Consider the following 140254-nt stretch of genomic DNA (forward strand, 5'->3'; position numbering starts at 1 on the left):
GTAGCAGGAATGTCCTTTTCAGTCTCTCCTCCACTGGCCTCTTCTTTGTGCCATGTCAGGAGATGAACAGATCAAAATGTCCAAGGTAAGGCAGCCCACGCTGATGCAGTGCAACTTGCAAACCTGAGATGGTTTTGCATTTTAAAACATGCTATGTGATAAACTGTAGCTATTGGCCACAGTTCTTAGGAGTTTGGTTCTCCCATTCTATGGGCACAGAATTACCTGTACGTGCTGCATCATGTCACGCTGTGGGACTAGAAACCCCCATTGTGAATTACCTTCTCTTTTCTCTTGCAGAAGTTCCATGGAGTTGGACTAAAATAAAGTTTTGGGATGTCTCTATTTGGATTAAAATTTGGAAAGAAGAAACTGAAAGGTGAGTGCGATCTGGTAATGCCATTGTCATGGGTGACAACCTAAGGAATGTAAATACAGCACATGTGTGAGCACGCTTGGGAGCAGAGCAGGTGGAGGAAGGCACACTTTCATTACTTTTCCTCCATTTTGTACTACCTTGGAGAGTGCTGCGGACTGAGTGCCAGTGATGGGGGGGACCCTAAAAGAGAACAGCCTGCAAAGTTTGTGCTCTGTCATGGCACATGACTGGTTTGGGGAAGTTGGGTTTTGGTGTCTTTTCTACAAGAATCTTTTGGGGGAGTGGGTGGATGAGCAACGCACAGTGCCCTCGCTCAAGCAGTTTCTAAAATATGCTAGAAGCAAGTTAGTGTGAAGGTCTGTTGAAGTCTTTTGATGATGAAATGTGTTAATAGCAATGGCCAAGATATTCCCTTCAATTAGAGGCGGGTGCATCCTGAGAGCACCTCAAAAGCTGCTGAGGGGAACAGTAACTCTGGAGGAGAAACCAGAGCCTACATAATTCCTTCCCTGTGAGTTCCACATGGCAACCAAATAAATGTGTGTGGAGATAGGGAGCAGCCATCCTCTGCAGCACAATCTTCACTGGACTTGGCAGCAGAAATCCCTGCAGAGAAGAATGCTTGGAAGAAGTCCCGCAGGAGGGCCCCTAGCATATCTTTAGAGCATACCAGCTTCCTACAGCCTCTTCGGGTGCATCTTCATCAGGCTTTGCAGCAGGAGCCGCTGAATTGAACTTTGTGTTTTATCACTTCACCTTCAGGCCCAGTGTGCAATCTCTGGTCAGGGATCCGGGTCCGTAGATGCTGTGAAGAGGGAAAGTCTCTAGCCTTTCCTTTCCAGGGTGTTCCTCCCTGGTTTTGATGAACGCAGAGATTAATGCCCTACTCATACTTTGACATGAAATTATTTTTTTTCCCAACCTCTCTGAGCTCAGAATACTGAACAGCTTTTTCCCAGGGGTTTATTTTTGCAATTGTGCCGCTGTTTCCCCTTCCTGATGCAGGGCAGGCCATGGGTCCTGGTGTTAAGACAGGGGCATCCGTTTGCTGCTCTGATAGTCCAGGGAGAGGAGGTTATGATTGCTCCCAGGAAAGGATCTCTGCCAGCCCGAGGTCTCTTTCTCCATCTTGGCTTTGGAGATGAGGGAGCACAGGCTTGTCTGTGAGCTGCCTTCCACCCAGAGCACCCCTGTTTGTACAGCAGTAGACGTTCTGATTATCAGAAAGATTATGTTGCTATATTAGGAAAATTTTGTGGTTTGCATGGCCCTGTATCTGGGTTTTAGCAGAGTAGTGTTCAGCCTCCCCTTCAACCAGGTGTCTAAGAAACTCAGATCTTTCTAGATAGAAAGGAACATACTTTATAGGGAAAACTAATTTCCTTTCACATTTTATGTGCTTTTGATCACCAGTTCAAAACTAATGAATTCAAACTGGAGGAAGTTCAGAGAAGGATAAGGGAAGCTGGTGTGATAAGGGAATGAGGAGCTTCCATAACAGGAAGCTAGAAGAGCTTTTCCTCCCCTTTTAATTCTTTTGCCTTACAGCCCAAAAGCTGAAAGGGCTATGATTGCTCATTGCCAACATTTCACTGGAGTAAATGCCAGGGTTGAAGTGCTATTTTAATCCAACAGTTTATAAGCCTTTGTATTTGGAGAAGTCCATAGGACTGTGCTGCCTGAGAGCAGATGAGGCTCTTCAGGGAACATCCCATGCACTCATCTTGGAGGGGCAGTACGGCTCATGGAAAGACCAGATTTCCTTGCCAGAAACAAAGCTGGATGACAGTTAACCTTACTGAAGAGCCGTGCTCATGGTATGACTTTCATGGGAGGGAATGGATTACCTCAGGCATCAGCTGCTGAAACTGGGATCAAGATTGGTCCCATGAGAACCAGAAATATTTTGCTGTTTCTCCCCAGCAAGATATGGCTGTTTCCACATGAGCTGAGATGCAGGCAAAATTAGGAGAGTTTTTTCAGGATAGGTATAGTATAGCAAGACAGGTTACATGGTCTAAATTTCTTGGAGATAAGAGTCAGGTTTTTATGGTTTTATGTTCTTTATACAAGGAATCAGGGTTGTAACTAACATCTTCACAGAGCAGTAATGTGTAGTGTCATGCCAGACACACAAAGACGGTTGGAGAAAACCAGTTCCTAGATGACCAAACCTTAGTGAAGCTCTTCAAGCCGAAGCGGGGAAGTACATCTCTTAGGTAAGTGGCCGTAGTGTTTTGTGGAAAAGATGCCTCAGATCTTTTACACTGAGGTTTAACCTACAATGAACTTTGACGAAACAGAGAGGAATGGGGACAATTTTGGTTCATGTAGCGTGTTGGAAGAAATAAGCATCATGCCTTGGTGGTGGCTGATAAATGTGGAATATCTCTGCTCACTGGCTTGATCCCATGGCAGCTTAACTCAGCACTGGAGCTTTGTACCTCGACACCAAGCTGAGTGGTGCGGTTGACACGCCAGGAGGATGAGATGTCATCCAAAGGGACCTGGACAAGCTGGAGAGGTGGGCCTGTGTGAACCTCATGAGGTTCAACAAGGCCAAGTGCAAGGTCCTGCACCTGGGACAGGGCAACCCCCGATATCAGTACAGGCTGGGGGATGAAGGGGTTGAGAGCAGCCATGTGGAGAAGGACTTGGGGGTACTGGTGGGTGAAAAGCTGGACATGAGCCAACAACGTGCGCTTGTAGCCCAGAAAGCCAACCCCATCCTGGGCTGCATCAACAGCAGCGTGGCCAGCAGGTCGAGGGGGGGGATCCTGCCCCTCTGCTCTGCTCTGGTGAGACCCCACCTGGAGCCCTGCGTCCAGCTCTGGGGCCCTCAGCACAAGGACATGGACCTGCTGGAGCGGGTCCAGAGGAGGGCCACCAAAATGATCCGAGGGCTGGAGCCCCTCTCCTACGAGGCCAGGCTGAGGGAGTTGGGGTTGTTCAGCCTGGAGAAGAGAAGGCTGCGAGGAGACCTTATTGCGGCCTTCCAGTGCTTAAAGGGGGCCTACAGGAAGGATGGGGACAATCTTTTTAGCAAAGTTGTTGTGACAGGACAAGGAATAATGGTTTTAAACTGAAGGAGGATAGATTTAGACTAGACATAAGGAAGAAATTTTTTACCATGAGGGTGGTGAGGCACTGGCACAGGTTGCCCAGAGAGGCGGTGGAGGCCCCATCCCTGGCAACATCCCAGGCCAGGTTGGACGGGGCTCTGAGCACCCTGCTCTGGTTAAAGCTGTCCCTGCTCATGGCAGGGGGTTGGGCTGGATGATCTCTGGGGGTCCCTTCCGACCCAAAGCATTCTGTGATTCTATGATTCTATCTGTGAAACACACAGCAATAGGGAACAGGGAGAACTCATCTGCACAAATAACCTTACCCCAAGGTGTGTGCTTCCCATTGATGGTGAGAGCACTGCTGCGGCTTCGTCTCCATAAGCCCAGCCTAGGGGCACTGTGAGAGGAAGAGAAAGGACAGAGGTTGAGCCAGGGCTTTTGGAAAGCTCCACTTCTTTCCTTCTTGCAGCTAGGGACAGCTTCCAAGGCAGCTGGGTGTTGAGCAACCAGGCTCCAGGCAGAGCTTGGCAGGGGTAGCAGTTCCTATGGAGAAGGCAGCCCAAGACTGGCTCTACAGACATAAAGCTCAGCTGCCTTCTGGGACTCCCATTCAGATCTGATAGGAAATGTCTTACCACAACAGACATTCAGTAGGAAAAATATACTTATTTTTACATAATTTCCCATGAGGGAAATAACTGTGAATTGAAAAACTTCTCAAAGTTCATTTCAGAGCTGTATTTATTTTTATGATTTTTACATCACTTCCTATCACTGTGTATCGCTGTTATTAACAACATGTGAAATTGTGTCAAGCTGTGGCATTACCAGTGTGTCTAGGAGATATGGTTTTCTAGTAAAGGAAATTAGATGTGCCAGCCAGTCACTGTCAGACTAGTTTTTAAAATAAAAACAAATTACTATTTCAGCTGCTTTATTTGGCATGCTGATATTGGTCAAAATATTGTGAATCACTATTACAAGAACCAGGATACAAAGTGATACAAAATTCTAAACCAAATTAAAAAAAAAAATTAAATTAAAGTTTTCCAAAATGAAGAAGAGACAATTTCTAATGCTAATATATTTGAAAAATGCATATTTTCATTCTGAAGTGGACTGAAAACAAACATGAAAAAATGTAGATGCTTCTTGAGAAATAATCTGTTGCAAGGCATTTCTGAGATGTGGTGAGTCCCCACCCCTTGTCCAGAGCCAAGGCAGGTGGGTGAGACATCGATGGGAGGAGGAAGCGAAGGACAAACCAGAATTGGTATTATTGCAGGAGACAGAGAAAGGGAGAGATGAGGCAGCCTCTGTCACTTCCTGGAATAACCTAAAAGGGAATATTTTCTGGTTTAAGGTTATCTAGCACTTCTTCTAGGCCTGTGTCCCAAGAGTGCTGTTTGACCATGAGTGTTGTGCATGCTGGGCAAATCTGAGACATCCTGTTGGAGCTCTCTTTTCTTGTTTTCTATTTCCTTATGCTGATAATATCAAATACTGCTTTTAGAAAAGGGCAAGATCTAATACTGAACTTTATCTTCATATTAAAAAGTTACTGGACCTGAGGCAGAAATAATTCTAATTCACCCTCAAGAGTTTTGATTTCAGACCTTATATTTGATGTATGAAAATGGAGATATGTCAGTACATCTCCTAAGTGGGCCCTCTGTTCATGATGCCAGAAAAAAATGTATTTGGTATTAATTACTTGTCTGGGGACATATGAAATGTTTTACCTGTGTTGGCAAATTCCAGCTGCCATGTAGTGTTTGTTTAGTGCCAGCAGGAAGCTGGGCTCAGTACCAGGCACAAAAGACACAATCCATGACCAAAAAAAGTGTATTTCTTGCATTTAATTTCTTCAGGAGGAAGGAGGATTCTTGTTCTTTCAAGGCAAAAAGACAGGATAAAGAATATTTTTATTTAATAATGGAGGAACAGGCAGGAGGGAATAGGGCTAAACCCATTTATGGTGGTGTATCTGAATGGTCATGCTGCAGGGTTTTTTTTAAATTAAATCCCTTGCACTCAGTACAAGCTAGTCCATTTCAGAGATGACAATGGATGTGATATTGCCAGCATAAATCCGCTCCAGCCAGAGCAGCCAGAGAGGCTTTGTAAAGGAAGGAGCATCTACACATCGAAAATGTGCAGTTTTGTAACATGGAGTCCCGGAGAGCCCCTCCTTTTGAGTCAATAATAAAAAACCACGTTTGTTTGCCAGGCAGCTGGGCATGTTCCTGCTCTGAGCAGGGCTTGGCCATGACCTTCCCCTTCCCCGTTTCCATCCCACCGGGTTCTCACTGCTCCTCCTGCCCCAGCCACGCTCACTGCACCCTGCCAGGCTCTGGCTGCAGTTCAGGGCAGGGATGGGCTTCATTTTCATGCCGCAGAGCAGCTGGCATGCCGGCACCAGGCAGGTTACAGCATTAGGCTGACACTCAGGTAAAGAGGGTTCGGCTTTGTCTGTGTCCCAGACTGGCTGCGAAATGTAGATATTTAACCAGTGTGAGCCTCAGACCTGTTGTATGGCTCTTCCCTTCACACACATATCCCCTGATCCATAGTAAATGTTGAGCTTGTTGGCTAAATACCCGTGGCTTTGGTTTTGGGTAGCATTCGCTCAGTGCAGCTCCAATCCCAGCCAGGCACTGCTGTATTGTGAATGTGAAATCCTATGGTATCACTGCTCTAAAATATAATCCTGTTCTCTTTAACCCAACAGTAGAGACTCTGCCCTGGTACAGTGCAGGAAAATCAAGAAACTTGTTACATGGTTTCTTCATCTCTCATGATTGCAAAAAGGAACATTTATTGCTTTAAAAGAAAGGAGATTTTGGCTAATAGCTTGTATAATAACCTCCCTAGGAGCAGAGATTTTAGTTGCCTAATACAGTGTACAATGGCTTGCCCTCTCCTGTGGAGTTGCCTTTCAATGGACACTGCAATTCTTTTTTCTGTGGGGAGGATAGAGGTACCAAGGCACCATGACAGATTTCAATTACTCGTGCACACAGAGTAACAGTCCAGCAAAGACCAGAACTAAGGGCTAGGATTTCTCTGCCTGTGAAGAGGTGGGTGATCTCCTGTGTGCTGGATGCAAGGTGGTACTTGTGCCATTGCCGAGAGGTGATACCAAAAGCTGGGTCACACAGTGACAATCAGGTGCCCAAAAGTAGGGTCAACAAAAGTAGAGGGGAAGATGGAACAGAGGGGAAGGAGGCACATCGTGAGATTTGAAGGAAAGAATGTGCTGTGACTGGTGGAGGTCTTCTGAGGCTGTTTATAGCCTGTTACGGGGGGAGACCTGAATCGTTGCCTGAAGGACAGGCTCGGGAAGGCCAAATAGGTGCCCTTAGGAGCAGAATAACCATGTTACACCTTTCACAACTTGATACTGGCAAGGTTAATAGCTTTTCTAAGAGCCACTCTGCAAGGGAAGCTATGAGATGAGCCCAGCTCCTGGATGCCACTCTTTGTAGCTGGTCCAGGGCAGCGTTCATGCTCTTGAGGTCACTTGTTTAAAGGGTGGAGTAGAGATCATTATTTTTACAGAGTTTATGTTGTCTCTGTTCTGTTGACAGGATTAGTTATGCTGGCACTCCCCTAATTGGTCTGTGTTCATTTCATGCTTGAGGTATCAGGCCCTAGTTTGTATGTGACTTGGCAAAACCAGGGAGATCTTAACCTCCTGTTTCTTGGAGCCACAAGACCTAATATCTACAAAACTTTTCCAACAGCCAGTTGAAAGCATTGCTCTTGGCACATGCTCCTTAGCATAAACCAGAAACAAATTTCCAGGCTGTCTGACCAGATCTTGAATCTAACCTTTTGCAAGACTTTTCCATGCAGCAGTCCTAAATGCAGAAAGCTGGTGGGCTGTCCAGTTACATTTATAGCTGATTTTTGGCATGGGTTTAATTTTATTAAATACAGATGTTATTCTGTGGTTTAGCTCCTAAATCTGTCTGCCTGAGAAAACAGCCACTTTCCCAGTGACTTGGTCTCAGTGGTTAGACCAAGAACTGGGCACTAAGCCATATTTATGTACGCTGAGTTTCCACTGATGAATAATTTAAAATAGTTTTCAGTGGCAGTGAAATGATAACTTGGAGCACAAATCCCATTCCTTCTTTCCAATGATTTGTGACTGTAGTTTGCAGAAGCAGAAAGTTTGAGTTGCTTAGAGATATAAAAAAGTTTCAAGAAATGAAATACTCTTCTGATAGCCCTTCAGGTTTCTCCTCCCTTTTTCCTCAATGCTTTCAGAATCAACAGGACATGATAAGACATGCATGCTTGGATCTACAGCCAAAATACCCTGAGCTGTGATTTCCAGGTGAAGCTGGTATAATGCTTGATTTCCCTAACTTTTTGTTTATTATGATCATCCAAGAGGCTTCATTTCTGTCCAAAGAGTACCAGAAAAAGTAAGAGTTGTCTGGCCTATGATAGTTGAGAACTGCTGGTTTAGGAGGCAAAGCAGTAGGATCTCACAGTCCTCTTGTTGGTAAAAATAAAACCACTGAGGCAGTGTTGCCCTGTGCATGTGGTCAGTGGTGGTTCTCCTTTGGTGTAAGCAGAAGACAGAAAGCTCTGCTTGCTGATGTTGTTGGATGAGGCACCCTTTGCAATTCATTGTGGTTGTTCTTGCTTTAGCCAAAGGTATTGGCTGTTCTCCAGTAAGGAAAATTAAAATCTTGCCACTAGAAATTAGCCTCATATTTTGGCCTTTAGGGTCACTGCCTCTGACAGGGGTGGATGGCTATGGCAGGCCAGAAACTTTTCATTCAGTTTTGAACCAGATTCATAGCTATATGGGGCCTTCAGAAATGGGTTGTCCTAGAAAACCTGCCCTTAGGTACCATATGATTAGGCACAGGAGGGCAATGTCTTGAGCGAGTTTCATTTGCTGTTCTGTTTCATATCACACCATTTCATGTTTCTATGCCATCCCTAAGCTGTTTGCAGCTATTTGTGTGTACATTAAAGCCATTCCTCTTGGAGAGTGCATCTCTCACCATACTGAGAAGCCAGGCTCCTTTCCTCACTGGAACAGATACACGTGTGGTTTCCTTCTAGGAGCATTTGAGGTCCTTGAATTCAAATGCACATGTTAAGTGCCTGTTCCCTGGCTGCACAGACCATGGGGGCAGGCTGAGGAAAGGGGACTGCTCCTCAGTCCCCCAGTGAGCCCTGGGAAGAGCAAACGAGCTCACAGCATGTCCAGCTGCTGCCAGCAGGACTTGGATTTCTGCTTCTGTGTGCAGTCCCCTCGAGGGCTGCCCTGCCTGTGAAAAGCAGAAGGTCACTGAAGACTTCAGAGCCTCTCAGAAGCTGCCGTGTGACCCTGAGGCTCTGTCCTATGCCCTGTGTCTCATGTGCTGGCAAGGGAATAGATACCCAAAGGGCTCCAGCCCAGATTAGCAGTTCTGGATGTCTTCGTGCCTCTCTGTCCATCATGCATTTCAGTAGCTCCTTCTGGCAAGGCAGCTGGGCAGACCTGCTGCCCATGAGCAGCACGGACAACGTTGTCCCCTGCAAGTGTTCAGCCTTTCGTTTCAATGTCACTGCTGGTCTTCGGCTTGCTTGCGCTGCTCCACATATGCGTGTGGTGCGTGCAAACAGCTCTGCCCCTGCCTGCCGGTTCCCCTTCCCAGGACCAGCATGGGCTCTTGTGAGCGCGCCTCTGTAGCCCGGTAGGTTTTCAAGCTTTGTCATCTGTTCCTATTTACATTAAAGCTGTTTATCTTTTCTGTGGCATTTATTCCAGGACTAGACCTGGAACCCCTGGGGAGGGGATAAGAGTAGCACTTACTGTATGGGAGGAAACGTGTGAGTGTTGGGAAGTTCTGTGTTTAACAAATAGCTTTATCTTTTGTCTGCTTTGATAATACCGGTTGCTCTCAGGAAGATTCCTGAAGGGGCACATAACACAATAGTTGAAGCCCTGTAAGCCTGGACCTGTTGAGCTCTGCTTCTGTTTTCCTCTGGGACACCAGACAAGTTACTCTGATCTCTGTACATTGTTCTCCTCATTGTGAAAGATGAGAAAAATGTGTCTGAGGAAAGCAGTGAAGGATTAAGCACTATGAGGGTCTTGAATAAAGCCTGTGTGGCTGGTCTGAGTCACCCAGTCAGGGCAGATGGGAGATGATTTGAAAATGCCCGACACAGATAGATGTGCCTGAAGAAAGGGAAAAGCACATTTACCTGCTAAAGTAGTTTTCCATCAGTAATTAGAGGGCTTGATGAAAACAGCCCATAGACAGAGACAAAAAAATGGTGATCTGAAAAAGGGCTTAAAAATTAGGGATGCTGTGTTATTTGTAGGGTTATTGGAGGGAAAGGAGGAAGGACAGCAGTTCAATGCACTGAATAGCTTAGACACTTGCTAATGCAGGAGTGAATAAACAGGAAGAACTGGATTTCTTAACACATCATTTAATAGGGATAATAGACATGTGCTGGGATAACTCATGAGGCTAGAATATTAATAGAAGAGAATAAAGCTTATTCTGGAAGGGTAACAGAGGTTTTCCTTGTATGTCCGTGTGCTCTGAGATCCAGTGTGAAGAAAGAAGTGAACAAATTGCAGATCTCTCAGTAATGTTATGAGGGTAAAGAACACAGGCATAGAAAACCAAGAAGGGCAGTCTTTTGTGAAAAAAAATAGTATCTAGTTTTCTGAGAGACAGGGCATGGTGGTAAATGAAGAATTGTAGCCATGCAGAGGCAGAGTTGGAGAGGAGTGTAGGGGAACACAACCTGTTCAGCTGGCACAGCGTTTTGGTGCAGAGGTGGGTAGTTTTTTGGAGTTAGAGAGGATGCTGTTGCAGAGCTGATTCCCTCCAACAGGGAGGAGCTGGCAGGTCCTGTGAAAGCAGGAGGGAGTGTAAACGGGAGTAATTATGAAACGATGGTATGATACTTAGGAAAAAGTGACAATAGCAAAGTGTTTAAAATGGACTTCAGAAAGGAAATCTTCAGTAAATATGAAGAACTAGTAACTGAGATCTCATGGGAAGGAAATCTAGGGTGGAGGGAGAATTAAGCAGAGCTGTAATTTCCTGAAATAATTCATATTAAGGGCAAAGCTATAAGTTATCTTTCAGGGAAAGGCTCAGAAAGGTGAGTGACATGGTGAAATCACAAGCTCCTCATTCACTTCAGGCAGAGGAGGAATGGCTATAGAAGGTGCAAAGCAGTTTGTTTTATCCAGTACAAACTGTGTGGCAAAGACTCAGAGCAAGGAAAAGCTGTCAAGGACATAAAGGGCAATAAAAGTTGTTCTGTAAGAGTTGGGATCTCTGGGGTTCTGTAACCCTTCTAGTAAGAGGGAGATCAAAGATGGTTTATGTCTGCTACTCAGTGAAAAAAGCCTAGCAAATAATGCTAAGAAATCTGGGGGTTTTTTGTTTCATTTTGTTTTCTTTAGATATCTAACAAAATAGTTGCCAGAAACAGAGAGCAGAGGAGAAGGAGGGAGGTTTTGGGCTGCAATAGAGAGGGAATGGGTTGGCTAAGTAAGGCAGAGCATGGCCTGGAGCAATGCTGCCTTCGAGAGTTTCTGGTGCACAGACAGGCAAAGTTCAGAAGACTGGGAAAAGAGCAAGCATAGCATCTATCTTGAAACAGGGGAAAAAGAAAAGCTGAGCGATTATAGATATATTGGCTTCACTTCTTGGGTAAATGTTGAAACAATCCAACAAACCACTTCAAAGTAACTAGCAGTGTGTGTGTGGGGACAAGATGATTAACAGTCAGCAATCCTGAAAAACTGCATCAAACCAAAATTAATTCTGTATTAGTGGTAGCCAGGGGGCTAGTGAAAAGGTCTTAGATAGCTGTCATGTATCTTGACTGTCACTTACAGCATTTTTACAAGTAAACTGGAAATACATGCTTGAGATAAAATCACCATACAGTGAGTGCCAGATTTTTCAGAAAAAAAAATACACTGACAATAGTTATCAATGACTGATTATGAAACTTGAGAGATTCATCAGGGATGTATCTTGAGTCTGCTATTCAATATTTTCTTCTATATCTTGGCTGGCAGAATAAAGAATACACTAAATCTGCGAATGGCACCATGCTGGCAGGAGCTACAAGCACACTGAAAGATAGGATTAGAATTGACTAGCTGGAGAAATAGTCTGAAAAAATTTGGATGCAGTTCAGCAAGGACAAATGAAAGATTTGCATTGCCTGATGAGGCATCAGCTCTGCCAGAAAAGATCTGCCAAAATGGATCATATTCTGGAATGCCATCAGCTGCGTGCTGGTGGTGCATAAGGATATTATTTTAAATTAGTTCTAGGTGAATTCCCATGTCAAATATATATTGTCTACAAGATAGGCAGAGTGTTCCTTGTGCTCCGGTCAGCTTTAGTAAAGCCTCAGCTGCAATTTATAGCTTATTTTGGCCACTGCATGTCCAGAATGAGGTGAACTAGCTGGGAAGCCCGCTTGAGAGCAGCAAGAGTGATACTACTTCTGACAGACTGATCCATAAGAAGTGACTGAAGAAACTGGAGTTGCTTATGCTTGGGAAGAGAAGACTACAGTAAGGCATAACAGCCTTCAATATGAATACATAATGAACTCATCTCTGCTCTGCATTCTTGGCAAGTAGAGCAAGGAACTGAGGGGGAGCAGAAGAGCACTGTTGACCATCCCAGGAGAAGACATAATTTGTTTAAGTTGAAGTAATGGGTTTTATGTCAGATAATGGGGAAAAAACTCCCCCGGGGAAGGACACTGCAGTGCTGGCATAGGCAGTCTGAAGAACAGCCATCACTGGAGCTTTCTAGGACATTTATTGGGAGTGACAGGCACGACCCTGTCTTGAGGTAGAGGATAGGTATGATGACCTTTTGAAATCCCTTCCAGTAGTTTTTGATTTCATGATAGCTATGGTGATGATGTCCCATCTGTGGGATGATGCTAGGTGATGCATTTGTACTGGAGGAAGGTCACTAACAGTAGGCTGATGGCAACAACCCCAGAGACTTCAGGGGGAAGAGAAGGAGCAGGGCAGGAATAGTGAGCACTGCTAATTAAGTGGTAATTCTTATCCAGGAGAAAGTGAACAACCTGTAAAACCAGTGCTGGCATTGCAGTGGGTTGTGGGCAGAGGAGACTTGTGGGCATAGAGTGCTATGGTACCAGTCCACAGTGCTGCTCTGTCAGTGTCACCAGCCTTTTCAATTCCCTGACATGGGGCAGTTAGCCCAGAGTACAGATTACTGGTGACATTGCCTTTTAGCAGCTCTGCTTGTGTTTGCTGATGCTTCACTCATATCTGTATTGATTCTGCTTACTGTCAAGCATGTCTGATGTGTTTCCTCTTCTTTACAGAGGAAGAGAGACAACTTCAAGCAAACAACCGGGATTTTAATGTGCAGTTTGAATATGCTGTAAGTAACCAGCACACGTTGTTTCATGCAGATGTAGTCACAGATGTAGCTGCATCTGCTTCATGTCTTGAATGTTGTTTCAAGGGGGTGACATGACTGCACACTAGCTATGACTCTGCAAACAAGGCAAACATGCCAGATGAACTGTCAGAGATGCTTCATTGATGAGTCAGCCATAGGGAACTCTGCCTTTGGAGTCAACCCTGAGAATGGGCAGTTGAAGGAGATCTAATGCTGGAAAAGCATAACCCAGTGACTTTACACACTTCCAGAAAATTGTGAGTCAAAAGTATTTGTGGGATCAGGCTCCAAGGCCTTTCAATAAAGGAACCTGTGGGGAGTTTTCTGTTGGAAATATGTCTCCATTTAAAGTAAAACGTGAAAGGAAATGTGTCAGTTCCTGAGTTCTTGCAGTGAAATCCTCTCTGGCAGAAAGGTTTTGAATCTGGCCTTTTTGGCTTCCTGCCAGCTTTATTTCCCACTCCTTAACAGCCTACTTAGATTCACATTGTGCCATGAAATCTGTGACTCCAGGGAGCATCATGACATGGGCTGGCTGTGATCCAGGTCTGCCAGGCTATGGTGCCAGGCAGCCCCTTTGGCAACTTGATTTCCAAAGCCTGTGGACTATTTGCTGACACTGTGTGCAGAGGAGAGGTAGCTCAGTTGCTAGACCTGTACTGCCTGGCTGCACGGTCATCTCCTCCTTGAGGTGATCCTGAAGCTGCATTCTGTCAAAGTGTTTGCAGCTGCCAACTGATATTGAAATGAATTTTGTGGATTTTTGTCCTCTACATAACTGAATCCCAGTGGTGAAATTCATCCTTCAGTTTTACTCAGGAACTCCTTAGAATCATGTCTTGGTTTAGGAACATCACAAATATTTTCTTGGTAAGAACTGGCAAAACTCAACACATCAGATCACTGTCATTTCTTGTGAGATAGAAAGTCTGACTTGCCAACAGCTTTGACTAAAGATCTTAATGTAGCTGATCTGTTGGCAACATGAACTGGATAGTTTTCAGTGGTCACCTTTCATCCATGAACTAACCAACACAGGTTAGAGACTTCCTAGAGCTTCTGCAATGTGTCCTGATTATGAAATGCGCTGCAGTTAATATATATAAAGAACTATGCAGCATGAATGGCTTGTCAAGCCTGGTGATTTGAGACTGGCAAAGTGCATTTGATTTGCACAGAACCTTCCAGTAGAGTACCGGGGTGGGTATTGCCAATATGTATGTATTTGTGATATCTCATTGAATGATTGCAATGTAGGCGATGTGCAGAAGTGGGGAAGGGAAGCAGGAGGGAGATGTACAATGATGTCAGGATAGAGAGAACAAGCAACTCTTCCGGTTCTGAGCCTACTTCTGTGAAAAGCCATTCATAAGACTGACTTTGCATGTCACTGCTTTCCAGCTGACTGCTTACATGCCCAAGGATTTGCAAATAACCAAAATTAAGGAGAGTTCTGAAGAGTTTCCATAAGAGTCTATTGATTAGGTGTGAAAGTGGAGGCAGCCAAAAAGCCAGTTCAATATAATCTGTTAAAACTTGGCAGTGAGTTTCAGTAATCCTACCCCTCATTTTAGTCAGCTGTGGCTCATGATTTCTGGAGTCCAGTGTAGACTGAGTCTTAGGAAATCTGGAAAACTGTTCAGAAAAAGCCAAGTCTTAAAGTGGTGAGTGGGTGGTGAGGTACTAAAAGACTTTAAGTGGTGATGCAAGCACTGCCCTGACTGTACAGGGCTGCACATCATGTCCTGGGCTGCTTATTTCAAATAAGTCCTGGCAAAAGTTCAATTTATTAAACCCACATTACCATGGTGTATGAAAAGGACTATCCTTGCTCATAAATTACTTCAGATGCCATGCTATAGATTGCTGGGTGCATCTGGAGATGCCAAAAAGGGAGATAGTCTCCTGGTACCCTCCTATCAACATATGCATGATGTTCCTGAAAGTTAGCTCTTCAAGTCCTGCAGTCCACTGCAAGTGTCAAATCTGGGCCCCTTCCTCATGATGAGATTTGTCTGAACATGGTGGAGCTGCACTGCTAAGCACTAGGATGTGGTCCAGAGGCACCAAGACTCTCTGAACGCTGGAGCCTGCCCTGGGTGCTCAGGCACAGCAATCAGGGTCAGTTGTCTCTCAGGATGCTCACATTTTCTGGACATAGTACTTTCTGTCTCCTGTAGCCACAGTCCTCCCTCAATATGTCTTCCCACCCTCATGTATTTAATTTGACCTGTGTACAAGCAAACAACAGAAGAGTTTGGACTGTCTGTGCTTCATTGTGGTGCTCAGCTCTCTGGGACATGAGAATCAGCACACATGGGCAGCCACATGGTGATTTGAGTCTTCTTTATAGAGCCAACAGGAGAACAGCTGTCCTCCAGCTCTTGGTCCCACAGCGAGGACCATTAGTCTTTGTCCTGCACAAGAGTCTTCTCCTGAGGCACAAGGAAGTTGCAACAATAGCTATTCCAGTCAGACAAAAGGGACACTGGGCAGAAACTGGGAGGAAACCCAGCAATATAACAAAGCTTACAAAGTATTTTAGTCAGTGAAAGCCACAGGAGTGAGGTTTACTTTACTTGGTAACTTAAGGCCATGTTAGCCATAAAACCTATAGAACAGGTTCTTGTAACAAAGCTAGGTGAGGCTGTAAATGTTTCTTTAGGGTGAGGCAGTTGCTGAGAAAGGCCAGTAAGTAAAAGAAAGGGAAATGCAAATAGAGGCATAGGGTATTGCCTTACTGCTGCAGTCAGGCTCTACGCCGCAGCTGGTGTGAAGGTTTGAGCCTCTCACTACAAAGAGAGTTTCTATTATGTAGGCCTAGATCAAAGGTACAGAGATGCTTTGTCCTCGTTTAGACTCAGTGAGAACAGGGAAGTGGGAACGTACAACCAGAGGTGGGTGTGTTGTCCCTGAATAGTTGGTGGTTATCATCCCTTCCTGGTGCAAAATCTACAGGCTATCTATGAAGGGAGAAGAGAGGAGCTGAGAAAGACTTGAAAACGCTATTGTGCGTGGAGTCTGACATCAGCTCTGGCAGCTGCTGAAAGCTGGCCCTCCTGGTATGACGCAAGACTCCTGAATACACGCAAACCAGCTTTGCAGGAACCTGATGCTGCACCATGGAAAGCCGTGTCTGCCAATGCTTGCAAGGGCATGTCCAGATCCATCACACTTGGACTTGCAGGAGACTTTGGAGGGCAAATTCCCTCCCAGAGCTCATCAGACAATATGTGAGAGGCCAAGCTGCAGTGTGTCCCTGCCACGCTGCTCCAGCCACAGAGCTTCTTTAGCTGAGCACCAGCTGGGCAGGAGGGTTGGACAGTGCAGGAGCCTGGACTGATAGGGTAGGATGAGGATAAAAGGTGGGTAGGAGCTGCATATAGTGGAAATCCCCTTAACACATTGGCCTCAGGGTGAGGCTGAGGGACAGTTTCAGAGGAAGAACTGAATGTGCCCTGTGGGCATGAGATGTGTCATGCAGTGGGCTGGAAGATTGGGGTGGTCTTCTTCATCTGTGTGAACAGAAGCAGTACAGGCTGAGAGGGGGACAAGGGAAGTGTCTCTTAGCTGAAGAAGCCTCTTACATGTCTTCTGATGATTTTTGCTGTGATTAAATAATAGGAGGTGCCTGTGGTTAAGGGCAGCAGCTTCAAGCAGTGGCAGTGCTTGGGTAGGTCAGGATTTATTTGGACGTAGTGTGAAGACTGAGGCTGAAACTAGGGCTTTCAGACTGGTGCAACCCCAGACATCCTTAGCCTTATCCTGCACAGCAAGAACACAGTAGCTTAGAAAAATAAAACAAACTTTGGTTTAAAGTGCTGTGCAGTTAACTGGAAGTGCTGAGTGTGAAGGTAGGTACTACCCACCAGCTCACAAAATTAGTTAGGAATGACTCAAAAAACAAGTATGAATGAGTGGCATGTGAAGGCACTTAGGGCAGCACAAAAAATGGACTCAATATAGGTCAGTAAAAATGAAAAGTCAAGTCCTAATCCCGTGTTTATTCACACTGCAGACAGGAAGATCCTTCCCGACTTCAGTAAGAGATTTGCCTGTGTAAAGACTGAAATAAAGTGAAAAAAAAGCAGGGTACCAGATGTAGTCCTGCAAGATTTAAAGGCTTTAATCAAGGGTCTTATCTGAGGCAATTCAATCTGCTGCACTGTCCCCAGTCTGTCTGCGCTGTCCCCAGCAGAGCTGCGGAGAGGACTGCCCTGTGTGGGTCCACCATGATGGGCTCTCTGTCTGTCAACACTCTGGAGAAGAAAATATCTTCTGAAGGCTATTAATGTTCACTCTGATCCCAATTCCCTTTTATTTCTTCCCTTTCACATTGGAATTTAGCACAGCTGCACTGGGACGTCATGAAGGGCTGCGAAAACAACTTTGAAATTGGCTTTCAGACAATAGGAGAGGAAATGCAGGGCCCATGAGTCAATGACAAATTTCATCTTGGATCAGGATCTAGGGTCAAACCAGCATCCTTTCTGCAGGACCAGCAGCAAGGGGGCTGCTTGGACTCTACTTTTGTTCTCCCCGGTCACCAAATGAATTCTCTAGTGAAATCGGAGGGATGTATATAACTTCCTATGGCCAATACACATTGCTCTGGGCTGGATCAGCAGCTGGGTTCTTATCTCTTTGAAATTTAATCAGACAGCAAGGAGCTCCAGTAGTGGGCTCAGGCTCTGCTCTACCTCCTCCACTTGCGTGCTTCAATCTGAGTAGGATGCCTGGTGGGTTATCCTCAAGGACCTTGTCAGTGTGTTCAGGATGGTGGCGACAGCTGCCCTCTCTTCCCATCATCTCAACCTGCAAATGTTGCCCAGTGTTCATCATGCTCAAGGCTGAAAGGAATCTTGTCTGCAGGTGACACCAAACTGGGTGGGAGTGTTGATCTGCTCGAGGGTAGGATGGCCCTGCAGAGGCATCTGGACAGGCTGGACCGATGGGCCAAGGCCAACTGTATGAGGTTCAACAAGGCCAAGTGCCGGGTCCTGCACTTCGGTCAGAACAACCCCATGCAACGCTACAGGCTTGGGGAAGAGTGGCTGGAAAGCTGCCTGATGGAAAAGGACCTGGGGGTGTTGGTTGACAGCCGGCTGAACATGAGCCAGCAGTGTGCCCAGGTGGCCAAGAAGGCCAACAGCATCCTGGCTTGTATCAGGAATGCTGTGGCCAGCAGGAGCAGGGAGGTGATTGTCCCCCTGTACTCGGCACTGGTGAGGCTGCACCTGGAATACTGTGTCCAGTTTTGGGCCCCTCAGTACAAGAAGGACATTGAGGTGCTGGAGTGTGTTCAGAGAAGGGCAACAAGGCTGGTGAAGGGTCTGGAGCACAGGTCTTATGAGGAGCGGCTGAGGGAACTGGGGTTGTTGAGTCTGGAGAAGAGGAGGCTGAAGGGAGACCTTATCGCTCTCTACAACTGCCTGAAAGGAGGTTGCAGTGAGGTGGGTGCTGGGCTCTTCTCCCAAGTAACAAGTGATAGGATGACAGGAAATGGCCTTAAGCTGTGCCAGGGGAGGTTTAGCTTACGTATTAGGAAAAATTTCTTCATGGAAAGGGTAGTCAAGCATTGGAACAGGCTGCCCAGAGAGGTGGTGGAGTCACCATCCCTGCAAGTGTTCAAAAAATGGGTAGACGTGGCACTTTGGGACATGGTTTAGTGGGCATGGTGGCGTTCGGTTGATGGTTGGACTGATGATCTTAGAGATCCTTTCCAACCTTAATGATTCCTAGTTTTTAATTTCTTTAAAAAATACGCCAGCCACCAAGCCAGGAAGCATGAAATTGCTACTCTACCCTTAATTGGTTTAGTGGTGGACTTGGTAGTGGTAGGTTAATGGTTGGACTGGATGATTTTAAAGATCTTTTCCAACGTAAACGATTCTATGATTCTATGATCATGTGAAAAGTGGTCTGAGTAGCCCCTGAAGAAATAGCTACAGCAGCAACCTGCTCTGCTCCTTCTGCATTTAGGAAGGTGTTAGCTGAATTCATCCAAAGACCAGCTGAGGCACTGTCAGGGAGCAGCCAGAGCAGGGCTGCCCTGCAAGAGGGGACAAGCTGGGAACTGAGGACGACCCCAGTGTAAGCGATGCCCTCACTGATGAGGGTGGAGTCCTGCAGCATCTGGTTGGGGGGTACAGGGCAAGATGCTAGTAATGGGGCCCATCCTGAACATCCCAGACAAGGTGAGGTGATGAACCAGGTCCAGGATCTATCTAGGGAGTCCAACAAGGAGCAGCAAGAGACAGGGCTGAAGATGAGACTACACCATAGGTCCAAGGTCCGTCCAGGAGGCAAGGCTGGATAGGTCCATCTGGGAAAATACGACATATCAGGTTGGAGACTGGTACTCCTACAACATAGCTCAGGCAAGGACTGAAGATCCATGGCTGGGCTTAAGTGAGCTCCTGAGCTCCAGGGACAGGGGTTGTGGATGGAGGTGCCACATAAGGTGAAGGCCCTTAAGGTGTATTAGGGCCCTGATGAGCACAGAAAGGTTGAGCTGTGCCAGACATGAACTGCAGTGAAGTCCATAGGCTCCTTTGGACCAAGTCCTCCACTCTTCATCTTAGCTTAAACCTCATGGAGACAAAACTCCTACCATACTGGTTGGGAGTGTGGTTGTGTGAAACCTTAATGAACAGGGTATGGTGGTTTGGAGTTTGCCTCCTCTGCACCATTTGGCAGTGCTCTGCCATCCCCTTCACTTCTCCCTGGCTGACAGCAGCTTCAGTTACTGAGCTGAGCAGGAGGAGAAGGCAGTGTAGTCAAAGGAGATGACTTAGAGACAAGATCTTTAGATCCTGTATTTGGCCTGTCTGTGAGCAATGGCATGAGGTCGTCAAGCCATGCCACCTCCATCTGCCTCCATGTCCTCCTCTGCACCACCATGATGAGGACACTCACCGCAGTGATGATTAACTGCTCTGTAATGGGATGACACCAGGCAGAAGGAACAGCATAGGAAAACGCAACCAGTGAGCACATTTTCCTAGAGATTTTCCTGGAATACCCAATGTGTAATGGGATCCTGGAACTCACTTCATTATTGCTGCCAAGAGGGGGTCAAAGGGTTATGAATGTAAGAAATACCCAAAGCTGTTAAAAAGAAGAAAAAAGAAGAAAAAAGAAGAAAAAAGAAGAAAAAAGAAGAAAAAAGAAGAAAAAAGAAGAAAAAAAGAAGAAAAAAAGAAGATAAAAGAAAGAGGATTGTGGGTTGGATATAGATCTTTTTATTTCTGGTGTTTGGCCAGTCTTTTACTTCTGGGAGTCAAGATGAGATCTTTACAGGGACCAGATGAACACCATCAGCATCCACTTGGCCTTTCTCAGTCTTCTGTTGAGTTGGGGCTGCTGCCCACTGTCAGGAATAGGTCAGTGAACTTGGCAGGCTTAAAACTGATCTGGTCTGACTATTCTGTACTCCCTATGAAAACAAAGCCACCGTGGCACCACATGCCCTGTTACATGAGTTTATTAAATATGTACTTGAGCACATTCACAGCCCTGTGGTCACATTTCTGCATATAGTATCTGCGTGCTTTCAAACTGCACTGCTGCAGTTCAACAAAGTGCCATTGAATTGCGCTCCCACCGCCTCCTTGCAAGGCTTTATCAAAGCACCTGAGAAAGTTGTTTCTGCTTCTCAGTTGCTTCATCAGTCTGTACTTTGTGCTACACAGGTACTAATGAAATTGCCAGGAGTTGTGGCACAACACCTCCCTGCGGGATCACCAAGGTTTTGCTAAAATTTGCTTTGGTCCAGGTTGTGCAGGTGCTAGAAACTAATATGTCACTGAGCCAGGGGTATAAATTCAGATGGTCAATACCCTGCCATACCCTGCCTTTTATGTGTATCACCCTTTAGCCCCTGTAATCTAACCATAAAAGCATCAGTGTCTCTTACTTCCAGTGACTCTTATGGTGAGGAGATGATTTGTTTGCTCAGTGAACAAAGGTAGGAGCCATCTGCTGAGTGTTTGCCCGCGGTCGGACGTCACAGGCGGGCTTCTGAAAACACCCCCAAAGTAACAGCTCATCCGCCAGATCTGGACTTGTGTAACTGTGGCATGATGAGCACTATTCTTAGGGACAACATTTCGGTGGAGTCACACCTCCAGGAGGTGTGAATCTAGCCCCTGAAAAGAGCAGATGAGAATAATCCCTCACCCACAGACAACGTTGCTCTCGTGTCAAGCTTCGCATCTGGAGAGCTTGAGGATGACGGTGGGTAACCATGCTCAAGCCTATTCATTTAGGACACAGGTGCATGCAGGGGCTGCCCACAGTCAACCAGAAGTCTAGGGCAGATCTGGGAGTAAGTGTAAAGCTCCTGATTCCCATCTTTGTGCTTGGCCCATACGGCTGCTTTTCTTAGATGTTCGATTTTTATAAATCTATAGGAGAACCAGCAGTTCCTGTGAGGCCTCTTAATACTTAATTGCTGCTTCAAAGATATTTCCTCTCCATCACTTTTCTCACATGGGAGTCTCCCTCACTGAAGGCAGAGCATGGCGGGGGGTAAGGCAGATGATGCATTAGAGGCATTGCTTATAAATATTGGCTGTTTAATAGACTGCGGTGCTGCAGGTTCCTGAAGTACCCCTCCCATGCCCGAGTCAGGTTCTGGTATAGCTCTAAAGGACTGACAGGGTGTGATGCTGTTAAGCATCACAGAGTAGGATAAGATCAAGAGCAGAGGCTAATTGAGATTTCCCTGTAGTCAACCGAGAGCCCAAGCTGTCAAAGCACGCAGCCCTGGTGTATTGCATGAAAATGTAATTTATATCTTATACAGGGCTTCAACTATATCTGTGATGTGGGAATGCAGAGCTTTGAATTGGAGAGGCTGAAGTTTTCCCTAGTTTGTTTTTATCATTTAATATTGATATTCCTTTAGCGTCTGAGGGCCATGAACGAGTTATTTGTTAAATTAGAAATCTTCATAGTGATTATGAGGAATTCTTTTGTTCTGGTGCTTAGTTTTAATTATAGATGCTAGAATAATGAGAAGATCCACTGTAATACTCCCCTGTCCTCACCCTGAGGTCTGTAGTGTCCGAAAAGACAGTGTGTGTCAAACAATATCACAATCCTGAACTACTATGGAGAAAACATTGGCTATCCAGATTCCTGCAGTTAAGCATTTGGAAGCTGTTATGTCTGGGGTTTTTACCATGCCTAATGGCAATAGGAAAAAAAATGAATGTCTTTGGTTCATTCAGTGGTTTTCCTGATGTAATTAATGGACAGAAATAGAAGGCAGGAATTGAAATAAACCACTCCCATTCTTTTCTTATCCCCCTCTGAGACTTTTGCAGGCAAAGATCTATAAACTTTATGTGCGTGTTTACTGAGTAGTTTTTCCCATGTTGTATGTGACCCTCCAAAATCTGTTGACGCACAAAGGTCGGGTCCCCTGTACTTACTTTTTCCTGCAGCTATTGTCTTCTCTTTTTTTAAATAATTGGCCATGATATTTTTCTTCAGATTAGTGGGCATCTTTAGATCCAGTTTTTATTAAAAAAATCTGCCAGACTCTGAGTCTGGTGGACACAGGCTTGTCAAGCAATTTAGTTCTCTGTATGTTGGGTTTGCAGAGGGTGCTGCAATTCCATTGCTTCTGTTTTAGCAGTGTCTGTGCAGCCTGTGTGCAGCATATATCCCATGGTGAAGAATTTTGAAATAAACCAAATTTAACTATGTGTCATGACATTTAGATCACAGACAGAGTTAACCACACCCAGAGATGGCTACATGATGCTAGGAGACAGGCTATATTGTTTATATGATGATCACTGATAAACATCTTTTCTTGCTGGAGTGCAATCAAGGGGAGGATTTGGCTAGCTCTTCCATGAAGGGCGTTTCCATCTCTGCACTTTTATAGACTTATTTATTGGCTTGTACAAGGGATAAAACATGAAGTTAATGCTGAGGAATGTTGCTGTCCACACTTAGCAGCTCCTGTCCTCCCACCAGCTTAACAGTATCTAAAGACTATTACAATACTACAATCACCATTTTCTCTTCTGTTGAACCAGCAAATGTATTATTGAATGAAGGTGCACTGTCTAATGTCTGCCTCCTTGTGCTGTCACACCTTAGGTTCCCTGGGAGGGGGTTAATAGATGTCTTATATAGGGGGAAATTTTAGATGTGCTGGCAGCAGATGGCATACATGCTTCCAGGACTAAAGCTGGATGAGTGCTTGATAAAATTCATATGAAAAGAAAGCCTAGCACACCTAAAAACTGAAGGGACAGCCCAAGCTGGTGGGCTCAGTATGATGGATTGAGCCTGTCTATCAGGTGGCAAGAATGGGACCAGAGTGCTCTGATCTTCAGGGAAGAAAGAAGAAGTTCTGTAATCTCAAGCTTGGGTTTTTCTCTGGTTTGAAGAAGACAGATAGGGGAGCAGCTATTGCTTGTGGCAGGAGGGGCCATCTGCAATTAGAAAAGGAAACTGGAAATAGGGAACAAAACTGCAGCTTACTGAAATGGTGAGTTCTTGTATTAGTGGCTATTTGCCCAGCACTACATTCAAGTGATCTTTGTGGAATAGAAACAAGCCACCTCTCCAAGCTGCTGAGTCAAGAGGCTGCTGAATCAGCTGAAAATAATAATGTCATGTTCTGCTCCTGGGAGGACCTATAGCTCCTGTGGTGTTGTCCAGCTGAGCGGTGCTTCAAAGTCTCTGACAGGTTATAGGTAATTGACCTAGTGTGTGTTTTCTAACACTGCTTTGTAGATGCTACCAGCAAAACTGTTGTGTTCTGTTTGCAGTTTTAAATTCTATTTGTGCATTGTTTAAGTAGGAAGACTTAATAAAGGGAAGATGTGTCTCTGTTCGTGAGTGACTACATGTACCTGTGTCTACCTGCAGTTGCACTGGCGTAAACTGAGCATCATGTTTTCACCAATTCTGAGAGGAATTCTGTCTGTTTATCCAGGCTTGGCTTGATTGTGTGGGGGAAAAGGAAATGGTTTCTGAGCTGCTCTTGGAAACAATGCTATTGCTAAATATAAGCAAGTAAAAACACAGTTGAAATGGGTTGTGCTGTAATTTTGTTTCCTGTTTTACCAATCCTATTTATTTTCTTTTTTTCCTACAGAACAATTCAATTAAAACATCGAAATACAACTTCTTCACTTTCCTGCCTCTCAACCTGTTTGAACAGTTTCAGCGAATAGCCAATGCTTACTTTCTTTTCTTGCTGATTTTGCAGGTATGAATTAACTGTGCTGTTTCTAGCAGATTGCGTTGTCTGTTATCAAAGCTTGTCTATGTGTTGATAGTTGTAATAAAGTGCAAGCTATATCCCTGTTATGAATTGGTGTCTTAGTAAAACATTAAAGTAGACAGAAAGTAGGGCAGAAAAAAAGCAATTCCATCTCTTACCTTCAGATATGAGGGTTTGAACTAAATGAAGAAAAAAATTTAATTGAAGTTTTCAACAAATTGTGTACCTTTTTCATGCCCTGTCCTACTACCCCTTTGTGTCTACATCCGAGTGCTTCTGCCTGTCCTCGGATTTGCATTACTTATTCCTCCTGTAGTACAAAAGGAGGTTGTGTCTTACCCATAGGTTTAAAGGCAAATTCCATTGTCAGTCTCAACGGAGGCAGCAAGAAGAACAAATTTGTAACCTGTACTGTTTCCCTGGGAAGGAAGGAGTTAACATCAGGAAGGCTCAGGGTTTGAGCTAGTTTGCATAGAGCTGAATATTGCTGCTCCTTGCACAGCAGGGTGAGGAAGGTGTCTAATAGGAGCGTGTCAGACACTGGCAACACTACTGAACCTTGTGGCTCATAATGGCATTGAGTTGCACTTTGCCCATTGCTGTTGGTAATACTACTCTGTCTGAAAGCCGAACGCACCGGAGAAATTGATACCAGGATTGCTGCCCCTTTGCACTTTGCTCAAATATAGATAAATGCAGTGTAGTCTGTTGTTGCTGACTCATACTGGAATATATGTTATAAAAAAAAAAGTATAATTTTGATTATGTTTCAAGTATGATATTTTAAATTTTACTGTTTCAGTGCACACAAGTTTGCAAAATCACCTTTTCAAATGCTGTTTTTCAATTTCAGCTCAAAAAAGCGTGGGCAAAATTTTGTTAAGCCTGTAGCAAACTACATACAATCTTCTTTGCTTATTTACAGGGAATGAATTTGGGAAATTTCAGCCCACGTATATTTTTCAAGAAACTAGTGAAAGTGCCTTTTCAGCTAAGCTGACAGCACTGTTCCTGTGTTGTTGTGCTGCACTCTAGCTGTTCGTCTACCAAATTCATAGTATTTCAAACTATTTGTCTTAAATTATTCCACTGTGTCTTCTTTTCAACCATCTGGGAGCGACTGTATATAAAAGCATACAGCTTTTTCTGCTACCTGCGTCAAAGGTAGGCTAAAGAGGGCAGCTATTAGCCTTTTACATTTACAGATCCCTTCATTTAGTTTTTGCCCTCTTGTGCCCACTCACTCCATCCCTGTAGCACTGGGAGTATCTCTTCCTGCATTAGGAGTGGATGTGGCTGTGGGGACTCTGCCTCCCCACGCCTTTGGCACAACCCAGCAGGACATGCCTATTCCCGGTTAGGTGAGAACGTAGCAGTTACGTGTCTCTGCAGCCTCCACAGCTGAGCAGGGCTGTGGAGCTTGCCTCTAAACATCATTCCTCCTGGCTGGATTTGGTGGTGCCTGTAGGGTCTGGGTTGTGACAGTGCAGCAGAAGGAGCGATCTCAAAGAGCAGCTCTCCATCCTTAAGCAGCTGCTTTAGTGGCATAAATGTCAACTTCACAATGCACATGGAGTTGACACTGCCCAAATCCAATCTGATAGACACAGTGAGGCAGGTATTACATTGCTTCCATCATTATTGCTGTTCTTCTAGAGGAAGGGGAAAACTATGCTGGGTAAGACGTCTACCTCTGCATCACTGAAGGCATGACAGAGTCACCTTCAACTCTTGGGTCCTCTCATTATTAAAGATGTGGGAAACAAAAATGGCTCTGTTGATCTTGGAAGAGCAAGGTCACCCCTGGCAACAGCTGTGTGCTGTTTATTGATACGAAGTTTACTTCAGCAAAATGTGAAGAGTTACTGAAACTAAAAATAGAAGCATTTGGAGGCTCTGCACAGCAGGCCTTGCTCAGATAGCTCTGGGTCCCTCGCAGCAGGCTTGCCCATGTCAGTGCCTCCCGAGGATCCACTGGGGACTTTGCAATCCTGATGTTACATACAATAAGAAAGAGCAACCCGCTGCACTTCCTGACAGTTCCATGTTTATATCCTAAATTACAGTTTGTTTTGTAAGCAAAGTGTGGGTTCCCTGGCTGTCCCACCTTTGTGTGTCACATATAAGTGACAGAGCTGCATTTCTGTCTTTATTTTGTACTCAGGTAGCATAGAAAAATGTTATCTGCAGCTTCCACAGAAAACAGTGTTTTGTATCCATCTGTTTGCTGAACTGGCCAGGAATTTCTCAACTCAGATCTTTTCTTCCTACAGTTGATTCCTCAGATTTCCTCGCTGGCCTGGTTTACGACAGTGGTGCCCCTAGTGCTGGTGCTGGCTGTATCAGGAGTCAAGGATGCCATCGATGATTTTGTAAGATCTGTATTGCTTTGGAGTTTGCCTGTGATTCTTCAACACAATGACTAAAGCAAACCACTTAAAATAAACACAGCCAGTGGCAGGCAGTTGGAGAACTGGTCTGTGGCCAAGATGGGGTCTGAGATTAGATCTGCAAATCTATGGTTTGTTACCTAAAAAGGAGCTAGAATTTCCAAATTGCTGAGCTGCCCAGCAGCTCCGTTGACTTTCTCTGAAACTGCCTAGCATGTCTGAAAATGTGGTCACTGATAGATATGTCTGGACGCATGCACAGAAGTCTATTCTTAGGCTTCCACTTTGAAGAACTCATCCTCTGCCATCTAGCTGCAATGTAGGCAGAAAAAAACATTTGGTAGGAAGTAAGCATACAACCTGTGTGTGATTTTTAAAACTTGCACAGCTTTGGCCAGAGACAGCTCCCATCAGAGCTAATGTTCAAACTCCCATTGACTTCATGGGGTGATGTTAGAGCTGAGTTTAGCATCTGATTTTCTCTTGTTATTAAACAATTTTGATGCTCTGCGGAGACTCAGTTCAACTTTCCAAGTAGGCAGTGAGAGGTGGCAAGGTGCTCTCCCAGAAAGCAATGCCAAAACATCTGTGGCCACTTTCCGTATCAGAGCAGAGGAATGGATTTCTCTGGGTGCTTAGCTTACAAAACTGTGACGGGCAGGACCAACACCAGTTGAGCCAGGACTGTGCTAAGTGACATATAAGGCTTTACCCTCCTTCTTCCCTCCAAGAGCAAGCCCCATGTTGCCTGTTGCTCTTTGCAGCCCAGTTATGCCCTATGTTACTAGTGTAAACGTGGGCTCAACTTCGATTCAGTTGTGACTCTAATCTGCCTGACCCATTCAGCCTGCTGAGTGAAAACCTAAAATGTTAATGAACTGCCTACAGCTCTTGTGTGCTTTGTTTCCTGGAAACGCTTTTTAATGTACTGATCAAATTTTCAGAATCGACACAAAAGTGACAAACACGTCAACAACCGCCCAGTCCAGGTCCTGATCAATGGCATGTAAGTCCTTTTTCTTTTGCTGTAATTTTGACTGGGAAGAGCATTTTATTAATAATAATTTTTTTCTGTGTGCTTCTCAAGGATCACTAAACAATTTAAAATTGAATTGTCTTTCATACCATTAGTTCACCATGCAGTTCTGGACTATGTGTCTGATAATGAACCCAAGACACAGTACCTCAATCAGTACAGACATTATGGCTGTGACCTTGCACTGACAAAAAGTAAACTCTTTCTGTTCCTGGATATATATATGTTTAAATAAGTGATACTTTGAGAGTACTGTATTATTTTACTCCTTACCCTAGAAGTGACAAGCAAGGCTATCTTCCAATGTCCGTTTATGTTCATAGTATTTATTTCTGCCTTAAGCAAAACTAGGCATTATCAACAAGTTATTTTAAATTAAGAAGCAGGAATAGCTTCCTCATACATGTCATAATACTTTGAGTGTGTGTAGCACTTCTGACTTAGATGTACTCAAAACATTTCAGCTGTCTGCTTAGGACATTGTACTGCTAGCACTGTTCTTTCCTGCAGAAAAAATAGCAGAGGCTTTGGCTTTTATGGCAGACAGATGTGCTGTTTACTTGCGGCTCCATGGAGTCCAACTGTGTGTAGGACACAGCTGTAGACAGCTGTGAAGTCTCTGGTGACTTTTTTTTCTGTACTATAGATAGCAGTATGTTGTGTAAACTCCAACAGATGATCAAACAGTTAAAATTATAACTGGAAACTGAAGAATAAGAACATACTTTTTGTGCTTTCTGCTAAGTAAACCAGTTTCTTAGTTTACTGTGTATTAGTTACTGTGTCTAGGAAACATACATTGAAATAGGAATTTTCTAATATTTTGCCTTTGTTAGAAAACCGGAAACCATAGGTCCTGCCTAACTCCGACCAACACTGAAAAAGCAAGGCTGAGCTGAACTCAAGCTTGAATACCCAGTCCTGTTTTGACGTAGCTCTTGATATTTCTCACCTCTAGATTTGCTTATACAGCTATCATGACTTGGTTACATTGGCGCTTGCAGTTTAGCTGGCTGTCTGCATGCATATCCTGCTTAGTGCTTTGAAGGCCACTGCAGACATGAGCTTAGCTAGGCACGTGCACAGCCAAAGCACCTGCATTGACCTTCCTGACAGCCAGGCCCACACAGAACCAGATCTGTTGCTTTGGCCCTTAACATCACTTAGAAAAACTAACACAACTGGCAATTTTCCCAGGTGTTTGGGCAGTATTTTATGCAAAGTAGAGTTTTTTCCTGAGTCAGTATGGTCCTTTAGGGAGAAGGAAGGGAGTAGTCAGTCCAGACAGAAGGACAGTGGATGTGGACTGTGCTGCTGTTGTGGGGCTTCATCTCAGCCCTGCACAGGTCACCCCAACCACTGTTACCACTTCTTTGTATTGTGGTGGTCCCTTAGCTTAGTATGGATCACACCACATCATGGCAGACCCTGGTCCATCTTATCAACAGCCCAAGTCCTGATGGCACCTACAGTCTGACTTCAGGAGCAGAGCTAAGTATACTACTTTCCCAAGTGGTGTTTGCTTTATGTGCCTACTTACTAGGAGTTTTCTTGCAGGTTAAAGGATGAAAAATGGATGAATGTCCAAGTGGGGGATATAATAAAACTAGAAAACAACAACTTTGTGACGGTGAGTACGGTTTCTCTCCACCCTGATCACAGTTAGTGTCTGTAATTACTCTTACCACTCACAAGCAAATGAGGCAGTAGTGATGATAACTGCCTCAGAGACATGCATTGTGGTGCCATGCCCTCTGACCGTGTGAACTCATGCAAAGTCTGTCTGTCTGTGCTCAGGCCGATCTACTGTTACTGTCAAGCAGCGAGCCACACAGCCTGACATACATCGAGACAGCTGAACTGGATGGGTAAGTGAGCCTGGCCCTTGGGTGCAATCACTTCTGCCAGTGCAAGGCCAAATCTTCTCTGGTGACCCTGGGTGCTGCAACTTTACCTGCATTAGGTTTTGTAGCAAATTTCCTAATACATAGAATAAACTTTAGGTAGGTATCCTGAAAATAACGTCTTCTGGTGGATAGTTTTGCCTCTTTCAGTGTGCTGTGGTTCAACCCCAGCCAGCAACTAAGCACCACAAAGCTGCTCACTCACCCCGGGCTCCCCCGGTGGGATGGGGGAGAGAATTGGAAGAGTAAAACTGAAAGAAAACCTCCTGGGTTGGGATAAAGACAGTTTAATCAGTAAAGCAAAAGCTGCATGCACAAGAAAAGCAACACAAGGAATTAATTCACTCCTTCCCATCCGCAGGCAGCTGTTCAGCCATCTCCAGGAAAGCAGGGCTCCATCATGCGTAACGGTTACTTGGGAAGACAAATGCCATCACTCTGAACATCCCCCCCACCCCTTTCTTCTTCTTCGCCCAGCTTTATACACTGAGCATGACATCATATGGTGTGGAATATCCCTTTGGTCAGTTGGGGTCAGCTGTCCCAGCTGTGTCCCCTCCCAGCTTCTTGTGCACCCCCAGCCTGCTCGCTGGTGGGGTGGGGTGAGGAGCAGAAAAGGCCTTGGCTCTATGTGAGCACTGCTCAGCAGTAACTAAAACATCCCTGTGTTATCAACACTGTTTCCAGCACAAATCCAAAACATAGCCCCATACTAGTTTCTATGAAGAAAATTAACTTTATCCCAGACAAAACCAGCAAGTGCCCCCTCTCCATCCCACTGAAATTGCTGGTTAGAAATAAGCTAAAAGTAAATACATATATTTCCTTCTCCCACGTCTCACGTGAGGGAGGGGACTTTCCCTTTTTTTTTTTTAGTGACAGTTCTTCTAACACCACAATTTAGTTTGAAATGTGTTCTTGCAATATTCCAGGTCACTGACAGAAGCTTTCTGTTTCTCATGTGTCCCTTAGTCTTTTCTCTTAGCCATATTATCTGGGTGAGATAATCACAGTTAATAACTCCAGTAATCTCCTTTGGACTGCTATACCATAATATTAATGCATGCACACTGCAAAGGCTTCCAAACACTGCTCAGTCCAGGGCACAACTGACCAGAACTCATAGGGTTGCAACTAATTTGTATTAATTGGAATAAACTGGATCTGACCTCATCTTTATGACCCAATTTGCATTACCTTTTTTGCATTGCCTGGAGCTAGCATCAGCTTGAAGGACTAAGCAAAACCAGAGATATCAAGAAATCATGTGTCTCCCAATACCATACAGACAGCCCTCTGGACTTTCCGCATCTGTTTTCTGCCGAAAATGAGCTTGTAGTTCCTGTACATGCAAGTGCCAGGAGGCCCTGAACAAATGCAGTGTGTCTTTGACATTGCCTTTTGAACTCCCCAGCTATCTATTCCCAGGGCTGGAGTACTCTTCAGGACCAGAATACCATGGGAGAAGATCCAGAGCTCTCCTATATGCTCAGATAGGTTCGGTGTGGTAAGAAAGGCAGGACAGAGAGTGAGCTGCTCAGGGAGCCGAGATGCCTGGTCTTTCACTTTGTAGTGAAAATGAGAAGACAGAGCCACCTCACTCTCTTTGGTACCATGGTACCATGTCCAGAATTCCTCTGGCTTGCCTGTCTTTGCAACTGAAAGAGACAATTACACCCTTTGGCCAAGTAAAAAAGGCCAATGATGGCATGGTCCATCAGATGTCTAAAGCAGAAGACTGTCCTCAAGAACAGAAGTGACTTTCAGGGAGAGCTTTCAGTTCACATAGGACTTTCAGTTCATGTTTTTGTCTCATGTTATTTGTTATAGTGAAACAAACCTGAAGGTGAAGCAGGCACTGACAGTCACTGCAGAGCTTGGAGAAGATCTTCAGAAACTGACAGAGTTCAATGGTGAGTCTACATGGAAAATGCACTTCCCAGAGGATTTGCGCAAACACCAGAGTCTAGAGAGTACCTGGAAGTCTTGCTTCCAGGCTGTCCCTTGCTCCCTGCCAGGATTCTTCTGAATGCAGCAGCAGGAATACAGAATGGTCGTGTTGCAGTCTGTACAACAGATATAAACAGCATAGACAGAGATCCCTCTTCACTTGCAGGTCTTGGTGCCATGCGTGACTATAACCTAAAACTGCATTGGTGGGAATTCTCCTTCTGGCTGCACACTTTTCTTTAGCATCTGTCTGTACACATTGAGACTACCCACCTCAAACTTCAATACAAGAATCTGTGTAATTGCACAGTGGAAACTGTTTTCCCAAAACTGCATTGTTAGTTCTGATCTCAAAATATTTTCACACTGCACTTCTACACTGATGCAGCAATGTTGATACATCGATTACATTTAGCTTCTGAGCAGCGGCACTTTCCAGACATGGTGCAGACTAACTGTGCACACAGGACAGGTGGCTACTTCCCAGCCTGAAGTCTTGCCCTGCCAGCATTTCTCTCCTCTCTCGATGCCACAATAAAGACTGCATTTTACGATATTTAAAGACAAGCAGCGCAGATGTGGTTAACGCACACTGTGTGCTTTCTTAGCACTGTTTTGTATATAAAATATAGAATAGAATAGAAGCAGAATACACTATTTCAGCTGGAAGGGACCTGCAATGATCATCTAATCCAACTGCCTGACCAATTCAGGGCTGACCAAAAGTTAAAGCATGTTGTTAAGGGCATTGTACAAATGCCTCTTAAACACTGACAGGCTTGGGGCATCAACGACCTCTCTAGGAAGCCTACTCCAGTGTTTGACCACCCTCTTGGTAAAGAAATGCTTCCTAATGTCCAGTCTAAACCTCCCCTGGTGCAGCTTTGAACCATTCCCACACATCCCATCACTGGATACCAGGGAATATATAGCAGCACATACACAGAAAGGAGCCAGACCGGTCAAAACCAGAATACTCCATGCTCATACGTCATCTGTCTGCAGAAAGAGGATGGGTGAATAGACCAAGTGGTGTTAGTCACGCTCCGCAGTGCTCTGCTAGCTTAGGTACGAGGGCAGGATTACGAGAAGAGTCTGTGTGGAAAGGGGTGGAGTGAGTGCTGCTGTCCTTGGAAAGTCTCAAGGACTGCAGGCTCTCAGAAAACGTTTTTAGATGAAGAGGAAAAACAATTTTTAAAAAATTCTCTTTGAAATAACTAGATGATTCCAGGACAAATGGTGGGGACATGGCAGAGAGTTAGCATAGCTCAGACTGTCTCTGGTAAAGTCATCCAAAGGCATGGCCTTTTCTTTTGCTTTCTACATTGAGGTTTTATGAAATAATGTGTGTGGTCTCAGCTGAGTGTCAGCTCAGTACATCAGGATTTCTCTGAAGTGATGGCTGAGGTTCTGAGTAGTTCAGGTCTTGAGAAACATGTTTTTACAGGTGCAGTTAGATGCTTTATGTTAATAGTCAGTGGCATGCTTTAATTATTTTCCTGAAGAGGCTGCAGTGTGTATCAATTTGTAAGCAAAATCTTCATCTTAAACAATTTTTCAAGCATTTCCTGTGTAATGCTTATCTAAGGATACTGCATTCTTGAAACTGCATAATTTAAAAAATGTTTAAAAATATTTTGGAAAATTAAAACTTTTAAAATCAAATATTTATTTGTCCTTTAAATCTCTATTTTAATTATACTGTAAATAAAAGTGGCCTCTTTGCAATACTTAAAATGAATAAAATGTTTCCCAGGATAATTTATATTTGGCAGAGTACTGGGAAGAGTGCCTGGAATCAGACCCAACCTTGCATTTCCCCAGCAAACCCCTGTAGAAGTATTTAAATATTTATGTAACTCTTTATCTAATTACTTCTTAAGACAGGAAGCGGGGAAAGGGTTAGGCAGCTAATATAGGCACTCAGTGGAATGCTTAACATGAGTTATGATGTTTGTTGACATCGCAATAGTTCAGATAAGGAAGATGCTTGCAAAACTCAGAACTTTGTTTGATTTGGGGAAATGGTAGATGAGAAAGGAAACAATACCTTTGAGTTACCTACTACTTACCATATGTAGACTTGGCAGTATTTAACTCTTTCAGGTGAAATGTATTCAGGTATCATCTTGCTGTTAATGGGAAGAAGAGACAGGAGGCACGGTGCCTTGCTGAGGTATCTTCAGCTGCAGAGTTGCAGCATCAGTGCAGGTATATTGGCTGAATCTCTAGAGCAGAGTGATCAGTCCAATTTGGATGAATCTCTTCTGATCTCAAAATCAGCATAACAGCAAGCCAGATCAATCTGCTTACTGGAAAGCAGATGTGGATGTTGACATGCAAGGTGCTAACACGAGTGTTGTCCCACAGCTGGCATGAGGAGAGGCACAGGCTTCCTGGTGAGGGGTCATGCCCTGGGTGTTGTTCACCAAAGTCTCACTGTGCTGTATTTCAGGTTGCACTGCAAAGCCTCTGTTTTCTTTGTGCTTTTCAAGGGGTTGCAAGGCCTGTAGTGAGACAGGTGTGGTTACTGTAGACTTTCAGAACTGATGGAGTACGGGTCTGATTGTTCTTGGATTAACTAGATGATAAAATAGAAGATCAGCATAGTTGTTAGTATGAGCTCTGATGTCACACGTGTCACAGAATTTCACAGTTGTTTCATCTTTCAAGTCTGATGACTTATCTGCCCTAGAGTAGAGCTTCTTTTCTATTATAAGAACATCCATTCTTGATTTTAGAATTTGTAGTGGTGGAGACTACCATAATACTTAAAGTTGTACTTTTTTTTCTGTACTTCTCTGGATTTCGCTTCCAGTCTGTTGAGCTTGATGTATTTTGTCTGAGAACATCTGGAAAAGCTGTATTCTCTGCAAATGCTCATCCTTATGTAGATATTTGCAGCCTGCAATCAAAATAACTTTAATGTTCCTGCTGATTAACCGAACAGACTGAACTCTTGGATTCCCTTTCAGTAAGGTGTATTTGTATTTTCCAGTTCTTCCCAATACATCCACAGGGGTCTGCTTTGAATCTTTAGATGCCGTGTGCAAATTTTGTTTTAAATAATTTTTATACCAAAGTATCTGTGTTTACAGTTTTGTGTGAACACATTTTATTATAAGAAATAAATATAAAGTGTGGAAATAGAAACGGGCTCTCCAATCACTTACAGTGTCAGCTGCATGGCCAAAAGGTAGCAGTATCTTTTTTTCATGTGCCACTGGGACTTAAGGTATAAAACAGATGAAATTAAAAAACAGTGAACAAAGACACCTCACTTAATTACTCTCTTGCAGACTTCAGGCTATGATTTTCTCGCTTGGGCTCCTGCAGTTTTAAAGAAAACTGAATAGGAATTATACAAGGTCAGCACTTTTATCTAAAGTTATACAGTGACATCCTAGCACTATGAACTTGCTGTGGAAGGATTAAAAGTATGTTGCTGGTTCAACATTTCTTCTTAACCGAATAAAAGGCATCAAAACTTTGTTTTGGACTCTACCAGTACAAAATTGCCATGTTCAAAGAACAGGATAAATCCAAATTCATTGTGATCCATTGGATTATGACATGAGTATGGGGAAGGACCAATATCCCAAAACATCAGTAAATACAGGATGCAGGATGGGAATGATAGGATCAGGAGTGGACTGCAGCTACAGTGTGAAATATTCCCTGTCCAGGGAACAGCTGAGAATGCAGTATCGATTTACATGTTTCTGGGCCAAGAAGATTTCCACCATCTTTTTGTTTTCACCTTCCTTTTATAGGTGAAGTCAAATGTGAGGCACCAAATAACAAACTGGATAAGTTCACAGGAACTCTTACTCTTCGAGGAGAGAAGTATGCCCTGGACAATGAGAAGATGTTGCTGAGGGGCTGTACGATTAGGAACACAGAGTGGTGCTTTGGTCTTGTTATTTATGCCGGTAGGTAGAAAAAATGACATGTGAATTGCAGAGCACAGCAGCACCAGCATGGAAGCACAAAGGAACCGAGAATTTTCCTCTTTGGAAAACACATTTCTACCACATACAAGAACAAAAGCAGAACAATACATGAGATCCCTTGGCTTAACTCTAGGCTGGAAATGATGCATATCACAGGGGATTTTAAACTGAGATTTTTTATAAGAGGAAACTGCTACATTACAACATCCAATTCCACCTTGATTAAGTGCTTTAGTAAGCAGAAGTAGTCTTTTATTTCAGAAATGCATGCAGCAAAGTACACGAGAGAAGTCTTGATCAATCAATAAGAAAGAATATAAGAATTAAATCTCTTTAAGAATTCAAGCTGAATTAAACCTGCCTTTACTGGCCCACACTGGGCCAATCATAGTCTTTCTCTTACCAGGCTTGTTCAACATTTTTCACTCTTAATTGTATTTGATTAAAAATTCTACATAATTTCTATGTGATTTTAATCCAAATTGGAATATCAGGGGCATCAATAATATTAATGTAGACCATTAGACCTACGCTTTTTAGGAGCATAGACCTTCTATTGTTTCCACACTGCTGTAGACATGTGAGATGATGTATAACATGTCACTAATAACAGAGCAGTATCAGGTATTCTGTGAAAAGTAATTAAACCTGAAAGGGAGGATTGACTGTTGAAAGAAGAGAGCAGGATCAAAATCCAGAAATAATGGCTTTATATGACTCTCTCCATATAATCTAAGGCAAGTGACTTAACCTTTTTCTGCTTAGGTTTCCCACCAGCACTGTAAACTGTATATACCTGCCTTCAAGAAAGCTGTGATGGGTATTTATGCTGTAAAGCACAGTGGGGCCTCAGAGGGAATCAGCTTTAGAACAGATAAGTTTATTACTAAAATTCACGAGTGTGTTTCATCTCCAGGGCCAGACACCAAACTAATGCAGAACAGTGGAAAAACAACTTTTAAACGGACGAGCATTGATCGGCTCATGAATGTCCTTGTGTTGGTGGTAAGTCTGATTAATGTGTCTTCCTTTCTTCTGATGTATTCATCATTTCCAGATGCTCCACCTCTTTGTCCACACAAATGAGGGGGTATCAGAAGTGACTAATGATAACAAGAAAAATTGTGTAATAATTTATTAGAAGCCTGAGTTCTGCAGCACCTCTGCCAGCCTATCTTGCAAACCAAGGCCATTACATTTACAGCATTAAGGACCTTTCTTCTGAGCTTTTCATTTGCTCTGCTCTCCCTTGCTCTGCATTTTTTTGTGAGAATCACTTTGAAGCCTGCAAATGCCTTTTTTCCCTAGTAATTTTGTCATTTTCTATTTAAATAAATGTTAGCAGTTGTCCCTCTTCTTCTTGATTTCTTGGCATTTCTGGTGATATCTGCATAGGACTTGGTAATTGAGTTTGTTAACTTACATGATGCCAGCTTCTGACTTAACACATTAGGGTAAAATGTCGGACATAGTCTCATTAATACTCGGAAACTGGTAGTTTTAGCAGCTGGGAAATTTGAGAACACTAATCTTACAGAGCAGACACTCTCCTCAAATTAGAAGACATGATTTGAGGCTTAAGCTTGGCAGTGGTTTTAACAAAAGGCAAACACTTCCAGGCAGAGGTAGTGATTCTATTACAGAGACTCTCCCAAGATTTTACTGCTTGAGTTCAAAGCCACTCAGAAGGGACTATTTTGGTTGCTACTGCCAGTCTGCAGAGACATACACTCTAACACTGTTTTACTCAATGTTGCTTGAAGAAAGGCTCTTTAGTTTCAGGCTTTTATTTTCCTTTGGATGCCAAGTGTTCCATGCTTTTTCATGCATGCTGCACCACCTTCAGTTTATGACACTGGGAAGGGCTGGCCCCTCTTGTGGTCACCAATTCCCAGCAGTGCCCACTGTTCCCTCTTCTTCCCCCCTGCCCTTGCTCTCCAGCACAACCTGCAAGCCAGGATGGGGTCAGGATCCATCCCCAGGCACTGGAGCCAGCCCTGGAGAAGGCGTCCAACAGCAACCTGCCCATCACAGCAAGGCTGCCCTGAGCTCTCGCTGCCCTGCATGACTTCATGCCTCCTCGGCACTGGGGCTTACAGCACAAACATCTCCAAGACTGCCCCACTCTCCAACCTTGCCACTTCATCCCAGCCCCTGTCCTCCTGCTTTTTTTAACTCAGGATCCCAAAAGCTCTTTAGTTCATCCCAGGGATGGGAGATGTTAAAGAGCATGTTGTGCTTCTGTAAGACTGAAATAGTACCAAAGCAGCAGCAGCTAGGCTGACTCCCAGAGCTGTGAAGCAGTGTTCTGAACATCTGTATGTGTGTATTTGCTGTAAGGCAGTGCCACAGCACAGAGAGCCACTCCCAGGGTTATCTTCAAGCCCTCTTGAGTCCTTGCTTCATGTACAGTAAGGACATGCTCTTGACTTTAGTAACCTTACACCAATCTCTGCCAAGTAAAAATCTTGATTACTATCAGCAGCTTGGTTTCCTCAGTGTTTTCTTCCCTCACACTTAAGGGGACAGCAAATTCAAGCAAGGTTTGGGCCTCTTACATTCAAAATTTTGCAAGCATTTGAAAAACTTCCCATTTTCTTAGGTGATCTGCTATGCTATAGCTGGAAAGGATGAGAGGCTGTGAGGGATCCACAGGGCACAGAGATGGAGCAGAAAAAACCTGAATACGGAACTCAAGAATTTAGCGTTCAATTAAGATTTGCCAAATCTCCTTTCACAAGTCAAGGGTCCCACCCAGAGATTTCAGTCTGTTTGGCCTCTCTTCATGAACGCAAACAAGATGAATTTACCTCCTGGCTCCGTTTTAAAAAGCTGAGCAAGTTGCAGTTGATTGCATCAGCCTCTGCCTCAGTTCTTGGGCACTGATGGAGCCAAGGGAGTGTTTTTCTCCTCCACACATTTTTAAGGCACCTAACATTTTGGTGTCTAAGTAAAGCTCTGTCCTACCCTAAGCACCAGGCTCTTTGCATACCCAAGGGAATGTGGCATCAGGTCCTTCCAGCTCACCGGGTGGTCGAAGGTTACAAAGCGTGGTCGTAAAAAGAGGCAGTATATTGCTCTCTTGGGTTTGGAAATACAAAGCAGCCACAACTTGCTATAAATAGTTCATTTTAAGTGTAATGAAACTTGTTCCATGTTAACACTGGCAAAGCTATTTCATGTTTAATTGTCCATAAAACTGCCAGGCACAAAGCAGTGTTTAAGCAGGGCTTGCCATTGGAGTCCTGGTTATATGTTGCACTGGTCTGTCCCAACACGGGTTAATCAGGAGTGAACCTTTCCAGATGGCAACCATCGCTGTTTTTTCACATTTGGGAGTATTTCTCAGGGATCTGAGAGAGAAGTGAATGTTCCTGTGCTGGGGATGCACCCACCAGCTCCAGGAATGCTTCTTCCTCCAAAACTTGCTTTTTAGCAGTTTGGGGTAAGCATGTTTTCAGAGAAATAAGGCTGTCACCTTCATCTCTTAAACAACTTATTGCTTCAAATCCTGGAGCAGAACTCAAACTGCCAATAAAGAAGCCAAGACAGTTTGAATTCACAGTCCAACAGGAAATGTTTGTCAAAAGTCACTTCCTCTTTACAAAAGTCCTACTCAGTCCTGCAGAAGATCTCTCGCAGGCAGTGCATGGGCAGGACCCAGAGAGGGAGGATATTCATGCTGGGAAGCATCGTGATCATGCACAAGCCTACTATCAGGGTTTTTTCACATCCTTCTCTTGCAGCGCTGTGGTTACAATTATAAGACCCTGCACACAGTTGTTTCTCTGCACAGAAATTAATCTCTGGGGCCGCTGTTAATGGCTTGGCCTTTTGCATTTGTCTCATAGCAAACAGCATGTTAGTGAGCTTTGTGTAAGCATAAGTATTGCACACAAGTTGAGCTGTTAGGGACAAGACCATTGATATGCAAAATGCACATAAAGCAAAATGTACATAAAGCAAGTGTAGTCATAGACAAGAGCTGCTGTGATATGGGAAAGTTCAGCTTCTGTCTTGCCCTGTGTGTGTTTCTGTTGCTGAATCATACATTGGATTTCCTACATGGATTGTGATATTCTACAAACTGACAATTTTTAACCTGTGGGGCAGCGAGGAATCATTCAGGGTACAGCAGCAAGATAGAAGAGCCAGCTGGCTCTTTGAATTGATTTATTTTACAACAGGCAAGGTCTGCAGAGAGAAGTAATATCTTTACTTGACCAACAGAAATATCTATAAAAATAGACAGGCTTGTCTATTTTTTCCATCTATGTCTGTTGGTTTAGTAAAGGACATTACCTGTCCCTGGGTTGTGCCTCTCATATATCCTTAAGTCCTGATGATTACATTAGCACCAATTGAAGTCTTTTTTTACTGCTGGTCAGAGACGTTTAAAAACACTGCACCACATTCCCTACAAGCAAGCACTATTGTCTCCATTTCACAAGTGGACTAATTTATTGGGCCTCCCACAATTAAATAGAAAAGCTACTACTGATGTGGGAAATAAATGTGTGCCCTGAAACTCAGCCCAACACCTTTACTTACTGCGGTCCCCTTTTAGCAGCTTCTTGGTACTAAAATTAAAGTTGGACGTATGTGAACTTTTCATTAAGTGATTCAAATCACTCCACAAAAGTATCCTTCCTCCTCTTATAGATTACCTCAGGAATACAACTATCAGCTTTACCAGCCATGTTTCTATGTTTGTACCTCAATTATTGTTTTTTAAAAAGGTTGATTACTGTTACAATGTGATTGTTACTGGGTGGCTTTATGCATAATGGCCCAGCTTACTGATATTTCCTCCTTAATGACCATACTTGCAAGAGATTATTTTTAATTGCTCCATTGTGCAGCCTGATGATTCCGTATCTTCGCATTTTTATGAGAGTGTTGGTTGTTTTAAGTCAAATATTTGGAGAAGTCCATATCAACACAACTGGTTTTATTACCATTTGTCCAAGAATGATGTCAAGCTAACTTCAGTTTATCTTTCCCTTGATCACCATTTCTACCTTTCAAATATTGGAATTGTATTAGCAGATTTTCAGTATGGTGGAGCTTCCCAGTTTTCAAAGCATTGTTAAAAATTAACCTTACTGGCTAAGAGAATTTCTCAGCTAGTTCCTCTAAGCTTTCATCTTTAAATTACCTGGACACACTGGATTGAAAATGTTTATTATTAGCAGATAGAACCACATAGTGTTGTTCCTTGTCACAGAAGGTAATCTGTCTTTTCCATCTGCCACATCATATGGGATAGATACTTCCTTCTCCTTCCTTACTCCTTCATTCTTGGAGGACTGTCTGTTGAACATGTCTGCTTTTTCCACGCCTGTTCATGAGTTTACTGTTTTCTTTTCTTGATATTTTATATGACTATTAGGTATTCATAGTTCTACAGTTCTTTGCAGTTTATATTAATTTCTGTTAACTTCCCTTCTTCCCCTTCTTTTTGTATTCTTTTCCAAATAATTGTATTGCTATGTTCTTTTCTTCTTTTAATCAAAAATGGTTTATGACCTATGTAATGTTTTTGAGTCTATTAAATGGTGCTCCAGAGCAAGTCCCAGTTTTCACTAAGGTGTCCCACTTTGAAATTCTCTTCCCAGTTACTCTTCCCCTGGTTGCTTTAGCATTCAGGAAATAGGCTTCTCTGAAGTCCAAGGATACACATCACTGGTTAGTGTTGCTTTTTGTTTGCTCAAAGGAAATGTAGTCAGATTGTGGTAGCAGGTACCAAGGCAACCATTAGTTCTGAGTCAGTGATTAACTCTCCTTTAACCATCAGAATGATATCCAGTGCTGAATTCCAACCTGCACAGTGCTGGATTTTCTGTGTTACAAATTAGCTTTAGTAGTTTTTGAGAAATGGTAAGGAAAACTATGATACATCCAGCAAACGGCCATGTAAAGTCCTCCAGGCAGTTTCTATTCCCATGTATGCAGCCAGATGTTTGAGGACTCGCAGCTCAACTCACCTCTAACAAGATTTGATGCAGCCAGCTGCCCATGAGCACCCTGGTTTAGGTGTCTGCTTGGGATTTAAATCCCCAGCTGTTTGAGGTCTTACGATTCCAAATTGCCAGACTCTGCGCTCTGTAATTTTGTCCTTGAAGTAGAAGTGTCATAACCTTGCTGGTTTTCCTCCTTCACCCCTAGGAACATTTTCCTGTGGTTCAGGCTGTCCAACCCAATCTCATTAGGGTCTTCTGATTAACCTGCACATAATAAATTCCTTGTTTCTAAAATGCAATATTTTGGGGTTTTTTTGCAGATCTTTGCATTTTTAGCACTGATGTGTCTTATCCTAGCCATTGGCAATGGCATCTGGGAGTATGATAAGGGCTACTACTTCCAGGTCTATCTGCCCTGGGCAGAAGGCGTCAACTCTGCCTCCTACTCCGGCTTCCTCATGTTCTGGTCATACGTGATCATTCTAAACACAGTGGTGCCAATTTCACTCTACGTCAGGTACGTGCCAGAACCTCTTTTCATGTTTCATCTTAGGAGAGGTTTAACTTTTGCCTTAGACAGGGGCAGCATTTTCCTTAGATATAAATGCAACCCCTTTGTGGACGATCACACACAACCACAGCAATGCTTTTCTTATTTCTGCTGCCTTCAGAGGTCTTTGTCAGGCTTGGAGTGGGGCCAGCACTGAGCCCCGGAAGAGGAGAGGATGATTTTGCAGTCAAAGGGGAGGTGTAAGTGTAGGATGCTATTGGAGTAAGGCTGGAAGCCTGCTACGGTTAGCATCTTGCTTGCTCCCACTTGCACTGCCCATCAAACAAAGTGAATGGCATGTTCTTTGAGGTGGCTGTAGGAATCATGTGAGGAGTAGATTGCCAGGTAAGTAGGTGTAATCAAGTTGAGGATCCATAGTACTTGGTGATATATCAGCAGAGTGAATGTCGCCAGTTCCCAGAGAATGTAGTGCTATGTTATTTACTGCAGATAGACAAGCAGGGCTAAAGAGTAGGCAATGTGTCCCTGGCGCTCTCAAAACCCTGCAGTTGGAGTGCAGACTGAGCAAGTCTGTATAGTTTATCATTGCACCTAACTCTTCAGACAGTTTTGCTACTGAGACTCTCTTTTGTGTTGGTAAATATAAAGAATTAATCCTGTTCCTGTCCAGTATGTCACACCAGCAACAAAATGGAAATTCATGTCATTTGTGAGCTGATACGGCTCCTTGGTTGTACTGAGTTACACAATGACTCGCCTGTTGTGGAGCTCTGGGTTGTATGAGCCGTGGCTGTGTTCATCCCCCTGCACTGGGCTCAGCCCAGACCAGAGCCCTGCTCTAAACCATCCCCATCTGAGCACCACTCCCAAAACTGCACCAACTGAAACCCAGTTGCTTTTCAGTCTCAAAACTTCTGAAACTTTTCAAATACATTTATAAGATGTTGTTTTATAAATAAAGAAAAGGAATTTGCTATAAACCTAACACATCATTTCAGCAGGACTTGCTTCAGTATTACTTAATACAGACCATTTAAGGACAACCTGATGAGTATACTCTGTCATTACCTTCAACGTTGTCGTCTAATTGCAATTGCTAATGGTGGTGCTCAAGATAAAGATCTTGTCCCTTAAACTAATGAATATTCCATCACCTTTTCTTTCTGTTTCACCAGTGTGGAGATTATACGCTTGGGTAACAGTTTCTACATTGACTGGGACCGTAAAATGTATTATCCGCTGAATGACACACCGGCTCAGGCCCGTACTACTACACTCAATGAAGAGCTGGGGCAGATCAAGTATATCTTCTCAGACAAAACAGGAACTCTCACTCAGAACATCATGTGTTTCAACAAATGTTCCATCAATGGCAAATCCTACGGTATGTTATCTATCTGTCTTATTCTCTGAGTTTTATTCCATTGTATGCCTCTTGGTCCACAGAGATTAAACATGATTATCAGAAAAGAGTACCTTGTAAGAAGCTGCAGTGATCAAGTGCAGGGCTGTTCATCAGGGATGCCTGGACAGCCCTGATTATAACATTTGCATATCTTAATATCATTTTCCTGTCCCTTGTTTCCCCTTTTTGCCACCCTTTTACCTCTGTTTTTCTGCCCCAGTATCATCCCAACTAAAGAACCTGCACCTTATTACTTTTTCCTCATGGGTCACAGTTTTACTACATCTGTACTCAAATTTTCTGATATCACTACCTAGGTGATCTCAGCTTTTTATGGTATTATTGACATGGTTACCCAGGTATTGCTAACCCTGCAAAACATAACACATAATTCACATAACTAACTCTCTCTTAACTACTTGTGAAATCATCCATCCCTCATGGGGTTATCTGCAAATTTCGTCAACTTCTCACACTGTTATCTCTCACATTCAGCAATTTCTCATGTCATGAGTAACCATTTTCCACATCCTGTTCAGGTAGCTGAGCCTTCGGTTGGCACCTAGTCAATGGCTTGGTCATTTGTCTTCAACCCTGACATACTTCACCTACCAGAAGGGAAAAGAGTTTATAGGGAATTGGAAAAAATGGGAAACAAAAGTTGTTAATTCTGTCAGATCCTAACAGTCATTGACTTAAAAGTCTTGTTCATTGTATGGCCCCTGGCAGTTTTCTTCATACTGCTCAAGAGGTGCTAACAATTCACAAACTGACTAATTGATTAGCATCATTAGATTCCCCCAGAGAAATTGTGTCACCGCTTATTCATAGATTGATGCTTGTTTTGCCTGTGTCAGACCTGCTGATGGACTAGTGTGCCAGAAAGCTTGTCTTTTTTTCTCAGTGCTATCAGCTGGCCTAATAAAAGAAGTTACTTCTTCTTGTAAATCTTGTTTTGTATATATTTGGAGACCACCATATCTCAAACAGTGCTACTATGCTAGCCAATGTTAGTGCTGCTAAACAGTTTGAAAAATACTCAGTCTGTTCATTCATGTATCCTTAGTTGACTTTTCCAAAGTGGATGTCACTACTAACATAGATATAGCATGTGGGTTCAAGAAATGAATGGGAAATATGCAGAAAGCAAGCAGACAGCCTATTGCCTATAGTTTTCTAAATGCTTATCTTCTTCCTAGGAATGTGCTTTTTTGGATTTGCTGCTCAGGGGCATTTGGGAAAGCCACGCCAGAAAGGATGAATTAGTTCTGTTGCTAGGGAAGGTACTCCAGAGGCTTAAGCTTCCCATTGGAAGAAGGTGTCCAAAAGCCTCTCAGTTCCATTCCCCAGGGGATCAACTGATGTGCACTTCTCAGGAGAGATGACTTCTGAGTTTCTTCTACACCCTCAGGGCTTTTGTGAGGGAGTACCAGTACCTATAATTGGCTTTAGTCACAGTTGAGGTTGCTGGTGCAGGTATGGATCTATCATTCATGTAATTCGCAGTATTTCAGTCTTATTTCAATAAAGTGTTGAATCTGGCTGGACTGGGCACAGTCCAGAACTTCCAAGTGAAATTTTTCTTCTGACAGAAGAAGTTTCAATAGTGATTCCTGGAGATGAGATGTCTTCCATTTCTGTGACCAGATCATCAGTTCAGGGAAAAATGAATAGAGCAGCCTTGCTACCTAGATGTGGGAAGAATGGGCTTTGACAACTCCTTCTCTGTGGTTGTCCAGGGACTGTTGCAAACCCAATAGGATCCAGGAGCTGGATTTTGTCTCACATTCCAAAGGGAAGGTACAAGAGAAGTCATCCCCTGAAAGCACCTTTGTTTCCTACCCAGCACTACGTCCTTTCTGGGTTCAGCTTGAGCCAAGTCATCTTTACCCAAATGCCAATCATTTTTATAGCAACTGCTTTGTGTTTCAAGCATCTGCCAGTCTCTGGATTTTGTCATGGATTACAACAGAAACTGATTGATATGAATCATCAGTCTCCAGTGCCCATGTCAAGATATTTATGCTTACTGAAACTTTTAAATTAGATACTAGCTTCAAAACACTTTAACCTGTTTTTGTGGTAGAGAAGCTCAGAGACTGCACTTATCTGGAGTTTGTGGCTATAACCTCAGTCTGTCTTGCTTGCAGGTGATGTGTATGATATGTCTGGGCAAAGGATAGAAATAAATGAGGTAAGTGCTCAAGTGCTATCAGGATCTGTGCTTTCAGTGAACCTGCCTGCCTAAGTGCTGATGGACACAACTCACCCAGGCATTGCTCACGCTGTTGACCCTGCAACAGCTGATGCTCTTGACCCTGACAACAGGGATGTGTGTTCTTGTGGATGTCAGAGGATTGCCAGAGTTGCATTCCCTTCCAGTAAGCCTAGTTTAACCTGCAGGTCGGATAGCCTGAGTGCCCACTGTTCCCTCAGCTTCACATGACATCCCAGTGCATGCACAGCTCCTCTTGAATACTTGGCCATTGAAGTTTGTTGGAAACTTGGACATTGGTGAATTTTGTTATCTTTGGCAGTTAATTAAAGCTTTGGTGGGAAATCAGTGAGTTCAGTTCATATCAATTACAAGGTCATTGTCAAATTCTCCTGATGTCTGGACGTTGGAAAGTGTGAAAATGGGTGAATTCTCCATTTCTCTCTAGCCTCTGCTTGCTGGTACAAATGCATATGTCTTGGATTTCTAAAATGTCTGAAAACTGCATGCAGTAATCCAAGTAACAAGCAGCCAGATGATGATGAAAATCTCACTCCTCGTTCCAATGATTCATTTCCAGGCCATTTAAAACTTAAATTACCCCATGAACTTGGCTATTTGTGCCGGTGCTGTGCCTCCAGGCTGCCCTCGCTCAGGCAGCAAAATGCAAAGGGCTGACTTGCTTGGGGAGACATGCTGGTCTCCTGCCAACTGGCTACCTGGCAGCTCCTCCTGCCCTTGACACTCACCAGAGCAGAGTCCTGCTGCCCACACATCCACAGTGTTGCAGTGCCTGGACCTTGCTGTGCAGATGAGTGTGTGTGGGGGGTGGGTCTGTGCTCTTGTGGTTAGTGCTAAATGTCAGCTTGCAGAGGTCAAAAGGATGACTCCTATCCTGGAAACTCTGAGCTCATTGGGAACGGGGCGGGAGTCAGACTTGTCCCAGGCAGGCTTGGCAGTGCATTCCTCCATGACACATCATGCTGTGAGCTTCTGGCCATTTTTCCAGTACATTCCCCTCTGCTTGGGGCTCCTTGTTTTTAGACAAAATGAGCAGTGCCTGTGGAGTTGAACCTTTACATCACTTGTCTGTCATCTTTTTTCCATATCAGGATTTTTTCTTGCTTTGGGAGAATAGGGTGTAGAACGCAGCCTTTTGAATTGTTTTAAATTGGGCTTCCACATTGCCCTATCACAGGCAGCCATTGACATCAGAAGCATGATGCCTTCAAGCAGGCATGTGTTGAAGGCAGGCAGTTCTTTGCTATAGAAATCCTTTGGTGGGGATCCTGTAGGAGCATTTGCTGTCATACAGAGAGACATCTTTAGCTAATAAGGTTCTCAGCCTGAGTGCTGCTCTGAAAGGCACCTTAAGTGCCTGTCCTCTCCTCTGATTCAGTAGCTTCCATGACCTCCAACTTACTTAGACTCACCAATCTCTGTTATGAACAGCCCTGCAGGGGAGGGCCCTTTTTAAATGTAAGGAAGATAGAGGGGCTGTGATGGGCAGGCATTGGTGTAGAGGCATATGAGAGCTCCATAAATAACACTGAGCCATATTTTTGCAGAACACAGAGAAAGTTGATTTCTCATACAACCAGTTAGCCGACCCGAAGTTTTCCTTCTATGACCACAGCCTGGTTGAAGCTGTGAAACTGAGTGATGGCCCAACGCACAGATTCTTCCGGCTGCTCTCACTTTGTCACACAGTGATGCCAGAAGAGAAGAAGGAAGGTGAGGACTGGTCAAGGCACCAGACTGAGTGATTATGTTCACCCTGCACCACAGTATGTCTTCTCTCCACAGAAGCTGTTATTGGTCCTTTTGGCTCCCTGGTGATTTTCTGTAGTATATGGCTACACGTAAATCAATATCTTTGGAGATGCCACATGGGAAGAGCAAGGACCAGGGCCTCCAATCCCTGTGTGTTCCTGTGGTGGAGCTGACACTACTGCAAACACCACATCTCTGGAGTGCGGAAACTGCAGGTGCCACAGCTTCCCTGAGGTGGCAGGTGGCTTTCCCCACTCTTTCTCTTCTCTGCACCAAGTCCCATATAACAAAGTGCATAGAGCACCTACCGACTGGAGACTCATTAGCTCCACTCATCCAATGTTCCCGCAGGTACTGGGTCAGTCTTGTCAAATCCAAGACAGGGCGAAAATGGTGCTTTAAAGGCTAGAACCATTAATTGACACATATAAGGTGAAAACACTGATAAGAAAAATACATGCAGATGTAACTAGAAGGGGTTAACCCAAGGTTAACCCAAGTCTCTCTGGACTCCAAAGAGAGTGAAGACCCCAAAAGAGTCTAGGAGGTCTCTTGCACTGGCCCGGTTGATGGGACTTGATGGAGACATGTGGACATAAGGTGCTTTTTAGTGCTGCACCTCTGGGGATAGACAGAAAAGCAAAGGGTTAACTGCTTTATAATGTCTTTGATTTTCTATTTGTTTAGGCTCAGAAACTAGGTAGAAGCCACATTACATTTTTTTTCTTCCATGTCAGGTAACTTGGTGTATCAGGCCCAATCTCCTGATGAGGGAGCCCTTGTCACTGCTGCCAGAAACTTTGGATTTGTGTTCCGGGCTCGCACACCAGAGACCATCACCGTTGTGGAAATGGGAGAAACAAAAATATACAAACTCCTGGCTATTCTTGATTTCAACAATGTTCGCAAGCGAATGTCTGTTATTGGTATGTTCCCTTTGCACCCTTCTTTCCTTCCTGATTTTTTAGGCTCTCAAGTTGGCCCTCATTCTGCTGTGATGCCTTTTCCTAGGAGATCTCCTTTGCAATGCTTTCTGAATAACATTTACTTCTGAACGCTTGAGATGGACTGCCTTGACTTTTCAATTACACACCAACAGTGCTAGCTAAATACTTAACTTTGGCAGGCGGGAGAACATCTTAACACCTGGACCACAATGATGAAGCAGACTCCTGAAGACACTAAGCTTTTTACATATCTTACTTCCCTCATGACAATGCAGAAAAGGCCTTCCTTCTAATGAGCTTTAAAATTGACAGCAAAATCCAAGCAAGTGGGAAAGGAGAAAGCAAGGACAAGTAGAGAAACCCACTGTCCTACAAGCAAAATGGAGAAATGATTCAAGAAACCTCGTGTAGCCTTTATTAACCCTCCAACATCCTCAGATATTTCAGGAATTGGAATATCATAACTGTAGTGAGAGAGCAGTAGTACCTTTACTGGTAGGAGCAATAGGAGCAGCAGGACCAGTTCCCTAAGAACAAATTGCTCTTGACTTTTGAATGCAGATGTCCTGCCTGTCCTGCCTGCTGTCTGTCGGAACCACATAATCCAACAGATCATCTGCTCAGACCAATGCAATCCGGGTACAGTTGCCTGTGCTGCTACTGCTAAGGTGGAGAGTATTTGCATTATCTTCTTTTCTAAGCAAAGCTTGTCTTGATTCCTGCGAGTTTGCCAAAACTTGGTGGAGTCTGGACACCTCTAAAAACCCTTCTTTGTTTTGATGGAAGTGCTGTAAATCCCAAGTGCCTCAGCCTGGGATTTGTAGCATTTCTTTTTCTCTTCCTCATAGTGCGGAGTCCAGAAGGTGACTTGACTTTGTATTGCAAGGGGGCTGACACGATTCTTTATGAACTGCTTCATTCATCCTGCGACTCTCTCAAAGAGGAGACCACAGAACACCTGAATGTAAGTGTTTCCTTCTGCACAACATCTCTGCCTTTGACGGTGTCGTGGTTTAACCCTGGTCGGCAGCTAAGCACCACACAGCCACTCATCACCTTCCCTGCCCTGTGGTGGGATGGGGGAGAAAATTGGAAAAAAAAGAGTAAAACCCATGGGTTGAGATAAAGACAGTGTAATAGGACAGCAGAGGAAGAGAAAATAATAATGATAATAATAATGATAAAAGAATATACAAAACAAGTGGTGCACAATGCAGCCACTCACCACCTGCTGGCCAATGCCCAGACAGTTCCTGAGCAGTGATTGCGGCTCCCCGGCCATCTCCCCCCAGTTTCTATACTGAGCATGATGTCATATGGTATGGAATAGCCCTTTGGGCAGTTTGGGTCAGCTGTCCTGGCTGTGCCCCTCCCAGCTTCTTGTGCACTTGGCAGAGCATGGAAAGCTGAAAAGTCCTTGACTAGTATAAGCACTGCTTAGCAAGAACTAAAACATAAGTGTGTTATCAGCATTCTTCTCATACGAAATCCAAAACACAGCACTACACCAGCTACTAGGAAGAAAATTCACTCTATCCCAGCCAAAACCAGGACAGATGGTTTCCTTTTCTCCAGGTGTGGAAACATACTTTGTATTGAGACAAAAAACAGCTTCCAGAAGCAGCACCCAAGCACTATTTTTTTCAGTTTTGGTTTTGGTTTTGTGGGGAATGGAGAGAGAAATAAATTTATAAAACCTTAGGTCTCAACTCAGTTGCCTAAGCATGGGCACCAGGTGCCATTTGAACTGCTCTAAGATATCCAGGACATCTGGACATGGATGGCAAATACAATGCAGGACGTTCAGAAGACCTGTATTCCTCTGGAGTAGGAGCTGGAAGCCAGGCAGGATAGGTGAAACACCTGAAATGGCACAACTCATCTGTATTTTGGCAACTAAATTCCATCCACATCTGCTATTACTCCACAATGCATGCACCTGCTGCACTCAAACATGCCTTGGATCAGAATAACTCAGGTGATCAGTAATGGGCCACAGGGCCATTTACCTTCTTGAATACAATTCAGATCTGCAATGATTGTGATCCCAGGGGTGTCAGTCAGAAGGGACCAGGCAGGCACTGGGACATACCTCCCCTTATTCCAGATCATACAGGGGCCTATTGACTGGGCAGCAAGGAAAATGCATCACTCAAACTTGTGGGCTTTTATATTGTTGATGGAGTGCACTGGGAGATGGCTACTCACTCAAGTATATCTTCTGGCCAATATTTACTCCCCCTTGTGATGCCAGATCCTGCTGGTACAGTGCAGAGCACCATGTAACAGAAAGTTTTGCCAGAGGGGTTGTGCAATAGCACAAACATCTCTGCTCACTGCCTTGGGGAGTCAGAGAAAGTTGCTGGTGAGGGAGAGGGCAGAGACAGATGTAGCCTGTTCCTGATGTACCTTTACTTCAAGCCTGGGGGAACACCTCCATTTTGACCAAGGGATCTCCGTTATTCAACCAAACACTGAGCACCATACCATCAATCATACATCTGCAGAAAGCACAGTTACAAGGACTTGCTGAGATATCATGACTGCCTATGCTCACACTGTGCATTTCAGCCAGCATTTGTACCCTGAAAGTGTTAAGCCCAGGTCCAAAATTCAAGGCTGTGTTCAGTGTTTATTTAGGTCTCACTATTCTGAACTGTATGTTGAGAAATACAAACCTGGGAAACAACTGCCTGGTTAATGTAAAGCTTTAGAGCCAAAAAGTAGGAAAACTCTTTTGAAATTATTCTTTGTAAGGCAATGATGAAGTGGTCTGGAACTAGTTTTTAAAAAGTACCCCAAGGTTTGTGGTCTAAGTTGTGATTTTTTCACCTTTCCTCTGCAGACTTTAGGCAAGAAGCTTTTACAAATAACCATTTGCTTTCCGAGCGTCCTTTGTAAGCCCAGGTGAGCGACCATTCTCCTTTGACCTATTCTGCCTCACCACTGTCTTGCAGGAGTTTGCTGGTGAAGGTCTGAGGACACTCGTGGTGGCCTATAAAAACCTGGATGAAGACTACTTTCAGGACTGGATCAGGCGTCACCATGAAGCAAGCACTGCCTTGGAAGGACGGGAAGATAAATTGTCAGAATTATATGAAGAGATTGAAAAAGACCTAATGGTTGGTGTTTCAGGGAATCTGGGCCGAGCTCTGGGGGAGGCAGCGAGGATGGTGGTTTGTCAATAAACAGCTCAGTATGACTTCAGTAAACATTGCTCTGCAAACAGCTCAGTGGGTTGTGTGACAGGAGCAGATAGGAATATGGCAGTCCTGGGTTTTCACTGGCATCTCCATCAGGAGCCCGTAACTGCAGTGTCAGCCACCAGTGCAGGGAAATGGTTTTATTTTAACTCACGTGGGTGTCAGAGTAGCTTTCTCGTGATGAAGTGACATACCAGAGCCTAAGGGAGATGACGTGGACACAAATATTTCATAGCTATCCTTTGTGTGTGCAAATGGCTGATCTATTTATTTTCCTGTCTTTGAAATAGCAGGCATAATGAATAATCCCCAATGCCCCTCCATTTCAGACAGTGTCTTCTTTGTTCTTGCAGCCTTGGGCAGGATGGGGAGGTGATGTCCATGAATATGTTTGTTTCAATTTGAAATAGGGCTATACTCTGATCTTCAAGTCATTCTTCTCTCCCTGAGTGTTGTTACAGCTTTTGAATGCCCTGGGGGTGGGGGTGGGGTTCTGCCTGTGTTTTAGAGCCGGTGAATAATGAATGAAAAGGATGTGTGGAATCTGAAGGGAAGCAACTGAGCTTTTCAACTTGCAGCAGTGCTTTCCTGAAATCTCAGAAATCCTGGGAGCCGCACTGTTGCTCCTTCCATTAGCTGTACGCTCAGGATGCCAGCAGGGCCTGGGAAGAAGCAAGTGTGAGCCAAGGAGATGCTGACCTCTGGAAGCTGCATAGTCCATGGGGCAGAGCCTACTGCTCATCTAGAGGAGTGGAAAATGCTGATCCTCCAGTCCAGAGAATACGTTGTGCAAACACTCTGTGGGTCATGTTCAAAGCAGGAAAGACATGGAGGTTTAGAGAGAAGTTCCTTCAGAGCTGTTGTCTACATGGATAACACTTATAGCTGATGAATGATGAACATCCCAGGAAGCCAAAAGGGATCTTGGGCTTAAAGCCAAACTCTGAATTTAGCCTCCCAACAGCAGGATGTAGGTGGTAGCAGATGCTGCCTAAACCTGAGCTAGCAATGAAACCTTCATGTCCCTTTGACAATAGGTTAAAGCCACCAAATATCTCCAAAATGCAGAAAAAGCAATAGCTTTAAAATAATTAAGGTTTGTGTCCTGAGCAATCTGTGGTTTAGTTGTGTGACAGTGTGGAGCAGGGGTGGGGACACGTCTGTTATGGGCTGGAGAAGATGTTTAGCAGCCGTATGACAGCTGCAGTACAATATAGCTGGGAGTGAGCTCCACACTAGAGGATGCATATGGAGGTTTGGGGACACGGATCTACAGCTGTCTTTGTCCCTCAGTTAAAGCTCTATCTGCTGTGAAGGGGACACGGAGGAACACAGACCTGTAGGTCTGCAAACATTGGCAAATAATTTCATGCATGTTCATGATCCATCTGAGCCTGGGGGATTAGAGACTAGAATATCTGCAGGATCAGGGCTCTACTCTGTACAGGAAATTTGCTGAGGAAGAATGAACAACCTTACAACATTATTCCTGGATTTCATTTGTGTTTGGTTGAGTAATTACCTGGAGGTCTAATGCTTTCTACTTTGCTAGCAATGGGAAGACTTACCAGTTCCCTGACATTTTCTGTTAAGCTGCTAGGTGCCACAGCGATTGAGGACAAGTTACAAGACGGAGTCCCACAGACAATTGAGACTCTTGGCAAAGCCAGCATTAAGATATGGGTTCTCACTGGAGACAAGCAAGGTAAAGGGACTACAGCTTTGGATGTTTCTCTTCTCTCCCACCAGTGGGATGGTTCTGCTAAGACCCATGTTCTCATTCTTTCTCCTTTGAATCATAGAATAGAATCATAGAATCGTTTAGGTTGGAAAAGACCTTTAAGATCAAGTCCAACCATTAACCTAACACTACCAAATCCACCACTAAACCAATTAAGGGTAGAGTAATAATTAATTTCATGTTACCTGGCTTGGTAGCTGGATTCCTTTTTAATGAAAGTAGAACTAGAATAGAATCACCAAGGTTGGAAAGGTCCTCTAAGATCACCAGTCCAACCATCAACCCAACAGCACCATGCCCACTAAACCATGTCCCAGTGCCACGTCTACCCATTTTTTTGAACACCTCCAGGGATGGTGACTTCACCAACTCTCTGGGCAGGCTGTTCCAATGCTTGAAGACTGCACAGAAGACAAACTTACAGCTGGCTTTGCTTCATTGCCAGCTAGGCAAAACTCCACTTATCTGGAATTAGATGAGATAACTGTAGCTAGTGCCTGTCCTTAATTCCTGTCCTGAGGCTGGAAGCAATGTGAAGGCAGCATCCTTTGCCTTTGGAGAGGTGAAAATGAGCATCCCATAGTCCCTGTGTCATATGCTGTGAAAAGGTGTCACTTTAGTACAGTTGACCATCCTGGTGAAGAAGGCAGAAAAAATCTTGTCCTGCTTTCCAGGAACTTTAATGCTAAAATGGATGTTGAGTCTGGTTTAGTTTGGTCCTGGCATTAATGATCCAGAATAGAAATGGAGGAAACATAGGCTTTTGGAGAAAGCATTAAGTTGGAAAGAGCGTTAAATAGACTCCAATTAATTCTTTTGGAGAAATAGTAACCTCACTGAAACACTGGCGTTTCAGGGAGGCCAAAAGTGGTTGCAAATAATTTCATCCAAGAAAGCAGCAGAGAATTTTTGAGAAAAAATAAACATTTCATTTTATCATGTTCCAAATGTAATCGTTTTGCTTACTGTGGTGGGTTGACCCTGGCAGGATGCCAGGTGCCCACCAAAGCTGCTTTATCATTCCCCTCCTCAGCTGGACAGGGGACAGAAAATACAACAAAAAGCTCGTGGGTCAAGATAAGGATAGGGAGAGATCCCTTACCAATTACCATCATGGGCAAAACAGACTCGGGGAAATTAACTCCAAAAAAAATTTTTTTAATCAACATGATAATGTTTTTTATTGCTCCAAGTATGTTGGCCAAAGGGTGTTTTAAGCTTTTTCATTTTGGTAGAATTATTTTTTTCTGTGGCCTTGTGAAGAAGCCCAATTAGGGGAGATCTGCTGCTATGTGCATCAAGGTGACTCTTCTGGCTCTCTTAAACTATTGACTCTGAAAGGCTCACAGCCCTTTTGAGTGAGAAGGAGAGCTTTTGGCATGTGTGTAAAGAGGACACAGAGACAGTGGGTGAGTTTGAGGCTGCTAAGATGGGTCAACTTCCTTGTTTCTCTTTCCCAGAGACAGCAATGAATATTGGTTACTCCTGCAACTTGCTGCATGATGACATGGAAGATGTTTTCATTATTGAAGGCAGCACATCTGATGATGTACTTAATGAGCTGAGGTAAATGGCTGAAATAAACAGCTTTGTTGCTGTGCACTGGGGCTATTTGTAATTTGTATTATTCCACCTTTTTTTTCCTGTGGGCTTTACTCGGTGCAGTTCATTCAGGGACCTTAGATAAGGGTTGGCTGGCTCCCTGGAAGATCCAGCAGCTAAACACAATGCAGAAATCTCCTCTGAGGGTAAACTCTGAAGCTTCTTGATCCAAGAGGTCAAATCTATATAAATGTATAAGAAAGCAGAGTCAGGCAGGCAATATCAGCTGACATTCAACAAGTGATCTGGAGCCACAAAACCTTTGGCTCCAGGCTTGAGCTGCAGTGTTGCTCTACCACTACTGCCGTTCATCCACATTCACAGACTCATAGAAGCATAGAATCATGGAATCGTCTAGTTTGGAAAAGACCTTTAAGATAATCACGTCCAACCATTAACCGAGCACTGCCAAGTCCACCACTAAACCATGTCCCAGAGCACCACATCTACACATCTTCTAAATACCTCCAGGGATGAGGACTCAACCACGTCCCTTGGAAGTCCTTTGTCTGGATACGGTCCTTTTCTAGCATTATGTAGAAATCTACCTTCCTCCCTAGCATCCTCAGTAGACACAAGTTCTTAGGTATAGGTGGAAAATGGGAAAGTTTTTCAGTCCTTTTCTCTTGAAATAGGTGGTTGCCAGGCAATATGCACAGAAAATTGGGATGCCCTTTGGGATACTGACCTTTATGACACTCAGATGATTTGTTTGACTTTAAATCAGCACAAGTTTAGTACACACTTTTTAGAGTTTCAGAAGTATGTGGATGATCTGCACCAACAGCAGGAGCTAAACTGGGCATGTTGTTGTAGGGATGCAGGGAAAATTGAAATAAACTATCAAAGTGTAGCATCGATTTTTTATTTTCATAAAGTTGATTTAATAAAACACATATATCTGTATAAGCTTTTCATTATTATTTTGGATTCTTTTTTAGGAATGCAAGGAAAAAGATGAAGCCAGACTCCTTTCTGGACAGTGATGAGATCAACATTCAGTTTGAAAAATCTTCAAAAAAAACAACAGTTCTACCCGATGAGCAAGCAAATGGAGTGTACGGTCTGGTTATCACTGGCCACAGCCTGGTAAGGAAGGTTCAGAGTCATGGTAGGGGCTGTTCTCTGAAGAATTTAATGTGATAGGGACATAATGGAAGTCTGAAAATGCTTTAAAAATTTAGCTCTAGAGGACTGTTTGGGGTTTTTTTTCCTAATTGAAGATTAGGTTCAGTGATTATCTGAGACATCAAAGGTGATATACAAGGTTTCAGAAGACTGGAGCCGGGAAGAGTAGGCCCTGATGTTCAGCAAACCAGAGGGGTAGAGTAGCTGGATCAATTTTCATTTCCAGAAAGACACTAGAAAAATATTCAGGCAGTTTATGGATGCAGCAATAAGATAAGATAACATCAGATGTGGGTTTCAAGTATGCCAAGAACATGTTCTACTAAATATATCTGATAACAGATATATTTAACAGATAGGATACCTATCTTATAACTTAACTAATAAATTGTTTGATGCTCTCTCCCATGACGTTCTTCCAAGCAAACTGAAGTAATACAGTCTAGATGAAATTGTTAAGTGACCGATGCAAGACTGCTTGGAAAGTACGGCTCTTAAGGGCTCACTGTTGATCTAAAACAGTTAAGTGGCATCTGCAGGGGGCTATCCCACATCTATTTGATATTCAGTGTTTGCATTAACTGCTTAAAAACACAGCAGGTAACACCAAGATTGGAGAAACTGCAGGTATGATGGAGTTTAAGATTAGACTTGAAAACAATTTTAACAAATTGAAGAAATACTTTGGGGTGTGGTTGACACGCCAGAAGGATGAGATGTCATCCAAAGGGACCTGGACAAGCTGGAGAGGTGGGCCTGTGTGAACCTCATGAGGTTCAACAAGGCCAAGTGCAAGGTCCTGCACCTGGGACAGGGCAACCCCCGATATCAGTACAGGCTGGGGGATGAAGGGATTGAGAGCAGCCCTGCGGAGAAGGACTTGGGGGTACTGGGGCATGGAAAGGTGGACATGAGCCGGCAATGTGCGCTTGCAGCCCAGAAAGCCAACCCCATCCTGGGCTGCATCAACAGCAGCGTGGCCAGCAGGTCGAGGGGGGGGATCCTGCCCCTCTGCTCTGCTCTGGTGAGACCCCACCTGGAGCCCTGCGTCCAGCTCTGGGGCCCTCAGCACAAGGACATGGACCTGCTGGAGCGGGTCCAGAGGAGGGCCACCAAAATGATCTGAGGGCTGGAGCCCCTCTCCTACGAGGCCAGGCTGAGGGAGTTGGGGTTGTTCAGCCTGGAGAAGAGAAGGCTGCGAGGAGACCTTATTGCGGCCTTCCAGTGCTTAAAGGGGGCCTACAGGAAGGATGGGGACAATCTTTTTAGCAAGGCCTGTTGTGACAGGACAAGGAATAATGGTTTTAAACTGAAGGAGGATAGATTTAGACTAGACATAAGGAAGACATTTTTTACCATGAGGGTGGTGAGGCACTGGCACAGGTTGCCCAGAGAGGCGGTGGAGGCCCCATCCCTGGCAACATCCCAGGCCAGGTTGGACGGGGCTCTGAGCACCCTGCTCTGGTTAAAGCTGTCCCTGCTCACGGCAGGGGGTTGGGCTGGATGATCTCTGGGGGCCCCTTCCGACCCAAAGCATTCTGTGATTCTATGATTCTAAAAATGGAGAATGCAATTCAGTAAGAGCAAGTGCATTGTTCTCCACTTTCACATAATCAGCTACACACATACAAAATCAGAGGTATGTATGTAAGAGCATCACCTGTCAGAGTTGTGAAGAAAGCCTCCTGCTTTGTTTGCCATTGGTAAAGTCTTAGCTGAAATAATTCAAATTATTTGGGCCATTTTCTTTGACAAAATGTATACTAGTCTTGGTAATAATAAGAGGTAAACAAAGTAAGGGAATTGAAGTGAGAGAACAGAGTTTGGGGTGAAATGTCTTCCTGGTGAGAATAGTGAAGCACTCGAATAGATTTTCCATCCTTGGAAATTTTTTAGAACAGGTTAGAAAAAAAAACAACTTAGATACATTTCAACCTGTCTGGGAGGAAGGCTTAGTCTAGATCAGGTTTATTTGTACAGTATTTTGCTTTCCCAGATTGCAGGGGAAGCAAATAGGTAGACATGGAAAGAGCTGGGAGGCACTGCCTTTCAGAGACAAGATGCTTCTGTTCCCTGTGGTTGCTACCCCTCTTGCTGGCAGTCTAGCAAATTTAACTCCCAGCTCTACACCAGTCCAGCAAATTACTATCAAAAAAAATCTCATCTGGCTCCATTTTTGGCTTGTATGCCATGTATACAGACCCTGGACTAGAGGAGACACTTTCAGGCAGTTGTCTACATTGTCAAGTACCTTCTCTCCCTATTTCACACTCACTCCCTCTTCAACTCCAGGGCCTTAATCCCCTTTAGATCCTCACTGCAAAACAGACAAGAGCTCTATCAAGTTTGGTGCATCTGCATGGGTCAATCCTCTGACATCCCAGCCAGCTGCAAGCCCCTGCCTGTTCCTACTTCGTCCCTTCAGCCTGCAGCGTAGACCCCGAGAGCTGTGCTGTAAAAGCACCACTGGCAGTGGTGACAAAGCTTTCTTTTTATTCCTGGAAAACCACACACTCACCCACACCCTGGCAAGGAGATATGTACCACACAAAGACATTCAAATCTGTGCTCTGTGGGAACAGCCAGCCCACACAGCCTGCAGCAGAGTGGACACAGTCAGTCTCACCAAGACCATGGCTTTCTCCTGGGTGTGGACCACAAGGACAGTGTGGACAAAACTTTATGTTATTTATTTATTTCTGTGAACCTAGAGTTTGAACAATGGTAATAGTGCTGATACTGTCCCACTCAAACACAGCATCTGTTCAGTGTCGTATCCCTACATGCAGATGGGTGGGACAGCAGCACTGGGGCTATGCACACATGCGGTCTTGCTCAAACAAAGCGAGTAAACAGAAGCACATCAGCATCAGCAATGGCATCATCACACTAGATGATCTGTGTGCAGTATCATTAATATACCGTGCGATAACATTTTGCTAGTGCTGTGCAGCGAGGATGTTGTGGCAAAAGCCATCTCTAACTGCACTGACCAGCTGGTACTAAAGCTAACCCACGAAAAGGTCTCTTGTTGAGCAAGCCTGCCTGCCACTGACAGGAGGGAAGCGGGGGTGTTGGTGACTCACAGCGCTCTGTTTCAAGAAGAAAGAGTATCTGGCCTAAGGATTGTCTGCCTCACGCAGAAAGGGCAGTGGGCCTATTGTAATGGCTCTGAGGAGGAGAAACCCCCGTAGATTCCTTCCATGCACGTCTGAGACAGCAAAGAACAGAGCCAAAAAGCATGATCTGAAAGAAACAGGAAAAGCTAACATTACTCCATCCTCCTCACGCAGAGCTGGAGGGGTGACCAGACATCCAAGTATCTCTGTGCTTCCCGAACAGAAATAATACAGCTGACTGATTTAAAAGGTCAGCACTCAGAGCAAAGTTGCCTTCTCCCTGGCTTTGTGTTTTGCTTTGTCATGCTTACCTGAGCTCTGCTTTTTCCATGTTTTTTTTTTTTTAATTAAGTACTCCCAAATTGAAATCTCTTCTATTTATACCACCTATCTCCCAGAGCTTAAAAAATAAACAAAGAGGGATGAGCAGAGACTCCCTCCTGCATGGAGATACATATGCAAGGTTGTCTCAGGCCCAGCAGCAGCTTTGTTAATTTAGTGCTCTTGTTTGACACTCCTGCTGCGCTGTCAGGTTACATCGGCCAGAGCAGCTGTTGTGCATATCCAGCTGTGGTGCAACCAAGCTGCAAGCTCGCGGGTGTACGCTGCGTGGCGTGATGTTGTGCGGTGTGGATGGTCCCTGCGACTGAATGGACGGATTCACTCAGGGTATCTCACACCTTCCTTCCGCTGAATGGAAGAACTAGCTCAATTCTCATTTCCTTTCTGCTGCACCATCTTGTCAGGCCACGAGCTGCTGCTAGTCTGACCTGAACACCCCTTTGCTCCTTCTTCTCAGGCTTACGCGCTGGAAGGGAATCTGGAACTGGAGCTGGTGAGAACCGCCTGCATGTGCAAAGTGGTGATCTGCTGCCGGGTGACTCCGCTGCAGAAGGCCCAGGTGGTGGAGCTGGTGAAGAAATACAAGAAGGCTGTGACCCTGGCAATAGGAGACGGCGCCAACGATGTCAGCATGATCAAAAGTGAGTGATGGCCGAGCCGGCATGCTCTAGCAAACTGACTCACTGATATCTTTGCTATCTGAGGTGGCCGAGCAGCAGGAACACATATCTGAGTGCCTTCTCTACCACCCTCTTCGTGGTACCAAGCAGCTGTGTCCCAGGTTTTTGGCAGGTTTCTGCAGAGCGCTGTCACTACAGCCTGCTCGTGTCTCCTGCCTTCCAGGACACAGGAGGGCCCTCTGCTGTGCCCCCACCACCCAGATCGCAGCAAGCTAAGGTTGCGCGTATTGCCTATTTCTCTGTTTCTACCTTAAAACCGACAAAAGCCCACCGGGGCTGTGAGATGTCCACCTGTGTGCCTGCATGGCCACCATCACAAGGGCAATACAAAGAACAAAACAAGTTTGTGTCAGAGAGGGCCTGCCTGCAATGCAGAAAGAAAATCTTCATGCCTGTAAACAGTCTGTTTTTTTTTTTTTTTAACATTTCCATGTGGTAGGGCCTTTTGTAATTATCTCTCGAGTTATAAATCACAGGCTTCTAGGCCCCTTCGTCCTTGAGCATCATTTGATGCTGCATTACCTCAGTGAATTTATGAAAAAAATCCCCTAACTAGGTATAATTAAATTAAGATCATTCAGAAAAGCCTATTGCTAATCTTCCTTGTGTTAATTTGAAAGAATTTATTAACTGGAGCCTTTTAATTAAGAAAGAAAAGGCTAAGTAGGGACCTTCAAGGGAGATAAGCCAGGCAGTCAGTAAAGAAAGGATAAGAAAAGTTGAAGTGTACATGATAATTAGAAACTAACCCATTCCCCCCATGAGAGGGTTGGGACTTTGGGATTTTATCAATTCACTGTTCCGCGGAAGCCTCTGAATCTAACCAACCTCCAGCCATCAAGATTGTTCTCATTAGTTAAAGCTGTATAATTAGCTGTCACATTAAACTTATGTCCGTGTTTAATAAACCCAAGTTACTATTAAAAAAAGATGTGACTCTTCTATCTAATTATTTGATTGAACTAATAAAGCCTAGGAAAATGTAAAAAGGCTACAGTCTGCCTTACAGCACTGTGTCTGAGAAATCTATAAGGGGTTTGAAGATTTTGCTTGTCTGGAGTGATATTTTAAGGCTGCTGGAAGGGCATGCATGCACATAAATACAAGTCACGTGTCAATATAAATTAAAGTTATTTTTTCATAACAGCAGCTGTTATGAACAACAGCATTTATGCTGTTGGAAAACATTCACAAAGAAAACACGAATTGTCACTGAGGGTGTAATTTTGTTCAAATAATACAAGCCCAGTTACTGGAAATGTATCACCACAGCCAAAATCATAATGCTGCTGAAAAAATTACTGCCCAAAAATATTTTTATTTTTTTAAAAATAATTTTACATACGACTTTTTATGAAGGCTAGGAGAGACTTAACACAGTGTCCCAGTGCAGGGAACTCATTTTAAAAACGGGGTAATCAAAACTCTCAGTGTAATGACATGATCAATGACCTTCTTGTTGCAGCTGCTCACATCGGGGTTGGTATCAGTGGCCAGGAGGGGATGCAGGCAGTCTTGTCCAGTGACTTCTCCTTCGCACAGTTCCGTTACCTGCAGCGCCTGCTCTTGGTCCATGGCCGGTGGTCCTACATCCGCATGTGCAAGTTCCTCAAATACTTCTTCTATAAGAATTTTGCCTTCACATTACTGCATTTCTGGTATGGCTTCTTTTGTGGCTTCTCAGCACAGGTAGGTCCAGCTTCTGTTTTCTCATGGTCATGTCTAGCATTTTCAAGTAAAGTGTCTGGAAACATTTTAAAAGGAAAAAAACTATGCCATTCCCCCCAGCTCACTGAACAGCACACAGGTCTGTCTTCTTCAGCTGTACAAGTATAAAGCAGATATTGCTGCCTTCATTATACTGCTGGTAGAGGACAGATGCCTGAAGACATTTAGGTACATTATGAAGCACACAGGTACCTCGTGGGATTTTCCAAAGTGTTCAAACTGACTACAACCATCAAACAAGGATACAGATGACACAGAAGCCTGACCAGTTTGCAGATCTGTGTAAGACCTGCGCTTGTCCTATTAGCATATTCAAAGCAACCAGTTTAACCCCAGGATGCCTGTGTGCTTCAGCAGCTCGCAAGAGGAGCAAATCTTCTGCAGCGAAAAGTCTGGTGTTAGTTTAAGACAAACCAATTTCCATCCCAGACCCTGCTAGCCCCGGGGCTGTGGGTGCAAGGGTGCAGGCAGGGCGCTTGCCCTCCACCCTGCCCGCTGGCTGCCCACCATGGAGCGCTGATCCCAGATGTCAGCGGCTGCTCTGCGGTGCCGGTGTGAGGGTGTCTGGCTCTAGCTGTGGACAGCAGTGGATGCTGAGCAAACAGGGCTGGCATAACATGATCCGTGTATTCCCACAGCTTATGGTATGAGCCATTTAGGGCTGCTGAGCTTGAGTTACCTTATACTTTTGGTCTCAGTGGCATCTCGAACCAAAAAAATGCCAGCACTTAATTGTGTATACTTTTGAGGAGATGGAACAGGCAGCCTTTTGCTAACTCCATGCTCTGTTTTTTTTCTTTAGACTGTCTATGATGAGTGGTTCATTACGCTTTACAATTTGGTATATACCTCCCTCCCGGTGCTAGGAATGAGTCTCTTCGATCAGGTACTGTTTCTGTCACCGCCTGGATTTGTTTATAGGGGTTTTATGTCTGGCTGCTTTGAGCTGGTTCCATGAAGAAAAAGCAGCTGACTTTTTGGCTAGCTATTGTGGTATCCCCTAAAATAGTTTCCTGCTAGTGAGAACTGAGAGCACAAAAAAAGGATGCACCAGGGCAGAGATGGTGTATTATCCCGATTTGGCCTGTGGGTTTCAGCATGTGGTGAGACTTTTGGATTTGGCTGTTGACCACAGTAAAAGCTGCCATTGAAACACTCCCCTGAAGTAGTCACGTCTTATTAGCTCTGTTCCTGAAGTCTGACAAGTGACTTTTTAATGACCACACAGAACAATGAATGAACTAGAACCCTGAAGCCAGGTTTTCCAGGTTCAGCCTTTCTACTGGAAGTCTTCCTGCAGTAATTTCACATACACATTTTTAACTCATGTGCTATTACTGTTCAACAAGACATAGAAATAAAGCCATTCCTGTATTCCTTTTACAAGTTAAATAAATAGGAACTTGCTGCTTCGCAATGGTTCACAGTGTTCAGTTCTGGTCACTTAAGGGATCCAGCTCAGACAGCCTTGCCTGTGTGTGGACCCAGGGGAGGTATTTTCTATGCCTTAGCTCCCAGGCAACTCTCGGGGAGCAGACCATGCAGTCTGCTTAAGATGAAGTATACCTTCATTTTTTTTGCAGCACTTGTCATCTTTCTCTGCACAAGAAAGGTGAAATTCAACATGGAAAATGTGTCTAGGTGATCGTGGCATGTGCATGCTCATCAGTACAACTGAGTGAATTGTGTGCTAAGCTTTTTCTCATGGAAATGCATGTTACAGGGACACAGCAACCCTAAGTGGTCTTGTGTGGTCAGTTGGGTAGGTGCCAGCAAATCTGACCATCTCCTATCTGCTTTCAGGATGTGGATGATCGCTGGAGCATGCTGTTTCCTCAGCTATATGTGCCGGGCCAGCAAAACCTCTATTTTAACAAAATGGTGTTTGTCAAGTGCATGTTGCAAGGGATCTACAGTTCCCTCATTCTCTTCTTCATCCCCTATGGGGCCATGTACAATACAATGAGAAGTGATGGGAAGGCCATTGCTGACTACCAGTCCTTTGCACTGATGGCCCAGACCTGCTTACTGATTGTGGTGTCTGTACAGGTAAGGCATCCCAGGTAATATTTATAGGAATTAGTTGCTGGCTTATGAAGGCAGCATCTGGAGGGCCACTTGGGATCTTGATAGCATTGCATTTGCTGCTGCACCTTGCATTCTTGCAAAAAAAGTCTCTTGACACCAGTTTACTCTCCTCAGTTCAACAGAACAACAGATTTGTATGTTATGAAAGATCAGGGTGACAGGAAAGCAGAGTCTTGGTGTCATGGTTTAGCCCCAGCCAGCAACTAAGCACCATGCAGCCACTCGCTCACTCCCCCTACCCCAATGGGATGGGGGAGAGAATCGGAGGAGTAAGAGTGAGAAACACTCCTGGGTTGAGATAAGAACAGTTTAATAATTGAAATAAAGTAAAATAGTAATGATAATAATAACAATGTAATAATGATAATAATAATACTAATATACAAAGCAAGTGATGCACAATGCAATTGCTCACCACCCGCCGACCGATACCCAGACAGCTCCTGAGCAGCGATTGCTGCTCCCCAGCCAACCCCCCCCAGTTTCTATACTGAGCATGATGTCATATGGTATGGAATAGCCCTTTGGTCAGTTTGGGTCAGCTGTCCTGGCTGTGCCCCCTCCCAGTTTCTTGTGCACCTGGCAGAGCATGGGAAGCTGAAAAGTCCTTGACTAGCATAAGCAGTACTTAGCAACAACTAAAACATCAGTGTGTTATCAGCATTCTTCTCCTACTAAATCCAAAACACAGCACTATGCCAGCTACTAGGAAGAAAATTAACTCTATCCCAGCCAAAACCAGGACAGTTGGGAAGTTTGCAGTCATAGCAGACAAAACAGTTAAGGCTGGGAATAGAGAAGGACTCATTCCAGGTTTATGGGAAGGGTTTGAAGCACAGGACTGTCTGTCTGCTATCAGGCAGTTATTTAAAGGGTCTTCATTATGGGGCTGTCTTTGTAGCTTGGCCCCATGCATGATGCAGATGCTAGGCCTGCACTTGCTGGAAGAAATAGCTAACACTTGGGTGGTACAAAATTCAGATGGTACTAGCAGGATGAGAGAAATTTCTTAAAAGGAAACCAGTCAATCACACCTCCCTAGATAATGGTTTCTTCTGTCTGACATCTTGTAGGCTTCTTCTTTTAACTTTCAGTTCTAGATCACAGCTTGCAGGTGGGGACATAAGCATGGCTCATTTGAACTCAGTATTCTGTCTCCAGTACTGGCCACTGGTGAATGCTTGAGAAGAGGGCAACAACAGGGCAAACATAGTAATGCTTGCCTTGAATGGTCTCCCAGCATCCTATGATCTGTGGCGTGGTATTTGTTGAGATTTGAATAAATAACAGTCTTGGGGGCAGGTGTTTGCAAAGGAGAGGACAAGCTGTGTTCAGCACAGATCTGCTAAATAATTAAGGCACTGACAATAGCTGTATCACTCCATTCTTTCAGATTGGCTTGGACACCTCTTACTGGACAGTTGTGAACCAGTTCTTCATCTGGGGCAGCCTTTCTGTTTACTTTGCTATCACCTTCACCATGTATAGTGATGGCATGTACCTGATCTTCACAGCCTCCTTTCCCTTTGTTGGTAAGCCCTGGGACAAATCTGGATTGCACTCAAAATGGGCATACTGTGGGGCTTAAATCTGCTGAGTATTTCCAGTACATGTTATTGCCTCTCTAGAGGCAATAACAGAATATATTGATTGACTTTTCTATAAGAAATGCCAGGGTATTTCTGAGGGCTGCTGGGAATGCTTATTTTGAATCCCATCCATCCAGGTGAACGTGTGCCACATTCATTTCCTTGCATAAGAATGCACATTCACATGCAGCCACAGGAATGGTCCTTTAAATAAAGCTACTGAGCTGGCTGGAATGCTTTCTGCTGCTCTTTTATATTGTTTCCAGGTGTCCAGTTCTTACAGATATCTAGGAGCATTTTGTTTGCAGAAGGATGCATGTTCTTTTGTAAATAAGTCAACATGTTTGTACAGGAAAGCATAGAAGTACAACATCCAGAGAGACATGAGAAAAATGCCATGTGACTATGGTGAGCTTTCAGCCAGGTTAAATGGCAAATTCCCAACAAAAAAAAACCCAGTGATGACTAGGTCTTTGGAGTTACTCTCCATAAGAGATTTCCAAACACATGCAAAAAGTGGAGGATAACATAAAAATGAGTCCATCTCCTGAGACTTTGACCAAGAGGAAGATGAAAGCTTAGCAAAGTAATTCAGATGTTTTTAATAGCTCTGTGCATCCATAGCCAATATTGATACAGCATTGTTATGAGACTCTACTTCTGAAACCCCAACACTTTTTTTTTCAAGTCTCAGATTGGTGTATTAATCAATGCCTTTATTTCTGGGTGAATTGTTAAGCCAAGACTTGTTCTGCCCATATTCACTGCAATACCAAGGTGCTTGGCCATTTTAGAAGTATCTGAGATGCAGGTCAGTTGTTGCAATGTTTTTTCCAAGCAGACGGTCACATCGACTCTACAATGGCTTTTAGTATCAAAAATGCTGAGTGAGAGAAGACAGAGTGTCTGTTCAGTTTCCAAAGACAGGTGGTAACTCACTTGCCAGGATATCTCTATCTGCTGTTCTCTTGGTACTATGTAGGTCAAATTAGCCATAATGCTGAGGGCCGCTTAGTAAGGTCTCAGTCTGAAACCATTTTTAAGGAAAGTGTTTCTAGTCTGGACTCAGACAATTTGTTTACTTTAATTTCAGTGGAGTTGTATTACAGTAGAATTTGGCCAACTGAAAAGAAAACATTCAGCAACTTTACTGCCAACAACAGCATCATTAAGCCCTGTAATAAGGGTTTTGCAGACTGTTTGTTCTATCTTACATTCCTTCAGTTTTGGAGAAGCCAGAAGTGAGCACTTTGGTTTCAAAGAAGGTGGCAGTGTCATGCTACCACATGGCAGTTGCTCTGCCAATACACCCATTAGGCTACACTGTCCTTGCAGACACCCAGAGCAACACATGCTCCTCTTGTAAAGGGCTGAGATCATATCGTCTGCTGGGCAGTCAGTCCTCCATATGCTTTGGGAAATGGTGCTGGGAAGTAAGAAAATAGTATTGTCCTTTTGCACCAGAGTCCTGGCAAAAGGTAAGAGGGCTGGACTCAGGCTGAAGAGGTCTCCTAAAGACTTATATCAATCCTTTGCAGTGGTTTGACTCTTTGTAAAGAGATGAGGCATTCACACTGACATCCTCGTATTCCTGAGTTGTTGCTGCAGTTGTGTCTGCATGAGTCTGGTTGTTGCATTTTTCTTTGCTCATCTCAGTGATATTGGTATTGCTGTCTTCTCTACAGCAAGTTGATTTCACTGTTGGAGATGGTGTCTGCTTTATATTTTGGTCTGTTTGCCAAGTGCTTTGGAATCACATAAGGTGAATGATGGTGAGAGGTGGTGCTGTTACGGTTTTAATCCTGCTTTTGTTTTTCAGGTACGGCTCGAAACACCCTCAGCCAACCAAACGTGTGGCTAGCAATCTTCCTCAGCATCACCCTCTGTGTGCTGCCTGTAGTTGGCTTTCGATTCCTGAAGGCTCAGTTAAAGCCAACTCCTAGCGATAAAGTAAGGAGATACCTTACTAAACCAGAAATCCTGCTTACTACTACCTAAGTTTACTGTGGAGCCATATTGCATGGGCTTGGCATTCCTCAGAGTGTATGTCCCTGTAGGTGCAAGTGCTGCCATCTGTCTGTCCCCTAATCCCTTGAGAAGAAGGAGTGAATTTGGGTTTTGGCACAGTTCAAACCATCTGCAGCTGGGACCAAGGCTGAGATTATTTAGATGTGGATTAGATTGCACTGGAGCAAGAAAGCCACACTATTTTTAGGTGCAGGGTTTAAGTGATGTGGGTCAGTGGCAAAGGAGTGGCGTGTTCCTCCTGCCCTGCTGCTGTGGAGTTTTTAGCCTTGCAGACCGCAGCCCTTCACCCTCCACCCAGGCATACATGTTTGCTGGGGTTCTTTTTTTCACTTCAGAATTTACGTTGTTCGTAGCCAACAGTTATAGGCCCCCTCTGAAACCTGCTGCCCTCCCATCCCCAGGAATACGAAGATGAGGCCACTAGGGCAAGGAGAGGCTGGGAGAGATGGAGTGGGCAGAGAGCGCACAGCTGACTACAGCTAATGTACACCTCAAGAATACCAGCATCAACACAGCTACCCAGGCTGGCTTTCAAGCAAGAGCATCTGCTAAATGCTGCTGCCACCTGGTGCTTCCTCCTTCTTCCTGCACTGAGCTGCGAGACACCAGTGTCCCCGGGCACAGTCCCAAGGGCATGCAGCTCAGTGCTCCTCACTGACTGCCCTGATCATCCTTGGGATGTCTGCGAAGCTCCCCAGGTGCTCCAGGACTGTTGGAGAATGAGTGAAGGAGAATGCTCAGCCCTTGCAGAGGGGGTAGGTGGGTACTAGAGAAGACTGCTAGGTATGGAGGTCCGCAGGGCACAGTTAGAGGCAATTCAGGTGTGTAAAAATGGGCTGAGTTTACCCTTCAGTTGAGTAGAAGTCCAACACAGCTGTGGTCCAGAATCCCAGCTTCAGTGCTTGGGTTGAGCATCTCTAGTGCAAAATCACTTTACTTTTCTACCTCCTCTGGGAAGTGAATTGTCACAGGGAGGAGTGTTTGAGTTTCCCGCTGTATGGAGATCCCCAGATGGCAGTATGAAAGGAACTTAAATACAGACCTGATGCTTAGAGAGGGCAAGTACCCACAGCTGCCACTGTCCCAAGCAGGAAGGACAGGGTTCTGGTGGCTGGAGAGTCTGCCGAACCACTGGCATTCAGTACTGGCCTCCTGCCTTTGATAGCCCCTTTTTGAGAAGATGCCTGCTGCAGAAGATCTCGGTAGCCATGTGGAACCAGAGAGCCCACCACCTGCAAATAAAGTGCATTCTTTCTTTCCGTTCTACCAAGGAATATGAGAATTTATTGATCACTATTCTCATCATAAAAAGCTTTTACATATCAGAGATCCCCTTTAGTAGTCTGTTTCTTAGATTAAGTAAGCAAATTTTTAAACGTTGCCTTATTTGTTTTCTGGACTTTTGACTATTGTTGAGATGACTTCTACATTTTCGGTTATTTGACTGAAGTGCCTAAAAGGGCTGCAGTAATACCCCAGATGAGGCATTGCAGAGCTGAGGAACAATACACTGAAATCATCCCCTCCCATGACTTACAGTTGACACTCCCATTAATGCCTTTTAGAATAAGATTGCCTTTTCCTTTTACCAGGCTGCCACCCTGTGCTGCCAGTTCAGTTCCTGCTCTGCAATCCCTCCTGCCATCCCCCTGTTTTGTCGATCATTTTTGGCTTTCGACCCCTGCTTCTGTTTCCCTTTCTTTGCTCCTCTTTTACTGTGTTTGTGAATAATGATGCACTTCCCACTTAGTCCATCTTATTTTCTGATTTCAGGTCCTGCTCAAGATCAAAGAAGCCAAAAAGAGGCCACCTCCGCCCTCACCCAAGAGACGCCTACGTCGGACCAGCACCCGCCGCTCCGGCTATGCCTTCTCCCATCAGCACGGCTTTGGAGCCCTCATTACGTCTGGGAGAAACATGCGGCCAAAATCACCTTTTGGCACAACAGGAACATTTTCACCAAATAGTGACAAACATAAACACAAAGGACTGTAAAAAAAAAAAAAAAAAAAACCACCAAAAACCAAAAAAGACAAAAAACCAACAAAGCACACCAAAGCAAAGGGCTGTCAGGAGAGGAGGCTCTGCTCCCTGCAAATCACTGAGCCGGTGGCCACCCAGAGCTCTGCCCTCTGGGCTACCAAATCAAGGACTTGGGCCTTTCACCCATGTGCACCCTTTGACTCCAGCTTCTCTTCCAAAGACGTGTCCTGCTGCCAGGGAAGGTGGGCAGGGTGAATTAGAGCTGTTGTATGGTATCCTGGAGGGCCTGCCTGGAACAAGACAGAACATGCTGTGGGAGATATCCCCACTCCCTGAGATTGTTCATAATGCTTTTTTATTTTTTTTCTCCCTTTAAATACATACCTCAGAGCAAAGAGAAGTCCAGGCTGAGGAAAAGGCTGAATTAGTGATGTCCTTCTCATTTACGTGCCTTTGTTTCTGTCATGAATCTACATGGGCTGTATTAGTGGGGTGACAGTATTGACCCCAGGTGTGCCTTAGGTCCAGCCATACAACCCCCACATCCCAATCTTTGTAATGTGTAATTTTGTAGTCCTTTTACTCTACACAGGCACTCTGGAAGGCATGAGTCGGAAATAACCTCTTTCCAAACTAATGGTTAATCCAGTTTCTCAAGAGATGGCCAGTGCCCAAACACCACTCTCTTCCTGCATCTGCAGTCGGGAAGTGCTGCAAGCTCAAAGAAACCCTTAGTTGGTCAAGGGACAAGGACTTGGCATTCATCAGCCTGCCCTGTTTTATCTGCATTGCAAATCTGCTCTTGTAAAAGATCATTGTCCTCAGAGCCCTCCTCAGGTTTTGTGGCCAGGCACCAGCCATTTCATTTAGACTTAAAATAAAAGGGCAAAAGAAGCTCATGCTCCCATACGGATCAAACCATTAAATCTGGCCCTGAGAAGCCCCTGTTATGGTTAGGGCTCATCTGAGCTGCCAGCACCAGGTGTCTTTCCCAGCCTAAGAGACTGAAGCACACGCAGATCTGACCTGAGGAAAATCACACAAGCATTATCGGAGGCAGAGATGCTATTTCACGGCTAGCACATGGTGTCCTGCACTTTACTCCACCGGCACTGTTGTTCAGTGTAAGGGATGAAGCATGACCTGGCAGCTCCCTCAGCCTCCTTGATGAGCGATGTGGTCAAGTTTCAGAGGAACTTACTGAGGGCTTGGGAGCCTCTGCAGAGTTTCTCCATGCTGGCTAATACTTTCTTTGGGAACGGCTCATCTGTCGATTGTGAGTTGCAGAGAGTTGAAAATCCTATCAGTCTGGCTGCCAGCAGAGGGACCTAAGATGCACAGACACAGCCAAAGACGTGGTGATCCTGAGGGACTGGGATTTGCTCGCTGTTTTGTTACACCAGCTCCATAATCAGTGGGGTTACTGGGTGGAAGGCCAGCATGGCAGCGTGACAGTCTGTCCTGCCAGCACTGCTGAGCTGTCTAAATGGAGCTTTTTTGTGCAGAGAACTAAGCAGTGTTGGCTGTTGTATTTTTTCAGCTCCTTTACACAAATTTAGACTCTTTTCTTTTTTTGAATTGGATTTTTTTGCACAGTAACCATCTGGTATTTATTGGAAACTCTCTGCCTTGAGTCTGTGAGCTATCGGTGGAGGCAATGTATGATGGCAACAGGCCAGCCGTGTCCCCGTTTCATCCAGTCTGCGTATAAAACCTTGCTGCCTGTGGTCCCAGTTTCAGCAGTTACCGTGTAAGATTGTTTAAACTCTAATTGAAGGTTTCATCTTCCTGCGTTTATCTCAGCACAGAAAAAAAGTCTGTTGCACCTGCTGCTTTGGGAGGCTCCTTGCAAACTGTGGTATTAAATTTCAGCGTAGTCAGTGCAAAACTAGAGCTGGGACTGGATCCAGATTTCAGCGGCCAGGAGCTGCTTGCTAGGCAAGGAGCAAATTCTAATCCGGTGATCTCCCCTGCAAGGAGATACCTAAGTAAAGTGAGCGCCTGCACCCTGACTGAAGAAACCGCTGTGATAGATAGTGCTTGTCTCCGCCCTCTGATTCACCATTCACTTTGCAGAGACAATCACGGCTTTCTGATGAGGATTGTTTCTTTCACAGTCAGCCTCCCTGGGGCTAGAGGAAAAAGGAGAATTTATGCAGGTAAGCAGACAGACCCACAACACCCAGACTGGTCTGTGGACCGAGAGTCCTATCCAAGCTGTTTCTAGCATGTAATGCAGCAGAATATAATGCAGAGCAGCAGAGGCAGACCTTTTGCTGACAGAGCAAGGCAATTCTGAGATCAGTGTCACTCTTCTCATATGGTTTACGTGCAAAGCGCTCACCTTCTGGCTGAAGGGGATTTGCAAATGCCTTATAGGACGTGCAGGGGATAATAAAGCTGTTGGTGAACTTGCGCAAGACACAAATATTTCATTTGAAACATATCAGCTGGCAGTGATGTCTGTCCTACATCACTCCTGATTTTGTAAAATCATTTTTTTTAAATAAAAAGAGAATATTGGGATGACCAATTCCTTGCCAGTCTGCTAATTGATCAAAGGGGTTTATAACCAGATGTGTATGTTATTCCTGGACCTCCTAAAGCGGTAGGATGGTCTGTGGGAGGATGGATCTGAGATGTTAGTGCTTTTTGTGTGGTATCCTGATTTGGGAAACAATCAAACTCCCAATCTTTGGATCCTATCAGGGGTGTTTTAAGAGGAAACTCAGAGAAAATGTCAGACATCCTTAGATGGGGGGGGAGCTCATCTGTGGCCAAAGCGGGCAGCCCTGCAGGGGGGCAGCTGCCTGGGGGTGTCGGTATTTCTCCTGTGTGCAGTGTTGTGCTCACTCCCCGGGGGGGGGGGGTGGGGGGGGGGGGGCGGGGGGAGTGGGGGGGGGGGGTTCAGACCTCATGTCATCAGTTGTGCAATGTCTGAAGATAATCTAGTCTTTTAAGAAGCTCTTGTATTTGATAGATATATCAAAAATTAATCCCTGAAATAGGTTTTGGGTTTTTTGTCCGCCCCCCCCCCCCCCCCACCACCTTTTCTCATTATTCTGTAATATAGAGGTTCATGGTTTGAACACTGTTCTGCTGTAGTACCTAAATAGTCACCAGCCCACCAGGCAGCAGTTTCAGGATCAGGAATGATAATGCTTTGATGATAACTGCTGCTAATATGGTTACTTTTCTTATACTGTAGCAGAGGAGGCCATAGAGCATCTCCTCTCTCCCCTGAATCCAACAGGGTGACACGGAGCAACCTCGACCACCAACAGTGTGGGGCATCAGGTGCTTTTGGGTAGGGGCACCTCAAGGGTGTTCTGCATGGGTAACTGCAACACCTGCATTCCTGCTAGGCTGCCTGGTGGCTCTCACTCTGTCAGTGTGCATCCACACAACTCTCTTCCACTGACCTGTAGCCTGGCATTCATTACTTGTGAGCAGCTCTTATGGAATGGGAAGGCAAAGGAGTGCTGCCTGCTTGCCCTAGGTTCTGCAACTGGAGTGATCCTCAACGAGGTCTGTTGTAAGAAAGGAACCATCTGAATAATGACCTGTGCTAATTACCAGCTGGGAACAAAAACAGGAGCATAAGGGAACTCTTGGATACCTGTGGGCAGAGGTGCTGTGTCCTATAATCCCATCAGACCATTGATAAAACTTCATCCTAGAACCATCTGTTACAGCTGGAAAGCTTCCTGTTCTGATGGTTGATTTTTTTCCTCCCCCTCTAATTTTCAAACTAAACGTGTTCACAGTGTTACATGGAAATAAAGGTCCCGAAACCAAAAATGGTTTTGAAAGGAGATACTGCTTTATTCTGTGCAGGGTGCAAGGTGGAAGAATTCCACAAATCAAGCACACCAAGTCTGGATTCTGTTCCCTTATTTATACATTGACCATACAATCTCCACACCTTTCTAATACGTAATCATTAGCCTGTCTTCATGCGCTCATCTTCATTGGTTAAGAGTTTACTCACATAGTCTTTAAAGCTATAGTGTCTTTTTAATTCACTGTGCTTGCGCAGGAGGAGGGGGGGTACTTGCTTCAGTCCTTAATCAGGTCGGTGGTCACAATCTCCCCCTGTCCGAATAACCTCTTACCCAGTTTCTCCTATTTTGTGCATGCCCATTTGTTTTACCGTCCCCTTATCTTTGAAGGTCAGCAACCAGCCGCTTAGCCATCCTCCCTTCCTCCTTCAGTGTAGCAAAATATGCGTTACTTTACTACTCAAGGACTATATTTCATTAGCATAACAAGATCTACTGCTTAAAGGCAACAACAGTGCATTTATTCGCTTGTTGTCATACCAGCATTATCCTTTTGCTTCAGCAGTTTTGTCTGTCTCCTGTGATATATTTAGAGAGCAATCCTATCCACTCTCTGCCTACATTTGGCTAGGCTAAATAAGCCAGGCTCTCAAGTTTCTTCTTGTTTGATAGGTTTTCTCTTTCCCCCAGGCCCTTTCTGCACCTGTTAATTTCAGTTTATCATTTTTAAATGCAGGTGAGCGGAATTTTTTGTATGATGCTACTGTCATCAGTGACTATGCAATAGCCCTGGTATTTCACTGCTCTGTCTGGACTGCATTAGCTTTTCTTATGGCCCCATCATCTCTGTGATCCCTAATGCAGCTTTAGTGGTTATTTTTCCTAACTTTACTGTGAATATGCACAATTGTTAACTAAATAAATACCTCTCTTCTCTCACTGTCTCATGCCTGATAACGTTGGGAGGAGCTGAAGTCATGATAGCATAAGTCAGTGTATGCTGATGCTGTGAACTGCTGCCTTGTCCTCAGGGGCAAGCTTTTTCCATGAGGGCTGGCAGGGGCTTTTTGCTACATCTACTTATATGTTGGCCGATGTAAATGTGCTGGAGTGAGGGAGCTGCCATTCCTCCTAGCAAAGGCGAGTTCCCAGCCTCTGCTCCCTGTCTGGCCGCTACCTCTAGCCCTGTTCCAGTGACAGGGGACTGGGCTGCTGCAGGGGGGGGACGTGACACAAGGCTCCAAAGAAGGGCACAGAGCCCTGCAGCCTGGGCTTGACCTGTGAGAGCTTCTGGCCATAGCTGCAGCTCAGCTGCCCTTCAGTTTGTCCAAAGCTAGTCTTCTGCTGCCCTACTTTTTATAATTCACTCAGAAGCAGAGAGTGTTTTTCTCTGCCTTGCACTGTGGAGGAGCAACGTCCCTCCCGTTGCTCCCAGCTTGAAAGAAAGTGGTTTTCATACCCCCAATCTCTTTCCCCAGCCTGCCTCTCCTGCTGGGTGGAGCTGGCTGTACCGAGCTTTTCCATGCAACGCTGAGCCCTCTGCCAGGCTCTTCAGCTATAAATGGATCTGGCCTTTTCCAGCCCCTCTCCTGACACCAAGAGATGTTGCAGGAAATCGGAGCTGGGCCAGGCTTCCTCTGAATAAGGAAAACATACAATCCAACCACTGGCTTTTCGCAGGTTCTCTGGAAGTGTCGTGCCTGGCTTTGGGGGGAGCCGTCAGTGCCCCAGTGAGGGCTGTGCTGCTGAATTGCTCTTCTGCACTGCGAGAGCACTTACTCCCAGACCTGAATGCAAAGCTGGAGCAGACCTGTAGGTGCTATCTCCATGCATCACTCCACAAACAAAGCGCCGCCTGATCCGAGTGTTGTGTCTCAAGGGAAAGCCAGTGTTTTTGTTACTGACTACATCCTGCTTCCACATCCGTATTAGGCACTTAAAAAAGAAGCCTGACTTTGTACATAATGAACAACCCCATTTGCCTCCCTTAACTTTGGGACTTACAGCAGAGATCCTGGGATCTTCTAAGCTTTATTGTATTCTGCCTCCCATGAGAGGCAGAGACAATCAGAATCTTCTTGTTCAGCAGGGAGCTGGGACCTGAAGTATGCAGACCAAGGTGACTCAGGGAGTCAGTAGCTGACCTGAATTTTAAACTGAAGTCTCTTGTGTCATCTGGAGTAGAGTGCCACCCTCCATCAGCCCTGCAGGCATCCAGGCCATTCATTCCATGTAGAGTAGAGGTCTGTATTTAGAAAACTAATTTGTACTCTCATGTTGAAAAATTGTAGTCTGAAAGTCTCCTAGTTCATGTGCTTCATAGAACCTGCTGGGCCAGGTTCCAGTCTGGTGACCTTTTGCGGTCAGCAGTGGGTTTGCATCCTTTGGGCTGAGATAGCAACACCTAGAGCAGCTGCTTCAGAAGCTTCCCTGCCTCCTGGCAATCACACCTCAAAAACCTTCAGGCTGTGGATAAGGGAACATATAATATTCAAAAGATGCAAGCCTGGTTTATGGTTTCCCAGTAGTCTGCCTGTAGTTCTGCTTCTGGTTCAGTTTTTGCTGTGGCAGCAGATGCCATCTGACACTTTTCCTGTGCAGGATGCCTAGCATCCCCAGTTTGCTCTACTGCAGTGGCTTGGTTGTGTTGCCTTTTGGATGGGTTGGTGGAGCTGTTGGCTGGGCAGTGTGCAGGAATACATTGTTCTCTTTTTATGTGAGCTAGAGAATGTAATATCCCAGACCAGTACATTACATAGCGGTTATGGTTCACTGAAACCTCCTTTCTGTCTTTCTGCTGGGATTGCAGGCAATATTTTGCGTGAGATAGAGGAGGGATAGATAAAGTGCCTCCTTCACCCTTCCCCACACCATCAAGCTGCTGTGTGGCAAGGGTAACTTTGAGGTCTGGGAATAAATGAAACTAAGGTATTGTGTGTAGTTGTAGCTGCCTGATGCTCTTTCCTTTGGTAAGCTGTGCTGAAGCTGGGCCAGGCATCAGATCCTGCTGGATTGCCAGCTCAACTTGGAGTGCTTCAGGGTAGACCTGGCTGGGAGAAGTTTTTCTGCTTGCTGTATCCCTCCCAGATGTTCAGGGAGTCTGGTTACCCCAATTCTGCTTGGCCTTATGCAACCTGCATTCTGCTGAACACTTAATTCCCAGTTCTTCACCAAAGCCGTGGACACGTAGCAGGGTGTTTTCTGAGTTTGTTGGGTACAGGTCTCTGTTCCTCTGATTCTGGAACATGAAGCCTGGTTGGGGTTTTGCTTGTGATATCTGCTGCTCACCTGAAGCCCACAGTTTCTCCCCCTCCTCTTCCCATTCTTGTGTGTGCTTGCCTGGACTGGGAATATTGGTTTCCACAATTCATAGAATCATAGAATCATAGAATCGTTTAGGTTGGAAAAGACCTTTAAGATCATCCAGTCCAACCATTAACCTACACTACCAAGTCCACACTAAACCAATCAAGGGTAGACTAGACTAAACCATGTCCCAAAGTGCCACATCTACCCATTTTTTGAACACTTCCAGGGATGGGTACTCCACCACCTCTCTGGGCAGCCTGTTCCAATTCTTGACCACCCTTTCCGTAAAGAAATTTTTCCTAATTTCCAACCTAAACCTCCCCTGGTGCAGCTTGAGCCCATTTCCTCTTGTCCTATCGCTAACTACATGGGAGAAGAGACCAACAGCCACCTCACTACACCCTCCTTTCAGGTAGTTGTAGAGCATGATACGGTCTCCCCTGAGCCTCCTCTTCTCCAGACTCAACAACCCCCGTTCCCTCAGCTGCTCCTCATAAGGCCTGTGCTCCAGACCCTTCACCAGCCTTGTTGCCCTTCTCTGGACACGCTCCAGCACCTCAATGTCCTTCTTGTATTGAGGGGCCCAAAACTGGACACAGTATTCCAGGTGCGGCCTCACCAGCGCCGAGTACAGGGGGACAATCACCTCCCTGCTCCTGCTGGCCACACTATTCCTGATACAAGCCAGGATGCTGTTGGCCTTCTTGGCCACCTGGGCACACTGCTGGCTCATTTTCAGCCAGCTGTCAACCAACACCCCGAGGTCCTTTTCGGCCAGGCAGCTTTCCAGCCACTCTTCCCCAAGCCTGTAGCATTGCATGGGGTTGTTCTGACCAAAGTGCAGGACCCGGCACTTGGCCTTGTTGAACCTGATAGAGTTGGCCTTGGCCCATTGGTCCAGCCTGTCCAGGTCCCTCTGCAGGGCCATCCTACCCTCCAGCAGATCGACACTCCAAACCCAGTTTGGTGTCATCTGCAAACTTACTGAGGGTGCACTCAATCCCCTCATCCAGATCATCGATAAAGATATTAAACAAGGCTGGCCCCAAAACAGAGCCCTGGGGAACACCGCTCGTGACTGGCTGCCAACTGGACTTAACTCCATTTACCACAACTCTCTGGGCTCAGCCACCCAACCAGTTCTTTATCCAGTGAAGACTACGCCCGTCCAAGCCATGAGCTGCCAACGTCTGTTGTGCCTGGGGTGGGTATTTGCTGAGCATCTTTGTAGCCCTTAAGCCTTGCCCTGGACTCTGCTCTTGCAGCTGAGTCCTCAGTGGAGCGGTGGATGAGAATGTGTTTGCCACCTGACAATGAGGGCACAGACAGGCTCTTTTAGGGATCCTTGGGAGAAGGATGACGACACTAAATCATAGTTACAATTAAAGCTTTATTTTCTTAGCAGGTTCCTGACAGCCAGGAACCTTGAGGCTGGTATGGAGGGGAAGAAGAAATCTGTTTGGCTTGTCTACTTGGTGCACAGGACCTTCAGGGACTGAGAATGAGGGGATGGGAACGAATATGTTACTCACTCGGTCATAAAATGGCTTGCCTCATAAAACGGCATTTGTTATGCTAACCACACTGCCAGGGGTTGGGAGCAGGCGGTACCAGTCACACCATGTCCTCCTCAGGACTGCTCACGTCTGAACAGTCTCCCCATGGGCAGCTCTTGGGCTGCTGTTACAAATGTTCTGCTGACACCAGTGTCAGTGTGGCACACCCTGTAAAGGCTGCTGTTGGAGGACACTGCATTAGGATGCTTTCAACCTTTCTGCTAGTTCAACCACTTTCTAGAAAACTATGCACTATGGTGGTGGTGTCTCTTGGGCGACTCATTTGTGTCCTTCACAAGAACTTCTTGTTGGCTGGTTTCACAACAGCTGGTTCAAACTGCACCAGAATCTTCCATGAGGGGAGGGCAAGACATCGTTTCAGGTGGTGGTGTGTGAGCGCAAAGTTGGTGTGCTGCTAATCTCATCCCAGCAATGGGATATGGAGTGTGCCCACCCTACTGCTGTAATGGTTGTGCTACCATTTACACAGCATTGAGACTATGCCTGGCAAAGCCTGTGGAGTATCTGGTACAGATGTCTGCTTGTGCATGGCCCTGTGCAGGTGCAAATTACGAGCATTAGAGGTTCACAGCTCCTTGCATCAGGCTGTGGTGGGATACCTCACTGAGACGGAGCATCCCTGGTCACTGTGCTTAGAGCACTCCCACTCCTTGTGAATGCCGTGCATTGCAGTGCATCAAAGCTCTGGTTCCTGCAGTGCCTGGGTCCCACAGGGATGTTTGTGGAACACATGCTGTGTTTTGGAATATGGTTTGGAAGCTATGGTTTAGAAGATGGATGAAGACTATAATTTTCTGATGATTCTAAGTTAGGGTAGTTGGTTTGAAAACTGCCTGAAAAATTACAGGAGTATCTTGCAAAACTATTAGCATGATAAAACAGCAAATGGGATTCCATGCTGATAAATGCCACAACTTTATGCATGTAATGGTGATTTGTGAACAGTTTCTCACTGCCCACAAGGAGCCCTTTGGAGTCACTGTGAATCGTTATCTGAGTACATCAACTCAATGTTCAGGTGTAGCCAGAAAGGGAGACCTCATACTGGAAATAAAGAATAAATAAAAAAATGCTTGTATATATTCTTGTATACTTAGGTATATACAGTCATGTTGTGTCTGCGTCTTGAGTACCACATCCAGTCTGGTCACCCTCTCTCAAAAACAGTGGCATAGACCTGGACGTGATACAGAAAAGGCAAATGAGGATGATTAAGGGACTGGTATAGCTTCTGTAGGAAGGGAGATTAAACAAGGAAAAGTAGATGATAGTGGGTAAGAGTAAAGGCCTACAAAATAGTGTACAGTGGGGACAAGTTGAGTAAGGAATGACCTTACTCAACTTTGCTATTTCTCACAACACAGAGGAAACATATCCAGCAAAATTATTTATTAGGCACGAGGTTAAGGAAGTCCTTTTTCAACATGGTTGATTTGCAGAACATGTTGCTACGAGATGGCATGAAGGCTGAAAATACACACACATTCCAAAAGGAACCAGACACCTCAATGGCAGAGATGTGTTTCAGTGGCTGTTAAACGTGGTGGTCATTGTGCAACCTCCAGCTCTGGAAGTTCATTGACTGCTGATTGTTGCAGGCTGGAAGAGTGTGGCCTTGGGAGAGATCACTCCATTACTCTGTGATGTGTATATGCTGGTGCCAAAACATCAAGGATAGATCACTAGACCAGAAGAATTCTTGGTGTGACCCAATGATGGTGGTTCTTGTTACCAGAACACACTGAAAGAGTGGGATGGAAATGAACTGATTTGGTTTTGAGCACTTCTGGTCTAATGGCTCTCCTGTGGGAGTTACACATAGGTCACCACAGATTTTCTTTTATTTTTTATTAGCAAATCTAAAAGCACTTGCAGGAGAAAGGGACTGGTGCACACATAGCCCACCAGCTCAGTGTGCCAGACGCTGTTGTGGTTGTTGCAGAGTATGCCAGCTCAATGACTACTGCCCAGCCAGCCAGGTGAGATGCCTGGCATTAGCTGTCTCGTCCTATCTTTGCTCCCCTTTGGCTTCTGATTAGGGTCTGGTTTATGTCCTGATGGAACAAAATCTGGATTCTTAGAGCCTCTTCTTCATGTAACTCTGGGTGTTCTTGTTATCCATCCAAGTATCTCATCCTACAGAGAGGGGAAAGAGCAGGCAATTGTGAATTCTATTGTGAATTCCTCTATCCTTTCCAAGTCCTGTGTTGCAATTTCCTTCACAGTCTAAGTAGCAAAATGTCTCCAGTCTCCCTCCACTGAGAACCAGGAAAGGCTGAAACTGCACTGCCTTGAAAAGTCTGTTTGCTGATAATGGAGTGCCCTAGATGCTCATTTTAGGAGCAATAGCAGGAGCCACTGTTATTTGCTGGTCACCCTGTTGAAAACTTACCAAACTAATGGCTTTTTTCATGGAAGCTGGCTGAGGCTGTAGCAAAAGCAACCAGCCAGTAATGGGCATATGATTTTTGTCTGCCATTCAGCTTGCTGCAGGGGCATTCTTAACTGCTTAAGCCTGAGCATGGTATCGCAGTGAGATTTTGAGAACACTGGACTCAGAATCCAGTCATAATCTTATCTCTGCCTTGTTCCTTGAACCCAAATCTATACACTCACAAGCTCTAATGTTTGTGCCTCTTTCAGTGGGATGGATAAAGAGTTTAAAGCCCCTGTTGTGCTGCCCAGTTCCCCTGCTCCCTGCAGAGGAAAAAAAAAAAAGAGTCTCCTGGCAGCCTCAAGCTGTTTTTAAACGAGACAAATGCCCAGGGTGCCTGTCTGCCAGAGCCTCCAGCCTGTACACCGAGTCCCTTTTTAGCACGCTTCTCCACGAAGCTATATCTGGCTCCAGTTCCTTGCTCTGGGAACGTGACCTCATCATTGTTTTGGTATTTCCAGTGATTCAGCCTGGTCCCGGGCAGGGAGGAGTCATTGCTGCTGACGGGGTGTTTGTGCGTTGCTGGAATTCCAGAACAGTGCAGCCCCAGCCCTTCCGCTGCCTTGACAGCTCGTCTGAGGCTGGGCTGGTGCATCGCATTCCTGCCTGGCAGATGGCCTGGACGCAGCTGGTAGAGGGATCGAAGGTCCTGCTTTTGGGGGTAATGGGGATCCCTGTCTTTGCAGCGTACCTGCTGTGGTGAGGGCGAAGAAAGCTGCGTGCAGTAGCTGTATGCCTGGGAAAGCCACAAGGAGTCTCTGCTCTATGGGTGGAAAAAGAGCCTTGCAGAATGTTCGTTACTGTTTACAGACTGCCAGCATCCCATAATGAAGTTAACTTTACAACATCTGCAGCAACTTGGTAAGTGTTAACGATCCTCATTTTGCGGGGGGGGGGGGGGGGGGGGGAACCGAGGCACCAAACAGGGAGGTGGTCTGCTTGAGGTTTTATGCAGCTGAGCTAGAAAAGTAAACTTCTGTGAAGTGGTGCTGACTGTGTCTGTCCTGTCCTGTAACGGCTGGATTCCTCCAGTGGACGATGAACGTGGGCAGTGGGTCAGACTGAGGTGGAGCAGTGCTTGTAGGGAAGAGTAGCTCCCAAAGTGAGAAGAGACCAGGCTGTACAGATTGCTAACCCCCATTTTCTGTGTGTATCACTTTCCTCCATCTCTTCAGGTGTGGTCAGAAAGCACAGGGGAGAGCTTGTGGACAGGATTCCTCAGCCAAGGTCAATGCTTATGCTCCTGGCAGGCTGTGGATGCTGCAGGGCTGTCACTTACGCCTTGATAGGATTGCTGTTGCTGCAGATGTGGTGAGCCTTATTGCAGCCCTTATCTAAACACTCTCAACTGCCCCGTTGGAGCCTGGGTTGTTGTGAATGCTTTTTAAACCCCTTGGGATCATCTTGTGGTTAGCCATTCCCTGGCTGAGACCAGTTTGGCTGCAGAAGCAGCTTGGTTGAAGACACAGCTTCAGTGTTGTCTTGCTTAGCAGTGAACCAGCCTGTCAGAGTAGTCGCTTCACCCCAGGAGAGACCTGTTCCTAGATTGTCACTATGCAAGAAAAAGTCATGAAGGCTTGTCATGTTTGGAGAAGGACCCCCCTGTCTGGAGCCCTCTTGCCCATGTTGATGAATACTTGGCAATGAAGTCATGTCTGTATTTTGTCTCAGACAGACCTGGGGAGCTGCACCTGGTACCAGATTCACTGTTGTTACACTGGGAAGTTTTCCCTTTTTCTTGTGCAAGGGTAGCTCAATGCCAGGAGAATTATCTCATGCCAAGGTCGGCTGGGCTGGGCTGCGGTGGACAATCTCTCCACCATGGAGCACGAAAGCATTAAGCACCTTCCTTGTTGCAGGCACTGTGAGCCCAGGCAAATTATATCAGCGTATGCAGGAACAGGGAGTTTTAACTCCCAATAACCTTGCCTTCCCAGCTGTGTGGAAGGGCAGTGGCTGTACCAGCAGTTTGCTGGAAAGGGGAGACAATAGTTAATACAACCTGGCTGCTCTTATTAATAGGGAGCATTTCAGACTGGCTTAATGCCTGCCTGTCTTCACCCTTCTGGTAGGTATCACCAGGACACACTCCTGTTACTTTGAGGTCTCTCTGCTCTCCTCGAAGCTCGATTTTTAACAGCACTCACTGATGGAATTGGCCTAAGTCAGCTGTTCTCAAACTTTTACTTTTGAGGCTAGGCAATATTTTTCCAAAGGGGGTCCCCCCAGCGTCTACAGAACAGACCTCAGTTGCTTCAGAACTACATGAACTCCCTGTTCTTTGTCACCCGTTGCACCTCGAAGTCACTGGCATGAGTTATATGCCTGTCCGGTCTGTCGTGGGCACAATGGAGGCAAAGTCCCCAAACCCTTTGACACATTGCTGAGTTAGTCTTTATCCCGTCTTCCTTATTTGGTGTAAATCCGGTTGCAATACAGCTTGTAAGTTACGCTGAAATGGCAGGGAAAGAAGAATCCTAACAGGAGGTGCCAAAGCCACTGAACTGGAGAGACAGGGTAAGTCCCAAAGATGGGGAGCTGCTGAATATGGGGAGAGGGCCTGGATGACAGGAATGGGCTCCTGCACCATGAGCTGGTCACAAACATGGATGGAGCAATGCTCTGATCAGCCTTGCTCCCGGGCATGACAGGCTGCTGTAGCACTGTGCACCAGAGGTGTGAAGCTGGGGCTGGGGCTGTCCCAACTGGGGTGTAGGATGGAAAATTGCATACGTCTGCATTACTGCTAGCAGGTGCTGTGTATGGAGTTGTAGGAGCTGCTGGAGAGTGTAGAGTTTGGGGGTCTCCCTTTGCTAGTGGCCATTTCAGCCCACAGCTTCCCCTCGCAGGCAGCTGCCCTCCCACCCCCTGCCTGAGCAGTCAGCCCGCACAGCCCCATCATGCTTGCTTCTTTCTGAGCTTGCTGTAAATGGCTCTCTGTAACACGAGCTGCATTTCTGCCATAGTCCTCTCCAGAGTGCATCTGTATTTACACTGGGGCTTTCATTAGCAATCCGGCCCTTGCATTGCCAGCAGCCTGCAGCCCGTGCTTTTCTCTCCTGCCCACATGCTCTGTGAGCGAGACCAGCACCCTGGCACCACTGTGCCCAAGGAGAGGCAGGTGACTGACAGCAGGAGGAATCCTTGAGCCAGCTCCCATCTGGAAGAAGTGCCTTGTCATGTTGCTTCTCGCCCGCCATCCTGCAGCAACGGGGGAGCTGCCTGCAGAAACTCCCCGCAGCATGGCTCACTGATCCCTGAGCCGACACGGGGACAAGCTGGTTTTGCTTTGGATTATCGCTGGCTCTGCATGCTATATTCTTCCTGCTGCTCTCATGCCATTGCTGCTGCACCCGGCTTCCAGCTGCAGTGAGCTGAGCCCATGATCTGGGGAGATTGTATCTGGCAAGGTAAGAGCTGATCCCTTCCATTTGTTCTGGTAAAAGTAAGGTGGCCAGTCCTGCCCCTACCTGGAGAGTATACTTCAATTAGTAGTGTGTATGTGGTTTTACTTTGCAGTGTTCTGTAGCTCTAATGAACAGCCAGTATGCTGCTCAGGCTGTAGCTTCTGTTGCATGGAAAGAAAATGTATATATCCATTTTTTTTTTTACCTACACACTGGAAAATCAAACTGTGGCTCCCTTTCTACTCCAGGATGTTGTGATGGTGCTCCAGAGACTGTCTGTCTTCCCTGTTCTTGTGCAGCATCCTGTGCATGTTCTGCAGGTCATGTCACCTACTTCTCCAGGAGACATGAAAGTAGAGAGCAGTCTGAACCTGCCTTGGGAGAAAGGGGGAGGGAGAAGAAACTCACAGAAGACAAAAATCAAGCAAGTTGAATAGGCATGGAAATGGCTTTAGAGAAGTTATTTCTACCCCAGAAAATTAGACAGGGGAAGAGCCTTCTTTCCCTGGATAGTCTCAAAAGGGCTTTTTTTTTTTTTTTTTTTCCTTCAGTCCCTTAGGGCAAGCTGTTTTGATATGGAAAGGCCTGAGGCTGCTGTTGTCCCTAGGGATGAAGGAGAGTCAGTCTTGTTAGTTTGGTGCCTTCTTTCCAGTGAACATCACTGGCATTTAATGCTTCACCTTCCCCCACCTCTGCACACCTTTACTGGGGCTGTATAGGGAATAGAGGCGATAACCAAGAAACCCTGCACCTGCTGGATTTCCCTGCATTAGCCAAGGATAGATAAAATAGGAGGGCAGCAGCTTTTTCTTCTGACCTAGTTGGTGTTCCCTTTTTAGCCCACAGCAGCTGGGATGTGCCTGCCCCTGTACACGCAGCCATCCATCATTCCCAAGCTTGCTGTACCTGGGCTTCCCTCCCATGCAGGCAAGAGTCTCCTCAGGAGACAAGGTCTTCTGCAGGTGATGGTTTACTTCTGAGGACTAGCTCAAACAACAAACCATGGTTTAGGGCCCCCCTATACCCCTAGCTGCTAAGCTGTGAGGAGGGGAGGGGGTCCTCTAGCTTTCCCTCCTTTCCCTCCCTCCAGTATATGCTGCTGTGCTGCCAGTGGATGTATAAATAGTGCCCACAGTATACTATTTTGGTGACAAGCTCTTCCCAGGATTCATCCAAAGAGTTATGTGAGCAAGTGTTAAAAATAACACCAAGCCCTGCCCAAATGCTGGCATTGTTTCAGCCAAAGTATTGGGAATCTTCTGTAGAGAGTAGCCTTGGACCTTGGGAGGGGGCAGCAGGAGGGGGTCCAGCAGGCCTCCCCATGTTTTCTTCTTGCTGCCCTGCTGACCACATAGGACACTGACCCTTAGGTTCAGTAGATGAGCTGGTCACCAAGAGGATGTGAGACTTTCACTTCTAATTAGGTTATTTGCTACTGAGCTTTCCCTGTGTGTTCTGAGTATTATCACTAGGTCTAATGAGAGGTACAGGAAATTCCAGGAGGGGTTAACCTGAGCTTTAATCTAGCCTGCTGCCAGGTCCCTGCTGGTGGCCAGAACTAGCTGCTTTGCTAAAAAGTCTTGCACTGTAGCAATGGCATATGTAGGGATGCTGGCCCTGCGTTAGGTTTATCCTGAGGACTGGTAGCTGGAGATTAGTTTAATGGTGGAAAGCATATTAAATCTGTATGTTGCATTAACGGCTGTACCTCTGGATGTTCTTGCCATCTATATAAACACAAAAGTTACTCCAAAATTCTGCCCTTTTCATGGTGTTGTTGGTACCTATAACTGAAAACCAGACCACACTGCAGAGATTGCTGGGGAACCATGCTCCTGGGGGTGTGTAGCCAGTGCAGGATGCATCATCCCACTGAGGAGCTGGAAGCTGCAGTTTGTTTGCCTTGGGTTGGGTTTTGCCTGTTGTTGGTCAAGTCCTATGCTAGGTATGCAGTGCAGCTGCTCTCATGCCGCTTTAGCATCAGGCCCTGCTGTGTGCTAGAAAACAGGAGACCCCACAGGAAAGCAGCAGACCCCACTGAGTCCTTGTGTTGAGTGCATGGAGACTAGAGCTCACTGTCCTGGTTTCGGCTGGGATAGAGTTAATTTTTTTCCTAGTAGTGGACATAGTGCTGTGTTTTGGATTTAGGATGAGAATAATGCTGATAACACACTGATGGTTTAGTTGTTGCTAAGTACTGCGTATGCTAGTCAAGGACTTTTCAGCTTCCCATGCTCTGCCAGGTGCACAAGAAACTGGGAGGGGGCACAGCCAGAATAGTTGATCCAAACTGGCCAAAGGGCTATTCCATACCATATGGTGTCATGCTCAGTATACAAACTGGGGGGGGTTGGCTGGGGAGCAGTGATCGCTGCTTGGGAACTGTCTGGGTATCGGTCGGCGGGTGGTGAGCAATTGCATTGTGCATCACTTGCTTTGTATATTAGTATTATTATCATTATTACATTGTTATTATCATCATTACTATTTTATTTTATTGCCATTATTAAACTGCTTTTATCTCAACCCAGGAGTGTTTCTCACTCTTACTCCTCCAATTCCCTCCCCCATCCCATGGGGGTCGGGGGAGTGAGCGAGCGGCTGTGTGGTGCTTAGCTGCTGGCTGGGGCTAAACCACAACACTCACAGAAATGCTTCTTGGAGGGCTCATGCTCAGAGAAGCCCCATCTGAAGACAGAGATAGTCCCTTTTGCAGATAGATGATGTGGCTCCACTCTTGCCTGGTCTAATATGGGATATAGGAGAAGTTACCCCCTGTGGGAGTGGAGCGCCCATAGCTTAATACACGGAGCCTTGCACACAGAAGAAGAGAAAAAGAGTTGAGATATCTCCTGGCTGCAAACTTGGGGGAAGTGCTTGGCTTACCTGTTCGCTCTGAGTTGAAAGCACCAGCATCATGGACAGGGGAGTCTACACTTCTCTTTCAGATGCTGGGGTTCGGGACTACAGCATTAATCCCCCTCTGTAGCTCCTTGGCCTCCACATTTGCATCCCCAGATACATCTGTGCTGGTTTCTGGCTATGTAGAGGAAGGGCCAGATGCTTCTGCAATCTCTTGAGTACTTTCAGAAGGGCTGGTTTTATTTTAAGCTGATACAATTGCTGATAAGTTGCTGTGAAAGCAGCAGGCATGCAAAAATTGCTAAAAGGTCACAAGCACTGTTTCGTGCTCCATGCTTCACCTCCTCGATACAGGATTACTAATTTTGGCAGATGTTTCCAGGGATGGAGAGCAGGTCCTGTTAGAACATCATGACAGAGTTTTCTCCAGCCGTTGCACTGAGAATGCGTGAGAGCAGAGCAGCTGCTCGTCTCCTGGCTTGGACTGTTGTATCTCACATGCTCAGCCTCTGCTAGCCCTCCTCCCCATCTGACCATTTATCTGGTCTTCTCTTTTTCTTGCTGTGTGTTGCGAGGCACACACTGGGTTTGTGCACAGGATGGAGTGCTTTCTTAAGTGTGTATTGAAAACACAGACTTCCGAATTGTCTGGAGATGGAAATACGTCATGGAGATGAGAAGCATGTTTCTGTTTTTCCAGGAACATGCTCTGGGCAGTCGGTCCTTCATCACAGGCTTCCTGCTCCTCCCTCCTCTGCTCGCTCCTGCTCCTCTCCCATGTCCAGCCAACAAAGGAGCTCTCTGAGTCATCCCGTTGCTGCTCATTATTAGGCCTGAGCCAAGGCTCTGTATATCATCGTACATTACAGAGCTCCTGAGGGCTCTTTCAGGGCTCTTTCCATCCTGGCATGCTCTTGTTCCCCTGACTGGAATGTGTCTGGAGTGCATGGGGACACATGACCTTGTTTGTGGTCATTGAGCACCTCTTTGCTGGATGTTTCTCAGTAGTCTTCTGTGTGGTGCCAGAGCCCCACACCACGTTTTCCAGCAGTTCCTGAAGTGCTGAGATGTCTCCATGGGGAACCCCATGTGCCCCAGCTCTTCCCTTTGCTTCACATTGCGCTGAGCTCTGTTTCAGTCTGTCCAACACAATCGAAGCTTGGCGTGTTTGTCAGGCGTCTCCTGTGACCTGCTTTGCCTTCATGGCCTGCCTCATTGCTGGTGCCTGGGCTTTGCCTCTGACAGCTTTTGTTTTCTATTTTAAAGAACATGGCAGGATTTCCTCCCACGCACGGATCCCCTTTATCCCTACAACATTTCCTTCGCTGTGGGTCTTTCTCCAACCTGAGCAAAATTGTAGCGTGCAGTGGAGAGGCACGTACTTCCCAGTTCTGGCTTTGTGTGCCTGCCTGCGTACGGGATGGCTGCTTGTTGGTTGAACACATCTTCTGGAGGAGGCAGACCTTGTTCAACTGCCCGCACAGCAGCTAGGTGCTGCAGATTAGACTCTTTGTGCCAATTAAGCATACACCAGTAAGGACATACAGCCCAGAGGTTGTTTAATCATGGGCTGACCTGACGTGGAGACCTCAAGCACAGCTGACTGATGATCCAGGACAGCCTGCTGTGTTAGATAGGAAGAGGTAACCAAAGAGAAAGTTAGGAGGGTTCTCAGCTGTGGTCGAGCATCATCTTCAACAAGACTAAATTCAGAGAAAAGGTCTCTTCACTGAGGTGGATGAAAGCAGGATGAATCCACTGGCTGAAAGCCGGTGCTAAGCTGTCCTGGTTTCAGCAGGGATAGAGTTAATTTTCTTCCTAGTAGCAGGCACAGTGCTGTGTTTTGGATTTAGTAGGAGAAGAATGTTGATAACACACTGATGGTTTAGTTGTTGCTGAGTACTGCTTATGCTAGTCAAGGACTTTTCAGCTTCCCATGCTCTGCCAGGCACACAAGAAACTGGGAGGGGGCACAGCCAGAACAGTTGACCCAAACTGACCAAAGGGCTATTCCATACCATATGGTGTCATGCTCAGTATAGAAACTGGGGCGGGGGGTGGCCAGGGAGCAGCGATCGCTGCTTGGGAACTGGCTGGGTATCGGTTGGCAGGTGGTGAGCAATTGCATTGTACATCATTTGCTTTGTATATTATTATTATTATTATTTTATTGTTACTATTATCATTACTATTTTACTTTATTTCAATTATTAAACTGTTCTTATCTCAACCCAGGAGTGTTTCTCACTCTTACTCCTCTGATTCTCTCCCCCATCCCATCAGGGCAGGGGGAGTGAGCGAGCGGCTGCGTGGTGCTTAGTGCTGGCTGGGGCTAAACCACGACATAAGCATATTACATTTAGGAAAAAAAAAACCCTGGAGTATGTTTTTAACAGCCAGGTGGATTAGCTACCACATCAGCTGGCATGGGATGCTTTTCCACTCTCAGGTTGTAACTGTAGGTTTGCTGTGTCTTCCCAGGAGCGTGTTTCTGTTTCTCCAGGTATTCTGCCTGAGAGAATAAACTGCTCTCAGCTTTTAATCCTGCATTAGAGGCTTCCTGCTCCTCTGAGTCAAACAGAAATCATATGAGAATGAGACCTCCAGAAGCCATGTAATTACATCTCCCTGACCCAGGCATAGTGGACTCGGGCTATGCCATTCCTTGTGTTCCTTCATCTCTCTAGAAGCTCCCAGTGATTGGGATGTTGTCTGCTGCATCCTGCATCTTAGCAGTCCAGTCTCTTCCCTCTATCGGTAACTCCTGATGCCATGGCACACTGCATTGGCCAAGACCCTAAGATGGGCATTTCTTCGGCAGCAAGGCCAGAAAAATAGTTTCCAATTTCTGACACTAAGAGCCTGTGAAAATTAATAGGAATGCATTCCTCTAAATACCTAAAGCAAAGAGCTTCTGAAACAGACAGGACCACACAAAATATTAAGAAAACCAGTCTTACCTCCTGACTGCTGTGCTTTTTTGGTGGAATAATGAATGGCTAGTTTTATCTGTTATACCTGATGTCTAACCCATACTTCCCTGGCTGGCCCTCAGAGATTCTATTGCTGTTGTTGAGGATATGGAGAACAGTTTATTCACTTGCTCTTGGCTGCAGCCTTTTACACATTTCAGAACTGCTTTCATGTACCCTCTAGTTTTCTACAAACAACTAACCCACTTGCTTTGCAATTTTCTCCTTTCTGGTTTTCCTTGCTGTCTTTGAACTCCGACCAGTTTGTCCGTATGGGACCTGTCCATGAGGCATGTGCCAGTGTTGGGGGGAGAGGAAGTATTACTCCACATCTTACATATGACATGCCTATTCATACAGCCCTTCATACTGTTTGTCTGCTTCAGAGCAAAGTGCCACTATTACTCAAGTTCAGCCTGTGATCTATGATAACCACAGGTCCCTTCTGAATGAGCAGGTCATGCAAGATGATTATGGGTGGGGATGTGCAATCTGTGCTGTGTGAGGTGTCATGGTAATGAGTATAATTTATGTCAATTTGCTGTTTATGTGTAGACCTTATCCCTTCAGCTAACAGTATTGGTACTGTAGATGATACAGATGAAGAGTAAAAAACAACTGCTCCATCTGACACCCAGCAGGTTAAATGCACATGTGGTGGATGGAGTCTCCAGGATTTAGTTACAAGCCTGATATTACAGAATTTTTAGCAGAAGTTTTCAGTGGTTCTCCGTTAACTGTTCTGTTTCCTCTCCTCTTTGCAGCTTTTCTAGGTGCCTACAGGGATATGGCTGTTCAGGAGCACAGGCAGTCTCTTGGGTGGCACTGGAGTCCTATGCCTGTCAATCTTGTGCTGTAGCATTGCTGCTTGTGGGTGGTTTTTGGGTGTACCTTCAAGAGCCTCTTTTAATCACAGAGTGCTTTGCAGAAGCACAAGCTGTCCAGACATCGCTTTGTTTGTGACTAAAACATAGCTGGCTAGAGCAGGTAACACTGCAGAGCAGCACTACATGTCCAGTTTGGGTGGTAAATGGAGAGACTTAGGGAAAAAATCAATATAAACAACTGTAATTAATGTCACAGGTCTCTAATAAATCAGCTGGTGGTTTACGCTCCCTGGGTTTTGTTACAAAGGTGGGAGTGTTTTAGAACAGGGAGGTCTGCTGGGGACTCACTTTGTGGTGAGTTGACAGATCTCACTGCTTGGCTTTTGCTGTTGCCCTGAGCAGTGATAGCAGAGAAGTACTTCAGCATGTGCAGAGGGAGGTGAGTGTGGGTTTTCTGCGTGAAATCCAGAGCAGTTTTCATACTTGCAGTTGCCTTGGAAAACTGGAATATTTATGACTCAGTACTGAAGCAGGAGGGCAGGAGGCTTTTTCCATTCTTGGATGTGGCCTCTCGTGTGTCCAACAGTGATGTTTTTCTTCTCTGCTTACTCCTCCCCTGCTGCATCCCTTCCATTACAGTCTCTGTGAGCAGAGGCTTGTTTGCAGTGCAGTCACCCTCAGTTTCGAGTCAGCCAGGCGATGCCCCTGGAGTGGAAAGGGAACGTCACTTTGGTGTACATCATGGGAACCATCAGCAGTCACCTTCCTTGAGCAGTGCGTGCTGTGTACACAGAAATCTGTGGTTGTACTTTGTATGTAGACAGTGAACCATTTCAGGGCTACAGATTCAGCTCAGCCCCGCAGCTTTTCAGCTGCTTAATTGGAAATACCTAATTTTTATTTGAGGTCAGAATACAAAGCGGTGAATACAGCAAAATTGTGGCTGCCAAATTCACCAGCTCCAATATAGTATGTAATGTGGCAGATTAAGACTTTCCTCATGGCAGTGGGGAACTAGTTAAGTTATGGTGAAACTGATGGTTTAGGTAAATTGTGCTGTAGAGGCAACATTGATCCCATTTTGAAAACTAATTTTTATAGGAGTGAAGGCAGTATAATAGCTTGATGCCCATTGTTACCACGGGCTGCTCAGAACAATTGATTGCCAGATTAGATGGCATATAATTTTTTTTAATACTACCCTTTCTGCTCCTTTTGCCAAGGCTTTAATTGGTGAGAGTTTATATTCCACTCAGTGTGTCATCAATGTTAGAGCGAGCGCTTGAAGAAGCAGGGCTGCTGCTACAGCTGAGCTCCTGCTTCAGACACTCTGATCTCAGGCTGGATCAGTTATGTCCAGGCTTTGCTTTAATTCAAGGTTTTCTGTACAGCTTTATAAGCTTTGTTTATCAGATTGACGCTGAGACTTCAGGCATGATTACGGAGTAGTTCTGTTGTTTCTGTCCTGACCTCCCTCTGCCTAAAAGTGTTCAGCTACTTCTTTGTTCTCTTGCCTTGGACAGTGCTAAGTACTAGGGCTAAAAGATGGGCACTGGGGTTGTAGGATCGGTTCTCCCTTTCCCATAGCCTTCCAAGTGATTCGCATCTGCTTGTTGCCCCAGTCTCTTGTGTGTAAAATGTTGGTAGCAACACTTTCCTAGAAAAACAGTACGAACGTACTGGAATCCTGGTCTGGAAGGGACTGGAGACAGCTGGTTTTGGGCTGGGTTTGGTTTTCTCGTAGACGTCTCAGTATTGTAGAGGTATGTGGAACTCAGCCCAGCCCCATGGGGAGCCTTGCCAGCAGTAGTCCTATCTGGTAGTTGTGACTTTTTATGGAGCTTGTGAAAGCCTCTGTTCCTGGGCAGTGAGACGTCAGCTGCTAGCAATAGGAAGGATTCAACCTTAATAGAGGAAGGTGGAAATCAAGATAGCGATTGGGATGAAGGAACCACCTTGCCCAGTATGATTTTTCCAAAAGTGTTTGCAGGTGGTTGCAGCTAGGGAGGAGGGGGAGCAGGGCAAGCAGGTATCATACCCTAATAATTTTTTTTTTTCCAGGGGATTTGCTAAGTCTATTATATTTTTTGTGTTTAGTAAGCTGAAATGGATCTCTCAAGTGCTTGTCCTGCCTCCCCTTGAACCCATGTGGACTTCTTCCATCCATAATACCATTTGAGAATTGAGAAGCAGTAAGAGGAAGGCAGCCAGAATGTTGAAAGAGGAACTGCTGGTCTGAAGGGAAGTTGTTAGTAGAGAGTAGCCTTGAAGTGGAAGCTGTTCAGTACATCAGATAATGCTCTCAGTATTAAAAAGCAAGATTTTGCTACTGATGTTTCCTAAAGACACAAAGCTAGGAAGCATTATCAGAGGCAGTTCAGGGTTATTAAGCAGGAAGATCTTGGATGTCCTTAAGGAGTAATACAAACGGGAACTGGGTAGTTCAAAATTGTATGGTTGTGTGCATGAGAAATCAACAAAAAGTTCAGCTCCAGCTGGGAGCTCATTGGGAAGAGTGAGAGAGACAGGGGAAAACCCAGGGTCTAGCAGTGATGCGCAGGATAACTGTGAGTGTCTAGTATGATGCCGCCATGAAAAAGATAAATGTCATCCAATGTGACACAATGTGACGCATTGGACAAAATAGTTGTGGCAGAGATGGGGAAATTTTAGCGTGTTAAGGCATGGTGAGACCTTGCTTGGAAGATTCTGTACATTTCCAGTCACTCTCTGAAGGCTGTATGCAAACGGGGTCAGGTCCAGAGAAGGGATATGGGTATGATCAAAGAAATGGAGAGCTACCTAATGCAAAGTGATTAAAGAACTCAGATGATATAACTTTAAACACAGACTGGATAAACACTGACGTTAAAGCTCATTTTTGGAACATGAGTGAATAGGGGTGAGCTGTGCATGGATAAAGATAAGCTGGAAATTTAGAGAATGTTCTTAAACATCAGAGGAATGAATTTGGGGAATTAATTATGTTAGAAGACAGCAAGCAACAAGAAATGTCCAATTTTGGGGAAAAAAACAGCAATAACTTTCTCTTTTCGAGCCATTTTCTTATTTGGAGGTCTGACTCCTGCCTTGGGTCGCTAGCCCTGAAGAAATCAGTACTGCTCTTCTGGGCAGTGGCCAGGGCTGGCTGGGACAGGATCATCATGGGGGGCTGGTGAATCCTGCTGTTGCGAACATGTCTGCAGCCAGCATAGCCCCACAGGCTCCTGTGCCTCTGTCCTCAGACCCTCTCAGAAAGCAGGCTCAGTGGGGATCGGTTAGTGACCCACCGGGGAAGTGCGAGGACTGAAGGCAGGCATTACCGCTATGCTAACATGTGCTTTTATCAATCTGCTTGGATTCTTGACCCCTCATTCAAAAGCTCCCGTATTTGTTCCCACCGAACAGAAAAGCTGTCAAGCGCATGTTGGTAACGATTAGCCTGTATTGATCTCTACGTGTTTGGGAGAGAGATGTTGTTTGACCTTGAAGGGCAGGGCCTGCAGGGATGGGGAATTATTTTGTCTTTCCTTTCTGAGGATTTTTATAAAGTTTTCAGCATCTCCTGCTTTCCTGTTGGCCTGTGTTCTGTTCCCCCTTGCTCCAGTTGAGCAGGACCATGCTTTTAGTTCACCTCTGACCAACATCCCTCTCTCTGGCATTGCGGAAACGGCCTCAGTGGTGATGGGTGGGGTTGCCGTGTCTTGGGGAATTCAGATTTCTGCCACAAGCAATGAGTGAGTGAGGTGGGAAGGCACCGAGCTGCTCCTGCCTTGCTCATGAGTAGTCCAGCACGTGGGAAAGAATGAGGACTGTAGCCTGTAGCCTAGGCATGTTCATGCGGTTGCGCCCGCAGATAGCAAGGCACAGGTTGTTCACTGTGGCGATGAGCTTGCTGTTGCTCGTACCACTTTCTGTTTGCTTGAGAGGCATGGACATGCTGAAGGTAATGAGGGCTAGCTCAAAACATCCATCCTTTAGGAAGAGGTGGCAGGCAGCTCCCTGTGCTGGGTTGTAGCTGTGAGCTGTGGTGGAGATGCAGGAGGCCTGGGGCTGTCTGGCTGTTGCAAGGGTGTTCAGATTGTGCGCTGTGCATCTGACAATGAGGGGTGATCAAAGACTTGTTCCTGCCCAGTGCTTCGTGTCAGAGCTACAGTCCAGGCAGCCACCTGGGATCTGGGGCTGAGCTCTTGCCAATTCACAGATCACCAGAGCAGATTTGCAGCAAATAGGTGAGAGGCTTGGGCTGCCGGTGGATGATCTTGCTGTACAATTGCAGTAGAAGTAGGGGCATGCTGACCTTAGCCAATTCCTGCATGGTATGTGAAGGAAGGAGCCTGAGGTCAAGACAAAAATGTTTGACATTTTTCCACCTAGATGATCTATTTGTGTCCTAGTTGTTCCCAGCAAGCGTTCCAGGTACGCACACGGCTTGTGTCCAGTGTGAGTGCAGCACATGGGGCTCCTCTGAAGTGGTGAGCTCTGCTGCAGCCCAGCACTGAGAGCAGGATGCTCCTCCTTACTGGAATTCACAGGTGGGAGAACATGTTGTGCATTGAGTTCTCACACCCTTGGAGCAAGGGGGAAGGAGACAAGATGGCAAAACCCCTACCTGACACCCAGGATACCTGTGAGTAAGGAGGCTGATGTTGCTTGATAAGCAATTTTCTCCTGCCAAGCTGCACCCCACAGTGCTGGGGTGTGTGGGAAGCACCTGTCCCTACCTCTCCAGGCCAAGCAGGACAGGGACACCTGTTACTGTAGAAGCAGGCATGTTCTGGCACCTTCATCTCCCTCACCTTGTTTCTCTAAGGAGCGCAGTCACCAGCCTGCAGTATCCCTGCTCCCTTCCTTGCATGAGACTGTGGAGTCAGCCATGCTCCACTTCTCGCACCAGCTCATCTCTGTGATCAAAGAGAAGTCATCTGCTAGAAGACAGTCCCCAAGAAAGAGCTTTCTTTTTCCTCATTAGACAGTCCCCAAGAAAAGAGCTTTCTTCTTCCTCATTAGTGCCTGTAATCTCTTACTACCTATGAAGATTTGGGACAGCCCGTCAGCTTTTACTGCTGTTGCTGAGGGGGGCAGATCCTGGGAGGGAGATGCTGCAAAGGGGTGCTTGCTGCAGAGGTGCAAGGCCACGTGAGCTTGGAGTGGGGAGAATGTGCTGAACGTTTTGGGGAGGAGGATGCAAATGTTGATGTTGGGAACAGATATAAATGTAAATAGGGATGTTTCTCAGGGAGCCCCTTGTCTGCTGCATTGCTCTGTCTGATATTTAACAGAACAGCCCCCTGACTCCATCTGCTCTGGTGCGCGCATCTGCTACATAAGGCAGGCATTGCTGTCAGCGAATTGGTTAATGCCAGTGTCGTGTGGCAGGGACAGGGATGCGGGCAAGCACTCAGCCTGCCAGCATTTATACCTCCTGGCGTCAGCATTGGCAATGCTCGTGGAGGACTGGGGAGGGCACTGAAATAGTTTCCATTCTCCTCCCTGCTGTGGGAACGAGTCTCCTGGGTAACAAACGCTCCTTGTTCTGCACAGAGCTCCACAGCTGAGACTCTCTGTCTCCTTCCTCGCTGCTGCTCCCCAACTGTCCCAGCTGAAGGGGCCGGAGACGTCTGCTTGAGCCTGCCTTAATTAACGCTGACAATACAATGGGATTGGCCAAACAGGGGTCCGGGGGCTGCACGCTAATGGGAGTACAGTAAATAGTCTCGTTTAGTGCAGCTCGGGTGGAGCAGAGCCCGCCAGGACTAGCTTTCTCCTTGCTGTAATGGCCAGGCATGGAGGTATACCCCTCGCTCCTGCGTCCTCCCTGGGGCTTGTCCCTGCTGCTTGACCAGGACAAGGTGGTGGTGTGGGTCCCAACCATCCAAGGAAAGACAAGCAGTGGGCTAGGGAGCGTGAAATACCACAGATGGGGCACAGATTGGCCTCTTGGGAAGGACCTGCGGAGCCTGAGCTTTGGGACGGGCTGAGGGATCATTCCCAGTGTTTCGAAGGTGAGTAGCAGAGCCGCGTCTGCGATGCTGGCTCCAGTGTGTTGCGAACGGGCTGCACAGCCCACGGCCAGCCCGAGGCCCTTTCTCTTTTCTCACTGCAAGGGTATGTCTGCATCAGGAGGAGTCCTGGACTCCTGCCTCTGGAGCCCTTTGTGAGAGCCACCCACCACCAGCCACTGGGTTTTCGGTCAGAAATCTGATTTGAATGTTACCTGAAGAGATATTTTAAAGGTTTCCGGTGGTCTGGGATCTGAGACAATTGGCAGCCACTTCCAGTAATAAGCCTAACTTTTTTCTGGCATAGATTTTTATGTTGGCCGCTCCAGAGGTAGAAGCTTCTGCAAAGTGTTGTATTGTCTGGGCTGTTGTGTTTGTTTTATTTGGTTACTGCTTTGGGTGCATCATGGCATAGAGCAAAAAGTACTCAGGCACATGACAGTTCTTAATTTCTTTGAACTGTATGTGTATGTCATTTCTACCTCTTCTCTGACTTACCCGCTCCCCATGGAGCTTCGGTTTAGGAGATGGGGTTTGGTTTGGGCTTGTAGGGGTTGCTTTTTCCAATGTGGATGCTCCATTTTCTGAGCTCTGCTTAGCTCAGTGCAGGGCGGTGGCTGTAAGAGCAGGGCTAGATGGCAAAGTGCAATAACGTGAGTGGTCCCTCCAGGATGGCTGTCTCAGGGCAGCTGCTTCAGCACTAGAAACATCTCCCCTGGCACAGCCTGGAGCACAGCTGAGTTTCTGGGGTATGTGGTCATGCCCAGACTGTGGTAGAAAAACTAAAGTAGCCACAAATGTCCCTTCGCGAAGCTGCCTGTGCCCTGTCAGGAACTGCACTGATTTGCCCATGGAGCAGATTGCAGCTGCCTCTGGTGAGAGGGGGTGATGGAAAAATCCTTTTACATCGCCCCAGAATAGCAAGAGAGCCTGAGCTTTTGCAGGTGGTGATCCCTTGTTTCAGGAAGGAAGATGTGCCATGGATTGCTTTGCAGAGATGGCGGGATTTAGCCCAGGTTATGGGCAGCACTTTAATCACAAACTGTAGTTGCTGGGATCTTGATTTGAGATTCCCTGTGACAGCAGGGACTTCAGCCATCCTGTCCCTGCCAGGTGTGTTTGGCACCGGGGGAAGTGCTGGTGGCTGCATCTCATTCTGGGGGTGGCTGCATTTCAGGGATGTTGTGTAGATACTGTTGGTGAAGCTTTTTAAGACAGGGCACTACAGAAATGTAAAAGAAGCTTCAAGAAGCTTCTTGTAGTCTTCTTGATCTCTCAGTAGTAAGTCCTCCCATCTGCCTCCTCCTGTGCATTGCTTTGCAGACTAGCATTTTATCTCCAAGGCTTCTGGCTGCCATTATCAACGGTAGGAACATAGCGCTCCAGTTCCTTTTGCTTTCATTTGCAAAGCCAGAAGAGATCAGGCAGCTTGCAGCCACACAGCATCTGAAACCCAAGCTCATCACAGAATAAGATGCTGCAGCTCTATTTTATGGCATAAGCTTTAGTCTTTTTATTTCTCTTTATGCTACCTTCCTGATTTCCCAGTTCTTGTAAGAATCAATCCTCTATCTTCCAGCTCAACTCATCTCCCCTCCTCTCCTTCTCCACTCCCTCCCATTCCCTGCCTTGTCTGAGGTCCCACAGGACTGATTGCAAGCCAGAGTGGTAGTGCTGTGGGCATGCTTGCGCCTTCACATGCAGCAACGTCACAGCAGCAGCAGCAGGAGCATTGGAGATGTGATTGCGCAGACCCTCTGCATTGCCAGGGATGCAGCTGTGAAAAAAAAAAAATTTAAAAAATTGACTCTGTGTTTCCCACAGCATCCTGGTGAGAGAGGACGGAGCCAGCTGGAATCTGAGTGCTCAGCAGTGCCGGAGCAGAGCGTGTTCAGTCAGAGGAGACAGGGAACAGAGGATCCAGAGGAAAGGTGAGATGGAGAAATGATCGGGGTGGGCGTTAGTCATGCTGATGGTTTTCAGGCTGTTTATTGTCCTGCAAAGTAGCTGGTTTGTTTTTGTAGAGATTGCCAGCTACCCAATGAAGCTTAAAAGATTTTAGGATTGCTTTGTTTCTTCAGAGGCTGCATTGCTTTGGAGCTGCTGTGATTATAATGGATGTAAGCAAGTGAGGAGGCTGGTGTTGCTGCGCAGAATGCGTGTTTGTCCATTGTAGCTATGAAATAGCGGTTGTCATGTCCGGGGCTGGTTGTGCAGAGGCGAGCCGTGCTTCGCCCCGACAATGCGGTTTGCACAGCTCTCCATTGTGCCTGCCATGACAGCGGAGCCCACACGGATTGTTTTGGTCCCACCAGCTACCATGCTCTCTGTGCATCCCTGGCGGTGATGCTGCTGTGCGCAGCTCAAAAGCTGTTTTGACAGACAGCGCTTCCATGAAAAGCCAGAAACAAAGGACGCAGACAGAGGAAAGGCTGCTGTCAGTGTGGCTTTTGTGGGTTTTTTTTTTTCCCTCCCCCCACCCCCCCAAATACTGGTAAATCAATTGCTCAAAAGGCATTAGGACAAAATATTGTGGCAGGTAAACCCCTGCTGTTCTGCTAACAGATACGTGGGCTCTGTGCAGGCTGGACTCCTTTGTGTTGCCCAGGGTGTGTCTGTGCTGGCTGTGTAAATGGATGCTTTCTCCCTGCCTCTTTTCACAGATCAGATGAGAAAGGTTAGCAATTACTAGGAATGGAGGAATTACTACTTTTAATTACTGAAATGAGGGGTCCAGGCTGGGTACCAGTTACTGGAGCTTAATTACATGGTCTTGTTATAGCCAAATCCCTCTTTTCCCTCCCAACCTTCCTTCTTCTTCCCTCCCCCACCCTCCACACAAATCCTTCCATCAAATTGCCTCTGAAAACGCAAAGGGAGAAGGGCTTGAACAAAGAGAATGGGATAAGGGTATAGATGCTGGAGAGGCGATGTTCGGGATGACAGCGAGACCAATAAGGCAAAGGTATAAAAGAATGAGATTTCAGTATGTGTGGTACAGTGATGTGGCTGTAGGGGAATGTACACATGGGAATGTAGTAACAAAAGGGGATAAGCAAATGGCAGATGCAATCTTTTGGGGTTATGGAAGATGCTGAGCGTGTGTGGTTGCAATTGCAGGTGTTTTGGGGGAATGTGTTGTTAATGGGAGTTACATTGGCATTGACTGTTCAGGAACAGATCATACAGGGACTGGATTGATGGGTGTCGTAAAGGTGTATGGTGTATGGGGGAAGTAGGGATTTGCTTTTTTACCTCCAGACACCTACAGCCTCGTATACCGGTGTTGCTAAAGAGCACGCTTGGCAGGTCTAACCTATTCACGAAAGCTTTCTGCAGTTTTCCAGTGACCCAAGAATAATTCAGATAAAGCATCTTTAGGCCTGTCAGGAGCAGCAGGATGGTAGGAAAAATGTAGATAAAATGGTAAATGTTTGGCAGAGCTGTAGAGGAACCGTGAAGCAGAAGAGGCAGGTGTGAGGGGCGTTGCAGAGCTGGAGGAACAGAGGGTTGTGGGTCAGAGACCAGCGGGAGAAGGCAGAGAGGAGGAAATTCAGGGATGTCATTGTCAGGGAATGTAAAGGTGTTGTTTATATTGTCATTCTCCAGCCTCTCACTGAATTCCCCAAGATGGTCAGTGCTGCCTGCAGCCCCAAGGGGTTTGTGGAGGTGCAAGCGATCCTCAGCACAGCCTTTTCTGCAGCAGTTTCCTGAAGGAACCATTTTGCTGCTGCAGGGTTCTCAGTGGGTTGCTCCCTCTCCACCCCTATGGAGTGGGAAGGCTCTCTGGCCTCTTACACCTGGTGAAAAAGATAAACCCAGAGTTTCAGTGCAGTGTGCCAGGTGGGAAGGAGAGGGCTTCCAGCAAAACCATGGAGCAGAGTGCATTCTGCTCGCAGCTCTGTGACAGTGTCCCAGAAGTGCCATAGGGCTTCCTGAACTGCAGCTCCTTCTCATCCCTGTCTTGCCCTGGGACCTGAGAACCCTCTCTGTGTCTCCAGGTCTCTGTCCCATTGAGCCCGGTGGGAGCAGCGAGCGGGATACGCTCCTGCAGGTGTGTATCAGACTGTGTTTGTGGTGCTGCTGCAGAACAGGCTCCTGCAGGAGCTTGGTGGCGGGTAACAACAGCACGTGTGTGTAGGTGCATCATGGGCTGGAGGACAGGACATGCAACTGAACATATCTGTGCAGGATACACATACTTGTATGTGTATCCATACTTGTATGGGCATCAAATGAAAATTGTGTATAGTTTGTGTATACAATGCTGGCCTAAAGGAATAAAAAGAAGGTGATGCAGCCTCCTTCACTATGTGGGATGGGAACGCTCCCCAGGACATACAGGCTGTGCCTAGCTAGTAGGTGCCACTCTTACAAGAGCATCTGTTAAGAGGTGAGAGTACACAGGTAATCCCTGCCCTGAGATGCTTAAAAGATGGGCAAGAACTTCTGTTGACTGGAGCTGACTGAAATGATTCGCAGGAAGGAGATATAATTGCTGCTGTCTTTCTTGCTGCATTGATGCAAAATGCTGGAGATAAAATGCAGCTGGATCTCTGGATCCAAGGGTCCTGGACCTGCATTGCAGAAAGTGCAAGTAGCCCAGGAGGATATGCTGTGGACTTGGGAATGGCCTGCCCATGGCTCCATTACTGCCTCTCAGGTGTCTGAGGCTATGACAGCAAACCAAAAATGAGTCCTCTGTCCCAGAGATCTTAATTTTCTTCCAGTCTGATGCTTCTGGTGAGTCAAGATCTCACTTTGGTATCATTCCTGATAGCCAGACAGTAGCCCACCTTTTGCAGCCCCATGTTGTGCTTCGCCCCATTTTTCATTTATTTTCCAGTCTTACTATTTTTTTCCTATGTTTTCCGAAGGCCTTATGTAGTAATAAGGGCAGGGTGATAAATCTAACGTGGGTCACTTTCCTTCCTCTTTCGGGCAGGTACAGACTTTACCTTTATTATTCCCCAGCCACACAGCTTCCCCTCCTTCCTCTCTTTCCTCACAGGTTTTTTTTATCAAAAGCCCTGTTGTCAGCTGCGATCATGCAACTATTCTTTCATTGTTCCAGGACCAAGAATATCTTGCCCCTCTGACTTGAGTGCATTCATCTTCTTGAATTTGTTTCCACTTCAAAAGCTCATTTCCTTTTCTGCACCTTCTTCCCTCTGTATTATCTAACCTGTCATTGCTGCAGTTTCAATTTTCTTTTTCTTGCCAAAACAGCACCAAAGATGCTTTTTTACTTACCTCTAATATCCTTCTTGGTGTGGGTATTCATTCAGGTTGGTCAGGAGCCCTGCTCTTCTAATTTCCTCACCTTGCTTGGTGATTCCAGATGGTTTTTTTCTTATGATGTACATTCAAAGTCTTTTCTACAGTACTTCTCCAAGCTCTTTGTTCTTGTTGCATTTATAACTGTTTTCCCTGATATGCCAGCGATCTGCTCTTTAAAAATTAAACAGCTTTCATTACAGAGCTGTTTGCTTTTTAGCCGTCTGTTTAACGTAAACTGGGTCAGCTTGAGATATTCAGACCAAAGCCACTTCTATGTCATGGATGCTGGGCAATAACTCATCTCAGTAGGCATGGCTCTGGTGGTTAAACACAAGAAAAGCAAACTGAAAGTGACGGATGTGGAGATCTGTGCAGGTGGCTGAGAGGTGGAGGATTGGAGGTAGAGGTGCCTCCCTGTCAGCTGTGGAATCACAGGACAGTGCTGAACAAGAAGATTTTGTCCCCGTGTTTGTGGAAGCCATTGAAATCCAACCAGTAGCGGGAAAGCTCACTTGTCTGCTGCCTGTGCTGCTTTGTGGGAAGAGTTCTGATGTGGATAAGTGCTTCTGGCAGTCCAGTCTCTAAGTCCAAAAGAACCAGACGTTCACCCTGTTCCAGAGCTATGCAAAAGGCTGTAGGATAAGGCTTGAGGGAGCTGAGGGAGCTTGGCTGGCAGGGGGTGAAATCCATAGCAATGATCAATGACAGCTGTGTTGGTAACCAGCCTTAGCAGGGATTTGTCATGTTATCTGCTGAGCAGGTTCCCTGCATGCCCTAGCACTCATCTGAAAGTTGGTTACTCTCCAAAGAGAAAGAAACAGGCTGTCAAAATGGCTCTAGTCCCTGATTCTGCTCCAGTTTTCTCTCTTGATGAAAATGATTTTAATGTTCGTTTTCTGAAGTAAGTGGGTCAAAGCACGGACATACCTGTTAAGAGAAGCGCAAGAGCAGGCACATCCACAAACTCTTCCTCTCCCCACTGCACCTATGTTGCAGCCTCAGGGTCCTGTAGACAGGTTTTTCTTTCTTACTGGGCAAGGCTGCTGGTGGTTATATCAGCAGATTGGGGGTGGGGGGGGGAAGGACTGCAGTTGTTAACTCTTTTAAATGGGAGGAAGGCAGGAGGCAGAGCTATAGTGTAGGTAAGTGGCCGTAATGTAGGTGATGGCAGCTTCTGGCTCAGGCTCACCCTCTGAGTTTGCTGGGAGAGAGACCGTGTGTTGGTGTTTGTGCACTGCTGAGGGTGTGGGGCTGGCAGTACCTTTGAGTGATAAATAATAAATATTTGAGTGATGGCAGCAATGCTTTGTACTGACAATTGGCAAGTGATGGGACACTGGCACAACCACCAAACCTGCTCTCTGCTCCAGCGCAGATGTCCCCTGGACGCAGAGACCACCTGTCACTGCCCTGTTGTGCTTTTCAGGCCAGTGGCACAGGTATCTCAGAGTGATGAGAGCTAACAGTTCCTTGTGGCAAGAGCAGATTTTCTCCTCCGGGAGTTACAGGGAAAAAAAAAAAAAATCAGAGCCTGTAGGGAAGACCTTGGCAAATATACAGCAGATTTTCATTTGATACTTCCCAGGGACCCACTGTCACCTCCATGACTAGACTGTGCTGTGTTTTTGAGGAACAAGAGATGGGTACTGGACTGCGAGAGTCTGCCTTCCCTTCATTCCCAGATGTGCAAGAGACTCACCTGAGCATCTATGGCTCCAGCAAATGCTCAAGAGCTCCCTTGCATACCGGTGCTAGAAAAAAACCTGCATACAGTTGCAGGAAAATGAGTTTTTCACAAGAACTCAAGTTGTGATGTGAGATTTGAGCTGATGAGTTGCTTAACTGTGATGCAGTCAGCCCTGGGGAAAATTTGTGCTCCTGAGAGTTGGCTAACAGTCCCAGTTCAGCACCAATTCGATCATCTCTCTCAGCTCCTTCTGACCCTCAGGGAACGGGCTCCTCAGGTGTTACTCTTTAAGGGAGCAGGGAGTCCTTGCTCCCTACATAGTTAGACTAATCTTTTTGGTTTGTTTTAACTCAAGAACTGTGCCTTATTCTTTGTAAACAGGCACCAGCTACCATCACTTCTGGAAAAGTCTGACCTAAATGGTTTCAGTGGGCAGACTCTTCTGTTCTGCTGTGCTGCATTGGTGCAGGAGCAACCACTTGCTTACTTAGCCTCATTTCACCTAGTAGGCCCAATTCACCTGAACTGTTTACCAGGCCGCCTTCTTTTGGTCCCTCTTTGGGGTTCCCATGGTGAAGAGCAAGGACATGTGCCTCATGCTGCATTTTCGTGCATCTTCTGGTAGCTCAGGTTGCATAGCTGTCCTCACAGCTGTCCTTCTGAGCAGGGAAAATAACCCGTCTGGACGATTGTGCCAGTGCAATTTACTGTTCTTAGTAGTGAGGCTGGTTCAAGAGCCTGCTTACATGGCATTTTTCCCTGTTGTCCCATTGTCAGACCTTTCCCACTAACTCAGGTGGTAGAGTCATAAGCCCATATATGAGAAGATCCAATAGGAGGTATAAATAATTCATATCTCTGGTCCCAAGATACTGTTGGCCCACACAGCATATCTTCCCTGCCTTTGCCTTATTCATTCTAGTGATCGATACCTGGAGTGACATATCTGCCCTGGGGTTTGGCTTAGTCTGGTTGACCTCTCCTTCACCACTTGTTAGTATGTGAGCCACTTCTAAGGGATTTCTTTCCTGGATGTGGCTTATCATGACCAGTGATTGTAGCTTGACTCTTCAGAAGAACAGCAAGTGGATTTCAGCAAGCATCTGCACTTAGCCATTTCTGTTGGCAACAAGCTGTTGTCTCTTGTCCACAGTCAGTGGCATGTAACTTAACCTACCACTGAGATTTATCTTCAGCTCCAGGTCATAGTGCTTGAAATGGCCTTTGAGGAGATCATCTTCTTTACCAGATGTCTCCTCCTGCTTTCAGCTCCATGTCATATGCCTCATTTTCATTTCTGCAGACACTTGCTATTTATAATTATTGTATTTATAAAGCACTCTGAAGGTGGTGACAACTTATTACAGTAAGCCTGACAGCCTTTTCATTCCCATGTGCTTCCCTTCCCTGTTTCCTCTTAGACTGGCTCTTTTTGGGGGAAGACTGGGTCAGAGGAAAGGTGAGGCAGCATGGAGCACAGGGGGACCTCCAATATCCTTGGAGGTCTCTAGACCCTAGTACAGTAGAGCTAGCCAGTTCATGGCACAATAACAGAGGTGGAGAGGAGGAACTGCCAGAAACAGGTATGTCCCAGCACTGACAAGCAGTGGCATGAAGGTGGTTAATACACTAAGGTGGCAACACTCTACTCATATGTCATTCAGTTTGTATTTGACCATGTCTTGTTGAGACACTGATAGTAGTCATTGTCCCACTGGGGTTTCTGTCCTCTGTGGTTCTGTTGGTGACTTTGCACAAGTTTTAGAGACCCCAAAGGATGTCTCCATCTCTGTAACGCTGACCTCTCCCAGGCTTTGTGCTGCTGATATGGTTTGGTACTGTACGGTGGAGAAACACCCCAATCTGAAGCAATGTGTTTGTGTTTGTCCTGGAGGCACTGAGAGGTGATTCCCCTCTGTACCAGAGCATGTTCGACAGCCAGTATTTTGGTCTACTGCCTTGTTGTCTGCTTCCCCTTGGCATGAGTTGAGGTTGAAAAGGAAAACCACAACAGCCTCTTGGCCTGCCCGTCAAAACAAAAGGGGAATCTTCTTTCATGGAGGCAAGCCACCAGACCTCACTGATATAATGAGGCAAATTCACCAGGGAAAATATCCTTCAGCCCAGACCCTAGTCAGACATTGAGGACCCTCTTATTCTTGGGGGACCACAAAGAGTCTTTGCGTGGGGACGTGGAAAACCTCTCCCCACACGCCTACGCCAAGAATTTGTGCAACTTGAGGGGGCAAATCCCCTAAAACCCACACTCCACAGGCAGCAAAAAGAAACTCATTTCCGCAGAGAACAGATATGTAAGAAAAATCCCCTGGTTTCTTCTAGGCTAGTCTTGTTGCAATCCTTGAGTTTTTGAGCTTGATGCTATGTTAGATAAATGTGTGTAACAGAGGATAGTCACAAAAGTACACTTTATCAGGTTCCAAATCATTAAATTGATTCCAACTCATTAAATTGATGTCATTAAACTGCAAAAAGTCACCCTGGTCATAAGGAACTTTACTTGGTGAACATCTACATATGAATGTTAGGGTACATAAAAAATGGAATGGAAAATTATGGTACAGAGTCTTCTAATGTTGATACAGAAAGCAGAGGACATCCTACTGTTGATTGGGAAGCTGTGCAATTAGTCACTCCAGCTCAGAAGCATCACTGCAGAGTTGGAGGAAATTGAGAAACTGCCCAGAAAACTGTACAAAGTCCTGGAAGACTCTCGTAAGAGGAGAGACTGAAGAAATGGGAATGATTTGTGTTAAATGGGAAACTGTAGGGTTTATGATATGAAATAATGAACAGTCTAGACAAAGACGATAATGGTTTATGTGCTGCCCTGCTTGTAACATGGAAGTATTCCAGGAAATTAAGGAGGATTATTTGAAACTAATAATAGGAATAATTTTCACATACTGTGATTAATTAGCCCACGAATCTTGCTGTCAAACTTCAAACCCCAGCAGTATTCCCAAATGGCTTGGCATTTGTGTGAATAAGACTACCCAGTGTATTTATAGTATGTGTTCAGAAGCTGCAGAGTTTCAAAACCTCCTGGATGACTTGAGGTCCATCTCAGTGCAAGGGCTTAGGAGAGGTAAACTCTTCCTCACCACTTGTTGCAGGTACTTATTCTTTCCTCTGAGACATCTGGTACAGAAAAGACACAACAGCTTCAGGAAAGGAGGTGTCCAAATGTGAGCATGCCCTAGCTGGGAAGATCTGGGAGCTTACAATCTTAAGGGGTCTCCTCAGCTCTCTTGAACACACTTGAAGTGATTAGAAGCGGAGTGGTCATCCCTCTAGCAGTCTTGGTGTGTCCCCTGGGACTCTGACCTGCTCTTCCAGTACAAAGCCAAGGATCATCCCCCTTTGACCTTCTTTTTTTTCTCCTAGTGAATAGGTCTATGCATTCTCTGCAGCCCAGGAAGACTTTACTCAGCAGAAGACCTTGGTTAATCCAGGGTTATCAGATTTAGTTAGTTAGACCCTTAATACTTTGTTGAGCCCAGTCATTCCAAGCCTAATTAGCACAAGAGCTGTCTTGTGGAGCGATATTCTAAAATAAACTGTCCCTAATAGAGCTTTAGAAGTTGAGCTTGGTTTGGGTTGCCAGCCCCTGCAAGGGATAAGTTTTTCCTCTCAGAAGTAAAGTATATGTAATCATTAGGAGTTCCTGGTCTGCTTCATAAGTATTTTATTAAGGTTGTGGCTTGCCTTTTGTTGGTTCTGTTGCATGGAAAATATTCTGTTACGTAAATTGATGCTGTGGTTTCATCCAGATCCTCTGAGTTCCGCCTTGCCGCTGGCCATGCGAACATACAAACACACCCACACATCAGGAGGACACTTTGAGAGAGGTTGGTGACCGGACCAAGGATCTGGGAATACTCTTGTATGTGAGCAGAATGAAAAGCTTGGGACTGCTCAGAGGGGTGGCAAATGTAGTAGCAAATATGATTCTCTCCCTGCCCTAGCTCAGGGACAAGCAATAGAGTTAAATGTCCATATGTTCAAAAGGACTGACAGGTAACTACTACTGTGGCATGTGATTTGGTGTGGAATTCTCTGGTTCAGGAAGTTACAAGCCCTAAAAGTTGCAAGAATTCAGAAAAAAAAATAGGACATTATAAGGGATGTCGAAAATATATAGCACTAGGATTGTATAGGCTCCTAACTTTCTGTGGGTGGGTTATGAAACGCCTTTCTAGACATGAACTGTTTCCATATGGAGGAGGCTGCCTGTGACTGAGGGGGGAGAATCATTTGCCCATTTTGGGGTTGTTACATCTCATGCAGAGCATCTGAACTCTGCTGGCAAAGGTGGAGGACAGGGCTTCACCCCTCTGATTCAGTCCACAGGAGCCTGTGTTCCTGTGCTGAAATCAAATTTTCCCCATAGCAGTTGATCCATGAAATATGTTCATCTGTCAGTATGTCTTTCTCCTCCTTCGATTTCTGAGCTAGTGGCAACAGTTGCCCTTGATCTTGTCTTTCTTGAGAAAAGCATTCTTGATAGACTTGTTTTGGCCAGGAAGGTCACATCAAGACCTGCTGTGGAGCGCAAGGAGTGTTTTCTAATCTTGCGCGGTCTTGCTATGGTCCAAGGATTTGTTCCCAGTTCAGAAGCTTCTTGTCCTGTCATCTTGGGAATCATTCTGCCTTTTTTTTCATCCACCCAGAATTCTGCTGAAATGAGATTCAGACAACATTTGGACTTGATTACAGAGGACCTGCTTGTTCAGGGAACTGGCCAAAAAAAGGTCAAGAAATGCACAGTCTGAACGGTGATCAGGCAAATTCCCTTTTCAAACCTGTGTGCTACAGGGTCTTTTCCTCCAGCTGCCTTCGAGGGACTGCAAAATCCAGCCTGTGGTCTAAAAGCAGCTGGATCTCAGCAGCAAAAGTATATGTGGTCCTGATGTCCTTCAGAGGACAGGATAAATGTGATGCATTGGTCTCATCAGATGCTGGCTTTATTGGGCTGTTGCTTAGCCTTTTTGCTTTGTAGCATGCTATCATCCCCAAATCAGGGTGCTGCCAGCCTCCAGACTATTGAATTGCTTGTTGCATATTCCTGCTTTGGAGAGACAGAAAATTTCTTTCTGTGTAGCCAGTTACTGTTTCTGGTCTTGGCAGAACTACCTACAGCTAGGAAGGGTTACAGTTTCCTCCATTCTTAGCAGGAGTCAGCTGTTGGACATAGCTGCTGTTTGAAAAACCATTTAGATGTGCACTGTGAACAGGAATGTCTATTAAAACCAGGCTGCTGGTGGGATGTTTTCTGTTTGTGCTTGATTTTGGAGCTCCTGACCTGGTTGCACACAAGTGTGTATTGAATTCCATGTAGGATTGCATCATTTAAAAATAATACAGCTCTGCAGATGCAGGCATTCTGGCTGTCTGGCAGAACTGATGCCCATCACTGCTAGGTAATGCTGTATGTGCATTGCTTCTCCTGTTCGCTGGGACATGGCTACCTAGTCCTGGTAGCAAACCATTGCACCACCACTGTGTTTAAGTCTGAAAATAATCCTGCTTGGGCTTTTTGACATGTGGTGTGATACTTCAGTTATTTCAAGAACTTGGCCCTGCTGTGGTTTTACTTCACTCTCCCGTGGCCACCTCTGCTGCCTGTTCTGTTTTTGTTGTGTTGCTACATGTGGTTGTACATCTGTAATCTGCCATCCTAGAAATGTTTGGTTTTCACTTGATAGTGAGTGATTCCTACATATGTGGAGGTCTGGGCTGAATAGGCAGTAAACATGATTTACAGCCTCTTTAACTGAGTTATCTTAAGACTGAGCTCCTTATTTCTTGGGCTTTCTCCAGTGATCACTGATGCTTTTGCCTTGCAGGGAGGGTTCAGGATTGTTTTGCAGCTGTGATTACTGCAAGGGGTGGTCAGGACAGAAATGCAATGCCAGCTTTAACCTGGACATAGAGGAAGCAATGGTGAAGATATGCAGTTGTGGAGTGGCTGGAGTCTGTGTGTGTGCTGACCAGTACGGCAGTGAGATCTTATTCACTGTGAAGACAGACCTTTATCCCTTTCAGGGCTTAGCTCATCTCTCTTCCCCAAGTCGTGAAGGTGATAGAGGGATCTAGAACTACTTGAGATGGAGCTGTCCTCACATGATTTTTCTTTGTGCAGGTGAAATTTGCTTCTGAAGTTATCCTCCCGTAAGCCTTGGATAAGCAGAGCCTCTCCTTTGCCATGGTCTGGGCAACACCAAGTTGTCTGAAACCAGATTCCAGTAAATGTTAGGGAGGGAAGTCCTGAGGGCCCAGTGGAAGTGATTCATGACCTCTCATTGAGAGTTCTTTCCAAAGTGTGGTAATTCTAGGGATGCTTCAGATCCCCAGCAACCCCTGAAATCTCCAGTGCTGTTGAGAGTATCTCCATCCATACGAAGCATCCGTGCACTCTCCACATCTTGCTATCATCTCAGGAGCCTTTGCACCTGCAGTGCACACCTGAGCAAGAATGGCTGCTCATTTACTGTTTTGTGTAGCCATATAACAGACTTTGGGAGCAGCTTTGCCATCTTGTATGCCTGCAGGCACAGGTCAGAGAGATGGATTTGACTCACGAGGCTGCACTGAGTTTGATGCCTGACTCCCTCAGCAGGACATGTTATTCCTTGCCCTCCTGTGGCTGTTGTGGTAGAGAGTTTAGAGCTCACAGCTCCCAGGCATAGAAATTGGTGGGAAAACCAGTCTGTGCTTCTGCTGGCTTTGACTCTGGTTCACCTACAACTGCTGGCTACGGTTTGTCACTACTCAACTGCAACCTCTGGTTCCTAGGGTCCTCAGTCACGTAGGTCTGTAAAAGGAGCACATTCATGAGGCAGCCAGCTGACCACCCTGCTTTGCAGCTAAGCCCTGGCCAAAGCTGTGCAGTTAAGGAGGAGTTAAGCTTGGCATCTTCAGCTACTGATTCTGCCCAGCAATTTCATTTGTTTATAGGATTTTTTTCTTTCTGCGTGGGTTCTTAAGTGCTCTGGGAACCCTGCAACAGCCAGGCTCCATCACCGAGGCAGATCCATGTTCCAGAAAGGAATTGTGTGATTTCTGCTCTTCTAAGATCTTCAGTATGCTTTCAGAGTGCTCAGGCAGAAAGGCGCTATAGAATCATAGTCCCTCCTCCTGCTGCTGCTGCTACTAGCCTGTCTGTGATAAGAAAGGATTTACTGTGTCTGCAGTTTAATTCAGCAGCACGTTCAGTGTGATATTAACAGCTAGAAACATCGGAGTCTTTTTCTCCTCTGTGGATCTGCATATAGTCATTAGGAGCATACGTGGTGGGGGCTGGGACCAAGGATTGCCGGTGGGGAGAAGGAGGAGCAGGTTCCAGCCCAGATCACCTCGCTGGATGCTCGTGAGTCATGGCCTATAAGTGGCTCCTGCCAAGTGCCACATGCCAGATGATGAGTCACGGAGCAAGAGAGCACAGAACTGAGAGAAACTGGTTCAGTCACTGTCCGGCTCCTATGCTAACTGGTATAGATCTGCTGCTTGAGCTATTTCTGATGTCTTCTGTAACTCAAAATGCCCGAAGCAGCTGGGGATTCTTTCCCTCTGACTAGGAGGCAGTACCTGCCTTGTGCTAGTTGTGCCATCAGCAGGAATACACATTCTACCTACTGCTTATTTTCATCTCGCGCACCCTCTCATCTCTGCTGGCAAGCCCCTCATCCCTGACCTGCGCAGCTCCTTGCCGTCCTGTGCGCAAGGGCTGTCACTGATTGTCACATGCTGCAGCTTCCATTTTGAACACATCATAAGCCTACATAGTTCTGGGATGTAATGATAAATGTATCCCGTGGGCTTAGTCAGGCAGTCCAGGAAACTGCTGGAAAAAGCCCTGGCCGAGGCAGTACCTCATTGTAGAAGGAAAGGGAAGTGGTCTTTTCAGGAATCACTGTTTGCTCAGGACCACAAGAGGAACCAGCCTGAGCTGAGGCAGAAATTTAGGAAGTATTTAGTCTTTCTAACTTGCTGCAGCCCCCTTTAAACACTGAGTGCTGGAATAATCACCCTGGTATCGGACAGACCACCCTCACTATGCTCCCTGTTCCCCTAGACAGGGAGGGAGAGCTGGAAGTTTAGGATGAGTCAAGCAGTTAGTATTTCCTTTTACACCTTTTCTTTCATTAAATGTGCCAGCTGATTTACTAAAGCATTTAATGAAGGCATGAATTTGGCAGAGATGTATTAGCTGGTGAGAAATGAACAGATGTCCAAACAAGCGCCACTAGCTAGTCCCACCCTACAACAACTTGCAGGCTTCCCGAGTCCTCACCTCCACCCTCTTCTTACTCACCCCGATGGTTCAGCCCCGGCCCCAAGCCACTCATCCTATGCCCCTCGCCCCGTTCTCTTCACTGATGCTGCTCCCTGAATGCCCTACAGCTTGCTGGAATTTCCCTGTTGAGGTTTTTTTTAAAACTGTTCAGTACTTTCTAGCAGCTTTTGGAGTGGCAAAGATGGGGCAGGGACAAACTGTTACTGGGATCCTGGAAACTGGTGCTGGAGCTGGTGAGCCCTGAGATCCCCCACACTGTCTGAAGAGTGGCTTTCAGTTTGGATTCATCTCCCAGCCCTTTTGCCCGATGGTAAACTTACAGGGAGTAAACTGAATATATCTCTCCCCGTGGAACAAAGAGATGTCTGTATTGTGCCGCTGTCTGCAAGCTCACACAAACCGTTGCTTTTTGCAGCATTTCTGCTCGTGCTTGTTTTGTAGAGCTGTGTGGTTTCTTCAGGCCCGTTAATGCAAATGCTCTGTAGGAGTCAGGGATTCACATGGAACAACCCTCAAAGATCAAGCAGCACCAATACAAAAGGATGATTGCTGGTTCATCTATGAAACTGAATGCCCAGCTTTTAACCCTGTTTTTCCATCTTTCACCCTTGAGTGACATAGTAAATCTTGGTCTGTCTGAGGAAGATGGTGATGACAGTGAAACCGTAGCCATTCAGAAAGAGGCAGCAAGAACCCTCACAGTTAAAGTTTTCCATTGGGCATTCAATTTCATAGATGAAGTGACTGAGATTTGTAGAAACAGTAATCTGTTCAGAAAAGCCAGCCTCCAAAAAGCCAGCATCGCCTCCAGCTGACAGTTCTGACGCTCTTGCTCCTGCCTCTTCATCCTCTATGCTATATGTGCAATCTTTTTGCATTTAAATCACATTTATTTCTTAAATCTCTGCATGCCTCCCCGGGTATTGCATTACATTTTATGAGGAAACGTGTTGCTGTGTGTTGGACCCGGTCACCCCACGTGTGCAGCTGAGAGCACTGACGAAAGCGTGGTATTAAGCAATCAGTGATGGAACTCCAAAATCATGGCTGGAGCAGTAACAGATAGTGAGGTATGTCTGGAGGTATGCGACCAACACACCTAGTGCATCAGCACTTGGAGGCAAGGCTGGTGTTTGCACCAGCCCCCTCTGATTGAAGCAGAGCCTTGCAGGCTACTTTGGACCTGGCTCCGATGGCTTCTGCATCTTCTCAGCAGTGTTGCAGAGGCAGGAGGTTGTAATCCAGAAGCCATGGATGTGCACCGACCACCGTGAAATTAGCACAATGTCCTCAGTCTGTGAGAGTAGGACAGAGGGGGGATCTGGGGGCCTCTGTGTAGTGCTCAGCAAGGACTTACAAAGCATGAGGTGTAGAGCCTGAAGGGTGTCGTGGTTTAGACCCAGCCAGCAGCTCAGCACCACACAGCCGCACGCTCTCTCCCCCTACCCCAATGGGATGGGGGAGAGAATTGGAGGAGTAAGAGTGAGAAACACTCCTGGGTTGAGATAAGAGCAGTTTAATAATTGAAATAAAGTAAAATAGTAATGATAATAATAACAACAATATAATAATGATGATAATAATACTAATATACAAAGCAAGTGATGCACAGTGCAATTGCTCACCACCCGCCAACCGATACCCAGACAGTTCCCGAGCGGCAATCGCTGCTCCCCAGCCAACCCCCCCCAGTTTCTATACTGAGCATGACACCATATAGTATGGAATAGCCCTTTGTTTAGATCAACTATTCTGGCTGTGCCCCCTCCCAGTTTCTTGTGCACCTGGCAGAGCATGGGAAGCCGAAAAATCCTTGACTAGCATAAGCAGTACTTAGCAACAACTAAAACGTCAGTGTGTTATCAACATTATTCTCATGCTAAATCCAAAACACAGCACTATGTCCACTACTAGGAAGAAAATTAACTCTATCCCAGCCGAAACCAGGACACCTGTGCAAGGTGCTGCATGCCCCTGTTATCTGCAGCACACTGCCTCCTTTCTAAAGCACAGTCATGGCTTGGCAGGTGGCTCTCTGATCAGTGCTGAACCATTCTTTGTTGCTCAGCACTCCTCTCCCACTACTTACCTAGAGCTTTGCTGCATCTAACAAGTTTTGCCATGTATATATATGTACATGGAGGTACAAGCATTGATAAGCAATACCACACCACGTCATCGGTGTCTCACAAAAAGCCATCCTTCTCTGCTCTGCTAATAAGCTTGACTGGTGTGAAGCATCCACAGGTAATGAAATGTCTGGCTCTCATGTTCTCCAAGTAACCCTCAGTACCTCAAGAAAGAGCTGACTGAATAAACAACCCATTTCTCCCATGTAGCAGCAGATGGTGTCAGTACAGAGAAGGTAAAGAATTTTGACATATGCAGTCAGAATGGCTGTTGTACTGGTGTGTCTAGAGTCATGGAGCTCCCTGGGTGCCTCCCTGCCTTGCACTGCCACAACACACTTTTCTGGGCAGGGATCATTGCTGGATTCTGTGTTTGCTGTTGTGTGTAGGATTGAGCCGGGTTCAGCACACTGTGGGCTTGTGCTATTGCAAACGATAAATAAGAAGAATGAACTGATTCGCAAAAAGTGTTCAGGTACAGACTGCTGTCCCCACATCTGGAAACTTCCCCTTGCAAAGGGGTGTGAAGGCTTTACAAAGAGCTGATCAAAGCCAGCAGAATCTGAAACTCCTCTGCTTGCTGGATTTTATGCTCCAGTGTCAATCCCAGCCTACCAGATCCTGAATAGAAGAGGGAGGATCCTTCTACAGTCTTCCAGAATCAGGGAGGGAGAGCCAAGAGATGATATGGCCAGGGAGGATGCTCTGGTGTTGGGAACTGAATAATCCCTGTGCTGGCAATGCCACTGCCAACCTCCCTGCATGCCTGAGATAGGAGGAAGCCAAGAGAGGTGCCCCAGGGGAGAGAGGGGTATCTAGGGCACAAAAAAAGTCGTGCATATGCCTAGGGAAGCTGTCAGAATGGCTCCCAGCAGGAGCTGGCTGCATGCTGCCTGTGATACTGGACCTCAGAGCCTTGTGCTGGGAGCAGGCTGTGGGTGCAGGCAGAGTGGGCATCTGTCTGCTGCAGCATCTGTGACAGCCAGTGAATCACAGTCCACCCGGGGAGCTTGTGCTGCCACTGCAACCAAGTAGCTGGGCAAAGTTGCATGTTGCAGCGGCTCCGGAGAGACAGCTGGGAAATGGCTGTGTGTCATCTCTCTTGACATTTTGCTGTCAAATGTCAGTGTGCCTGCGCAGGCTTTGTCCTCCCACAGCAGCATCTGCACCAACGCGAAGCGTATGTTGTTCAGCAGGGCCTGTCAGCAGATTGGTGCTGGTGCTGAGAGCCGGCTCCAAGCAGCCATTTCCCAGAAACAGTGGAGACCTGGTGCTTCAGCAGTGAAGTGTGCTGTCATCACGGTCTGTATCCTCAAAATCTTGCTTTTCAAGTGGTTGCACTGTGGTGACACTCAAAATATAGCAAAGTCTTTATGGGGAGACATGATCTAAGCATTACAGTCAGCTACAAAGGCAGTAAGAAGGGCAGATAGGCACTGGGGGACTGGCTTTTTCCCCATAGTGCTGGGGGGGAGGCAGGATAAATAGGGGCTCCTGCTGCTACATGTACCATCAACGCTGTGCAAGGTTGAAAATGGGGTATGAACACTGTCCCAGCTGTTGAGCACCATCTTCAGCACGTGTGTGTGCTAGGCACAGAGCCAGGAGCTGCTGTTACCCACGGTGGTTCTTGAACAGTGTGATCTTGAGAATCCATCATGTAAAAGACCTTGTCCCAAGAACGAGGCTGAGGTCAGAATCATTCCTTTCAGTGGCTGTGGAAAAGGAGCCAGGGGCTTGTAAGACAGAGGAGTCACTAAAAGGGGAGTGAAGGGCCATAGAGGCATTAGGGAGACTATAAGTGGGGTGGGGGAGTTTAGGGTCCCACGATAGTCCAGCTGGATGTGGTCCAAGTGGTCCAGGTGACCTCTCTACTTCAGAGCCTTATCCTGGGTGAAACATCGCAGCAGAAGCAGACATGAGGGTGAGTGTGCCCTTCATGTAGGTCTCATGATGATGTCTGGTAGAGTCTACCAGAAGGCTTGTCTGTTCGCTGACACTGGTGTTAGCATTAACTTTTACATCATTGGGTGTTTACTGTAAACACTAGGTCCATTTCCATCTTTGTATTTTTTTCCTCCCAGCATCACCCTGTGTTTGTGAGAAGCACTACTATGTGTGGGAGGAAAGTACTTCTTTTGATCTTTTTTTTTTAGCATCTTTTAATTACTATTCTTACACCACAGAGCTGAAAGAACTGAAGTTCCTGATCTTTCTGTGGAGCTGTCTTATTGCTTACACTGTTGTTCTAACTTCAGTTATCCTACATTTCTCAATTTCCCTCCTGGGCTCCCATGTGCCTTTGCAGCTCTGCTCCAAATCCATTATCATCCTATAGCCACTAGTGCTGGGGTAAGGTAGGCAAAGGCAGATATTGTGAATGCCACTTTCTGGAGTCTGAAGGTCAGTGGTGGCAGCAGGCCCAGGGTCCTGGAGTCCAGAGGAGGATCACAGTATGTGTTGTCAGGGTGCTGTGAGCACTGAGGATGCCTGGATGAGATATGGGATGTGGATTGCTGACCAAGGGTGTTTGGCACAGGGTTTTCAGAACAAGTGATGGATCTATGAGAGCACTAGGTCATTTTTTTAATCCCTCAGGATCGTCCTGGATCACTGTTGTCTTTTGTGGTTTCTCCCTCTCCTTGCTGCCTTAGCTGCCCTCCCGTGCACTTCTCTGCGCTGGCGTCTCTGATGTAAGAAGTGAAGGCAAGAGGGAAAACCCCTCTAGACTGTCCTGGAGGTAATTGCAGACTGAACCTCTGAGTTAGATGGGGAAGGAGGAATTAATATGTTCTCTGCTCTCCTGTATCAAATGCTGGTGAACATCTTCCTTTAGCTTTATGACAATGTGCTTTTTACTGAACACTGAGGGAGTGGGGCTCTTAGTGCCCTGCCTGTATGGCTCCTGGGACTGTGGGCTGTGGCAGTCATACTGTTGTGAAGTGCAGCAGGTAATAAGATAAGCAGATAAGTGCCACAGATAATGTGGCAGAGCGTTAGAGAGCTGTGAACTGGGCACCCTGGACCACAAGAGGAACCAGTTTGAGCTCAAGCTTAACCATCAGCAAAAGGTCAGCAGAAGGCAATGTGCTCTATGGGACCTATTTAACCATCACCAGTGACTCCCCATGGTCTCACTGGCTCCCCATCTGCTCCTTTTCACATGAGAGGCCCTTGTATGCATAACTAGTTGCATACTTGGGCATGCTCCCCTGGCACCATTAGAAGAGCTCAGGACCTCTTGGGGGTTCCTGGATTTTGGAGAAGAATGGTTGTTGCTGCTTTCCTGTTCCAGTCTGTTCCTGCTTTCCAGTCTCAGCCTGGACTTGCATCCCTCTAACGTTGCAAGGTCTGGCAGTGCCATTCAGTATTGGGTTCTTAAAGGAAAATTCAAGGTACCTAAAGGCAGGCAAAGGTATTGAATCCAGTGTGTGAAGATGGACTGCTCTCATCAGAGTACAGCACTTCATTTCAGACCTTGTGCTGTCTGCATGTTTTTCTGTGAGTGTACAGTGCCATCCACAGTGAGGTCTTCATTTGGCCCAAAGCCTGTGCAGCCCTTTGGCTACTTGAGTGAAATCATTAGCTCACTTCAGATAAGTTTGAGAGGGGTCACTTGGAAGCACAAGTGTTGTCCCAGGAGCCTGCAAGGGTGGGGACATGTTTGTCTTACATTGTGATGCTTTCCCTGAAGAAGGACAGCTCAGGACCTTGTCCTTGTCAGCACATGAAGTCTTCAGTCAAACTAAGGATACTTTAAATAGTCACTGCCTTTCCTGAGAGGTGACTTCCTTTATGTTTTTGTCTCTCTCCAGGTATCTGAATTCCCCCATGAGAAGTGTCCTCCCTGCTTCTCATGTGCAGCCCTACCTGTCCATGGGTAGCACCAGCTTAACTGATGTCCTGAAGAGCATTCCTCACCATGGATAGTCCACCCAAACTGACTGGTGAGACGCTGATTGTCCATCACATTCCCCTGGTGCATTGCCAGGTCCCTGACAGACAGTGCTGCTCCGTGAGCAAAAGGACCAACCCCTTCTGCCAGCCAGAGCTCAGCGTTACACGGACCTCTGCCCTTCCAGACAGAGACCTCTCACAGACTGACTCCTTGGTGTACAGCAGCTTTCTCCAGACCTCTGAAACCTCAGCAGAGGCCTCAGACAACAAAGAAGGCAAAGCAAGGGATTTGATTGTCCCTAGTGTCAGTAAGCGACACAACCCTTTCCTGCTGAGTGAGGGTGAAGACCTCAGCATCTTTGGGGATGACTTGGGTCAAAAATCTTTCCACCTTCACAACTCACTTGTCACTGGCAAACCTCCCTTTCATCTGCACGAGCTGGCATTGCCCCCTTTCCACCTCCATGACTCCAACAACATTGTGAAATCCTGGAACATGGCCAGCCGGTCCGGTGTGGTAGATGGGCAAGAGGATAAAATCAGCAGTGATGATGTCCAGAAGAGGAACAACGCAAACCGGTGCCACCAGGCCTCAGAACGCATGGATCTGGATGAATGCAGCTGCCATCGTGGCAGCTCCTCCAGCTTCTCCTTTGATGGTGGTGACCACGAGTGGAACCAGAACACGGGTGAATCACTGAGGAATCAGCATGCCCTGCACAGCCGGACGTGCAGCTGTTCCAGCTCGGAGCTCCACCACTGTCGCTGCTACAGTTCATCAGGTCAGTCTGAAGTGATTGACCAACAGATGGGCTACATCAGTGACTCTTCCTGCAACAGCTCTGATGGGGTGCTGGTGAACTTCAGTGCTCTCTACAACAAAATGAATGGCCATTCTCGATCTAACCTGAATTCAGCCAACCTGTCCTGTGACTCTTCCTTCTGCAGTCACTCAGACACAGGAGCTTTTTACCTGGATTTGCATTCATCACCCACAGAATCCAAGATGTCTTGTGAGTCGCATCAGCCAGAGAGTTCAGGGAAGGTGTGTGGGTGTCAACACTCCTCCTCACCTGTCCTTGATGCTAACTGCAACTCCTACCACCTCCACTGTGAGCCTTGCACTTCGGAGAGCTCAGACCTCACTGCCTGCTTCCAGAGCCAAGCACGGCTCGTTGTGGCTACTCAGAATTATTATAAGTTAGTCACATGTGACTTGTCTTCCCAGTCATCCCCCAGCCCAGCAGGATCTTCCATAACTAGCTGCTCGGAAGACCATACCAAAGGTAGCCCAGCCCAGCCCACTGAATACTATCTGTTTAGAAGGCCTAACCTGAGACAAGAAGAAAGCAATGTGGAGTGCAGTGAAGAGGAGGCAAAGGGAGAAGCCACCCAGAACGTGATTGAGGGTCAGGTCTATGTGAATGTGTCACCACCTAACCTCAACACAAGCCGGCAGCGCTCCAGGAGCTATGATCAGAACCTGGACAGGAGTCCCAGCAGCAGGCTGGGCTCTTTAGAGCGCATGGTGAGCTGTCCAGTCAAGCTGAGTGAAAGTCCAGCAATACCCATCCAGAGTTCCCCCCCGAAGCGAGTGACATCTTTTGCTGAACTGGCTAAAGGCAGGAAAAAGAATGGCACCTCCCCACCACTCCGGTCCAGTGGTGATTCCTCCTTGGAGTTCTCCCCTGTCCCCGAGACACAGCGGGATTGCCCAGCCTTCCTTGAAGAAAGAGCTCGCCGCAGCCAGAGTCTTCCACCCATGCCCTTCGTCCATGGCCTGAACCGGAGCTGTGAGGGCTTCTGTTTAAATCATGCTTTTGGGGATAGCCAAGCTTTGTGTTCCACCAAAGACTCGGTCTCCAGTGAGAAGGTCCCCACTGGGCATGGGGCAGGTGAGCAAGCCTCTCTCTCCCTGCTGATGGAGGCAGATGCCAGCTTCTCAGGTGGCTCTGCCAGTGGCCATGGACAAAGAGATGTTAGAGCCCGAGCAGATGGTGAGGAGACAAACTAGGCAGAATGGAGAAGTAAAAAGAAAGGCTGCTCTGTGGGACATGAGGGGAGCAGCAGGGGAACTGGCATGGTGATGGGAGGCCAGTGCCTGTGCAGTTTGTTTCCTGGTCTGCCACTCCCTGAGATGAAGCCCTGCTGTGCTTATTTCAGACCCAGATCAGTGCTTGGTCTGTCCTTGTATTTATAAAGCTTCTTGAGGTTTTGTGCAAACCTCTCCTATTGTGTAAGGGAGGACATGGCATTAGCACTTAGGGTCTGTGCAGCTTGGAGGATTGTCTCCCTTCCAGGGCGTTGTACTCCCCCAGTCCATGAGAGTCGCCTGTCTTTAGCTCCTAAGATAGAGATCTGCAGATGTTCAGCAGAGTCATGTTCCCAGCAGACGAAGGGAAGGGAACCATTGAGGAGTTTTTAGCCTTTCTTCTTTGGAGCTACATGGAGCAGAGGTGGAGAGGGAGGAGGCATAACCAGCAGTCTCCTCTCAGTGCAGGGTCAGGAAGCTCACACAGTCTCTGCTGGGACTTACAGCATGAATCCTGCAGAGATTAGAGGAGCCGCGTGTCTCTGCTGGAATATTCTGGCTATATCCGCCACAGTGCATTGCATTGCAGCAAAGGTTTCTCTGGAGGGTAATTGTCCCAGCTCCCTCTGCAGGAAGCCTATGATATATGAGTTGCTTTCCACCTTGATATTGCCTTTACACGTTCTGGTGAGAAAGCCATGTGATAGCCTCGTCAGAGGTATGGCCATTTCTCCAGCATGGCAGGAGACCTCTGTCTCTGCCCTGGACAGTTCTTGTACCTGCTTCACAGGTAAAAGCCTGTCTAAAATGGTGCTCTGACCAGACTGCTGTAGTAGGTAGACCCTAACATGCCACGCACCAGACTGTCTCCATTTAATGCCCTGAAGATTTCTGGCAGGAGAGAGGAAGAATGTGTCAAGTCATTGCTGTGGCAGGTGCGGAAGAGATTTTGGCCTTTGGAGCAAGACTTCTGTGTATTGTCCTGTTCGGTTTTTGAGCCTTGAACGTGCACTCACTGTGGGATGGCAGGGAAGGCAGCAGCCCTCTTGGTTTGCAGAGGGAGTGCTTGGAAGGAGCAAGAGCTGCTTGGGGAGGAGGGGGCAGACAGGAGCTCTCAAGACAAGATATCCCAGCAGTTTCTGCACCGCCTGCTGCGGCTCCTTCCTCTGCACTGTGACAGCAAGGCAGGCATTAGCACTGTGCGGAGAGCTCCTGCCTGTGGCTGGAGATAGAGGCAGAGCTGCCTCACACCAGCTGAGAGCAGCATGCAAGCCTGGAGGGTCTGAGAAGGGACTAGAGGGAAAGCAAGCCCTACTAAAGGCCAGCTGTAGGGAGAGAGGCCTGGAACACCCTACAGGCAGCAGGTAACACCAGGGCTCTGCTTGGGACGGGTCCTTTGTCCCAGGATTTGTTGTAGGCTGGAGGAGTCGTCGGGGACACAAGGCAGAAGGTGCAACACTGCACTGGGATGCAGCGTGGCTGGTGATCAGGGATCCCAGTCAGCCCCATGTGTGCACCCAGTGCTGTCTGTGTTGTGCACTGTGTGCACAGCATGTCACACTTCAGCTGCGTCCCTCAGGATATTGTGGCACCACCAGGAGCTGCAGGCACCCGTGGGAGATCAGCCCAGCACGCTCCCTTAGGACACCCCTGTCAGTCATTTGATGGAGCAGACCTGCCTTTTTCCAGGGTTGGAAGCTCTCCTAATTCTGCTGTGGTTCTGATCTGGTCAGGAAGGTCCTGCTTGGATCTGGTACGAGGTGGAGGAGAAAGAAAGCTGTGTGCTCAGTAGGAGAACAGTTATAGGAGAAAGAGGAGGGAGGGAGAAGGGAAAGCAAGCAGCCTTTCCGGCAGCACTGAGTGTGATGTGGGATGCAGAGCTGCAGTGCTATGGCTTGTAATGCTTGTCCTCGGTGGGGTGAGTTCTCAGCACATGTGGGAGGGGACAGTCCTTTGGGATAATAAATCTTGCTGTATCCCAGTGCATTGGGCCATGTCTTTGTGGTACTGCCTGGGCAGAGGCAAGTCGAGGGCAGGCGCTTGGGGCCATGACTTGTGCTGTCCTGGGTGCAGGGGATGGGGAAGAGATGGGAAGCTGGCGACCCTACCAGGAGAGAGAAGCCCTCAGTGCAGTGCCCTACCCATCCAGATAACTGTCAACAGCCGGAAGCTCTGCATTTGGGGCAACATGTCTTTACCCTGCCAGCTCATGTGTGTAACTGGTTCAGACTTGTACCACTGCATGTGTCACTGGCCTGTAGCTCATCCTCTGCTTCCCACAGCTGAGAGCACATTCCCTTTTGCCTGCGATCTGCTGGGCTGATGATGACTGTCCCTCTGCCCATCCTCATGCTCTGTCCCCCTTTCTCTCCCCAAAGGTGGTGGCACAGACAGTAAGCCTGTGGTACGCTACAGCAAGGACCAGCGTCCCACGACTCTGCCCATCCAGCCCTTTGTTTTCCAGCACCATTTCAGCAAGCCACCCAAGGCCCGTGCTCTGCACAGCCATTTTGCCTCCAGCCTTTCCCAGCTCTACAGTTTGTCCAGCAACCGGCCTGCCAGCCAGCAGGCCTGCTCGAATTCCCAGCCCTCAGCCTTGGCAACCTCGGCAGAGCAGTCAGCAACAGCAGGGAGCCAAACCCACAGCACGCTCCTGACCCAGCGCTCAGCAGATGGAGCTGCCTCCCGCAATGACGGCTGCATTAAGAAGCCTGCCCCCGAGACAACCCGGCCGTCCCCCCTGGGGAGTTACTCTCCTGTGCGATGCAACGTGCCTTTCTTTCAAAGTGTGGACTCCTCTTCCTCACCCACAACGGAGAGGGGTGGAGAGAGCCAGCCCCCCAGGAGCAGGTCCTGCCCCATCTCAGCCAGCCTGCTTTCCACAAGGTCTTCCCCCACTGTCAGTGCCATGCAGCCCTCCCAAGCCACCAAAGCTGATGCCCTGAGGCAAAAGGAGAATCCAAAGCCAGTTCCCAAGAAGGAGGGACCGCTGGAGCCAAGCCCACCGCTCTCCGAGTACCGACTCCACAGTGGGTCTCTCCCACCCCTCTCAGTGGGCGGTGTGCCCATGAGCAGAGTGGGAGGCCATGCAGATCCCCACTGGAGAAGTGGCAGTGAGACCAGCAGCTCTGGTCCCCTGAGCAGCATGGGGGTACGGCCCCTCAATGGTAGGTACTCATCCGTCAGGACATGCTAGTCTGGAACATCTCCAGCTCCCTACGGCTATGGCTGCTCCCTATAGTACCACCGTCTTAGAGCCACAGCCCAGGGCAAAATCACATCTGGGTGCTGCAGCACCCAGCAGCCCCTATCATCACTCTGCCTGCAAAAGGAAGTCCTGTGCTAAGAGCATGTCCCACCACTCCCGACTCCTACACTGTGTCTCCGGAGAGAGGGCAGCATGGGGCTGCTGATCTTACAGCACCCCACGCCAGTTGCTTGCACCCAAAGCCTGCTCCCTCTGTACCCGCAGCCATGAGGCCACCCAGGCTCCTGCCCTGCTCTGCCAGGCTGTGGCCTCCGCCTCTGTCCATGTATGTGTGCTAACGTCCTGAAACACTGCTGGGCTTTTAACTAATGTGCTGTCTCTTTTTCTGTGTCCTTCCTCTTTCTCATCTTCTCTCTCCCCATTTCCCCTCCATGTCCTCCTGTCTGCTCGTGTCCTCCCATCCGGTGCTCACTGCCTGCGGCGTCCTAGCGAACCACCTCTCCCCCCAAGCGCTGAAGTGGCGGGAGTACAGGCGGAGGAACCCCCTGGGTCTGGACCGCATTTCGGGGCTGCCTGGCTTAGCAGGCAGCCTAGACAGGAGGCAGCAAGAGCCTCGGCTGAACCGGGGAAACCCCATCTTTGAGCTCCCTGGCACTCTCAACGCCAGCCATTTCCACTGCAAGCTGAACGGTGCGCAACACCTTTCTGCTGGGGGGCGGTTCTTGGGAGGTGGCCTTGGGGCTCAGGTTCAGTATTGGGGCTCAGGTTCAGTATCCCTTGGGGCTCAGGTTCAATATCCCTTGGGGCTTAGGTTCAGCCTGGCCTCATCACTGCTCTGCCTGCTCTGAGAAGGACGGACAATGCATCTGCTCACGGTGGGGCCAAGGGGTACAAGAGGAAGGTGAAAATTGCCTCACTGATGGGTGCAATCTATGTGGAGCCTCCCTTCTTCTTCACAAGCTGAAAGCAGTCAGGTCTGACTCTGGGCTGGATTGAAGGGCAAAGTGAATGGCCCCAGAGCCTGCTCAGACCTTAGCAAGTGCTCCTGGGCTGTGTCCAGCTTGTAGTTCATGTCTAGTTCAGGAGCTGTAGTCCTTGAAGATCTCATGTCTGTGCCCCACAGTGTCTGCCCATCTGCCCCAACCCTGGCAGCATGCTAGGTGCTGGGCTGTAGCTTTCATAGTGCAGCTGGCAACACTATAGGGCTCCATGGGGCTCTGTCTTCTCCATGCTCTGCCCTTAAGGTCTTCCCTGTCCTCCAAAACTTGTGCAGGAAGGGCTGAGAGGGCCAGGCTGCTTTTGGCTGAACCTTTGAGAGTCCTCCAGGAGGAGCAGAGGGGTCTGTCTGTGGGAGGGAGAGCATTCTTGAGGCCAGCCCCAAGTCATGGAGGGAATTCCCCAAAGCTCTACACCTCACTCTGCCAACCCAAACAGTTTCTCCATCTGTCCTTCATGGAAAGGTGCCTTGTGTAACAGAGCTGGTGAATCAACCAGATGGAAATCGAGCACGAGAGAGCTCCTGCAGAAGTCACCCCTTGAAAACAGAGACCATTCCTGGGGACAGGCAGAAGACATGTAGTTTGTTGCCTGTGCATGCCTGTGTGTGACAAGTAGGAGTTCTCTCTGTGCTCTACTTTTGGCCCCACTTGCTGGGGCTATCCGCGTAGCAGCCCTGAAAGTCTGGTGCAGCGAGGTTTCCCTTAGCACCAGCCCATGAGAGTGAACCTTCCACAGCATCTTCCAGTGCCCGCAGGCCTGGTGTTGGGTGGACTGTGGAGTTGAACTGTACAGGCTCACATTGCAAACCATTGCTGGGAGAGTAACAAGCCTGTAGCCTTGCTGTCCCAGTCTTGGACCGGTTGGTGTGAAGACTCCTGCTGGTGCAGGCTGCATCTGGGAAAAGCAAACAATGTGGGAGAGGCTTTGATATAAGGACTTGGGGCTGATCCTTCTCCCCTCTGTCTTGGCCCTGCAGGACAGTCTATGAGGCAACTCCAGCTTACCTACACTGACTTCTTCCCTGACTACTTCTCACTAGCAGAGAAACCCCCTGCTGAGTTCTGCCTCTCCCCAGATGGCAACACAGAGTCCATCTCCATCGACTTGCTGCAGAAGAAGGGTGAGTCCGTGCATCTCTTGTGGATGAGAGTGTGGCATAGCACAGCATAAGGCGAACAGTGCTGTTCCCTGTCTCATGTCATCTCTGTAGAGGTAATGGTTTCTTTCACTGCCCTTCTCTACTGTAGCATCATAACTACATGTCCCCCCGGACTGATGGCTGTTTCCATGGCAGGTTCTTATGTTCCCTGCACCAATCAATGCACCACGGAGTATGTTTCAGCTGCTTGCCCCAGGAAGTACGGTTACAAAGGATCTTAAGTCCACAAGAAAGGGCAGAGAGAGCAGGCAGGCACAGGAGTATGACCCTAAGGCAGGACATGCTGCCACCCCTGTCTCAGTATACAGGGGCAGACCTGTGAATCCGTGCAATGTTGCAGATGTGCTAGCCTGAGATTTTGTAATTTAGGTAAAAGGTCTGTTGGGTCCTACATGGTAAAGTGTTTATGTAAAAGGGTGGGAGAAAGGATTCCAAAGCAGGACAAGATATGGCTGTGATGAGATCCATGCTAGAGGTAGGCTTGTGGACTGGGTTGTTGACAGCTGCCTCGGTATCATGTCAGAGGCAAGAGATGTGCAGAAAGGTTCCCATGCCTTTACCAGCTATGTGTTAGTGATTACCAGATGGCAGCCTTCCCCTCTATACCACTTCTCTTCTTGCATCGTACTGATGCAGATGCCAGATTACCCACCACTGGCTTGTTACTGAAAGCCATTACATAGCTTGCCAAATGCATGGCTTCTGCCTTGCCACCCTGTAGGATCAAAGCAGCAAGACTTTCCTTGCCTCAGACCCCATCTCTGCTCCCTCAAGGGATGGTGCGGGGAGGTGATGTTCCATGTCACTTGGGAACATTGACAGGGTGTCTTATGCTTCAGCCAATTCTAAAGGTTGTCCTACTGTCAGGCTGATACATGAGTGTTGGAACGAGCAGGGACAGATTTGGTGAGGAGTTAGGGAGGACTCTGCATGTTTTTGGCAGGGAGGGTGCATGCGCTGACATGGGCTTCTTCATGAAGTGTTTGGTCAGGGTCTGTCCTAGAAGACCCTCAGGCAGCTCTCTGACTTGTTCTTTCCCTCTAGGTCTGGTGAAGGCAATCAACACTGCTGTTGACCTGATTGTGGCTCACTTTGGAACCAGCAGGGATCCAGGGGTGAAGGTATGTCTTGCTTTCAGTATGGCTTTCAACATCATGCATGGCATGGAGAGGATGGAGAAAGATTGCCTATCCATTCTCTTCCAGTCAAAAACTATAGTGTATCCAATGAAGGCAGCAGTACCAAGGACAAACCAAACAAAGGCGATGGTATGCCATGCAGCAGATAGTAAGTCTGTGACAAATCTTGCTGCATGGTGCTGGGGGTGCTAAAAGAGTACATGGATTTAAGGGAAGATCAGAAAAACACTGGGAAGGGAAATTCATTGAAGTCTACTAAACACATAGGAATAATGTCCAGCTTAGGTAGTCTCTGAGTTGAAAGTAGTTGTAGGCTGCAAAAAGTATTAAGGGCAAGTATTATATATGTTTGCTCTGGTTTGACTCTCTTATGTAGTTACTCATGGCTCTTTATAAAAGACGATGTGTTACAGGGCTCCGTAATGATAAAAAAGTGCATCAGTCATTGCCCATCTGGGGCAGGTGGGCTTCCCCTATAGCCCTTGCCATGAACCCACTAGCTTCAGTGTGCATCTAGGTTGCCCATGGGGCTGGCTGTCCTTGGCCTGTGCTCCCCTAATCTCCCATTTCTGGAATAACAGAGAAGCAGAGCAAGCTTGCTTCTGTTTGTACCAGCCAGTGTTTACAGTCCTGTGACACTCAGCGTGTTTGTGGTGTCTCCTCTCAAAGCTGAATGCTCTGCTTCAGTCAGGGGACTCTGGGGCAGCAGTGTGGCACTATTTGGACATAACAACTGCCCTGGAGTGCTGTCCCCAAGGAGAAACCTGACTGGGACAGATTCCAAGCCCATTCAATCTTATCTCAGAGCCCAGAGTAATTTACCCCTAATTACAATTGTTGCTGATGTGGAGATTGCTGTGCAGTGTAACCAGAGCTGTTGGGATTCCCACAGCTTTTTAAGGCTTCACTGTGAATTTCTTATTCTTGCAGTGTTGGTTTGGGGAATAATAGCAACATTCCCCCATTACTTTACTTGCCAGACAGTGCTGTGGTTTTGACCTTGGGTTTCATTATACGTCAGTGTGCCACAGGCTGAGCATTCACCTGTCAAAAGGCAGCGCCCATCCCTGATGCTCCCACGCTCAATGGATCTGGCGGGATTATGTCTGACCCAGAAGTTCAGTCTCAGTTCAGGGCCTTTGTGGACCCGTGCCAACTGGCCAGTATAATTCCAGCCCAGCTAGTAAAATCTGTGCCCTGAACACAACTGCCTGGGACCACCAACATGACATTGCAAGGCCTGGGGCTGACCCCTTTGGGTCGACCCCTCAGCTCAAGGTCTATATGCAGCAGATTATGTCACTGCTCTGCTGATGCTGGGCTCTTATGTGCTTCCTCACCTCAACCTGAGCTCTGTGCATCCATTTTTCCCTCACCCTGTTTATTTATAGTAATCCCTAGGAATTATAGCTCAGCATGTCACTGAGTTAAATGTTCCTTAACCCCTTGGTGCTGTTAGTTCCTATGTGGCTTGCTGCCTCCTGCTTCAGAAATAGCAACAAGAAAATCTACAGCAGCAGAAAAATCCCCTACTCTTTTCTTCCTCCAGGAGGACAGCCTTGTTATACCTGTAGGGAGAACCAGGCATCCCTTGTGACTGGGATATTCTCTTCCCAAGCTGTTGCCTTGATCCCAGTCTGGGGCAGACCTTGCAGTGAGCAACCCAGAACTGGTGTGGGAGGCTGCAGGGGTGAAGGGGAAGAGCCTGCCTGTTCACGGAGCTGCTGAACATCACTGTAGCCTGGATATTGCCTGCTGGGTGTCTGTAGTAGGCAAGTGAGGCTGCACTGTTCATATGCATCTGTACCTTGTAGAGCGGTTACCAACCCTCTCCCTGATGCCTGTTCTCCCTTAGGCCAAACTTGGGAACAGCTCCGTGAGCCCCAATGTGGGGCATCTCATCCTGAAATACCTGTGCCCTGCTGTCCGGGACATTCTGAGTGATGGGCTCAAGGCTTACGTCCTGGACATGATCATTGGCCAGAGGAGGAACATCCCCTGGAGCGTGGTGGAGGCATCCACGCAGCTAGGTAAGGAGGGTGCGCAGCAATGCCCATTGATCTGCAGTACTCCCGTGTTGTGGCTGGGAGTTTGCTGGGGAAGGCTGACTATAAGGATGGGGATGCAGAATAAATCCCATCTCCCTGCATGGAACAGGGTGCATGTTGACCTTATTTTGCAAGACAGGAGAGCCACTGTTCTATTCTGCCCAAATATTTATTGTCATTTCTCCTGAAATTTCCAAATTCTCCTATAACAGGCCCTAGCAATGAAAAAAAGAAAAAAAAAACCCAAAAGAATGCCTTTTCCCCCTCTAGGTTTCCAGAGTCTTTAACCCTGCACAGCTACTTTATAAGGCAGAGCTGTGTTCTCTCCTGGTCTGTAAGAAAATTTGCACACACAGCTCACTTGGCTCAAGCATGCCCACATAGCAGTCTGCACCCTGGATTGTGGCAGTGGCTACCATCCAGGAGAATTTCTTTCTGAGGTTACAGATGGCAGGGCCATACTGATTTCTGCATCATGAATCATCATCTAGCTTACACCTAGGGCTGGGAAGCCTTCTAGCCTGTTTGTGGCAAATCTCCACTCTGCGGTTATCTTTGTGATTGCGGACACCCCAAATTATAACCACCCACCACAATATTCTGTTTACCTGCTGATTTTGAGCCAAGGGCTGTGATTGTCCTTGAAGTGTGGCAGGCAGGTCCTTGCAGTATTGAAACTCTCCTAAAGTTTTGGAGTGGCAGTCTGGGACAGACCACAACCCATCTCCCTTGTGGAGTCTAAGTGTTGGGATGGAGTGAGCTCATCTTGGTGTTTGGTGGAGGGCCAATGCACACAAAAAGCACCTAGCCAATGTTTGTCTTTGCCCTGATGCTCCTTTCCGTTGTGACGTTTTGGCTTTGCTGACCATAACTAATCTCAACATTTTGCTTTTCTCCATAGGCCCCTCTACCAAGTTGCTGCACAGCCTCTATAGCAAGATCAGCCAGTACACGGAGCTCACCAACCACACCATGAGGTTCAACGCATTCATCTTTGGCCTCCTCAAGTAAGCAGGCTCCCTGGGCTGGCTGCATGTCACTATCCAGGGCTGGCAGCAGGTGCTGGTCCTTGACTGCAGGCAGGCACAGTTGCAATGAAAAGACTTAAGAAACCTGGGAAGCCTCTCCCCAGCTGTAGGTGAGGGAAGGAAGAAGCTGTGAGCCTCAGAGAACTCCAGAAGGATCAAAACCTACCCTACCAGGCCAGGACTGAGAAGAGGTGGCTGTAGCCCACTGAAGAACATTGTTATCTTGTTTTAGCCCCAAAACATTAGGTGTCTGTCAGGGTTCATGCAGGGTTAGACATAACATATGCATGAATTACTGCTGGAAATCCCGGCTTAAATCACTGCTTCCAGGAGCTGCAGTGAATCACAGTGTATGAGGTTCTGAAGGAGAAATTGCCCTGGTCCAGGCTGGCCCTTCCAGGTTGGATAAGGAGTGTGAACACTGCACTCAGTGTTAAAAAGAAGGCAGCAATGTCTCTTTGCTGGTCAGCAAGAGCTCTGGCAGTAGCAAGACAGTCCCCAAGATCTTCAAATGTTGGGGGACTCCTACAAGCAGGAGCAAGCTCTGCAGTGCTCTCCCTGCCCAGGGTGGCCCAGCTCTCCCCTGCTGACACAGGATACCAGCATACTTTGGGCCAAGCCTGCAGCAGTGGTCTTATATTTATAGATGATTTGCCTCTTCCAGTGAGCCCTTCTCGGGAAAGCTAAGCTCTGCCGAGGACATAGTTGCTAAATGGTGAGGAAAATTGCTGGAATCGTGGTTTTTAGGGGTTACAGATGCACAATGCCTCATGTAAAGCAAACTGGATGGTGCCATGACAGGCTGGGTGGCTGTGGTCAGTGTATGCTGATGGGAATGAGACACCATCCTTTCACTAGGTCTTGAGGTTCACAAGTTCATGCTGCGTAAATGCCTTTTTCCAGCCACACTTCTTTTTGTAGAACAGCAAGTGTGAAGGGGGTGAAATGATTTTCACTCTTTCTTTCCCTGCTTGTTTTCCCTTCACGCAGTATCCGGTCCTTGGAGTTCTGGTTCAACCACCTCTACAACCATGAAGGTAAGAGCCTGCGGGCTGTGGGCTGCAGTGGGGGCCAAATTCTGCACAATGTAGAGCACGGGGTGGGGGGCATGCGTTTCTGTTGTTGATCTCTCAGGCTAGGCTGCTCCCTTCTTCCCTGAGCTGAAGGACTAGACTACACACAGCCCTAATGTGCCAGGGAAGCACCAGGTGGAACTCGAAGCTCCATGCAGCTCCCTCCACCTGAGCCTGGCCAGCCATGTCCTTCCCAGCTGCAGCTAGTACCCAAGGCTGTCGCCTCCAATGCAGATCCCTCAGTCTACCCGCAGGAGACCAGATCTAAGCCTTCCCAAATTTCTGTGTTCCCTCCCCAGTGCCTGAGAGCTTTGTACGGCTGGAGATGTGCGCACTTATCTGAAACCCTTCAGGTGTGGAAAATGGAAAGAAAAACCTCCTGGCAAACAAAGAGCAGATTTTACTGGATGTATTTTTTTTTTCAACCAGAAATGTTTCTAGAGCATGCAGATAACCCAGCAGCACAGCCAAGCTGCCTGATGCCTAGAAGCAGCATGACTAAGTGCTAAGTGCACAGTCAGACAGACACCCTCGACCTGCTGGATCCCCTGGGAGGGCTGCTGGCTCAGCCTGTGCCCAGCCCAGGGCCCCATGCACTGCAAGAAGTCCAGCCCAGTATCTTCTGGCAGGTTTGGGGGCTGACAGCAGACATTTCCCAGGTCTGTGTGTGCAGACAGCACTTCTCTCTGGAGCAGAGAGGCGAGCCTTTGTGCTGAGCAGCATGGCAAGAGAAAGCATCCTGGTTTTCTGGAGCAGGATGACCATCTGTTTCAAGCCATCATTAAGAGCTGGAAGTGTGAGCAATAGCTAGGGCTGTTAGGATGATGAAGGCTAGGCAAAGGGTTTGGAGATAATGTGCAAGTCCTGTCTGTGGTGTAAGTTTGTTATCTCACTGGGGCCAAACGGGCACAAATCCTGTTCCCAACTCTCTCTCTGGGAGTGAGACCTGACAACAAAGGTGCTGGGCAGGCACTGCGGATGTGGCCAAGTGATGTGAAGGATGAATGCTGCAGGTATAAATGCTAGTCCATTCTCTGTTAGGATCCGCAGTTCAGCCCAGCCAGGTCCCTGGAAAGACTGTATTCAGCTGTCCCCAACAACTCTTTCTGCAGTGGACTGGTAATGGCCAGATCTGCAGCTCCTTGTTCATCTCCAGGAGCTGGGGAAGAGAATTTTAACATGTGCCAACCCTTTGATGTTCTTTATTCGCACCCTACTCCCGTGGTATTTTGTGGCAGCGGTCATCCTGGTGGATAGTCTGACAGGCAGGTCCTGGCTGCAGGCACAGCTGGAAGCAGGACCTGGGACATTTTGCCCAGAGCATCTGGTGCTCCCTGACCCAGTGCTGAGCCTCACACTGCAGCCACAGCTGTGACCAAAAACTAGTGTCCAGCTCCTTTCCCCATAGCTTCAGCAGCTTCTTGGTGGCTTGGCAAAGGAGGCAAGGGCATCTCTTCTAATTGATGTCTCTTGCCTTACAGATATCATCCTGGCACACTACCAGCCAGTGGGCTTCTTGTGCCTGTCTCACAGCGTATGCCAGCCTCTTTTCGAGGAGCTCCTGCTCCTGCTCCAGCCTCTCTCCCTGCTGCCCTTCAACCTAGACCTCCTTTTCGAGCACCACCTGATGCAGATGGGCAAAGAGCAACAGCAGCAAAAGGAGCTGCTGCGTGTGAAGCAGGACCTGCTGCTTTCCGCACACTCCACCCTGCAGCTGATGCGGACGCGGGGCAGCAGTGAGGATCCCGACGGCTGCAGCACTGCCCCTGAAGCATGCAAAGTAGGTACCAGAGATGGTGACATCTCACCAGGCCACAGCCCTCAGCAAGCTGCAAGTGAGAGGGTCAAGGGGGTGGGGGCCTCCTGCGGAGATGGTGACAGGGAGGAAGAGCGGAGGAAGATGCGAGTGAGCACGTGGGAAGGGAAGAAGGACAAGCAGGCAGGCTGGTGGTACCAGCTCATGCAGAGCTCTCAGATTTACATTGAGGGCTCAGCTGAAGGCTCGAAGTTCATCCGCTATGAGAAGAAGCCGGCAGCTTTGAATACTGTGCCCAAGTCAGCGGAGACCCACAAGGCACCACCCCCCCGTGAAGGGGTGGTGGAGGGTGCAGAGGCTTGCCCCATTGCTGAGGGCACCTTGGAGGAGAAGCCCAAGGCTGCCAGCAAGCCAAGTCCCGAAGCTGTGGAAGAGCCCTTGGAAAAGCCCCAGCAGGTACCGGTCAGCGAAGAGGTGAAGGAACGGAGCTGGCCGTTCTGGATGGGCAGCCCCCCAGACTCGGTGCTTACAGAGCTGAAGCGCAGCAAGGAGAAGGAGACCGGGACTCAGCAAAGAGTGGGAGCAGCAGCAGCAGCCCCCCAAGAGGAGAACAGCACCAGTGCATCAGAGGACAGCCAGCCCATCAAGTGGGGACATTTGTTTGGGTCCAGGAAGGTGCAAAAAGAGCCCAAGCAGCCTAACAGGTAAGGGCAGGGATGGTTTGGTGCTGGGGAGGGTTGGTGAACCTGGGGTTGCAGCAGTGCAGGCGTAGGTCAGGCCAATAGCCAGCCACTGGGCTACACCACGGTGGTAGACCAGAGGCAGTGTGTGAGCGCAGAGGTCTGTCACCCCTGCCCAGCCCTGCCAGCCTGCTGTCCTGCCTTAATTCCTCCCACACCACTTGGCTCCTACCCTTGCTCAGTCCACCTCACGGGCTTTCCTCTTCTGCCTGAGCTCTACCTCTGCCTTGGCTCCTAAGTCCCCTCTGCAGGGGGAGAGCCCCTGTTGCGTGGCCACCATCATCACCTCATCCCTCCCAAAAACACGTATTGAGAACAGAACATGGAGCCATCGCTGCTGTGCACAACAGGTGAGGAGGAGGCATGAAGTTGCCTCACGTAGCCGAGACCTCCCTGCACTGCCTCTCCATCTATACCCTTACTGCTTCTATGGCCACTGGAGATGTCCTTCCCAGCCTAGGCCATGGTGTGTCTGGAGGATGCTGAGCCCTCCCCGCCAGGAGACAGCCTGGGGACCGCAGTGCACTTTGTTCACGGAGCCAGACCTCTAAGGCATGACCTTGCCATGAGAGCAGCTGCTCCTTGCCCCCAGCTACACTTCCCTGCCACTAGCTGCTTCTTTCTCCCTCTTGCAGGTTGCCTTCCGGCTGGCTGAGCTTGGACAAGTCCGTGTTCCAGCTGGTGGCCCAGACGGTCGGGGCAAGCATGTGGCGAGAAGCGGCCCCTGAGCCGGAGCCCCCCCAGCCAGAGCAAGCTGAAGTGCCCCTGGCGGGGCGGCCGGCCCGGGGGTTGTCTCCCCACCCTCCCTGGTGAGTGGCACCGTGTGGCCATCCTGCAGACGCTGGGATGTGGTAGGTTGGGGTTGGCACAGCTCTGCCTGTTGCAGTTCGCCTGGCCCCCTTTGTATTCGAGGACCAGGGGATGGTTTGGGGCAGTGATGCAGCAGATCTGCCGCAATTCTACAATCTACAAGTGAGGGGGAGATGGGGGGAAGCTGGGAGCCTGGCTGGGTGGGGAGGCAGGGGGTGTTTTCGTCACTCCTCTGTGCCCATGGTGGTCCCTGGGCTTCAGCGGGCTGAGTGTCCTGTGGCTGGCTAACCCTTCCTCCCCTCCCTCTGCCTGCAGTGAGGTGAAAGCTCTTTGCCATCACATTGCCACCGAGCCAGGACAGCTGAGCTTCAACAAGGGAGACATCCTGCAGGTCATCTCCAAGGTGGATGGTGACTGGCTGCAGTGCAGCCTCGGCTCTGAGAAGGGACTGGTGCCCATCATGTACGTCACCCACCCGGAGGACGAGGACTATTGATGTGGCTGGACGGCCAAGTACAGTACCGTGGGCTGCTGAGGCTCTTCTGGGGAAGCCCACCCTGCCAGAGGAACAGACACAGCTTCTTGCTAGTTTCTTACCTTTTTTGCCATTACAGAATACAGTAACTGTAGGTGGTTCCTTCTTGCTCCTCCTCGTGCAGCTGCCAAAGGCCAAGTAGGCCCCTAGGGTCTTCTGCGAGCTGCACCTCGTATTTCCAGGCATCGCCGTGCATGCAGCCACACCGGGGACTGCCTGAGCCCCCTCCACCCTACACCATCTCCAGCACCTGTAGGCCATGGACTCGTACATAGCAGGAACCCAGGCAGTTCCTGCCAGAGCAGCACTACCTGGCTCAGTTTCACGCTGGAGGGTGCAGGATGCTGGCCGTCCCCTCCCCGGGGGTGGCAGTGCAGTCTGCAGCCTTCAGCATCCCTGGTGTCATCAGCCTTGCGTTGGCAAGGTCTCTGCAAGGCGGGGCTGATGGGTTGCATTGCAGCTTAACGGGGGGCTGCAAGGTAGGTTCCCCCACGCTGGAGCAGCCCTGTCCTAACGTGTTATAGTGGTGCCTGGTGGGTTGTACCGGGCTAAGTGGCTTGGCACTGCCGCCCTGCAGGGCTGGGGCTGTGCCGGGCCACGGCCAGGGGAGGGGGAGCAGGGTACGTGTGTGTGTGCGGAGCAAAGGGATGCGTGGGGTCATGAGGAAGGCACATGGATGTTCATTGTTACGTAGGTCCGGGATGGGTAGTGCCACCCTGTGCAGAGATGGGTGCTTTGAGGGGTGGCCCTGTGCCCTCCACACTGAACAGGGAGCCAGTACCTGGGAAGCTGTGGGATGCTCAGTGGAGGGTGGTTGGAGGGGAGGGGATGAGGGCAGGGTCCCTGACTGGGCTAGGGATGCTCTTTGGAGTTGGGGGCAGTGCTCCCAGCAGGTAGATCGGGGGGTGCTCCCAGAGAGAGCCAGGGAGCTGGGGAGGGGAGGGTGGTGCTCCCCTTGGCATAGGGTTTCTGGTCTTGCTGAGCAGTGCTGTGGGGTGGGGGGGGACAAGTGTTGTGCACAAGCACACGGGGCTGCTGAGTGTCCTGGGGTCCTCAGTAGAGGCAATGACAGTCAAGCTCTTCCTTGCCATGTTCATGCCGCCCACTGGGGTGGGGATCTTCACCTGCCTGTCAGGTGGGGAACAATGTTAATGAAAGGCCATGCCAGTATTTGGTGCCTTGGCCAGGTTGATGCTGCTCGCAGCATCATGCCTGGGCTGGCTTCCCCATGGCAAGGGGTCCTGGTCTTGCAAAGTTACTTCCTGCTTGTACATCGCTTAGCGGACATTGCAACATATTTAATTTGTATTTCCCTGTTAGAACAAGGTGTCTTGCCTTTATTTATTTCTTTATTTATGATGCATATTAATAAAAAAGGTGCTGATCGAGCTCCCTGCTATGCAGCCTTGTGATTTCAGCCCGTCCCTGCGAAGAGTCTGAGGGTTACCTGTGCTGGGACACTGCACTGCAGGTTTCGTCCTGCCTCTACCGCAGACACCACCAGACCTTCAGAAGGAGATAGATTGCTCCCAGCTATCAGATCTGTCAGTTCAGGCTGGGGGGGCTACATCACATCATCAGATGATGGTATGTCTCAGGGAGGCAGTGTTGTTCAACATTCCTTGTCTTTATTTCTTGTGCATGCTGGCGGGGGACCAAGCAGGTTTCAGACAGGAGTTCACCCCATTTCAGTCTAGCATCTGCTTCCCCAGGGTGGTCCAGGTGTTGTCAGGAGGGTGTCTGTAGGTGCGGCCAAACTGGAACTTGCAACCTGCAGGCAGCAGGAGGAAGACCTGAGCCACGCAGGAAGGAGGCGGTGAAGGACAGGTTGTGGGGCTGAGACCCAAAGCCTGGGACAACCTGGGCTCAAGCTGCACCAGGGGAGGTTTAGATTAGATATTAGGAAAAACTTCTTCACGGAAAGTGTAGTCAAGCATTGGAACAAGCTGCCCAGAGAGGTGGTGGAGTCACCATCCCTGCAAGTGTTCAAAAAACGGGTAGACGTGGCACTTTGGGACATGGTTTAGTGGGCATGGTGGTGTTGGGCTGATGGTTGGACTGATGATCTTACAGATCCTTTCCAACCTTAATGATTCCTAGTTTCTACTTTCGTAATCCAGCCACCAAGCCAGGAAACATGAAATTATTACTCTATCCTTAATTGGTTTAGTGGTGGACTTGGTCATGTTAGGTTAATGGTTGGACTGGATGATCTTAAAGGTCTTTTCCAACCTAAACGATTCTATGATTCTATGAGACTCAGTGGCTGCAGGTCACTCACAAGGAAGGGCTCAGTAGCTCCCAGGAGAAGGGAAAATCTCTGCTTGAGGCTCCAGGCTTTGCTGCAAGGACACCATGCTAGAGTTTGTTGCAACCATGCGGACAAACGGTCTGCAGTGGTAGAGTGAGTCAAAACAGCTGAAAAAAATCCAGAAATGAAGCAGTGTAAGCCCCTGTCCCACCTTGGAGAGGTACAGGGCAGCCAGGGTGTGCACATGGGCTGCTTTAATCAGCCTCTCAGAGGGGGCTGTCCTCCCCATGTGCACGCGCTGGCCCAAATGGGGAAGGGAACTGTGTGCTGGCAAACATCCCCAGGGAAGGAGAGGGGATTTCCAGCTGCCTGTACTGCTGGCACTGACACCGAGCTGCTCGCTGGGTGCTTCCTGCCAGGACAGCCTCGGATGCAGGGGAGGCACAGCAGGGTGGTTAGGGTGTCAGAGGCTGGATTTGGCGTTGCTGCTACAGGGTTTGCAGCTGCTGAAGTCTTCTTCCGGGTCATCTGCCTAAACTCAAGGCGGGTCTGTTGGTGATTATCAGATAGCCTGTCCCGATCCAGAACTGGGCACCGAGCATGAAGCCGGTGAAGGCTGTGGCTGGAAGGCATGCAGCAATGCGTATGGGGCAGTGGCTGCCAGCACTGCTGCTGTGGCTGGGTGGCCCTGTTGGTGTCCTGGCCCTCAGAGGGTCAGCTGCAGGATCCTGATGGGGACATGGGGACATGCGTACTGCCAGGGGCAGGCTGAGCAGGGAGAGGAGCCACCGGGTGCTGCTGCTGCATCCTGGAGCTGACCCTGGTCTGGGGAGGGCAGCTCAGCCAGCCCCTGACACAGGGAGCTCAGCGTCCCTTGGCACCCGTTTGGCTGGGACATGGCGGCAGAAAGATGGGTGCTGTGTGGTGTGGGTGGCAACGGAGAGAGGGGCAAGTGCTGGCCCACAGCCTTGTGAGCACCTGCAGAGTAGATGGGAGCCGGTAAGACAGTCATGCTGTGTGCATGACACATCCTGGCTGCTTCCCTGAACCCAAACACAGCAACCCTTCACTAGCAAAGAGTGCAGGTCCCTGGTGACTGCACCATCTAGTCCCTTCCCAGCCTCCTGGTGCCAGGCTGCCTGCCAGGGCCAGCCCCACGTCCCTCTGCCCTCCGCAGGCACAGGGCAGAGCAGTTGCCAGCCCCAGCACCAGTGCCCACCTCCCATGTGCTGAGGCACAGAGTGAGGCTGGGGACAGCTCTGGACCAGCAGCGAGACATGTGCTTAGTCCTGCCCATCTCATGTCACCTGTGTGGGGTCCTGGAGCAGCGTCCACGTCCTTCAATCCTGCTCCTTGCAGGCGGGCAGCTCTCGGCTGCTGCTTGGCAAAGTTGCTCCTGGCCTCCTTGCAGATCTCAGAGTAGGTCTTAGCAAAGAAGTGCTGGGCTCTGGGGGTGAACACTGGGAGAGCAGAGCATCTGGCAAGTGGGAGGCAAAAAGGAGCCCAGCTTCACGGTACAGGGGTCTGCTTTGGAGTGGTGGCAGGGACTGTGGGACCCAGCGCTGGGGGAGGTAAAGGCATGGGGTGACAGTGTGGCTGGGGGTGGGTTAAGGGTGCAGTGGGAGTCCAGATGCGCATGACAACCTGAGGGACATGCGCCAGCTGAGAGGCAGAGACCTGCTGGTGCCAAGTGCTAGGGGGCCCTGGTAGGTCCCCTTGGACCTTCTCTGCCCAGGTCGTCAGGACCTGCCTCATCTTCAGGGCAAAGGCTGTGGCCATGGCCCCTGGATGCCTGCCAGGGCTGAAGCACTGCTGGCAGCTCTCAGAGGCTGCTGTGGGAGACTGGTAAGGGAAGAGGCACCTCAGCACCTGCAAACTGCCAAGCTGCCTTGGAGACAGGCTGGGATAGCTGAGATGGGTATGCACATTTGGGCAGGACAGGCAGGGAGAGGTGGGACGGGGATGCACATGGATGCACAGGACAGGCAGCCCCAGAGTGAGCACAAGGCCCTGGGGGGTCTGCAGCCACAGGAGAGCTGTCCTCAGAGGGGGAACCCTATGGCTGAGCCAGGACGTCGTGAACAGTTTCTAAGGTCAGACCTGCAACCCATGCCAGCCAGCAGGACTCACAGGAAAGCTGAGGCTGTCTCACTGAACAGACTCGGCAGCAGCCAGTATCAGACCTGGCAGAGGGGTGTGACTGTCACGTCACCACGACTGCGTGGCATCTGACAGAGAACAAAGAAGGTACTGCATTAACATGGCAGCTTTTCAAGGCACTAAAAGCTGAGCAATTGGGGAATTGTCAGTGTGGTGGGAAACGGGATCGTGCTCTGCTGGCAATGACCATTCTCTTGCAAGGGCTGCAGGCAACACCAAACTTGAGGGCAGCAGAGGGGCAGATGTCTGCACAAGGGAGCATGGGGCGCAAGCAGGCACGTGTGTGTCCAAAGGAAAGGCCCACATATTGAGGGAGAGGAGGGAATACCTTTCCTTCCCATGCCCCTCCTGGCAGCCAGACCTGGTGCTCACCCTGCCAGCATCCAGCGAGCAGTGAGACATCCCCAAATCTCGCAAGGCTCCATGCAGCAGCCACGCCACACAGGACAGGGGCTGCCAGGCTGGGGATGGGCATGCAGGTGGCTCTGACACCTCTGCAACCACTGTTCTGGGGACATCAAGCTGTATATGAGCTCATATTAACCTCTGAGAGCCTTCTGTGTGCTCCAAACAGCTGAACGTCCAGCTTTCAGGCTAGCCCAGATGCAGCACAGCCCAGGGACAGGCCAGTTCCTTGCACAGTGGCTATCCCAGCCCGGGGTCACAGGAGCTGCTTCCCAGGTCCCTGGCTGGCATGACCCCGCTCGTGGCAGTAGCCCAGGAGTGCTGAGGCAGGACCAGACACTGGGGCACAGGTCAGTTCCCTTTCACAGAGAGAAAGGACAGCACTGCAATTACAGCACCATCCTGGGATGCGGCACCATCCTGGGTGTCTGCACCAAAATCGGCATCTGCTGTGATGAATTCCTTCCTCAGCCCCTTCGCTGACTCCTTCTCTGCCTCAATGCCACCATCTGTACAATGAAACCCACAAGGTTTCCTCTGAATACACCTTAGTGGCAGCAATTGCCCACAAGTGGCTTTCACAGCCCAGAGCCCCTGTTTCCCCTTGCTGCAATGCTCACGCACAAGAGTCAGTCTCTGCACACTAGCAGCTGTGCACAGTCCATGGGTGACGGCACGGGGGAGATTTAGGTGAGGATGGCAAGCCAGGTGCTGCTCCTGGAGAGGGTCGTGCAGGGGAGTAGCACGTGTGGGTGCAAGCACCGACTTCCAGCTGCAGGCAGGAGGGCAGGAGCAGGCAGGAGCCCTTTCTCCAAGGGGCAGCCCCAGCAACAGGGTCCCCGCTTTAGAAGAGGGATGCAGACTTCCTTCGCACCACAGATAGACCTTTGGGAACATGGATCCCAACCAAAAGGAAGAGGCAGGGTGTAGTACTACTGCCACTGGTCTTCAAGCATGCTGACAGCTGGTTTGCAATACCAGGCAGAGGCAAGCAAGAAGCCATT

General features: G+C 47.2%; 2 protein-coding genes across 2 annotated transcripts; both read left to right on the forward strand.

Moving 5' to 3' along the window:
- The first annotated feature begins 336 nt into the window (after positions 1-336).
- LOC104028303 (phospholipid-transporting ATPase ID) lies at positions 337-69437 on the forward strand. Its single transcript, XM_075726354.1, has 27 exons — positions 337-379; positions 12814-12872; positions 24019-24132; positions 26421-26519; positions 27482-27543; positions 29131-29203; positions 29371-29441; positions 31308-31390; positions 35201-35359; positions 36297-36385; positions 41664-41860; positions 43030-43238; positions 45410-45453; positions 47043-47208; positions 47985-48173; positions 49043-49158; positions 51152-51316; positions 52991-53102; positions 54599-54704; positions 55682-55829; positions 59787-59970; positions 61475-61698; positions 62540-62623; positions 63541-63786; positions 65219-65357; positions 67234-67364; positions 69216-69437. Exons 1-27 carry the CDS (start codon positions 337-339, stop codon positions 69435-69437), a joined length of 3534 nt encoding a protein of 1177 aa, XP_075582469.1.
- A 48495-nt stretch (positions 69438-117932) lies between these two features.
- Positions 117933-134395, forward strand: RUSC2 (RUN and SH3 domain containing 2). The gene is made up of 11 exons (XM_009492039.2): positions 117933-119904; positions 122318-123106; positions 123637-123837; positions 125123-125266; positions 126350-126426; positions 128300-128474; positions 129394-129499; positions 130511-130557; positions 132075-133053; positions 133725-133898; positions 134215-134395. Exons 1-11 carry the CDS (start codon positions 117933-117935, stop codon positions 134393-134395), a joined length of 4845 nt encoding a protein of 1614 aa, XP_009490314.2.
- Positions 134396-140254: the final 5859 nt, after the last annotated feature.

The sequence above is a fragment of the Pelecanus crispus genome, chromosome Z, assembly GCF_030463565.1.
Source record: "Pelecanus crispus isolate bPelCri1 chromosome Z, bPelCri1.pri, whole genome shotgun sequence".
Lineage (NCBI taxonomy): Eukaryota > Metazoa > Chordata > Aves > Pelecaniformes > Pelecanidae > Pelecanus > Pelecanus crispus.

What these genes read in the sequence shown, in the direction of transcription:
- LOC104028303 (XM_075726354.1), top strand. Translation starts at nt 337, where the DNA reads ATGTCTCTATTTGGATTAAAATTTGGAAAGAAGAAACTGAAAG. An exon ending in TTTTCTTGCTGATTTTGCAG is followed by an intron (nt 24,133 to 26,420) that starts GTATGAATTAAC and finishes TTCTTCCTACAG; the next exon opens with TTGATTCCTCAGATTTCCTC. An exon ending in TTATCACTGGCCACAGCCTG is followed by an intron (nt 55,830 to 59,786) that starts GTAAGGAAGGTT and finishes CCTTCTTCTCAG; the next exon opens with GCTTACGCGCTGGAAGGGAA.
- RUSC2 (XM_009492039.2), top strand. Translation starts at nt 117,933, where the DNA reads ATGGATAGTCCACCCAAACTGACTGGTGAGACGCTGATTGTCCATCAC. An exon ending in GGGGGTACGGCCCCTCAATG is followed by an intron (nt 123,107 to 123,636) that starts GTAGGTACTCAT and finishes GCGGCGTCCTAG; the next exon opens with CGAACCACCTCTCCCCCCAA. An exon ending in TTTCCACTGCAAGCTGAACG is followed by an intron (nt 123,838 to 125,122) that starts GTGCGCAACACC and finishes TTGGCCCTGCAG; the next exon opens with GACAGTCTATGAGGCAACTC.